We start from the raw sequence: 143,654 nt of genomic DNA on the forward strand, positions 1-143,654 counted from the left end.
GGGGTGCAGAAGTGGCACGGGTCCAGGGATGACAGGATGCTGTGGTGGCCTGGGCCTAGAGAACAGGGTGCAGTGGAAATGCAGCTATGGTGATGGCAGGTCACAATCATCACTCAGGCCTCAGGAAATAGAGTACAGAGCACCAACAGTGTGGTCATAGCCACAACTTACACCCTAGGGGTCAGGGCACAGAGCAATGGCAGTGAAGCACTAGTGACAGTGGGTCAAAGTGCTGACCCAGGACCCAGGGCAGGTAGGGAATGGTGCTGCCGCTCTGGTCCCATAGATGGTAAGGTGCTGTGGCAACCCAGTCTTGGGTAGTAGGGTGCAGCAGTGACTTGGGCACCAGGGAACTTATCTCAGCACAGTCGAGAGCTCCAGCCCTGGGAAGGAAATTTAGTGACAGGGACTCTGGGCAGCTACATCAGCTGTGGCCAGTGTCAGCAGAGAGTGTGGGTCCTTGGTAGTGAAGGCTGCAGATGTCCCTGGTGGTGATGAAGACTGCTAGATTCCTCCTGTTCCCCTTCTCCCCATGGGATGAAATCCTTGCAAGGGAATTCTCTTGGTGCCAAACTGCTTTTGAACTGGTGGATGGAGTGAGGCAGGTAAAATGCTTCCTATGCTTTATGTAGCCATCTTCAGATTTTGTGCTCCACAGGGTTTCTGCTGCTTCTTCAGTGTAGTCCAAAGCTTTCACAGAGCTGTTTTTGTTGGTCTGTACTGGTTTATGTGTTGTTTTTGCAGGGGAGTCAAGCACTGGGATCTCCATGTTCTTCATCTTGCTCTTGTCACCTCCCAACTGGAGGTATTTCTTAGGATGAAGCCAGCACTCAGTCTGACAAAACTACCGTAAACCACTCTTACGTCTCAGAGGCTATGAGGCAGGCACCACAGCTTGCCATGTGTTCCTCTTCTGTGGAAGAAAACCCTGTGGTAGTTCACACAGCCACCTAGGAGCTATTTTCTCTGACCTTCCAAGTAAGAGCTCAGTTTCAAAGAAATGAGATTAAATTTGGGTGAAATGTGGAAGCTTTTCTGGTTTAAAAGTCTCATGTTCCCCAGAAGCTTCACACAACTCCATAGGTATAACTTCCAGGGTTCCCACAAGGAAGTTGCCCAGTTATAAGAGTCCCACACTAAGGAAACCATCAAAATATGGCTTCTCATGAGATATTTATAAGTTTACAAATTCAGACTCAGTTTACTGATCAGGGTTCGTTTTAACCATAGTAAAATTTGCTTAATAACATGGTTGATACATACCATCTTTACTTACTTCCAGAGGTAGGAAGCTAACTGAAGGTAAAATTCTCATGCAGAAAAGGGAATAATTTAACCCTTTATCCACACTTTACCTCTCATGAGCTTTCATTAACACCTTTAAAAGTCAAATTAATACATTTTATAATCACCAGACTTATCATTCAATGAGACTTTTTATTCAATGTTCCTTCTGTCTCTTAACAAATTGGACTTTTCTTTAGCCAATTAGTATCTAGAGTGCCCAAGATTTTGCATTCTTGATATCAAAGGTAAGTTTACATTAAATAACAACACATCAGAACACTTAATAAAGCAAACATAGTACAGTCATTTTTCATTCTTTTCAGTGAAAGTGTTTCTTTCATATACCATCAGTAAATTAGAGGTTTTATCCAATCTGAAAGCAGTCTTATCACTCAAAACTAAGGTTTTGTCCATAGGCTCTTGGCTTAAATTTTTTAAAATGGTGCTCAAAGACATTTAAGAAAGCTTTGCGTTCCCATCAGTTGTCACTAGATGACAGCATTGGACATTAATCAGACTCCAGCAGAGGATTACACTATATGAACATGCATTGATTGACTTTGTTGGAATGTTGTTTCCAGCCTAGTTTCCAGCCACTCCCACACATACTGGGTATTTTTTTTCCCTATGACCCTCAGCCTTATTAAGTTAGTGTGTGTTGGCAACACACAGCAGAGGCTAACCTTCCTTGCCAGGCATCTAGTCCAAATGATACAGGACAGGAACCACAGCTGCTAGTGGGACAGCTGTAAGCACACCTCTTCTGTGGGAGAAAAGCTCCCAGCAGTCCTTACAGCACGCCACACAGCCAGGTAAGAGCTAGTTTCTCTAGCTCCCCAAGTATCAGCTCAGGTGTGAAAAAAGTAAGACTCACGTTAGGTGTTTTTCTGTTTGCTTTTATTTTTATTTTCCCCCGTTTCTTCTGCCTTCCACACATTAGGTGGTTTTGAGAGCCATCCTGACTTTACAAAATCATGATCCTCAAGAGCAAATAATTGCTGTTAGAGATGTCATCTTTTTAAATTCCAGATATTGAAAAATTAGTTTTTCTTGCTTTTGTTCCTTAATCACTCTTGCTAGGCAGTTAATATTTTTATTAAACTTTTCAACAAACTTTCAGTACTTATTTTCTCTATTGTGTGTCTGTCTGTTCACTGATTTCTGCACTTGTCTTCATTTTCTTGCTTTCATTTTCTCTAGGTTTAATTTATTTTCTATCTTCTTAAGGTAGAAACATAGATTTTAAAATTTCTCTTATAGTAAATATGTTTAAAACTTCACATTTTGGGGCCAGCCCGGTGGCTCAGGTGGTTGGAACTCCGTGCTCCTAACTCTGAAGGCTGCTGGTTCGATTCCCACATGGGCCAGTGGGCTCTCAACCACACGGTTGCCAGTTCACCTCCTTGAGTCCCACAAGGGATGGTGGGCTCTGCCCCCTGAAACTAAGATTGAACACGGCACCTTGAGCTGAGCCGCCGCTGAGCTCCCGGATGGCTCAGTTGGTTGGAGCACGCGAGCTCTCAACCACAAGGTTGCCCAATTCCTTGAATCAAGGATGGTGGGCTGCGCCCCCTGCAACTAGAAAACGGCAACTGGACCTGGAGCTGAGCTGTGCCCTCCACAACTAAGATTGAAAGGACAAAAACTTGACTTGGAAAAAAGTCCTGGAAGTACACACTGTTCCCCAATAAAGTCCTGTTCCACTTCCCCAATAAAGTTCTTTAAAAAACAAAGAAACAAACAAAATGAAACTTTACATTTCTCTCTAAGCTCTGCTTTAGATGTATCCTTCAAGTTATAAAAGTTTTTTATTACTCAACTTAAAATATTTTCCATTTTCCACTGTGAGTTCTTCTTTGAACAACTGGTCATTTGGAGTATGTTGCTTAATTTCTAAATATTTAGACTTTAACATGTTGCCTTTTTGTCTTTCTTTTCTAGCTTAATTTCACTTTTGTCAAACTGAATACTCTGCATGATTTCAGCCCTTTGAAATGTAGTTAGTCTTGCTTAAAGGCACAATAGATGGACAGTTCCCTTGTGCACTTTATAAAGATTAATATTCTGAAGTTGTTGGACATAGTCTTCCATAAATATTGATTAGGATGTGCTGGATAAAAATGTAATTGAAATGTTCTAAATCCTTACTATTTTTTATGTGATTGTTCTATTAATTACCAAAGGTGTGCTAAATCTCAAATTATGATTGTGGATTTGTCTTTTGGTCCTTATAATTCTGTCAATTTTTGCTTCATACGAGTATATTCAGAAGAAAATAAATGACTCATTGTATGAAGGATCTTTACTTAGATTAACTGCTGACTGCTTACCAGATACTGTGAAGGCCAGCAGGTAATAAAATAACATATTCAAAGTGCTGAAATAAAAAGTCTATCAACCAAGAATTCTATGTCCATAAAAATTATCCTTTAAAAATGAAGGTAAAATTAAGATGTTTTCAGACAAAGAAAAACTGATAATTTGTCACTAGCAGGCCAGACCTATAACAATACTAAAAGGAAAACCGTCAGACCAAAATGAAAAGACACTAGGGAATAATAGAGGGCACTGCTAAAAGTAACTACATAGGTAAATATTCAGTATAAATATATTTCAGTTTGTAATTCTTTTCTTCTATTTGATTCTAAAGATAATTGCATAAATAATTATAAATGTTTGTTGACAGGCTTAAAATCAATGGCCTTATAAAAATGTAATATATATGAAAGTAGTAGCACAAATGCATGGAGATAATATAGCTATATTGGAGCAAAATATTTGTATGCGGGGTTCTGGTCAAGATGGCAGAGTAGATAAACACTATGCTTACCTTCTCTTATGACCACATCAACTGGCTAACGACCTGCCTTGGCTCATGCTGCAGACTTTCCTGTGGTCTCTCAAAGGTTTGCAAAAGCCAGACAAGCAGCATCTGGTTTGAGCATGTCCCGTACATCTGGCTGAGCAGCCCTAAACCAGGCACTAGCGGCAGCTGGCCTTGGTTCATGGCTTGGCCTCTTGAGCCACTTCCAAGCCTGGCATAGGTGGCGGCCATCTGAGGATTGCTTCGTGGATCCTGCCAGGTGGCCCCAAATCGGGGAGAGGTTGTGGCTGAACTTGTCCTGCAGTGGGTACCTTCCCAGGTGGCCCTGGGGCTAGCACACCCAGTGACCAGCTTTGAAGCAAGCTGGAGCATCACCCAGCTTGTTCCAAGGAGGATGCACCCAAGGGGCAGGCTGAGCAGGTACCAGCGCTCTGCTGAGGCAGGTCTTACTTTGTAGGGTCAGCCTCTGCACCACAACTCTTCCACTGTAGTCACGGCCAATCCTCACAACCAATGAGCCCGAGGGTCAATCGTTCCCACTGATGTGCAAACAGCAACCAAGGCTCAACTATAACAGGAGGGCACACACAACACACACAAGGGACACACCTGGAGTACCTGTCTCAGGAGACCAAGGAGACTGCATCACTGAGTCCCACAGCAAACCTACTATATAAGGCCACTCTACAAAGACCGGGAGACATAGCCCCACCTAATACACTGAAACAAACACAGAGAGGCAGCCAAAATGGGGAGACAAAGAAACAGGTCCCAAATAAAAGAACAGAACAAAGCTCCAGAAAAAGACCTAAAGAAAATGGAGACAAGCAATCTACCAGACATAAGAGTTCCAAACACTGGTTATAAGGATGCTCAATGATCTCAGGGAAAACTTAAAGAAATAGGAAACATAAAAATGGAGATAGAAAACATGAAAAAGAACAAGTCAGAAATAAAGAACACCATAATGGAAATGAAGAATACACTACAGGAAATCAACAGATTAGATGAAGCAGAGGATCAAATCAGTGATTTAGAAGATGAGGTAGCAGAAAATACCCAATCAGAACAACAAAAAGAAAAATGAATCCAAAAAAATGAGGAGAATTTAAGGGGCCTCTGGGACAACCACAAGCATACCAGCATTTGTAATATAGAGGTACCAGAAAGAGAGAGTCCCAAACAAGATGAAGGCCCATACCAAGACACATTATAATTAAATGCCAATTAAAGACAAAGAAAGAATCTTTAAAGCAGAAAGAGAAAAGCAGTTAGTTATGTACAAAGGAGCTCCCATAAGACTGTCAGCTGATTTCTCAACAGAAACTTTGCAGGCCAGAAGGGTTTGGCAGGCAATATTCAAAGTGATGAAAAGCAAGGACCTACAACCAGATTACTCCACCTAGCAAAGTTATCATTTAGAATTGAAGGACAAAGAGCTTCTCAGACAAGAAAAAGATCAAGGAGTTCATCACCACCAAATCAGTATTACAAGGAATCTTACAGAGACTTCTTTAAGATGAATGAATGAATGAATAAATAAATAAATAAAATGAATGTAACATAGCAATAACTACATACCTATCAACAATTACTTTCGATGTAAATGGATTAAATGCTCCAATTAAAAGATGGGGGGCTGAATGGATAAGAAAACAACCCTTCACACATGCTGCCTACAAGATACTCACTTCAGATAAAAGGACTGAAAGTAAAGGGATGGAAAAAGATATTTCATAAAAATGGAAACAAACAAAGAAACAAAAAGGTGGGGTTGCAACACTTACACCAGACAAAAAAGACTTTAAAACAAAGACTATAACAAGAGACAAAGAACGACCCAGTAATCCCACTTCTGGGTATTTATGCGAAGAAACCCAACACGCTACTTCGAGTGGACATGCTCATCCATATGTTCATTGCAGCCCGTCATTCACAATGGCCAAGATATGAAGGCAACCTGAGTGTCCTTGCATAGATGAATGGATAAAGAAGAGGTGGTACATATATACAATGGAATATTACTCAGCCATAAAAAGAAAGAAATCTTGCCATTTGTAACAACATGGACCTAGAGGGTATTGTGCTGAGTGTACTAAGTCAAACAGAGAAAGACAAATGTCATATGATTTCACTTATAAGTGGAATAACAAACAAAACTAAAACAACAAAAAAATGTTTGAAACAGAAAAAAAAATTGAAATTAAGTTGGTACTAACATGAACTAAAATGATTTAAGTCAAAATGTTGATTATAATCCCTAGTGTGATCACTGAAAAAAATAACAGGAGAATGACTCAAAAATATATAGGAATTAAACAGGTAGACTAGAAAATGTCTATTTAACACAAAAGAAGTCAATAACAGAGAAATATAGACACAATAAAGATACAGAAATGTAGAACAAAATCATATCATGGTAAATGGTGCAGTAAAAAGCTCCAGGAATCCATCCCACCAGCCAAACAACTACTGAGGTGACAAAAACTGCCAAAATAAACTATTTTGGAATGCTGGAGTCTAATTGAAAACTTGAAGTGACCAGTGGAGTGCTTGATGAAGAAAGATGCTGGTAAATATTGGTAAATTTTTATACTTGGCACAATAGTTATCATCCTTTAGCCACAGTCCTTCAGCAGCTAGCCATGGGGATACTGGTATATATCCTGGTGTGGCTTGTTGGTTTAAGGGGGACAATAAAGACTTTGTCTTCCAAAAATCACAGTTGTATATTTTGATCTGACTGGCAGTTCACTGAAGGAACAGCACAGAGGGTGGTCATTTAAAACTTAGGCAGAAGTGATTTCCAGGTGGCATCTGTCTAAAAAATTTGTTTTCTTCTATTTTCCCTTTGGGTCCAGGCATTTAAGGAAATCTTTGTCAGGTTTCTGGCTGATCATGTAGATAGTGAACAGAGACATTAGTCACCACACATGACAAGGAATACAATCTTTGTAAAAATAGTTTGAAAAAGTCACTCAAGAAACAATAATGTTCATCTTTACCAACCAACATTAGTTCTCTCTGGGCAGGGGAAGAGTCTCATTTCCAGAATTACCACATTACAATATTCAATATTTCCAGTTCTCAACAACAACAAAGTCACAAAGCATTCAAAGAAACTGGAAAGTAGTTTATTCAAAGGAAAAAGAGAAATTGACAGAAACCATCCCTGAGGAAACCTAGACATTGAGCTTGATGACACAAAGACTTTAAATTAACTTTCTTAAATATGCTCGAAGAACTGAAGGAAACAATGGACAAAAAAATAAGGACATGTAAGAGCTAAAATTATAAAATTCTTCACAGTTAGAAATAAGTCCCCATAACAGTGGGTTAGGCAATGGTTCCTTATAAATGACACCAAAAGTATAAGGGACAAAAGAAAAAATAGATAAAATGGGCTGCATAAAATTAAAGATTTTTGTGCATTGAAAGACACCATTAAGAAAATGAATCTTTTCTGACCACAATGGTATGAAACTAGAAATCAACTACAGAAAGAAAACTGGAAAAAACACAAATATGTGGAGACTAAGCAACATGCTACTAAACAACCAATGGATCAAAGAGGAAATCAAACAAGAAATCAAGACTATCTTGAGATAAATGAAAATGAAAACAAAACTTTTCAAACTTTAGGGAATGCAGCAAAAGCAGTTCTAAGAGGAAAGTTCAAAGCTGTACAGGCCTATCTCAAGGAACAAACAAAAAGTCCTAAATAAACAATCTAACTTTACACCTAAAGGAACTAGTATAAATAAATAAATAAACAAACAAACAAAACCCAAAGTAAACAGAAGGAGGGAAATAAAATGAGAGAGAAATAAAATAGAAATTTCAAAAAAACAACAGAAAAGATAAATAATACTAAGAACTGGTTATTTGAAATAATAAACAAAATTGACAAACCTTTAGCCAAACTTATCAAGAAAAAGAGAGCCCAAATAAATAATATCATAAATGAAAGAGAAATTACAACCAACACCACAGAAATACAAAGAATCATTAAAGATTACTATGAACAAGTATATGGCAAAAAAATTGACAATCTAGAAGAAATGGATAAATTTCTAGAAGCATATAAACTTCCAAGACTGAACCAGAAAGAAATAGAAAATCTAAACAGATTGATTATTAGCAATGAAACTGAAGCAGTAATCAAAACACTCCCAACAAATAAAAGTCTAAGACCAGATGACTTCACAGGTGAATTTACCAAACATATAAAGAATTAATACCCATCCTTCTTTAACTATTTCATTTATCAAGGGTAATCGTTTCTTCAGTTTACAATAACATTCCTCATTCCCATAGGAGGCCCCCTCAGAAGCATCTTTAACATCCATAATTCTATCAATAGTCCCTTCAAAGCAATCCAGGCTTTTTCTAACATGCATTTCAAAACTCTTCCAGTCGCTATTCATTAATCAATTCCAAAGCCACTTTTTGTTTGTATATTTGTTATAGCAACACCCCACTTCTTGGTAAATGATTAATTTGTTAGGGCTGTCATAACATAATATCACAGACGGATCAGGCAAATTATCTGTTTTGACCACAATGGGATGACACTAGAAATTAACAACCAAAGGAAAACTGAAAAATTCACAAACTTGTGGAAATTAAACATCATAATCTTAACAAAAATGGGTCAAAGAATAAATCACAAGGAAATTAGAAAACACTTAGAGATGAACAAAAACAAAGAAAACATCAAAACTTATGAGACACAGAAAAAGAACTGTTAAGGGGAAATTTATCAGTATAAATGCTTACATAAGAACCTGTAATAAAGTATATTACAACAAATCAACAACATAACTTTAAAATTTAAAGAACCAGAAAAGAATTAAACCCAAAAATAGCAAATATAAGGAACTAATAAAGATTAGAGCAGAGATTAACAAAAGAGAATAGAAAACCAATAGAGAAAAGCAATGTAACAAAAATTTGGTTCTTTGAAAACATCAACAAAAATGACAAACCTTTAGCTAGATGAACTACGAAAAAAAAGGAAGATTCAAATTACTAAAATCAGAAATGCAAGTGAGGACATCACTACTGATTCTACAGAAATAAAAAGGATTATGAGAGCATTATGAACAATTGTATGGACAAATTGTATGGACAAAAAAACTGCACAACCTGTTGAAATGGACAAATTTTTAGAAACAAAAAACTTACCAAGACTAAATCATGAATAAATAGAAAACCTGAGTAAAATTAAAAATTAGAAGATTGATTATAAGATTAAATCAGTAATCAAAACCCCTCAACAAAGAAAACCCTTGAACCTGGCTTCACTAGTGCATTCTACCAAATATTTAAAGAACTAATACCAATCCTTCTCAGACTTTTCCAAAAATTGGAGAGGATACACCTTCTAACTTATTCTATGAGGCCAGCATTATCTATATACTAAAGAAAGACAAAAACACTGTGAGAAAACTATAGACCAATATCCCTTATGAACATGGATGTAAAAACCTCACAAAATACTAGCAAACAAGAATTTGGCAGCATATTTAAAGAATTAGACACAATGAGCAAGTGGAATTTATTCCTGAATGCAAGGATGGTTCCAACATATAAAAATTGATCAATGTAATACACCACATTAACAAAATGAAAGAGAATAAGCCCATAAGATCATCCCAATTGATGTAGAAAAAAGTTGACAAAATTCAACATTTTTATGACAAAACACTCAACAAACTAGGAACAGAAGGAAACTACCTTAATGTAATAAGAGCCATATGTGAAAAACCTACCACAAACATCATACTGAATGGGGAAAGTCTAATTATATATATAATTTCCATTTGCATAAATTATATCTAAGGCCTCTTCCAGCTCTGTGAATCGATTTCTTCTTAACCAAAGTAGCATCCAATATATTTACATCAAGAAAAAGATTTCCATTCATTAGTGCATTTTAGTGTGTGTGTGTGTGTGTGTGTGTGTGTGTGTGTGTGTGTGATGAGCTGAATTTTATTCCCCAAAAACTTGTTTCAACTTCAGCTGAAGTCCAAACCCCAGTATTTCAGATTGTGGCTGTATTTGGAGATAGGATCTTTAATGAGATAATTAAGGTAAAAATGGGGTACTTATTACCTTTTTCTAAACTTACTTCTTCACAATCTAACTATCCCTGGACCAAACACCTCCCTTTTAAAAAATTTCACCATCCACCACCACCCTCCCTTTTGGCAACCATCAACTAGTTTTCCATATCTATTGGTCTGTTTCTGTGAGGTATTATATATGTGTGTGTGTGTGTGTGTGTGTGTGTGTGTGTGTGTTAGATTCCACATATAAATGAAATCATATGGCATTTATCTCTGTCTGACTTATTTCATTAAGCATAATACCCTCTAGATCCATCCATGTTGTGACAAATGGCAAGATTTCATTTTTTTATGGCTGAGTAAGTTTATTGTATATATATGTAATAGACACACACACACTCAGACAGGATGCCAAAAAATGTATACACACTTTAAGAAAGGAAAACTGTATTAAGATAGTAATATTCAACATATACCAATCACAATAGATGAATACAAGTCACGTCTGACTTCTGCAATTACAAGAGGTGCTCAAAATGGTTACCATCAGTGTCCAGACACTTCTGATTACAGTGAACATTGTTTGGTAGACTTCGGTGGCGAGCGTGTAAACTGTTCCAATGACACAGCAGAGCGGGACTTGTTGCTGTGCGAGGCGTCCCGGATCTCCCCTTGTGCACATCACACACAGCACCATGCATCTCAGACTTATCACGGATGCGAGCAATTGTTAGACGTGTTGGAGGTTCTGTTTCACACTCATGTCCTCATTGTCAATGTACTTCCACAACGCTCTCGAATTTCAAGATGGTCTTGCGCTCCTTGAACGACAACCGTGCTTCCTTTTTCTTTGCCTGTCCTGCTTGTCACATGATGCTAGCATTCATTTGATTAATGCCATCTTTTGAGCGAACATCATACTACACATTGCTACCATAATTCAATCCAACTTCAAAAATACATAGATAGCATCTCTTAAAATGTGTATACATTTTTTGGCACCTTGGTATATTACATATTATTTTACATATTGGATTTTTCTGGCACCCTCTGTTCTGCAAAAAAATTAAAAATAGAGCTGCCATATGTGTATTATATATATTATACACAGTGGGCGCCAGAAAAATGTATATACATTTTAAGAAAGGAAAAAACTGTATTAAAATTATGCTGAGGTAACCACTTTGAGCACCTCTTGTAATTGCAGAAGTCAAAGGTGACTTGTATTCATCTTTTGTTATCAATATATATTTATTACAATTTTAATAGTTTTTTCCTTTCTTAAAATGTGTATACATTTTTTGGCTCTCCCATATATATATATAATGTATGCAGAGGGTGCACATCTTCTTTATGCAGTCATCTATCAACGGACACCTAAGTTGTTCCCATATCTTGGCTATTGTAAATAATGCTGAAATAACCGTGGTGCATATATCTTTTTGAATTAGTATTCTTTGTTTTTGTCTGATAAATACCCAAGAAGTGGAATTGCTGGGTCATATGGCAGCTCTATTTTTAATTTTTTTACAGAACCGCCATACTGTTGTCCATAGTTGTTGCACAAATTTATAATCCCACCAACAGTATACAGGGTTCCCTTTTCTCCACATCCTCACCAACACTTGTCATTTGTTGATTTGTTGATGATAGCCATTTTCACAGGTGTGAGGTGATATCTCATTGTGATTTAAATTTGCATTTCCCTGATGATTACTGACATTGAGCATCTTTTCACATCTATTGGCCATCTGCATGTCCTCTCTGGAGAAATGTCTATTTTGGTCCTCTGCCCATTTTTAATTGGATTGTTTGTCTTTTTGGTGTTAAGCTATATGAGTTCCTTATGTATTTTTGATATTATCCCCTTATTGGATATATTGTTTGCAATATATCTTCTCCCATTTAGTTGGTTGTCTTTTGGTTTTGTTGATGGCTTCTTTCACTGTAAAAAAAGCTTTTTAGTTTGATGTAATTCCATTTATTTTTTTCTTTTGTTTCCCTTGCCTGAGGAGATATATGAAAAACAAAACACATTACTTAGGCTGATATAAAAAAACTTTATGGCCTATATAAACTTCTAAGAGTTTTATGATTCATTTTGTCTTTATTTTTGTATATGGTGTAAAAAAGTGGTCCAATTTCTTTTCTTTTCTTTTTGCATGTATCTGTCTTGTTTTCCCAACACCACTCATTGAAGAGATTGTCTTTACTGAATTATATATCCTTGCCTTCTTTGTCATAGACTAATGAACCATGAAAGTGGGTTTATTTCTGGGCTCCCTATTCTGTTCCATTGATGTATTTTTTTTTTTTTTTTTTTTTTGCCAGTACCATATTGTTTTGGTTATTGTAGCTTTGTAGTATAGTTTGACATCAGGGAGCATAATACTACCCACTTTGTTCTTTCTCAAGGTATCATTAGCTATTCGGGTCTTTTGTGGTTCCATACAAATTTTAGGACTAGTGAGCTGCTTCAGTTCTGAGAAGAATGCCATTGGTATTTAAATAGGAATTGCACTGAATCTGTTGATTGCTTTGGGTAGTAAGAACATTTTAACAATATTAATTCTTTCGTTCATGAGCACATTATATCCTTCCATATATGTGTTATCTTGAATCTCTTTTATCAATGTGTTATAGTTTTCAGAATACATATATTTCACCTCTGTAGATAAATTTATTCGTAGGTATTTTATGCTTTTTGATGCAACTGAAAATGGAATTGTTTTCTTAATTTCTCCCTTTGAGCTATTAGTGTATAGAAACACTATGTTTCTGTACATTGTTTTTGTGTCCTGCAATCTTACTGAATTCATTTATTAACACCAGTAGTTTTTCGGTGGATTTTCTGTATATAGTAACATGTCTTCTGCAAATAGTGAGCATTTTACTTCCTTCTTTCTGATTTGGATGTCTTTCATTTCTTTTCCTAGTCTGATTTCTGTGGCTAGAACTTCAGATAGTATGTAGAATAGAAGTGGTATAAGTGGGCATTCTTGTTTTGTTCCCAATCTTAGAGAAAAAGCTCTGTTTTTCACCATTGGGGTTTGCCATGTATTACTTTTCTGTTGTTATGTTACTTCTATACCCACTTTATTGAGTTTCTATAATATAAGGTGTTAAGTGCTTTTTCTGCATCTATTGAGATGATGAATTTTATCCTTTGATTTGTTGATGTGGTGTATCATGTTGATTAATTTGTGAATACTGAACCATCCTTGCATCCTGCAATAAATCCCATTGCACCAAGGTGTATGATCCTTTCAATGAATTGTTGAATTTAGTTTGCTTCTACGTTCATCAGGGATATTGGCCCACAATTTTCTTTTTTTGCAATGTCTTTGTCTTGTTTTAGTTATCAGAGTAATGATGGCATTATAGAATGAATTTGGAAGGGTTGCTTCCTGTTTGATTTTTTGGAATAATTTGAGAAAGATAGGTGTTAATTCTTTAATGATTTGGTAGAATTTGTGAAACCATCTGTTCCAGAACTTTTGTTTGTTGGGAATTTTTTTATTACTGATTGAATTTTGTTACTGTTCATGTCTGTTTAAATTTTGTTTCTCTCTGATTAAGTCTTGAAAGATCGTTTCTAGGAATTATCTATTTCTTCTAGGTTGTCCAAATTGTTGCCATATAATTGTTTTAGTATTCTTTTATGATCCTTTGTATTTCTGTGGTGTTGTTTGTAACTTCTCTTTAACTTTTTATTTTACTTAGGCCCTTTTTTTTTTTATGAGTCTGACTAAAAATTTATCAATTTTATTTTTCATTTCAAAGAACCAGCTCTTAGTTTCTTTGATGTTTTCTATTGTTTTTAGTCTCTATTTCATTGATTTCTGCTCTGATCTTTATTATTCCCCTCTTCTACTAAATTTGGGCTTTGTTTGTTCTTTTTGTAGTAGTCCCTTTAGATGTAAAACAGAGATTTTTCTTGTTTCTTGAGGTAGGCCTATATCACTATCAACTTCCCTCTGAAAACTGCTTTTGCTGCAGATTTTGAAACATTGTGTTCAATTATTTTGAGGTACTTTTTATTTCCTCTTTAATTTCTTCATTGACCCATTTATTGTTTAGTAGTATGTTATTTAGCCTACACGTGTTTGCGTTATTTCCATTTTTCTTATTGTAGTTGATGTCTAGCTTCATATTATTGGGTCAGAAATGATGTTTGACATGATTTCATTCTTCTTAAATTCATTGAGACTTGTTTTGTAGCCTAACTTGTGCTCTGTCTTGTAGACTGTTACATGTGCACTTGAAAAGAATGTATATTCTGGCATTTTTGGATGGAATGTTATATATATGCATAGTGCCAAAAAATGTATACACATTTTAAGAAAGGAAAAAACTATTAAAATTGTCATACTCAATATATACTGATAATAAAAGATGAACACAAATCCGTTTGACTTCTGCAATTACAAGAGGTGCTCAAAGTATCCAGACACTTCTGATTACGGCCAACTATTGCTTGAGCAACATTGACCAAAGTGTCCACTTGTCTACATTTTTTGGCACCCCCAGTATGTGCGTGTTGTGTGCGTATATGAATATGAAACAGTGTATTTTAAGTTGATAATCACACAAGTTCGAATGCATTCTAAAAGGACTGCATATTTGCCTCCCCCGTTTTGTTTTTGATGTCACATTTTACATTTTTTGTGTATATTTCCTAAAAATTGTTGATACATAATTTTACTACTTTTGTCTTTTAACCTTCATACTAGCTTTATACGTGGTTGATCCTTTACCTTTACATTTGCCATTAACAGTGACATTTTTTCCTTTTTATTTTCTTATTTCTAGTTTTTGCCTTTTCTTTTCTTCTTCTACAAGTCCTTTTAACATTTGTTGTAATGCCAGTTTAGTGGTGATGAACTCTTTTAGTTTTGGCTTGTCTGGGAAACTCTTTATCTCTACTTTAATTCCAAATGATATCCTTGCCAGGTAATCTTGGTTGTAGGTTTATCTCTTCATCACTTAGAATATATTTTACCACTCCCTTCTGGCTTGCCAGTTTCTGCTGAAAAATTAGCTTAAAGTCTTATGGGTGTTCCCTTTTAGTTAACTAGTTTTTTGTTTTTTTCCTTGCTGCTTTTAAGATTCTCTGTCTTTAATTTTTGACATTTTAATTATGATGTGTCTTGATAGGGGTCTCTTTGGGTTCATCTATTTTGGGACTCTGTGTTTCCTGGACTTGGATGTTCGTTTCCTTCACCAGGTTAGGGACATTTTCAGTCATTATTTCTTTGAATAGGTTTTCTGTCTTCTATTGCTGGGACCCCTATAATGCGAATGTTAATAGGCTTGATGTTGTCCCAGAGGCCCCCAGTACTCACCTCATTTCTCAAAACTCCTTTTTCTTTTTGCTGTTCTGATTATTTCCACTACCTTGTCTTCCATATCGCTGATCCATTCTTCTGCATCATCTAATACACTATTGAATCCTTCTATTGTATTATTCACTTCAGTTGTTCCGTTTTTCAGTTCTGTTTGGTACTTTATGTCTTCTATCTCTGTTTAAGTTCTGTGTTCATCCATACTTTTCCTGAGTTTGGTGACCATTCTTATGAGCATTATTTTGAACCCTTTATCTGGTTGATTGCTTATCTCTGTTTTGTTTCTTTTTCTGGTGTTTGTCTTATTCTTTCTTTTGAAACATATTCCTGTCTCCTCATTTTCCCTAAGTTTGTGTATTTCTTCCTATGTATTAGATAGATCAGCTACATTTCATGATATGAGAAGAGTAGCTTTATGTGGAAGATGTCCTGGGGTCCAGTCCTACAATCCCCCATGGTCACCAGAGCCAGGTGTTCCAGGGATGTCTCCTGTGTGCCCTCCTGTTGTAGTTGTGCCACAACTGTTGTGGGCAGAACTGTCCCTTGGCCCAGCTGTCTCTGAGTCCTGCCTGCAACTACCATTGGCATACTGATGTGCAGGCTTGCCCCCAGCATGGCTGGTATAAGGTCCAGCTGTGACTGCTGTGTGCACGATGAGATGGCCTAGCCTGGCCTGACTGGGCGGCAAGGCTTAGCTGTAAATGGTGTGGACGCTTTACTGTCCAGTACGTCTCTAGTGTAGGTGGCTATGAGGCATAGACTCTACTCTGGTAGGCATGTTGGTAGGTGGGGGCTGGCCCCGAAGTGCCACACCCCTTTAGAGTAGCTCCAGGATTGTCTCGGGCCTCCTGCGAGGTGATGGGGGGCAGGGTGCTGTCCTAGAGTGGCTTTGATGTGCACTGGCCAAGACAAGGTTGGGCTGCGCAGGTCCTCAGAGGAGCACTGGGGGAGGGGGGTGCAAACTGCTTGCAGGTTAATGGAGAGTACCAGAACCGGTGTTTGCCAGTGTAGGACAAGTGATATGGGAGAGAAAAACAAAGCAAAACAATAGAAAATAGTATCCACCAGTGCCTCCATCCACGGAGAAAGTTCCAAGAGATCCCTGCCCCTCTGGCACATGCTGTCAAATCATTCAGTATATGTGCTTTGCATATGACCCAGATGCTTTTCAAACTGCTGCCTCTATGCTGGGACTGAGAGTGAGGTTTCCCAAGACACTCTGCTCCCCTGGAGGCAAGCCTCTCTGGTCCTCAAAACCAGAAGATATAGGGGCCAAAGCTGGTGCTGTCCTCTAGGCTGGAAAAACCAACGTAAGTTTCAAAGACTTCACTTCTCAAGGGGTCCTGCACAGCTGTGATATCCCTTGCACCTGTGGAATGCCACACTAAGTGTGTGAGGCCTGACTAGACTTTGTGGCTGCCCCCGACTTGTCTCAATGTGGCTTTTTCTTTACATCCTCAGTTGTAGAGACTCTTTCCTACTAGTCTTCAGTTTGCTCTCAGAGATAGTTGCTTTACATGTAATTGTGTTGGTGTGCTTCTGGGAGGTGAGACCAGGATCTAACTACTCTGCCATCTTGACCAGAAGTTCAAGTATAGATCTTAATTGTTCAGTATGATCAGGTGACAATAGTATATACCTGTCACACACATCCATTTCAAGATGGAGAATGTTTGCAGTAAAATCTCTGTATTCGTTTGCTAGGGCTACCATATAACAAGTGCCACAGACTAGGTGGCTTAAATTTCTATTTTCACAACCTCAGACACTAGAAGTCTGATATCAAGGTGTTTACAGGGTTGGTTTCTTCTGAGGCCTTTCTCTTTGGCTTGTAGATGGTCGTCTTCCCTTGTGCCTTCAGATGGTCTTCCCGTATATATGTCTGTGTCCTGATTTCCTCTTCTTATGAGGACACCAGTCATATTGGTTAGGGTGAAACCTAATGACTATTTTAACTACCTACCTATTTAAAGACACTATCTTCAGGTAGAGTCTCATTCTGAGGTACTGGGAATTAGGACTTCAACATGAGTTTGGGGGTGGAGGAGACAACTCAGCCCACAAAAATCCCTCATGCCCCTTTACTGTCAGTCTTTCCCATAAAGCAAACACTTTCTGACTTCTTTCACCATAGTTTTGCCTGTTCTTGTGCTTCAAATAAAGAACCATATATTATGTATTTGCATCTGTGTGTGGCTTTTCCTGCTCAATACAATGCTGCTGTGATCCATCCAGGTTGTTGTACATATCTTATTTCTTTTTACTGCCAAGCAGTAACCTGTTACATAAATATACAGTGGTACCTCGGTTTTCTAACATAATCCATTCAGGAAGACTGTTCGAGTTCTGAAACATTTGAAAACCGAGGCACGATTTCCCCATAAAAAGTAATGCAAAATGGATTAATCCATTCCAGACCTTTAAAATCAACCCCTAAAACTGCAAATTTAGCATGAATTTTACTATCTAATGATACCATAGATCCGTAAAATTTACGGCATTCGTAAACCAAAACGTTCCACAGAGACGTTCAAAAATTGAGGTACCACTGTACCTCAACTTGTTTATCCATTCTCTTAATGATGGTCATTAGAGTTGTTGCCACACTTAGACTATTATGAATACAACTGCTGAGAAGATTCTTGTTACAGATTTTTTGTGATCATGTTTTATTTCTCTTGGGTAAATTCCTATGAATGGATTTTGCAGGATCACTGATATGTTGAACTTTAGAAGAAACTACCAAATCATTCTCCAAATTGGTTTACCAGCAACACAACAAGTCCAGTTTCTCATATACTTATCTCTATTTGGTGTTGTCAGTCTTTTTTATTATAGACATACTAGTGGGTATGCAGTGGTATCTCATTGTGGCATTTACATTATAATGATGTGCGTCCTTTCATGTGTAATTTGTCCAGTCAGATATATATTCTTTTGTGAAGTATCTGTTCAAGTCCTTTGAACATTTAAAAAACTGGATGGTTTTTATTTTTGATTTGTTGTTCTTTATATATTCTGCATGAGTTCTTTGTAAAATACACATATTGCAAATTCGTTCACCTAGTTTGTGATTTGCCCATTCATATTCTTAAGTGTCTATTTTGATTTAAAAAAATCTTAACTTTTGAAAAAGTCCTCTGCATTCTTTTATGTTCCTGAGAAAATTTTGCCTTCCTCAATGTCACAAAGATATACTCCTAGGTTTTCATCTAGAAGTTTTATGGTTTGGGCTCTTTCCTGCAGGTCTATGACGCACCTTGAAATGTCTCCACAGGACGGAGGCAGAGATTGAGATTCAGGTCTCCATTCGGATGTTCTGATGTAAAAGCACCAGCTGAAGATTTTCCTTTTCTCATTGCATCTTCTTGACTCTGATTATGTATGGGTGTCTATTTTAGGACTCTATTAATTAACATTCCATTGGTGCTTTTGTCCATCTTCATGTCAATAATACACTGTCTTGTTTATTGTAACGTTATGATGTATCTTGAAATCAGTGTTTGTGTTCTCCAATGTTAAGATTCCTTTGGCTACGTTAGGTGCTGTGAATTCTACAATTAACTTATCAATTTCTTCAAACTATCCAGCTAGGAATTTTGTTAGGGATTACACTAAATCCACAGAGTGTCAAATAGAGAGATTGGGCATCTTAATATATCGAGTTTTCCAATACATGAATGAGACGTATCTTTCCATTTAGTTACGTGCTGCTGAACGAGGATACATTCTGAGAAATGCGTCATTAGGCAATTTAATCATCGTGCAAACATCATAGAGTGCACCTACACAAACCTATATGCTATAGCCTACTACACACGTAGGCTATATGGTATAGCCTACTAAACACCTAGGCTATATGGTATAGCCTACTAAACACTTAGGCTGTATGGTATAGCCTATTGCTCTGTAGGGAGGAATAGTCTTCTGGGTTCTTGGCTGAGGCATCCCTATAATAAAAGACAGACAAGAAGGAGGAAAACAAACAAGTTTAATACAATGTATGCCTTCTGCATACATAGGAGAGACCCAAAACAATTGAGTCACTTGCCAAAATTGCTGAAGCTACCACCCTAATTATCCATAGCTGAAGACAAAAGGAAGTGCTGGAGTTAGGAGTCAGTTATGTAAACAAAGGTATGGTTGTTATGCAGATTTAAATGAATATTTTTGCATTTTTAACAGTTTCTAGAGATAAGGTCAATCCCCTCTTCTGGGTATGGCAAGAGAGACACCTTATAAATGGAAATTTTCCTTAAAAATGTAAATGTCTTTTACAAAGGGTAGCTTCTTGTTTTTCAAAGCTTCTCTCACGTCTGCCGTTTCTTAAAATTAAGCAGCCTAAAATAATCCTTATGTCAAATAGACATATTTTGATGTGACAATTCTGTTCCCCCACAGCTCCTAAGCTACAAACCATACATGTTACTGTACTGAATACTGTAGGCAATTACAACATAATGGTATTTGTGTAACGCATTGTTCTACAACATTACAATGGCTACATCACTAGGTGACAGAAAACTTTCAGCTTCATTATAATCCTATGGGACCATTGTATATGCAGTTCATTGTTGATCAAAACATCGTTAAGCAGCACAATTGTATTTATTTTATATTTTAAACAGCAACTTTTGTAGCTTTCAGTGTAAAGGTCTTATCCATGTCATTAGATTTGTTCCTAGGTATATGACTGCTTTATGCTACGGTAGATAGTATATTTCAATTTCTGTGTTCATTAATACAGAATTGCAGTTTATCACTATTATTGAACTTCTATCCTCCTATGATCTTTCTAAATTCACTTAGTCCAAAATTAGTTTTTAAAATTTCATAGGATTTTTGTAAATATACTACCCCTTTATTTTTCATTTTTGTTGTTGTTGCATTATACTGACTAGGACTTCTACTGCAATGTTGAATAGAAGGCAAGGATATTTTTGCCTTCTTTCTAATCCTAAGGGGAAGGAATTTAATATTAAACCATTCGTATATTAGCTGTTAGATTTGTATAAATGCCCGTTGTCAAGTGGTGGAATTCTGCTTCTGGTTCGCTGGGAGTTTTTATTGTACGTAAGTGTCCAATTGTGTCAGCTTTTTATGTTTCTGATTTTTCTTCCTTATGCTCCAATGGTGAATTGTATTGCGGGGATAAACTCCACTTGGTCATGCTGTAGCATTTTTAGTTTTTTATTGCTAAGCGCTATCTCCTACTATTTTGTTAAGTATTTTTGCATCTGTATTCATGAGGGATATGAATCTCTTCCTCTTCTCATTTGTCAAGTTTTGTTACTGGGGTCATGCTGGTCTCATAAAACAAGTTGAAACGTTCTCTATTTCTTCAAAGAGTTTATGTAGAACTTAAGTATTATTTCTAAATTAAATAGTTGATAGATTTCACTTGTGAAGTAATTAGGGCTTGACGTTTTCTTTTTGGAAAGATCTGTGATTACAAATTCAATACTTTAATAAATATGGAGCTATTTTTAGATTTTTTCCCCCTTCTTATATCACTTTTTAGAAGTTATATTTCAAAAGGCATTTGTTCATTTCATTTGAATTGTTGAATTTATTGGCATAAAGTTGTCCATAACATGCTCTTATCTTTAACATCAACAGGCCATGTAGCGATATCCCTTTTTCATTCCTGGTAGTAGTAATTTGTTTTCTCTTTTCTACTTCATCAGTTTTTGTTGTTGTTGTTGTTAGGCTGTCATAACAAATTACCATAAACTGGGTGGCTTCAAAGAACAGGAAGTTATTCTCGCATTTCTAGAGGATAGAAATCCAAAATCAAGTCTCCCTTTATAGGGTGTGGGAGAGAATCCATCCTTGCCTCTTCCAAGTTTCTGGTTGCAGACACTCTTTGGCCTGAGGCTGCATTACTCCAACCTCTGCCTCTATCTTTACTTGGCCATCTCCGTTTCTGTCTCTATGTGGCCTTCTTAGAAGGGCACAAGTCATTGGACTTAGGGCTCATCCTAATCTAGTATAATCTCATCATAACTAATTACATCTGCAAATATCCTATTTCCAAATAAGGTTATATTCTGAAGTTCTGGATGGACATGACTTTTGAGGGGAATACTATTCAACCCCATATGTTAGTCTTGCTAGGTATTTATCAATTTCAATCATTTCCAAAAACTCTCTTTTGGTTTTGCCAAATTTCTGTGTTAAATTTCCATCAATTCTGGAAAAGTTCTCAGTCGGTATCTCTTCAAACATTTCTTCTGTACCATTCTCTTTATCCCCTCCTTCTGAAACTCAACTACAGGATGTAAGGCCATTTGATTTTGCTTTCAAATCTCATATACTCTGTTCTTTTTATTTTCATTCCCTTTTTCTCAATTTTGTTTTTATACTTTCAAATGCCATCTTCTAGTTTATTGATCCTTTCTTGTATATGTAGTCATATCACATTCAATCCTAGAATGTTTGTGTTTTTCAAAGTTTACATGTCTCAGCTGAAAGTTCCCATCTCCTCATGCCTATTTTATCACCCTTTCACTAGCTCCTTCGGCATTTTTATCATAGGTATGTATTATAATTTGATAATTGCAACATTTGGGAAATCTCTGAGTTTGCTTCTATTGATTGTTTCTATCTGGATCAAATTTTTCTGCTCCTTTGACTGTCTTATACTTTCTTATTGTGTCCTGGATATTTTGTATAAAAGAGCAGGTATGAAAATAAATAAGTTACTTGCAGAAATGGGCGTAATTGTTTCTTTGTCAGACTCCTAGAGTGGGAAGCTGGGTTTATCCGATATGTAGATGAGGTGGAGATGAACTTGTTGCTTATTTAGTTTGATTCACTTCACCAGTTGCTTCAAATATTTTAAGTGAACAACATTTTCTTTCAGCAGGTATTGGAATCTGAGCATTGGTGCAATTTTAGTGAAATCTTTGTGCTTTTCAGCTGAGCTGCCAGCTTCCCAAATATAGGGGATTTCTCCTGAACATTCCAATTGCACAGTTTAGAATTTCTGAGGCATTCTTTGTATTCTACTCAAGCTTTCTAAGTAGGTGAATTCTCAGGTGAACTCTTTCTTTCAAATTACCATGCCTTTTGGAGGATAGAGTTACTCACACTGTTAAGACTCATATGCCTGAGAGAGATTATGTCTTTGTTTTAGGTCTGTTTTATATTTTAATCATTCCCCACCCCCCAATATTTCACATACTTTTTATTATACAATATTTTTAAAAATCACATTATCATCAGAAAAGACTACGTGTTGAGAAGGTGCCAAGAATGTGGTGGCATATACACATTTTCCAAAAGTCTAACTTTCATTTCAAAACTTGAGGGTTATCAGTGGTAACAAATACTTTCAATTTTCCTTGACATGACAGGCTCACTTTGTTCATTCTCAATAAAATGTCTGCCATATACCAAAATCTGCATAAGCATAGTTTGTTATTCTTCTGTTGTTGTTGCTGCTGTTGTTTTTAAAGAAAACTATGGAGGGGGTACAAACTTATGCAGAGGTTGTTAAAAAAGGGATTTTTTTTTTCTTCTATATTTTAATCTTCTTAATGAATGAGTACATCTCTTTCTAAAACCAGCATCCTAGCTAGTTAAAAAGAGGTAAGATGTACATCATAGATTTACAAGGACACTAATAAGCCAATATTTACTGAATTTAACTTTCAGTGAGTCTGTACAGGACACCGCAGAAGAGATAATAAAAGTTATCTTTCTCTTTAATAAACCCATTGAGCATTTACAAATTATGACACTATCCTAGAAATATAAAATATACTCTTAGTAACTGGGATGGACAAAAACACAGCACCTAAATTATATTAGATCTTGTTTAATTTTCAAAAATCTGGTTAAAAGTGCACTAGTGGAGGCTCCTTCTACCATGAGATTCTGCCATGTCTTAAAATCTTGTTTTTATGCAATCAATATCCAATATGTAAGGAGGAAAAATTAAGAAAGAGCATTCCTGTTTTTCAAAACCTTAATATGAAAATAAACACATGCATTACATTTGTATTTTACTGGCTAAAATTCAATCTCATGTGTACACTTCATTGAAAGACAGGCTGGGAAATACAGTCTTGCTGTGTTCCCAGGACACAAAGGAAATAAATTTTCACTAACAGGTCACAGTATCTGCTAATTTTATCAGGTTAAAACCTTTTCTTAAAGCTAAACATTCAACACAAAAATGTTAATTGAATTAAAGAGAAATGCCATTATATGTTCATCCAATCTGACAGTGAAGACAAAGCATATTTTGAGGGTAGGGTTGTCTGCTATTACTTCACCCATAAGGTGAGGGTTTAACACACATTCAAAATTTCTATTTATAATTCTTTTGTGAACTTACTAATCTTTTCAGCCTATGTTATTTCTAAGGGTAAAAGTTAAATAATGGAATTAAAATACTGTTTTTGTCTTAAAATAATTTCTTTAATGTGTTAGTGCACATCTCTAAGCCTAATATTCTAGTATGGATATAAAAGTCCATCTTCTTCTGTCATCTCCTCCCCCGCCCCCCGACGCAATTTGTAATTTTATGAACTTTGATTTTCAATTTTCCCCTCACCATACTATGGTCCTTCATACCTTGTATTACAATTTCCTTGATAATAGAGCAATCAGGACTGGATGCTGTTTCCCAGGAGTAGTTGCACCATGATTTTCAGAGGCATAATCAGGCCTGGATGCTGTTTCCCAGGAGTGGTTGCACCATGATTTTCAGAGGCATAATAAAAAATTTCTTATAGTTTGTACAAGAGTACATTTGTTGTAGTGATGCCAGGTTTCCATAAATCAATGTTTATTGAAATGTCTTCCATGTTCACTGCTGCTTGATATAGGTAAACAGTATTTCATTCCATTTTCTGTCTTCTTAGTCCAGAAGTCTGCAGAAATTAAAGTCCTATTCTAGCAACGGAGTCACAATCCACCTCTCTGGTTCCACCATATAACCATTTGCCCTTAAACTGTGCCCCCTTTATACTTGTTCTCACAATGTTTTATTCCGGCTATTGAACCATTTCTTCAAAAAGGATAAACCTTGTTAATCTTCTTCAAGGATTCTTTTGCAAACCAGTTTGTCACTGGGCACCATCTGGATGAGCATTTTCTTCTTTTGAATTTCATCTGGGATCTGTAAACCACTCTTTAGCTGCACAGGTCGGGATCCAAGTAGAAGCTATCCAATCACTTGTAGGATCAGAGATAGAGAGAAAATTGTTTTGGTGGATGTATGTCTCACAGTTATTTTGTATCTAGGTTTTTTGGATTGTTGATTTTTGTCCTTTAGAATTTGGGTTCTATAAAGAATATCCCATGAAAAAGGCTCAAAATTTTCCTGTTCAAGACAACTTTTACAAATAAATACAATTTGTTATAAAGAAAAATCTAAAAAGCTCTTGACTGCAGGTTGGAGTGACTTTTATATTAATTGTATGTGCTGTTATTCACAAACTTCTCAGCCTTGTGTATGCACATTAACCTTTGTTTTATGTAAAAAACAATTGGAGTATATTTAACTATAGCTACTTTCCTCATTTGTGATTAAAATCTCATACCAGAGACCAAGCTTCATGAAATTATTGCAAGCATGTGATAGACCCATTAGCATAATATCTGACCTGATGGCAGGAATCAAATTAATACCTACAGAATCTCTTGTGCGAAGCGTAAGCAATGACAGTGCTCATGAGTCCAGGTCTGCTTCCCTTGAAAGGTGGATTCCAGAAGAAAAAATTTTTATAAAGACTATAAGTAATGTATTAAGATGGTAAAACTATTACTTCAAAACCCAATTCTAAAGAAGCTGCTGAGCAATGATGATCATTTGATGTCCTGAAAAATGTCTCTGATAAAGGTGCTCCAAGGAAAACATGCTTTATAATGATTTCTAAAATGAAAAAGGTTGGGTTTTGCAGACTGCTTAGTGCACTTCTGGTGTTTCTCTTAAATAAAGCAGAAAAAATCTACAGTGTTGTAGTCCTTTGGTTTTATTTTCTGGGATAAAAAGAAGTATAGGCATAAATGTTTCTATATGGTCTTCTTGAACAGACCCTTTAAAATAACATATCAAATGGCTTAATTCATGTCTCTTGATTATCAGTTTCCATCAATGTCACTGTCAGCCTCGATTAACTGGTAGAAAATTTCAGGGCAGAATAAGTAACTTTTATGAATATTTTCCCAATCCCTGAGAATCATAATCATCACAGAAATATTTTATCCTTTCATCAAAAATCTCTGGAAAGTAGCCGTGTCCGTTCATTGTTAACAGGGCAAGGAGCAGTGTCATAGAGGGTTAATCCATGTAAATTGGCTTCCACCCGTAAAGAAATTTTCTGGAACAGAAAAGAAAATTATGTATAGAAAGAAGTTTGCTTCTTAAAGACAAATCACATCTTCAATTCTTCAATAAGTTCTGAGGAATATCGTTTTGGATTAGGAATGTAACTCAATTCTAACGAGTAACAAGGGTGAAACAGCTGCTGTACGGCCAAAGGTATCATCTGTAATACCAATAGAGCTAGAAAAGCCAAGCTTCCGTACTCAGAAGTTCCTTGTTTTTCTTTTGTTTCTATGAAGAATCAGTAAAACTAAATGTTGAGGCTGGCCTACGGACAGGTAGGCAGAGTTGATGAAAATTCTGTGAAAGAATTTCTGCATATTTGATTGTTTTACACCCCTATTTTTAAGGCTGAATCTTGCTAGCAAGACACAACTTCTGCAAACATGGAAACCATTCATCTGAGAAGTTTCTCTTCTGATATCACTGCTTATGAAGTTAAATTTTGAAAAGCCTGAGACTTGCCTATAGAAAGTTCTCGTATTCTACCTGAAGGAAGTTTGACAGCATAAAATCTGTGTTTTCTTACCTGAAAATCACGGATATAAGTCAGGAAAAAACCAAAGAAGGAAAATGACATAGACCATTCTGCTGCAGTAGTTATCATGTGAAGCACATAACCCTTGTGTGACAATGGAAAGAAAGAACAGTTCTGTGACATTTCATTCAAATGAGCTGTCAATTTTCTCAAATAAAAAACCCATAATACTTATAAACCAATCTGCCTCCTGAAAATAAACCCTTGATATATTGCACCTATCTCCAGAGCTACAGGCAGACATTAGGAAAGCCCTCCTAAATGATCTAGCTATCCTACTTTTATCCGGAGCAAATCAAAGTTCCATTTGAATAGCTAAGACAGGAGATCTTCTAGTCTAGTCAAGAAGTCATTGCCTTTCCCAAAGCTATAAGAGTCATTAAATGCCACTAAAAAGAGTTTAAGTAAACAATGCTCATGATAAACTTAGTGCTATTTTTAGAGCATTAACTAATACATGGATTATATTTTAGAGAATCTTATAAATTCTCACAAACATGTCCTACCTAGGGCTGATTTCTTTAAAAACAGTTTAAAATAAAATACCACTGAGCAATTGGTGAAAACAGATGAAATCATTTAATTTCGATTTAGTACCATGTTTCCCAGAAAATAAGACCTAGCCGGACCATCAGCTCTAATGTGTATTTTGCAGCAAAAATTAATATAAGACACGGTGTTATATTATATTATAGCGTATTAAGACCTGGCCTTATTTTACTACAATATAAGACTGGGTCATATATTAAATTTTGCTCCAAAAGACGCATTAGAGCTGATGGTCCTTTAGGTCTTATTTTTGGGGAAACATGGTATATGTCCTTTCTCTTTTTTCCTCAGGATCAAAGATGCCATCTCTATTCAGATATGCACTATATTGGAACTCAAACACAGAGTCCATAATAATAAACTTCCAGATAACAAAAAGTGGGGGACATTTTTTCAATTCAGTAAACAAGTATTCTAATAATAAAAGTTCTCAGTTGGGTATATTGTATACTATATCCATATTTAGAGGAGTCAATTTCTGAGAAAACTCTTTGCCATCACAATTCTCTTCATGTCTTAAAAATGGCTGCAGACCACAGCTGACAGGAGAATATGGATGGTTCTACATAAACTCTATCCCATATAGAAAATAATCCTAATGCATAACTGATTATTCTACTGAAAAAAGTTTCATTGTTATTGATGGAAAAATACATCAAAATCAACCAAAACTGTCATCTTCACTATAAAACGAAGTTTTACAGACTCCAGGTTCTTACTTTGTCCTCGGGGTTCCAGTGCAGTTTCTGTACGACATCAGTGCCGAAACTGCCACTGTACAAAAGTGATGAGCAAGTCAGCACTATAAAAAGAAAGTCAAGGAAAAATCTCAGCGAAGACCTGTAAGTTTAAATTAGATTAGAAAATCGCTTTAAAGGCCCAAAAGGATTACTCATACATTTGTTTTCAAACTCCAAACCCATTTTCTTAGAGACGTCATGTTACATGGCAGTAGGAACATTTTAAATGTGCCCAGAGGATTGCTATGAAATGGTTCACAAGGTCAACCCCTCGGAGCTCAGCCGTTTAGCAGTTCTATCACAAGCTTCATTCAGCTACATAATTGTTCTCGGGAAGGGAGGGCTCTGATTCATCCCTCACATCTCTGAAGTCTGATGAGGCTGTTATAAACATGATCTTTGTTCCCAGCCCAGTGACTGAGGTCCTTTGTAAAATTTGAATTTCATGTTTTAAATCCTTTAATTTGGGGTTACTAACCCCAAACCTCACTGTCCACAAGAGACCTGCTTACAATATGCCAAGAGTGTTCACTTAAATATTATTATTTAATTCCCTTCCAAGTGTAGCCACATTTTACAGCAAAGGATACTGCTAAATGCACTTACTCCACACCAGACGACTGCAAACAGTCTAATCCAGAAGACTTGTTTGCCATGAATTTTGGGCTGCATTTGGTAGGAGAGGATGGTCTGAACAAACATGTATAATGAGCCCATTCCAAAGGTGAGCACAGCTCCACACACATGTACAATAAAAAAGGTGGTTTTCTGAGCGGTAGAAAGAAGAAATGAAAATGAAAGAAACTCAAAACACACTGCCAACACAATATTTAAAAGCACAAGCCAGTGATTTCAAAATAACATTCATTGAATTTGAAAGCTCTGCAGATTCTACAGATTACTTCCGGAAGGAATTTTCTCTCCGAGCACTCAGCATAAACCTGAGGATTACAGTAACACAAATTATTTCGTGTGCCACTGCTGAAAATATGAGAGTAATTATTTATTTACTCATTTAATGTTTGTTTACTTGGGTGCCTTTTATATGTTAAGCACTGTTCTAAGTACTCAGACATATTGGTGAACAAAACAGACAAAAATCTGGCCCTTAGAGTTTACATTCAACTCTAGGAGCATAAACAATAATAAACTTGAGAAATAAATTCCATGGTATGCTAGATGGTGATAAGGGTTACAGGAAAAGAGCAGTGCAAACTATGGGGATTAGGACGGTGGGGAATGCCGGGAGTAGTGAATTTCCATTTAAATCTCATTTAACTCTAAATGCAATTAAAAGGCTCAAGAAATTAAAACATCCCCCTTGGCTTTAGTTTTATTGGTTTTAAAAAATTACACAAAGGATTATCATAAATTGTAATTTTTTTTCTCCTTTACTTGACTTTCTTATCAGTATCCACTTACACTTCACTTTTTACTATTTATACCATTTGCTTAAAAAGCGATGACAGAAGCTCTTGAAAAATTCTACAATGGTTTTCGGTTGAACCGCTCTGTTTTTCTAAACTGATGCTGTCTGTATTTCCCTGGGTTGAGATGGACAGTACAGCACTTGGCACAGAGGGTCTGACCAAAGTAACAAGAGAAGAGAGCCTGAGGGCTTGGTTGCCTCACTTTACAATCAACTGTGCTAATTCACAAATACAGAGCCAATTTTCTTAGGTGAAGGTGTAGGAAGTTTCTAGTATAAAAAAGTAAAATATAACAATTTATTTGCCAAAGGCATTGATGTTCTTTTGGAGAGAGAAAGGACTACTTAGGAGCATTGGGAAGACAAAAAAAAAAAAAATCATTATTATCACTACTCTGTGTAACAAAGGGGGGAAAAACCATTCAGCACTCATAAAACATTACTATAAAACGGTATTATCTTTTTGGTTTATAATTATGTGAATTTATCTATACATATGGATAAAGGCTGGAAAATACAGGCAAAAACGAAATTAATTATTTTACAGTTAAGAGCAGGAATATGGGTAAACTTTCCACCTTAAAAATATTGTCACATATATTGATGAAGCTAAATACAGATATATCCTGATCAATGTCCCTTGTGAGCAATACACAGTTCTATTAACACAATCCTATGGATTAAAAAGTAAAAATAAAGAATGGAGAGCATTTACTACCATGTTTTTCTAATTAAAATAGAGGTATTATAAAACTGGTTTTAATTGGCCATATCACTGCTTAATAATACAAGGTTTGACCAAACAATACGGTGAATGTTTAAACAAAAAAAATTTATTACAGTAAGACACATTACCATTAATCCCCCTCAAAATACTCACCCTTGCTTTGAACACACTTATCCCATCATTATTGCCATTTTCTTAAGGAGTTCTGGAAGTCTTCTTTTGTGAGTGTCTTTAGTTGCGCTGTCGTGGCTGCCTTGATGTCCTAAATCATTTTGACTTTGGGGAGGAGCCAGAAGTCACACGGTTCCAGACCCAGTGAATAAGGTGGATGAGAACACATGGTAATGTTTTTATTTCACAGAAATTGCCGCACACCAGAAGTGATGTGTAACATGGAGCACTGTCATGATGGAGGATGATTTACGGCACACTTTAAAATAGACCTTCTCTCAACTGTAGCTCACACCCAAATGACTGCACTGAATACATTGAAACTTGTCAAAGACTGTTACTAAGGTTTGACACGTCGCTTCCCATATTGAAGATCCCTGCCTTTCTGTTGGATGGCATTCGGCAGCAGCACTCACCAGTTTTTGATCACAACAGAAAGGCTTGGTGTCACACATCTCTTTTGGTATGGCAATTTCTGTCAAATAAAAACATGACGGTGTGCCTTTATCCACCTTCTTCACCAGATCTGGCACCATACAACTTCTAGCTCTTCCCCAAAGTCAAAATGATCATGAAAGGTAAACGTTTTGAATCAATTCAGGATATCAAGGCAGCCATGACAGCGGAACTAGACACTCACGAAAGAGGACTTCCAGAATTCCTTCAGAAAATGGCAAGAATGACGGGAGAAGTGTGTTCAAAGCGAGGGGGAATACTTTGAGGGGGATTAATGGCAATGTGCCTTTTACGGTAATAAATTTTTTTATTTAAACATTCACCATATTATTTGATCACATCTTGTACATTTAATTTTGTTATTTTAGAGACTAGGGAAACAGCAAACAATCTTCAAATGGGCAAGAGGTTATCTTTTCAATGGAATGTCTAGAACCTCTGGGACTGGTTCTACAGGAATGTGAGTTTTATTTGGCTTTGATTAGGCTATTTTGCAAACAAAACTTGTGTTATGATAGAAGTTATGGGGAGAGATATAACTTACAGAAAACCGATAGTAATGCAAATAATTCACATACATAGCAATGCAAACTGTGTCCGGCTGAATGCAATTAATTATCACTTGTGAATAATGATTAGTTTTGCATCTATTTGTAAATTCATTTTAGCATTCCTCATCCAACTATAAATATGTAATACTTTGACTTCTCCTTTGAACTGGTTTGTAATATGTACTATTTCTCTCATTAATTAATAAGTTAAATAAATATTGGACATGTACAAAAGTCATAATTTTATCCTCTTTAAAAATATATTCTTTACTAAAACAAAGACAAAAACTTATCCTTGACAAAGACAAACAAGAGAAATTAGAAATATGTGATCAACGGCAAATGTTTTATATAGAACTTATAAATTACACATTGAGTGGTCTATAATATTTACATAAAAGCAGTTAATAAAATTTAAGAACTAATCTTCTGCTTACTTATCCTTATCCCCTCCAAAGTCCTCTTGAGGATAAATTTTCTAGTAAGAGAGAATGCCATGTGACAGTAAAGGCATAAATTACAGTTATGCTGCCACAAGCTAAGGAACGCCAAGGATTACTCACAACCACCAGAAGCTACGAGAGAGGTATGAACCGATTCTCCCTCTGAACCCCCCAAAAGAACCATCCCTACCCACACTTTGATTTCAGAATTCTGGCCTCCTGAGCTTTGACAGAATACATTTCTGTTATTTTAAAGCCATCCACGTTGTGGTGTTTTGTCATGGTAGCCCTAGGAAATTAATACAGATTTCAGCCTACTTATCCCTTCCAAGTTTTCCTGAGGATAAATTTCCTAGGAAGAGAAAAATTCCTCTCAGTAGGCACTGAGTATACTTGCTATGTATTTGTTTTCCTGAATATAATGACACACTTTTTTTTCAAAAAAATTTTGTACTTTTTAAGTCAGATTTTTTTCAAATGCCATATTATAATTATTAGGTGTCTTTAAATGCAGACAACCACTGTAATAGCAAGATAATTTTTTATTCATCCTGCTTAGTTCCTTTGGCCTCTCTCAATAAGTTACTAAATATTTAATGAGAGCATGTGTGTGCTAAATACCATGTTAGTTGTTGAATACACAATGGTGAACAAAAGTGTTGTGCTTAATATTAATGAAGATATATATCAAATAAAATATTTTTAAATAAAATTTTATAATAGGCGCTATGAAGAATTTGTTCCCAGAGGCTTGGAGAACACAAAGAAAGAAAACTTGAAATACATAGGAGCAAGTCTAGCCACACCAAAGATTTCCCTGAGGAATTACAGTCTGCTCTGAGATCTGAAAGATGCCTAGGCCTGGGGGTGTGGAATGTCTCACGGAAGAAACAACATGTGGAGTTAAGCAAACTTGTCTTATTCAAGGAACAAAGAAAAGCCACTGTTGTGGACAATGGAGACACCAGGAAGGGGAATGATGCAGTGAGGCTGGAGAAGGAGACGGCAGCCAGATCACAGAAGACCTTTGAGTTAATTAAGCAATTTGGCAGTTGCCAAATTTCTTTTTCTCTGTTGATTATAGCTCTTTTCATGTAAGTGTGAAGCTACAGATCTTTCCACAGGGGGACAGGGAAATAGAGGGATATGTATATATGTATTTCCAAAAGATTACTTTGGCTGTTCTATTAAATTAAAGGGATGTAAGAGTAAATGCTGAGAAACTATTAAGGAGGCTATGGCAGGAGTCCAGAGATGAAATCTAAACTGGTTGAGAAGGAGACGGTAGGGATAAAAGCGGAGATAGAAGTGGAGGGAAGCAGTTGCTTACAAGAGATGCTTAAGAGATGCACCAACAAGCCCTTACTTTGAAGCACAGCGCTAGCCTCTCTTCTAAGTCAAGCTCTGTAACTGTGAACCTGCTTAGCTCACTCAAAGGTCTGGTATGATCAGGGTGCTGTCCCCCTCCAGCTTCATTCTGCATCACTCCCCTTCCTCATGTCTTCATTGTCCATAACGCTGGATATATGTATGACAGAAAGAAATTTCTATTGTGTTAAGACACTGAAAATGTGGGCTTTGTCACAGCAGCAAGCACTACCCTAATATCCCCTTGGATTATAACACTAGAGATTACCAGTGTTAACCACGCTTAAAAAATGAAAAGGAGCGAGTAATCAGAAGCATTATAGGAATGGAGAACTTTGAACACGAGACAGAGACAGAATATGCCTCTGTGTGTATTTGTATGAGTTTATGTCTGAATAGTTATTAGATCTCTCAATAGGTGTCTAATGGAAACTTGAAAGATTGCAGAAAGATTAATCAAAAAGCACCACAGGCCCAGGATGCAACCAGTAGTGCCGAAGATTTATCTGAAAAAACAGCAATGGAAAGGAATGTGGACAGATTGCAAATATCTGGTGAAGGTTGACTCCTACTTTAACATTAAGAATTCCCTGCGAAAAAGCTAGAAGAGCCTCAGATCTTCCCATTACTTCCTAATATAAGAGCTGGGTACGTAGGAATGCAGGCAATCAATGGGAACATCTAAACAAGAACATAAAATAGGTAAATGAGTATAAATTGTCAGGCATGTTTTTAAAAAAAGTTAAAATCTGTAATTGTGTCACTTATAATTTATAGCAATTCTTACTGGTCTTGGAGTAAACTCCAACTAAGTAGTAATAAAGAGTCTAACAAATAGAATCCTGTGGATCCTTAAAAAATCAGAATAATTTATATTTGTACAAGAGATTATTGAGAACGAAATTTTCTAATTTGTGAATGTAGCTATTTCTAAAAGGGTTGAATAATATCAAAGCAGTGGAATTCTATTTTGCTAAGGCAAAGAAACAATAAAGCAAGTAACAATGTTTCAGGTTTCCTTTGTAACATGTACATTTATGTACTTCAGGAAAACATCTGGATTAAAACACAAACCTGGAAGTTGGCCACAAGAGAAAGTCCTAAACAACTCAGCAATCCAAGTACAAGGCCAGCCTTGTTTAATCTGATGATACAATTGCCTTCAGGATTCAGAGCATGAACTTGCTTATAACGAACATAAATGGTAGCAACGCCTGGGAAGAGATAATCCAAGAAACAAGCAATAAATAACCAAGGAATGAAGTTGGCAATAAAGAGTTCACAAAGGTCACGTCTATCGAGAAACACAGATTTTTCCTTTTAAAGTTAATCTGAGAGAAGAGAAAAACTAAAAACCAATAAAAGCTGTAGATTTCAAAGGAATTTTAAGGTTGGACTATGTAACTACTGCTATCTGTAGTGTGACTGAGCAACTCATTTGCCTCCCACGAGCCTCAATTTACCAATATTTAGGATAAAATTTAAGAGATAAGCTTAATGCTTCTAAACATCAATCTTTCTGAACTCTCTAACGGTGTTACATAAAACACAAAATATTCTATATGACTGGCATTCAAGTCTAAATTAATTAGTTGTAGAATACGGATAAAATGTGCTTATGCATAAAACACCAAGATTTCTTGCCTCAAAAAAAAAGAGAAAAAGGTTACTCACTTCACTCTCATTTCATTTTATTTCAAATTACTACAACATGGCTCAATCAGACACAGCACTTACGCAGAAAATAAAAAAATTTTACCACCCTTATTAGTGAAGAAAGGGCCAAATCGAACTTTGTATTGTAAAAACATTGTCAAAGAACTCAGAAGTGCAGAAAACATAGCAGAGACATGATTTTGTAGACATGGTTTTGAAAACTTTAGTTGTAAGATGAACTTCTATACATTGAGTCATTTACTTGACTTTACTTTCTGACTTCATATGGAAGAATGCAAATATTTAAAACAATCATAAGTGGTGGAAAAATAGTATTTTGGTAAACCATTAATAAAAATTTGGTTCCAAAAATAATTAACAGTAATGTAAAATACTATAGTAGAACTCCATTCCTTTGGCATTAGAATATCACTCAAAAATCAAAACATGGTTCCATCGCTATTCTCAAACTTCTCAATTATTTATCCTAAAGGAATATAGTTGGGGTTAGTTGTGGTCAGTGTGTTTACAGCTGTTAATCCTCTAATCGTTGCTTAAGAAATCTACTTAAGGCCTCAAGGGATATTTGGTTATACTTTACAACTTGTATTTGAATGAGTAGTCAAATAGCCTGATGAATTTTTTTCAAGATTTATTTCCATAATTTAGTATTTCTAGAAATTGTCTTTTAAAATGAATATATATGTGAGCAATAATTTAGCGGTAACATTCCCTCGAGTATAGTTCCTGCAAAGTAAAACAAGTAATACAGTAATATCTAAGAAAAGGAAAGGGCAATTCAGCTATTCATTTTGATTGTTAAAACGTCACTCTTATTACTTACATAAAACTGCGGCGAAATTTAACATTGCCCCAAACAAGCATTTTTCTGGAGCTACTGTACCAGTGTCACTGAAAGAAAAAAAAAAAAAAAAAGAAGGTACGTGGATTTCTGATACTAGATATACGTGTACACATGTGTTTCTTCTAAGGGATAAGAAATAACAGGGCTTACTTCAAATCCTTTATCTTTTTTATATAAGTTCAGCTCATAATTTTATAATGGGACATGACAACTTGACCTCACAATTATTTGCCCAGTTCACTTTTTTCTCATACCATTTAAGATGATTTCTTTTTGACATCATAGAAATCAGTATAAATTGATTTAAAAAAAAAAGCTATGCTTGGCATGTGAAGGATGCATTACTGACCTATATCAGTCAGCAGATGTGTTCATCTGTCTCTCCTGAACAGCCCCTAAACATCCCAGGTCCTTTCACAACTGTCTTTTGTCATCTGTTGTTGACTCTGCCTATAATTCAATTAACACAGAATCATTTCCTGGTCAATTAAAAAAATATTTATCAAGCACCTACCATGTCACAGACAGCATTTTAGGGACAGAACATGGTGGTAAATAAATGAGACAGAGCCTTGCCCTCCTGGAGTTGCCATTCAAGACCAGTTTTGAGGCCCCTCCTCTCGATGGCCTGGGCCAATCCTCTAGCAGAACGCTGACTCCCACAGCATTCTGTCCAGACTTCCGTTAGAACCACTTAGCACACTGTACTGCCCGGTATCTGTGTATGTGCCGGTCTTTCCGGACAATGTGGAGTACACAGATCCAGGCCAACAGCCCTCCACTGACTAACTGAAACCTGGGGTGCGTTCTCGTATCTCCTTAAAACTATCCCCTATGTGCAAAATGGGGCCATTCATTCCTTCCCAGCCTCTTCAGATCAACATGGCTTTTTGTTGCTGTTGTTCCGTCTACCTTTCAAGTTAGCAACAATAATGTGTAAGTATTATTCTCATAATCAGGCAAAACCCCATCATTTAAACAGTTGTATTCCAAATGATGCTTCTGTTTTGGATTACCCCCAAAGTAAACAAAAGCATGCATTTCCACGATGGCTGGCTAAGCGGGGCTCCTTCCCTGGCTCTGGGACACAATGATACAACCTGGCTTCCAAGTGAGAACAGCCATGCCCATTCCCTCATCAGCATAGCCCTCACACCAGTGGGCATCACACTATTTTGATCACACACCAGAAAAAAAAGTCCGATCATGCAACTTCAAAATGTATGTATTTATTATATTATGCATATGTATTAAATATAAGTTTAAATATTTTGAGATTAATAAAATATACATAGAAGTGCTAATAATTTTTTCTCATCCCCCAGTGGTTAGTCTCATGCACCCTACTTGGGCACCAACTAAGAGAACACCTGAAGCCCACTTGCGTAGAATTCTCTTTGAAATGAAATTTACTTTCAGTTATGTCCTTAGGGGCTATAACAATTAAATCTTTTACCGTGTTTCCCCGAAAATAAGACCTAGCCAGATAATCAGCTCTAATGCGCCTTTTAGAGCAAAAATTGATATAAGAGCCAGTCTTATTTCACTATAAGACCGGGTCTAATATAATATTATACACAATAAATATAATATATAATATAATCTAATATAATATAATACCAGGTCTTACATTAATTTTTGCTCCAAAAGACGCATTAGAGCTAGGGTTTCCAGGTGGGAATTCCCGCCTGTTCTCAGGAATTTTTTTCACTTTCCCATTCCCGAATCCCGAGATATAAACTGTTTTCTGTTCCCCATAATGAATCATTTCCACAAAGTGATGGCCAATACTACCAACCACCTGGATTCAAGGAGCCAATTTTCCTGATTTCCCGACCAACTTTTCTTGGGATTCAGGAACACAAAAGTGGAAAAAATTCCCGAGATCGGGCAGGAATTCCCACCCAGAAACCCTAGCAATAAATAGGGAAAATGCCTAAGAGATACGCTGTGAGTAGTACGTTTATTTCCCATTGTGGGTATTACTGGGTTCAAGGAACTGATTTTCCCTATTTCCCAACCAAGTTTTCTCAGGATTTGGGGATGGGAAAGCGAAAAAAATTCCTGAGAATGGGTGGGAATTCCTGCCTAGAAACCCTAATTAGAGCTGATAGTCCAGCTAGGTCTTATTTTTGGGGAAACACGCTAGTTAGAGTCTATGAACTGAAAGAAACTATGCAGAGTATCTAGTTTAACGTAATCATTTTACAGGTGAAGGAAATGAGCCTGAGAAGTCAAAATAAGTACCATTGAGTTTAAATATATTAGAATGCTGGGGAAAGCTATTCGGATAACAACACTCAGTTCCTTAGAAGAAAAATAAAAAGGTAAAAAGACAGGGACATAAAAGGAAGTGTCTAGTGTACTATCAGTCAAAAAAATCACATGCAGGGGCTAGCCTGGTGGCTCAGGCTCCATGCTCCTAACTCCGAAGGCTGCCAGTTCGATTCCCACATGGGCCAGTGGGCTCTCAACCACAAGGTTGCCAGTTCAATTCCTCGAGTCCTGCAAGGGATGGTGGGCTCTGTCCCCTGCAACTAAAATTGAACATGGCACCTTGAGCTGAGCTACTGCTGAGCTCCCGGGTGGCTCAGTTGGTTGGAGCGCATCCTCTCAACCACAAGGTTGCCGGTTCCACTCCTGCAAGGGATGGTGGGCTGCGCCCCCTGCAACTAGCAATGGCAACTGGACCTGGAGCTGAGCTGTGCACTCCACAACTAAGACTGAAAGGACAACAACTTGAAGCTGAACGGCACCCTCCACAACTAAGATTGAAAAAAAGTCAAGGAAAGTACACACTGTTCCCCAATAAAGTCCTGTTCCCCTTCCCCAATAAAAAAATAAAAATAAAAAAAGTAATTGCTGTTTAAAAGATTAAAAACAATTGCAAAAACAGCAATTACTTTTTTTTAAAAATCACATGCCATACCAACAGAGAACTGAAACTTTGAAAGAGAACTCAGATGGCCTCTCACATTATTTAGAGCGCTTTAAAACGAAAGCAGACAAGTTCTCGAAGAGGAAATAAAAATGCCAAAGGACCCACATGAATCTTATGTATGTGATCTTCTCTTGGGATTACTAAAGAATGAACTGACTCTTTCAGCTACCGGTTCCTCTAGCAAAGTGGGAAACAGAGATGATTCTTTACCAAATTAGTCCTAGAAATGGAACCTTAAATTCTAACATATCTTTGGGTTTTGGAAATCTTCCCCCAGGGCACCCAATATGTTGATACCCTTTGTGTCACACCATGCCACTGTGGAAGTAACAAATGTAGATGACAGTGCCCTGATCTGACACTTAAAAACAAATAAATGTAGCCTTTTGAATGTTCATCCTTTAAAAGTGTACTATTTTCTGGTTAGAAAGGTTATTTCTCAGAAGGCAAACAAATAAACAAAACAACTACAACCACAGGAAAACAAACCAAACTCTGGAAATGCACGAAGTCACTAATGACTGGGGAGTGGGCAGGAACTGGAGGGGGTTTAGGAAGAGACGTCCACTTTTTACTTTTATACTCACTCTAGTACTCTTTAAAATTTGTTATAATAAGCACATGCTGCCTTTATAGTTGGAAAAAAAGAGGGTTACACATAGCACATGCTAATGAGCATCCATCATTAGTAATTTTGAAATTTCAAAAATATTGCCTATAAATTTTGATACTTAATGTGTCAGAAAGATCTAGAGAACATGTCATAAAAAGTCGGAGGCCAGCCTCTAGAGTCAAACTGCCCAATCAAATCACACCACTCAAAAACTGAGTCGTGTGCCTTTGGACAAATAACTTAACCTCCCAGGACCGCATTTTCTCCTCTCTCAAATGGAGTAGTAATTCCAACCTCGAAAGGTGTTTGTAAGAATTCAATTATTTGAGACCTGAAGAATGCTTAGAACATCACCTGTACACAGTTAAGCAGATCAATAAATGTTTGTCATTACCATCTTTTAGTATTATTGTTGTTGGCAGCGTTTTTTTAATTTTACGGAGAGAAAAATTCCAATTCTAACTTCTGAGACAACTTCAAATACTTATTTGGAAGACAAGGCACTAAAGTGTCACAATTCACTAAGCAATTCCTCAAAGGAATCTCAGCCCTCTGTCTCCACATTTCTCTATCTCATAGAAAGAGCCAAATACAACTTCCCTGTTACGTTCCTTTTATCACTGTAATGCTAAACATGAAATTTGAATTTTAAAATGTTAACATTAAATCTCGGCTTCAATGTGAAAATATGAATGAGACGTAAAGATTCTCCTATAAAATACATTTCACTGACCTGATGTAAGGCAAAGCAGGGTCAACATGGTGGAGGGTTATGGCAGTAATGTATGAAAATATGAAAGCAGCGGCAGTCCAAATTACAAGGGCTGAAGGAAGGAAACTGAGGCCTTGCTGAAACCACCACATCTCAAACAGGTCTTCTGAAGTAGAAAAAAAACAAATTACAAGAAGTTATTTGCAAGAATTTCATCTAGTCTACTGTAGCCATCTATTCCCCCAACCTTGGACTTATTACCCCGAGCTATTCTACTTCTGAAGTCATTCCTACACCGTCTACTAACACCTGTCCTCCTTTGATTTCTCAGTAAATGAAACCAAGACCCACCCACTTGCCATATCCCGAAGCCTTCTTTCTCCCCATCTTCCCATACATAATCAAATACCAAGTACTGTGTATTCCACCTCCTAATTTCCTTTAAATCTACCTCTTCTCTCCGTCTTCACTGCCACTACCCTGCCTAAACCACTATCACTTCTTGGCCAGCTTATTATTATAACCTACTAAATGGTCTTCCTCTAGTCTGGACCACAACCAATCTAGACTCCACCCTAAAACCTTCTAATTCTAAAATACCCATCTGACCACCTTATCCTCCCACAAAGAATTCTTCAGTGCCTCCCCTACGCCTTTATAAACAGTCCTTCCTCCCTAACATGCTTTAGATGGTCCTTGCATTGTCTGATCTCTACTCCCTTTCTATATTCATCTCTAGCCACTCTGTGGCCTCCGAATTCCTTGCTCTAGTTATCATCTCCATCATCATTACAAAAGCAAACAGTGTTTACTGTGTCAACAATGTTACTAAGTGCTTCAAATACACGACCACATGTATTCCTCACAGCAGAATTATAGAGGTTAAGAAAATTGCCCAAGGTCATACATAGGGAGGTAGACAGGATTCAGACCCAGACAGTTCCATTCTAACACCAATCGCTACACTGCCATAGCAAACTTGTTTCAGATCTTCAAATGTGTCGCCCTCTCGCACACCTTCAGACCTTACGTACACTGCTCTGTCGGGACGACTAGACGACAAGGCTATTAGTCCTTCCTCCCCACTACCACCAGTTAACTCCCACACAAGTCCCAACTCTTCTAGCGTCGGCTGACTGTCCCTGCTTTGTTTGCAATAGCACCCTTTACTTCCCACCAGGACACTCATCACACTTAACTGTTACTTGTTTGCTCGTATCTTCTTCACTAAACTTTAAGTTCTGTGAGAGCAGGAACCAACTGTTTTGTTCACCATTGTATTTCCAGCTCCTAAGGACAAAAAGAGAAAGCCTAAATACATACATACCACACATCACCACTTCCTAGCTTACATTCCAGACTGAGGATATCGGTAAGAAATAATGAGTCAGTAATGGGAATTAGACAACATGAATGTGTCTCCATGCATTGAATTTTTAAAAATAAATACAGAAATACTTTCAAATTACTCCTATGCATGTGAAAATAATTTCATGTTTGGAAGAGTATCTTCTCCGTTTGTTAGACTGAAATTTAGTATTTCCCATGAACTCTGTAAAAACTTAACTATTTTCTCCAGTGTGCTCATCTTCCTCATCTCAGACTGACCTTCCAAATCATAAAATCTCAGCCATTTTTGACTTGTACTTGTCATTAACTCTGATCATCTGACTTGTTGCTAAATATGCACATTCAAATCTTGTCAAGTAAGTTTCTTTTTCCTTTGGCCCTAAGCCACCATTACAGACTTGATTTGAGTAATTTCCTGTCTGAATTACCATAATCTCCTCCTTCATGTTCCTTTTTCCTCAGCAGTCTTTAACATTCCAAAAGTTTTCTTCATCTATTTAATTATGACAATTGCTTGCGAAATTCCTATAATGGTTCCCCAGCATTTATCTCTGGGACAATCATTCTCAATTCCTCATAAATTTTGAATTACAGTACTTCTAAAATCTTTAATTTTTCTCCTTTCATCTCTTTAAATGTTCATTTGTTGCTGATAATTCTAATCTAAAATCCTTGAGAGTCTGGTTCCATACGTGTTGGTTCCACTGATCTCTGCACGTCTTTTATGGTTTTTGACTACGAGCTCATATTTAGCTTATCTTAATTAGGAGCATGTTAAACGGCTGAGGTTAAAGATGAACCATTTCAGGGAGGGTGCGTGTTCATTTTTGCCAGGTACTCTGACACATTACTAACTCGGGCCAATTTTAGTTTCTTGGCTTCCAGGTTTTTTAGACCAGGTATGTCAATTTGAACCTTGACTCTGAGTAATGGCAGACCCTGCAGTTTTAGTTTTCAGGTGGTATTTTTATTCCCCCACCTGGAGCTCTTGTGAAAATGAACAAATTTTTTTGTGTTCTCTCTTTCCCAGAAAGGATTTTTCCTAAGCCATTTTTCACTGCTTTTGTATAGATTTTTGAGGGTTCTGGCTGAATTTGGGAGGAAGTGGTTTCCAAGGCTATACAATTTCAAGTAAAAATATTTAATTTTTTTTTTTTTTAATGAAAAAAGTCATGCCCTGAAACACAGGTACCATTTACACAAACTACCTACCATGTGAATGGTACCTCTTGGTGGTACATCTAGGAGGTGAAAGGGGTATGATTTTATCTACTTTGGGTGGGGTCCAGAAAGAGCCTATCACCTGTCCCTAACTGCTTCTGCCGAGCAAGCAAAATTAGTATTTTAATGGTTAATAATTTAATAAACCATTCAAAATACTTGAAAATATGCAGGAATAACCTTTACACAGCAGTAAGAGTGTTTAACAAAATGTTCTTGCATCGCTCACCCACCTATCTTCTCTACTTTCTTTGGTGATCCATGAATCAGAACTGCAGTTACACTTTTTAAGTTTCACAAATACTTAAATGCCAGTGGTAATAAAATGAATTTCTTATGCTGTCTCCTATAAGTGGTGACTGCTAAAAAACGATAAGAAAGAAAATTCTGGATATTCCAAGTGAAGAAAGCCCTAAGCTTCTTTCCGAGGTACACATAACCATCAGGCCTAAAGCAAAGCATAAGAGAAAAACGGTTGTTTTTCTAAACTCTAACTTAACCTTCTGACAAATGTAATATTCTTGTAATGGTTAAATTCTAAAGAGTCTAGAAGTTTGACATTTTTTATAAGTTGGATCGAGTATTACAGACAATTTGGGGAGACTCTGACGATGCACTGCAAATTACAGAGCTGCATTTGCGTGCTGATTTATAAATTAAAATTTGGGACAACTGGAAAAACCATTTCTGTGTTGTGTTTTTCAAACTCATCCTGATGCAAAGCACGGTAGTGTATACAAAGCACTTGCCATTCACCTTTCAGCACTAGGTTCACCCCTGCGATAGAATTGCGCGTAGTACACTTGAGTTTCGCATAAACACAAGGTCACCACAGATCTCAATTTCAAACCTCCTGCCCCCAACCTCCCCACTAAGGAATCTGAGACCGAGAGTGACAACTGCAACACGTACTCAACCGTCGTTTTTGTGGGACTGGGGCAAGGGTTCTCGGTAACGGCTTAAATCCCAGGGACTTGCATATTTAGATCGCTGCCTTCCACCGGAGGCGCAAAGCTTTGGGACGAAGATCACCGCTCCGCTACGCCTGGGGCCCGGAAAAGATGCGGGAGGCGGAGCTTAGCCCGGCTTGGGGCGGTGGGAACCCGGGAAGGGGGGAGAGGAGGGAGAGACCCAGGACGGGGACGCGAAGGTGAGGCGCGGAGCCCTGAGCCCAGCCTGCAGCAGCCCCGGCCCCCAGGAACCCCGGAGCGCGCCCGCTGCCACCACGCTGTCCCTCTCCCGCGCCTCACTACTGTCCCTGGAGGCGCAGCGAGCTGGCACGCGACTCCCACGGCCGCCACGGGGGTGGGGGGCTCCGGGCTGTGTCCATTTCCCCGACCCGCTGACATACACCCCTAGAGCGGGCTGGGGCCGCCCTTCATCCCCTTCCCGGCCTACCTTCCTCGGAGGAGCCCGCCAGCGCCGGCCGCCAGGTCCGGAGCCCCAGGGATGGACAGAGCTGGGGCGGGGCCCCAGGGCGCGCTCCCGCGCAGCGTGGCCCGGCCCGGGGCGCGCTCACCGCTGGCTCCGACCCCGTATCCCTTTACGGCTGTCGCGAAAGTGTCGTGAACGTGCTGCCTCCCATCAGAGTCACCCAGTCGGCTGGAGGCGGAGGGCTTGTTTCTCCGGGTGTGCTTGTTGGGGTCCGGGTAAGGCTGCGGGGCTCGGTCTTGGGAAAACCGCAGGGGAGTGATGGACGTGCTGGGGAACGCGACTCTTAAGAGGGGTGGACGGGGGGGTCCCTGCTCAGGGGTGGGGCGTGGGAATCTCCTGTGTGTGGACTCGCGCGAGGCGGACGCCGTCCTTCCTCGCGCTGGGTGGCCTCGCGCGCGGAGTTGTGGGGAGGACGAGGGGCGAGCGCCCCTCTGGCCCCAGTTGGGAAGATTGCGGTGGCCAAGTGCCAGCGCGGGAGAGGGGCCGCGGTGTGCGGGCCGGGGTCGCGGCGGGGACAACCCCGCGGGCCGGGGCTGGGCGGACCGACGGCTGGAGGCGCTGCCAGCGCGGAACCGACCTTGCCCGTCGTGTCCACACCCTCCTGCTCGGCTGCTGCGAAGTCCACCGCCGGGTTGCATCCTGTGCCGGGCTTGCCCTCCCTTTGGCATGCGGGGCTGGTGTTGAGTGGTGGGGACACGCTTCTTGGTCAGCAACTTTTCTAGAAATTTCAGTGTCTATCGACAAGCGCTGAGATAGCCAGCGAGGGTGGACTTGAGCAGTGTTCTTGGGAGGAGGAGAAAGGACCGGAGGGTTGCTCGTGGTGTTTGCCAGCGCTCCCATAGACACTGGATGAATGGGGTCTTTACATTTAGCCGCGTTTAACTTGTTTCCTCCGATCCGGTGCTTGGCGTTTTTGTGTCATTTTTGCCGTTTGCATCATTGGTATTGAATATATAGTTTTGCATCGGAGTCGCCCAATTCATTAATGAATCCATATTACTGTAGTAGGCAAATTCGTAGTTCTTTAAACAAATGTTCGTGTCTTATCTTGTAGGTGGACAAAGAATAAAGATTCGGTTTCTACTCTCCAGCCAGTAGGAATACTATGTTCAATGTGTGTGTCGAATTGAGTAATCACGTAAGTTAGACTGTGGTGAGGGCCTTTAGAGCATAGCATTACTATTGTAGAATCATTGGCGTTCACGTAAAATTACAGAGATTGAGGTTCTAAAAGCATTTTGCTGCATATTCGTTCTATGCTGAGAAAAACTAGTCAAAGCGTGTGTGCTTACACCCCTCCCACTTAAATAGGTTAGATAAATCTGCCTCTGGCATTAACTTGTTTGGACAGAGGCGTCTTTGTTGTCCAGTTAATAGATTATTGCTGAATATTTACAACTATGGTTTCAATAAAGTTGTTCTCTTTCCTCTCCCACATCCAATCTCTCTTACAAATATACATTATGGACACTATTACGCGTTTGATACTTGACTGTAAACTTTTTTTTATAACTCCAATTACATTCTGTTGCATAGTCAATTTCTTTTCTAGGCAGCAGTAAACATGTTCTTGAAGCTAGCTGGAAGTGCTGGTGACGTTTTTGAGGGTCATGCCGTGCTGTCTTTTTTAAGGGAGTAGGAAAATAATTTATAAAATGCCAGGTTTTTGCTTTTTCTTTCCTTGAGGAAGTTGTTCCCTAGTTTTAAGGAATGCAAGATTTCACTTTGGCAAAACAGGAGATCTACATTGTGTTACCCAGTACTGTTTTTGCTTCCAAGTCTACTGAAAAGGCTTTTGTTTTCACTAACTTGTTCTGTGTATCACTTGTTAAATAATGCTGAGTGTGATCCTGTGAGCCTGTCTGTTTTCTCTCTGTTTTTTAAACTTGCTTTTTATCGTTTGCTCTGCCTCCCAAACAGTGTTGGCCATTAGTAGGGTTCCTTCCTTTATTGCCATAAAGGTTGGAAAGAGCTGTGCAATCACCAACTTCTGTGAAAAGACTAAACATGCTGCTGAATCAGTGCAGTTCAAAACTTGGCACCTTTAGGCATGGGGGGCTGGGAATTTTGGAATCTCGAACTGCAGGTTGGATGTTGTGTAAGCTTATCTAGTGCTCTACTGAGTGGTGGAGATTCCTTTTTTAGTGTGATACTTGTCAGATGTTCCCCAGTGCTGATCACAGGAGTAGTGTAGGTTGCGTGCCATTACCCTCAGCTGCTGTTAGCACAGATGTTGCACATCGTAGATTCAAGGTCCACAAATTGTGTGTGATTTTAGTAAAAGTACTCACTAAATGTCTGATTATATTTTTGTACCTTTGTTGGACTTTTCACATAAATATTCATGCCTGCACAAAGAAAACTTTTTTTGTTGTTTAACCATATGTGCCCCCTCCTCTGGACTCCTACAAGTCTGTTCACAGCGTGTTATTATAACTTAGCTGTTTCCAAGACTCCCCTACCCCCACGCTTGGGCTTCTTGTGGGCATGGATGGCATATTTCAATCTTTCTGTTTCCTCAGGGTCTAGAACAACTAAGTGATCATTAAATACTAGATGAATCATATTTGTTCATTGTTCCATGAAAAAGTACTAATTACCTACTTAGGTATGGTTTGAGATTCTGGGAAAATAATGTTGACAGGCGTGGCCCCTGTGTTCGAAGAGCTTTGACTAGTGTGGGGAAAAGACCAAAGCCACCACCACCAATAATAACAACCCAAAAAAAGTTCAAAATGTGATAAGTGCTATGAAAGGACTAGTGAACCAGAAACAGGTTACAACAGAGGAGGGAAATTTTCTGATTACAAGTAGAAAAGTTAAAGTAGGTCTACGAATGCGATCGATATCGTAAACTGAATTCCAGGGGATGGGAATTTTTTACAGTTTAAAATTCTTACCATTATGATTTATGAAAACATATGCTCCGTTAACAAATAGGCTGTGCTATAAAATTACAGGCTTCTTTATAAGCTCATTGGTGGCTTTCCATAACATCAGAATAAAAATTCCTTGCCATGGTCTAGTAACCTCTACATTGTCTGGCTTTGCAAACTTCGTTTTATTCCACTCTTTCATCTGGTTTACTACCGTCCAGACATGGTGATTTCAAAGGCACCTGCACAAGATAAGTTGTTTCTTGCCCCAGGGCCTGTTCCCTTTTCTTCGGCTCTTCCTCCTGCTCTGGAAATGGCTAGTTCCTTTGGTATAAATGCTACCTCTCAATAGACTTCAACCACTTTACCTAAAATGTGCACCCTCAAGTATTTTCTGGCTCCACACTTTTTCCCTCATAGCACCCATCACAATGTGTAATGTTATTTGCTTGTTTACTAGTTTTTAGTTATTTTTCCACTCAACCCAGGAGCGGGGACCATTTCTGTCTTGTTTACTGCACTCCGATATTGACTGAATGCATTTGGAACTTGTAATCCATTTTCTCATAAAAACTTAACGACTGGTGGCAAGATTGCTAGGCTATCCAGCAATAATTTTCATTTCTTAGATTATTACTTTTTTTTTTTTTTAGTTTCCTGTAGTGTGGCAAGAAAAGGACATTTTTGTGCTCACCCTTTCTGCGTAGGCCTGGCTCAGATAAAAATCGCAAGTGACTAAAAATGATTTTTGTAATATTTATACCTCCTTTTCATATTCCCATCCCACATCCTTTTCCCCTTTCTCTTTATTTATAGTCTAATCTTCCTATTGTAGTCACCTATCCAGTCCTGCCTCCTTGAGAGATGCATGCTTTTCATTTGCTGAAATTCGGAAGCTCCTGTTTTTTCATGAGATGGTTTTCATATCAATAGCCTCTGAGTCTCAGGTGTGGCTGGGGGAAGGACCTGTGGCAGTGACTTCTGTGTCTTGGTATTTGTTGAAAACAATGTAGGTATCTATATGTCAGAGGCTACATGTATCTGAATTTATATCTGCAATCTTGTTGCTAATAGCTTCACAGAGACAATCTTGCCAAATTGAAATGGTCACAAACTCATTGCCTTTTTTGCTTATATGAATCATATAATGGCTAGATCTAGAAAGGTTTGCCAAAATGTAGATTTTTCTAAAAGAGAAATAAGAGGTGAAAAAAAACAAAACAAAAAAACAACAACTAGGTCATCGGGAGAAAACACTCAGAAGGAAAGTATCACTTTATCATACAGTCCTGCCAAATGCTCAAACTTAAAACCATTAGATCAGTTGCTTGTAGCTGTTTAGTGCCAAAAGCAGGCCTGCACCATCAATATGTCACTTTATTTTTTTTAATAATAGAGGAATGGAACACTACAATAATGAAATATAAATTAAGTTGGCTCAACTTTTTATTCACACTTTAAGTGTGAATTCAATTTCATATGAGCTGGTCAATTATAGATTATAGCTCACCAAATGTGAAAATGCATCATTCAGTTTGACCATATAAGATTTGGCTACCACAAAGCTAAGTATTTTGGTGATTATTCATCTATCATTTGATCTAAAATGATCCTGTAACCAGTTGATTAACATTGTATAACTATGGCTTAAAAACAGTTTTAATCCATTGCTTTATGACATAGTTAGATGAGGGGAAGAATTCTTTGAAATAAGCTTTGATTTGCCTCGGTTTGAAAATTATCTCAATATTTTTATTTCAGAGTACTTTAGTTACATTGTTGCTCTGGTGATCTGGTGATACTTTTGAGATTTTTGAAATTTTATTTAAGGCAGTTAATGACAAGTTTTTCTGAACCAATTGTTGAGATACATGGTTGAGATTTTAGATGTTGCTTTAGCTCATTAGTTACATTGAAATTTTGGAATTTGTTATTTATGGGAATAGAGGAAAGAATTCCTGGGCATATTTTGATACTAGGTCCATTGTTGAAATGTCTAGACCCTGTATCACATTCTGTATTTCATAGTGCAGCATTTCTGGGAATTTCGTATTGCTTTCTGGATAGTTCTCCACGAGAAGAGCAAAGTACACCTCACTTGGTTCAATGCCACTACCCTTTCAGCTCTATTAAGATAATTCCTTTTTTTTTTTTTTTTTTTAACTTTCTAAATCCTTTTATGGCTTCTCTTCCTCCTACTCACTAATGATGAATTTCCCACAAGGTTCTATTTCCTTTTTCTTTCCATACTTAAGCCCTTCAAGAACTTTTCTACTTTTTAGTCTTTAGCTAGACTTTAGTTTCTAAGTTGATAACTTAAAATTTTCATCTCTTACAGAAATTTTAATCGTTTGATTTTGTCGAAAATATCTCTACCTGAAAGTTGCATGTATGTGTCTCACCCCCGGCCCTCATTCCTCCCCACCCCCATTTTTCGTTTTCCGTAAAAATAGGGATAATTAATAGTCCTTACCTTCTAGGGTTGTTGTGAGGATTAAATGAGTTAATACAGAAGACGTGCTTAAATTTTTAGTACTTAGTAAGTGCTCAATAAATGTTAGCTATTAGCAAATGAAATCTAATTGAAGACCCATGCTATTCAAGTCATTCCTCTGATACTAATACTGATGTGCTGCTTCTTTGGTATGCCTTTGGATCTCAGTTTTCAAATATGTGAAATGATTAGATCATTTCTAAGATTTCTTCCATTGCACTACTGAAGGCAGTGTGAGACAGAAAAAAAGATCCCTGATTTTCTGATCCCTGTTAGATATTTATTACTCTGTTACCAATTTGATTTTTTTTTAAATTTACTAGCATTGATGTAAATAATGGCTGATGATTTTTTGTTTGTTTTCAGGTAAAGACCAGCTACCAAAAGCTATAAAAGAAGATAAACTATTCTCTCCAAATAACAGAAAGCCAAAGCCCATGAGTGGGCATCGGTCAACAAGGAAACGATGTGGAGACTCTCACCCGGAGTCCCCGCTGGGCTTCGGGCACATGAGTACTCCGGGCTGTGTATTAAATAAATTGTTTCAGTTACCTACACCGCCGTTATCAAGACACCAGCTAAAGCGGCTAGAGGAACACAGATACCAGAGTGCGGGGAGGTCCCTGCTTGAGCCTTTAATGCAAGGATATTGGGAATGGCTAGTTGGAAGGGTCCCCTCCTGGATTGCCCCAAATCTCATCACCATCATTGGATTGTCAATAAACATCTGCACGACTGTTTTATTGGTCTTCTACTGCCCTACAGCTACAGAGCAGGTAAGAGAAATTTCTTCACAGCAGCTACGAACGTTTGTTATAGATCAGAAACACTGGCTTTGGCATTTCTAGGTCATTTTAGCTAAAGATCAGATAGATAGTCGGACAGCTGTTTTGTCAACTGTTTAAAAATATCCTATTACACATACTGTTAGTAAAACTCATGTCAATCACCTACTTTATACACTATGCTTATGAGAAACGAGAAGTAAAGCTGGACTCGGATCCTAGTAGATAATGTTAGCAGGGATTGACATGTAAAAGGTTCCTTTTAAAATCAGTAAATCTCAATTCTTTACAAAAGAGTTTTTCTTTTCTTTTTTGTTTTTGGAATGTTGGATAAAGTCTTAGCAAATTTAAAATGGTCACGGAGAAAAGTCTGATAGTTAAAAGTCTGTGGCATGGCTGTAAATTAGTCTTATCAAAAGTGTTTTCCTCGCCATTCCACGGACAATTGTTGAATATCTCGTTTTCTATAAACATATGCGACTGATAGACCTCAGGTATTTCTCTATTATTCTAACATGACAACAGAAGTGTAAGAAAAAGTCAATATAATGTATTTTCTGTATATCCTGCAATGGCTGCTATTAAGAAAGGAAGGAAGCTTGAAATTGCTTACAAAGACTCTCCCTGGGCCTTGTAAATACAAGTCTCTCTACTGCTGTTCCCTTTTTTACCCTCTGTACTCATTACGTAAAACCGAAACTGAAACTAGAACCTTTCATCACAATGGGTAAATTGATGTTTATGTCTTTGGTTTTAAAATTTCTTTGTCAAAAATGAACTAAGATAGTTAGGTAGATGAAGAGAATCAGAAACATTTGTTGTGTCCACGTTACTCAGAATGATCCATCACAGGGAACCCAAGAAAATAGGAGCAGATCCTCAACTGAAGGCCTCATAAGTGATTCTGGACCATGTGTCACAATGGCCACAATTCCTTGTCTTGTTTTAAGATTGAAGTAACAATTTTTTTAAAGTAGTCTTTTCAGACGATTTGTTAAAATTGTCACCATTTAAACCCTCTGTCTTCTGTTGCTATCAATTCATAGTTACTTAGTTGGGTGTTTTTTTTCTTTCAGATGCTCATTTCCCCCTCATTCTTGAATAACTTTAATTTTTCTTTACCTTACAAATCTAGTCCATACAGATTATATGGACATATTTCTGGTTTTTCTTCACTTTCTTAACTATCTTGCTTTACGTCACTCGGGAAACTTAAAAAACAAAACCAGTATGATTGCTTAACTATTGTTGGGTTAGTTTCCCAGGGTAGTCACTAAAGAGTAATATAAGACAGGGCAGGGTGGATAAGGGCACTGGGACGTGACCAGCTGGCTGGGGGCGGGGCCCCGCCCTGTTCTAGGAACCTGTACCCCTGGGGCACAGGGGAGGGCCCCGGCAGGTGAATCAGATGGTTTCCAAGGGGATATTCAGGAAGCAGTCTCTATTCTGGCCCAGATCTAGCTGATGGGTCCTGCAGCCATTAGGCAGCAGTCGTGTCTGGAATAGTCTCTCCTCCACAAATACCGGGGGTGCCAAACAAATGTATAATGTATACACGTGGACACTTTGGTCAGCGTTGCTCAAGCAGTAGTTTTTCATAATCAGAAGTGTCTGGACGCTGATGGTAACCACTTTGAGCACCTCTTGTAATTGCAGAAGTCAGACGTGACTTGTATTCATCTTTTGTTATCGGTAGATAATTGAGTATTACAATTTTAATACAGTTTTTTCCTTTCTTAAAATGTGTATACATTTTGTTGGCACCTTCAGTATGACCTTGAATTTTTGTTGTTGTTGTTTTTGTTTGTTTGTTTCTTGGTTGGGGGAAGTGGGCTGATGCTTTATGCTTTGGGCAGGGGGGTGGGGGAGGTACCCAGGAGCTCTTGGCCGGCGAGTCCTCCTCTTCAGCGACACGGGCTTCTGGCTGCGCAGAAAGGCTCTAGCTCTGGATGGCGGCCATGCGCAGGGCCGGAGCTCATTGTTCTCGCGGATCGTGTGCCCGGGCGTTGCTGCTGATGGTGGTCGCATGTAGGAGCTGGCGGCTTTTGCTGGCCGCACCTCCGCTCATGACGACCACCGCACCTTTACCAACGCCCGCCGGCTCTACGCCCGCCGGCTCGCGGGGAATCAGCCCGTTGTAGCGGAAGGAGTCGCGGGGCTTCACATCACTGGGCTCCTGCTGTACCTCTGCTTGTTCCTTTGGATCAGGAAGCTGGAGCACTTGTACGTGACCATTCATTGCAGATGCGGGGACGTGGCAACAGTTCCTCTCATGGCGGCAGCTGGAGACCGAAAGAGCTGTCCTTGGAGTGTTTGTTACATGTCCTTTGAGCTGTGGCTTGAGGGTCAGAGGAATTTGGTCCAGATCTCACACCTCCTTAGAGACAGAACAACAGGGAAGTGGGTTGATTCTCGTAAAAGCCTTCCATCCTCCTAAGCCAGCTAGTTCCGGGATGGGATCAGGGAATGAGTGGTTTAAAGGCAGCTCCGCCACTAGTAGTTGTTTACTAGGCACCCAGAGTGTACTAGCCACCATGTTCCTTGTAACACTTTTTTTCAGCTTCTGTTAAGTGCTTTGGAATCATTGAGTCACCCTAGAGTTAGTTAAATCTTTGGGGAAATTTCCAGAATAGGAACTACTCTGATCACAGAGAACTTTTCAGAATTGCTGCTGGGAGGAAACAACGTGGAATATGACTGAACCTCGGTTGGGTGCTCTGCAAGGGAACGTGCAACACAGGCTGTGCCCGGATGCATTTATAGCTGCACGGCAGAAGCCCTGTTTGGCTTAGATCAGAATGCGTTAAAAGAGGCCATGGCTGGTTTTCATGACCTGCCTTATTATCTCAGGGATTATTAGTAAATTATGTGTAAATTCTCCAAGTTGCATTTTATTTATCCTTTTATACCTTATTTTGGAGTATTCTGAGGATTAAGAAAGATCATGCGTTCAAAGTGCCTAGCATATAATACTCAGTAAATGGTAGATGGTTATTATGTCATTGGTTAGAAAGATAAAGCAGATAACCTATTTATTCTTCCAGAACCCGCTCCCATTCCTGATTGCTTCTACTAATGCATTATACATGGAATCATAAATTCACCTAAGTCCTTATTGAATTTCTTTTTTTTCTTTTCTTTATCAGTGTGTGGAAGTCAAAGAATTACATAAATGTATTACTCAGTGAAATTCTCATTCATTGTAGCTCTAATTCTTTTTGGGCTTTGTACCAGTGGGTGAACATTACATTTCGTACCTACAGGTGTTATGAAGTTTCCATATATTTTTTTAAGTTACTAGTTTTTAAAAATACATCACCGTTTCAGATATCAATCTTTCTGGAAGAAAAGAATGTCACTATTATAATGCCTTAATCTGGGTTTATCTTTTTTATTAGAAAAAAGCAAACTTTCCAGTAGATAAGAAAGGAAAATGCGTCCTTTTTTTCAAGCGCCTAAGGTAGAAATGTAGACGTCTCCCTTTTTATATGGAATAACAAAGTGTCCTCATGATCCTTTTCCATTGCTAAGTATTTAAACCTTATCAACTGGTAGCTTTGGTTTTAGTTTCATAAGTTAATTTAGAATTTATCTGGCGGCTTGATATATGTCACATACGCTTGAGTTACCCTTGCCACGTAAGAGAGAGAAAACTGTGTACTGGTTTCCCTGTGTTTCTAGTTTATACACAGGAAAACCAGTACAGAGCTATATGCTATTACCAATAAGAGCGCTATCCGGTTTAAATATAACTTTTTAGAATGTGATTAAGTGTTTTGTTTTAATAATCATTTGGTTTTGTTTGCATATTGCTAACTTTAATGTTTTTTATTTAACTCACTAAAAAACTTGTTAGATTTCTTTCAAATATAGAAAAATGCGAAGATAATTAAAATGGCACATTGCATAATCTCACTGCCCAGTTAACTCCTGTTAACATTAAAGAGGAAGCGGAAAATTACATCGCAATAAGCAAAAAAGTGTAAAACAAAAGTAAAATCTTCCCTTTTTCACCTCACTTTCCTTCCCACCCCTACTTCCAGTTCCCCTCCTCGTGCATAATGTTTAACAATTTTTTATTGGATTCTCCCTGGGGGGGGGGGGGGGGAATCATTCTTGTACCAGCATATTTGAGTATGTATGTAAATCCCTCAGTTCTGTTTCAAAAGCTCAGTAAAATTAACGGTGCTTAGAATTTTTCTTAGTATTAGAATTTTTCTTAGAATTTTTCGCCTGAGTTTGACTTACATAACAATATCTATGCGAGATTTTGCAAGTTCGTTTTATTGCCAGATTGTGATAAGATTATTTGCTTATGCCGGTTCTTCCCCACCCACCTGTCAGGGTATATAACAATGGTTTCCTGATTGATACATGAGTTCCTTCATTCATTTAATGTATCTCCAGGCTCTTAATGCAGCTGAGGCCACACTCATTCCCGAATGAGAAGGCAGCTTCTTAAAACACCCCTGAGAGTTGTGAAATAATGGGAACAAGGAAGAAATATATAAATATTAGTGGTTTACTGATTGACAGGAAGAAAATTGAAAGACAAGGCTTTGTGCTCCCTTTTCTTATGTATGTAATCACTGTCTTGCAGCTTTACAGGATTACCTGTATACTAATAGTTGAAGTTGTCTTTGTTCCAGAGTAACACTTTGCCCCATTAAAATCCTAAGTTTAGACCCCAAGAAGACCCTACCCGCCTAGTCCCCTCAAGACATACTACTCAGTAGGAATGTCTGTGGTGATGGTAGCGTCTGTCTGTTCGATCCGGTAGCCATAGCCACATGTGGCTTTTGAGGCCTAGAAATGTGTGTAGTGCAACTGAGGAACTGAACTTTTAGTTTTACTTAATTTTAATGACTTTAAAATAGCCCCATATGGCTAACAGCTATTGTATAGCACAATGCTGCTGTCGACTTCCTGGATTCCTTTAGGAGCAAGAAGCATTTGACCCAGAGTCTAAGATGGTGTTCTTAAACAAACAAGATTAGTCACTCAGTCCAGTGTGCTTGCATGTAAACTGTGGTTACATAACCACGGGTACTGCTTTCTGGGTTTGGAACCCCGGCTTGGGGGAGGTATATAGTAGTCCTTTTAACAGCCTCAGTGTTCTGAAGTAGGTGATTCAAAGAAAACGTTTAAGAGAAGAGCCTTACCTTTAATAACTGAGAGCTAAATAGGTCTCTATCAGAGAGAAATCTCTTTGTGGTACAGAATATATACTGAATATTATTTGTAGCTCTCAATAGTTTTCATTTGCAGCTCTGAGCATTTAATACAAGTTTAACTTGATAACTAGTGCCTGAGAAAATATCTTGTGATTATAATAATTTTTCATGGCCTGGGCATGGGGAAATAGTGAAAAGTGATACAAAACGCTCTTCTCCATTCTAAAAGAGAACAAACCAAATAGAAGCTCTCCTTTTTTAATGCACAACATTTAAATTCAATATTAGTGACTCAATGTGCTCGCTTCGGCAGCACATATAATATTAGTGACTCAAGTTCTGTCTGGAAAAAAGAATCTATTCCCTGAAAATGTGGCCTAAGCCACATTTGGAAAAATATCGTTCTAAGCACTCTGTGTACAAGATAGTTATTTCCCTAGTGTTGCTCCAGTGTGTTTAAAAGTAAGTTACATGCTCAAATAAATTTGAAAGATGGCAACATGTTGTATCCCCTTTCTTGGATATTCACAATATACATTAGCAATATTAAGGACTAGAAGAAGTCCTGTAGAGAAATCTGTTTAACGTTGTTGTTGTTTTTTTAACTTATTTTTTAAATTTCTTGGGGTGACAATTGTTAGTAAAATTACATATTAACGTTGTTTAACCCAGTGTTTCCCATAAGAGTTTAGCATGGAAATTTTTTTTTCATGTAATACCTGTAAATGTCTTGAACGATAAAATTTGGGGAAAACTGTACTAGATGATGCATTAATTGACTCCTAGAATCTAATGTTAGAAAGAATTTTATGGTAGCGGTCTAATCTCTCATGGAATTTCTGTACTGTCCCCATGAAGTGGTTATCCAGTATCTGCTTGAGCACACCTACTAAGGATTTTAATTCTTTTATGGTTTGGATTGTTTAAAAAGGTTTTTTATTATGTAGCACGTGGACCTTCTTTCCTATAGCTTCCAACCAGTAGTACTTCTCCGGGGAATGAAAATAAAACACCTGCAAGTAAAAATTTATTAACCAAACATAGTAATTAGTATGTCTTAATACTCTTGGTAATTAATTAATTAATACTCTTAATACTTATAGTAATTAGTATGTTTTAATGCTCTTGCTTATTTTATTTCACAGGCGCCTCTGTGGGCATATATTGCTTGTGCGTGTGGCCTTTTCATTTACCAGTCTTTGGACGCTATAGATGGGAAACAGGCAAGAAGAACGAATAGTAGTTCTCCTTTGGGAGAACTTTTTGATCATGGTTGTGATTCATTATCAACAGGTATTATTGATTTTTTTCATGTTAGTAATTAATAGTGATCAAAGAATGTGATAAACAATGTTAGAATAAATAAGAGCTTTATGGCGTTGTAATAGCCATCAGAATAAGTGATTTTGTATTAAGTTTTAGTATTTTCAAAAAACTATAAATCTGGTTAATGTTTGTTCATTATTGGCTGTATTGGGAAATTTAGAGTTTATGTTAATTTCTCCTTGTTACGTTTTTTTAACCCAAATATAATTGTTTTGGACACCTTTTATTTTTACAATCTTAGGGCATAATTGTCTTCATCAAAAGTCTCATAAATTATAGATGAGAGTACAATAGTGGGAGACTAGGAAATTCCTAGTCTTCAGTTGGTTTCTTGTCATTTGGCATAGCATTTAAAATATTTAAAAAACAAAAAACAAAACCTTTGATAGTTACAGCTCGTGAACTCAAATTTGCAGATGTAGGTACGTGTTAAAGTTATTGCTTCAGTGTATCCTGACATCTGCTTGCTTAGTGGGGGAGAAGGAACAGCTAAGCTGTTAGAAAAATTTTCAAGACTCAAGGAAAACTCAAAACTTCCACTGACTGAAGGCTAGTTGGGCATCTCAAAGGGCTATTTTAATTTAATTAGGCAACAGTGGGATGGTAGTTATCCTATTTTTTATTTTAAGTGATAGTCATTTTTCCACTGTAGTTTGAGTTCCAAACTTTTATAGGAAGTCTTTTTTCTATGTGTGTCACCCATAATGACATCTGCTAGATAAGAAAAGACAGCTATCGATCTGAAGCAAGTAGGTCCCTTTGAATTAGCTAGACCTTTAGTTTTTCTTCCTTTTTGACTCTCTCCCTTACAATTTTTTACTGCTTATTAGTACACTGTCATTAAATTGGGAGATTACTCAAAAAAAATGCTGAACTATTTTAGTTGCTTTCAAGAACTTTGGTTACATTAAGTGGTAAAGTGAAAAAAGAGATTGAAATTATGGGGTAAAATACAATGTAAAAGATTATATTCTGCTTTCCTGTTACCATAGAGAAGACTGTACATTTACCATAGAGAAAATTGTACCTTTACAGCATACCTTCTTTTTGTCTCATTTAAAATCACTTCCATCTCAATGCTTGTCACTCAGATTGTTCAGTTTTCACTGTGATCTGTCTTTTGCAGTTTTTGTGGTTCTTGGAACTTGTATTGCAGTGCAACTGGGGACAAATCCTGATTGGATGTTTTTTTGTTGTTTTGCTGGGACCTTCATGTTCTATTGTGCACACTGGCAAACATATGTCTCTGGAACATTGCGATTTGGAATGTAAGTAACACTTGGTCGTGATTTTGTTTTCTCTTTCAGATATGGAGAATGTTGCCTTTAGGTATTTGAGTATTAGGAATTGATCAAACCACAGAATTAGTTTGGTAAATAAAGGAAGTTGAAAACCCTCATTATAGCCATTCCCTAATGGTCTCTGTCACATGTTCTTCTATCACACTTTTTAAAAGGAAATATTAGAACCTCCCAACCAGTATTTTTAAAGTAATGTGAAAAGCAGTAGCCCCTCCTCACTCATGCACACTTGTCTTTCCATCAGACAAATTTTCTTTTTCTCATGGTTTTTCAATGCAACTCTGTGTTTTATTTTGACATAGTATAATTCATTTTCAGGAAAGAAAAGATAGTTTATGAGCACAAAGAGCAAGTCTCATCTAAATACCACAGCTTAATTAGATTGCATTCTTTTCACATTGTTTATTTATGAATCTATAAAAATCTAAGCTCTTGGTAATTCAGTGACATGAGCACATCACATAGATTATTACTGCCAACGAAATACATAAGAATTAAAGAATAAAATAAACCATCCTTTCAGACTTCAAAATGAATAGTTCCAATCTGGTGATCAGTACTTTTCCATAAATATTAATGAGTAAACCAGTCTTGGAATGAGGTTAAGGATGGAATTCACCAACTGGTGTTTAATTAAGGGTCACAGATCCTATTTGTACTGTTCAAGTTAGTCTTTTATTTTTTTCCATGGTGTAGGATTAAAAGAGAAAAAAACTTGAAAAAAAAGACTCTGAATACTTCATGAAATGTCAAAGTAAAAATCTCTGATGGCAAATGACAGAAAACACCTTAACCTAGTCTCTAATTCAGGTGAATTGTTAATGGACTTAAAATTTTTAGAGCCCTAATAAACTTAGTTTTCTTGGCCTTGAAAAAGCCAGAATGCATAGAAATTCAGCTGTTCCCTACAAGTTCAGTTCAGACGATTTTTCCTAAACCTATTTAAGTAGGATTTAAGATGTTCTTAACTTGTGACATTAACTGAATAATCATTAATACTTTGGATGTTAACTAAGGGACTTAGAGTAATTTGAAAATAAAGGGGCTTAGAGAACATATTTACGGTCCATCTTAAGGGGTTATGCTGATTATGAGATAATAAGGACAGGAGCATCCAATTGAAAACTACATACCTGTGCATTCATCAGCAGTTTATAAAATGAACGATGCTCAGAAAATATTGAAGATATCTAACATTTTTTAAAAAGCAGGAATTGAAAATCCTTTGTGCAGATGTTCTTTCTCAGTATTGTTTTTGTAGCCGTTACTTCATCTCAGTAATATTTTCATCGTCTTTCTCTGCATTAGGTAAAACCACAAACTATAATAAACTTCTAAGATCACTTGGTTTTCCCTAATCCGTTTTAATTTTCAGTAGTGTTACTGTTTTCAAAGATAGAAGAATTCATAATACCTGGATTTCACCTTGTTCTTGTTTCTTTGGTTATTATCTCAGAGATGGCTTTCAGGGTCTTATCTTGAAGGCTTATTAATCATCTAGCCCTAATCTATTCTTTTTTCCCTTTCAAGTAAATCAGCACCAGCCATATGGTGTGGGAACTGAAGGAAGGAAAGAGAAAAGCATGGAAGCAGGGGAGGAGTCCATAGATGGTGTTGGTAGGAGTGATTTGCTATCACAGCTTTCTATTTGCCAGGCTTAGAATTTCCCTGATGGTGTATTCCTTTGGGGAAATATGCTCTTGCAGAACTACAAGCAGTTCCATATTGTTAGATCCTAAGATGCCAGTGTGGGAGTGGCAGGAGATAGGCTGGAGAGGATCCAGAAAATCGAGGGCATCCTATGTCCTGCCGAAAAATGTGGGCTTTTATCCTGAATCTGTGGGGAACCTTTGCAGAACCTAAAAACAGGGAAATGACAGAAGCACCTTTTAGAAAGATTAGTCTGACAACATTGTGGAGAGTAAATTGGAGTGGGCTGTGACTGAAGTAAGGGGACCCCTTAGGAGGCGTCAGCATAGTTAATGTGAGGAATGATGAAGGCTGAACTCGCACAGTAACAGTGCTATTCAAGAGAAAGGGTTGGGGCTAGAGAGGGATTTAAGAGGTTGAAACTGATACGTGGTCTCTATTTAGATATGGAGAATGAATGAGCCAGCAGACACTGGAATGACTCCCAGGTCCCTTCCTTAGGTGGTTGGATGGAAGGTGAGAAAGGCCCTCCAGGAAGAGGAGGCTCTCTGAAGGGAGAATCCTATCTACAACATGGACGCGAATGTGAGGGATGGTAGACATTCAGGCAGAATGAGAAAAGCAGAAAACATAGAGAGCAAGCCTAGAAAGAAGCCCATGAAAATTATTGAGCTGCCAGCGTAGGAGGAGGCATAATGGATTGAAAAGCCAGACGAGGGATGAATTTGAAAAGATAGCAACACTAAATGCTGCCAAGACTCAAAATGAGGACAGAAAATTGTACATTGCACTTGGCAGTGTGAGGCCATCAGAGTGGTTTCTCTACAGTGGTGGGGTAGCAGCCAGATTATATGGGATAAGTGGATGGAATAAATAAGCACACAGTTAGCACGGGTTACTTATAAAATGTGTGGCTGTGATGGGAAGGAACGAGGCATCGGTTAGAGGAGAGAACATGGACTTGTGAGGATTTTGTATTTTGAGCATACAAAGGAAATTGACTAGAGAAGAGATTAGAGACATCTGAGGAGAAAAATAGTGGCAGAGAGAGGGGATGCTTTATGGAGCTAGGTTGCTAAAAATGCAAGAACAAAGGCGTTTTGGGTAATAGACAGGAGACACTTGCTAGGCTGACCCTCTCCCGCAGAGACCAGTGCTACCTTATAGTGGTGTGAAAAAATAGAGAAATATTGAGGCCAGTTTAAATTTAACATCTCAATTTAAATTATTAGTATTATAAGGGATTGGTTTTGATTTGGAAAATTGTATGCAATTGTCTGAAATCCTACATTTACATTAAAACAACACTGAATTTATTTTTTAAATTAAAAGCAAGCTATAACCGTCATAGAAATATACTGCAAGAGCTTTACATTCAAGGAGATATTTCTCAAAATACCATATTTAATGGAGGCATATGGAATAATAGCGATATTCCTAAAGAAGTGTTAAAAATGCCATTTTGGATTTTACGTATTTTTCAAGAGCAGATAGACTAGGCACATGTATAATAGATTAAATAGTGAAGTAAAGTTTGTATGCGTGGAGGGGAGGAGAAAAACCCCAATTTTATTTTGTTTAATTAGGAAAGAACAAGGTCAACTCTCAAATGTAATTCGAGTAACGAAATTTTTTAAAATCACTTTTTCTTACTGAGAAGAGAGTAAATGCAGCCTTAGGCACCTTAGGAATTTTATTTTAAAACATTTTATTTTAATTGTTTTATTTTGATGTTTTACACGAGTGAAAAAAATCATGAGGATTTCTTTTTTATATAAAATAAATTCAGGTTGTTATATGTTTCATGACCTTATAAAATAGTTTGCCAAATGAAAAATTTTAATTATTTTTTTAGTCTCCTAATCTCAGTATTTTTAATTGCTATTAAGTTTGCTCTTAGTATCTTGAACAAAAATAGGCGTAGTAATTTAATTAACCCATAACTGAATGATTTCCATTCTAAGGCGGGTATTAGGAGAAAGCCAGTGGGATTTGGACACATCCTCCCTATGATGAGCTGTCTTCCAGCACTTTGCTCTGATCACAGCTAAAAGCTGCCTTCCGCAGAGAATATTAGGACCTGTCACATCAGGACCTGTGTCCTGACAGTGCCGCTGTCCTGAGCAAGTAGAGAGCTGGCGGAAGTGAGTCCTGCTCCTTGGGACCCTTCCAGACCCAGCTTAGCCCTTTAGGATTTTTATTAGCCTGGATATGAAAGACTGGGGAGGGAAATGGGCTTTAGAGGCTAGAATGTCACAGAAGCATTGGGTCAGTGGAAGAAGATAAGAATTATGAGTTGAGAAGAAGAAAAAAAAAAAAAAGAATTATGAGTTGAAGCTCATCTGTAAGCACTTGTAAAATAATCTTTTAAATGTTTATGGATTATATTAAATGGAAATGGAAGCACTCACATTTCCTCTTTTAAGGCCTAAACCTTCCATATCTAGGTATCTTTAGGTATATAACTTCTAGATGTCTGTGTAGAAATTCATTTTAATACATGCTTAGAAACCCTAAACAACCTCTAATACATTATACAAAACATGGGCCTTAGAAAAATCTTGCACACTATGAAAAGTAGCGCTCTTACTTAAATTATCATTTCAGCAAAAGATACTCTGAAGTTATCTTTTCAGGAGGGAAAAAAAGAAAGAAATCAGCATAGTAAATTGAACTCAGGCTGGCATATTTGCCACAAGTGTTATCTCCAGACTTTTTGTGTATCAGCTTGGTCAAGCACCATAACTTTCATGGCCTCATTTCCTAATGTGTAAAATTTTGGATTAGGGGATGTCTAAGGTTCCTTCTGTGAGCCGATTAATTTTGCAGATGTTACTTCTAGTGTACTTACTATTTTAATTACGGCAGGCAGAGTATTTATCTTCACTTTATTACATTTGTCAAATCATGCTTCTAAGGTTTCACATTTGCATTAGCTAAAAACCCTGCCACCAACCATTTAGTTTTATGTAAGTAACTAATTTCCTGACTTTTTTTTCTATAGTTGAATGAAAAAAGTTAGTAGGCTGTGTATTCTACTGGTTGGAGTCTGAGAAACCCAGTTCAGCTTGTTATCCAAGTAACCTCTAAAGAATAAGTATTCAGAGATCTCATAGTAATTAAAAACTGTTGCCTGTTAATGTATAATCCACTTTCTGTGGATTAAGAATTAGGAAACTTCCTGTTGAATGCCAATATCGGATCTGCATAACTGTAAATGTTTAAGACTTGCCACATGAATTATTCAACACCAGAGATTTTCCTTGTAGTTTCTATTTTCCTGTGTATTTTTTTCTCAGCAATGATCCATTCATGTGGACTCTGCCCATTTTAATTTTATCTAATTATTATAGATACTATCCTAAGAGAACTATTTGTATTAATGTAAAACCTAGAGCGCAGTTTGGACTCTGAGATCATCAGGTAAAATTGTGGACCTCTTTCTATCATGAGCATTCCTCAGTACTTAATTTTGAATCTGTCAGTTTTATTTGAAGCCTGTTCTAAACCTCTAATCTGTATTTTTGTCACCATCTGTGTTCCAAAACTTTTTTAATGATTGAATTGGATGTTTTACTTATTTTTACCACTAATAAACTAATCCAATATAGTAGAGAGTTATAATGCTGGTGTGGAATTAAGGGAAAAGAAAGAAGGGAAAAGGATAAGATTCGGGACTAGAGATTATCAGGAAACAGGACAACGAAATGGCCAATTAGATTTTTGCTCTAACCGTATCCAAAAAAGTCACTTTCCCGTTTGTGCTTTCCACATACATGTGCTAATTTTACTGAGATAGCAGAGGTGGGAGCAGGATGAGATGTGAGGCAGTGAATGAAGACGTTCAAGATTTTAATTATAATGTACGTAGATAACTGTACATTGGGGCTTCGGGAGGCATTCCTCTCTGCAGGGAAGTCAGTAGATTCTGGCCCTGAAGGGACCCATATTATATACACAGTGTGATTATTTGGCAAGTACTATTTACCATTCCTGGGTAATTGAGAATTGACTGTATTTTTAGTTCTAGTGTTTCCACTGCCGGTTTACAAGTCATTTAGTGTGTCACAGTTTTAATTTTTAAGCTTTTGTACTACTTTGACTTGGGTGAGAAATATATATGTATGCATAAGATAGTGATCATATTGTGTAAATTGTATCGTTGAATCCTTAGCTGTCTCTATAAGAAGAATGCTACCTTTTAAATCTACCGGGGGTGCCAAAAAACTGTATACAAGTGGCCACTTTGGTCAGCTGTTGCTCAAGCAGTAGTTCGCTGTAATCAGAAGTGTCTGGATGCTGATGGTAACCACTTTGAGCACCTCTTGTAATTGCAGAAGTCACACGTGACTTGTATTCATCTTTTGTTATCGGTAGATATGGCATATTACAATTTTAATAGTTTTCCTTTTTTAAAATGTGTATACATTTTTTGGCATCCTCTGTATTTCTATTACCTGTTTTAGTAGTACTCTTTAGCAAAAGCTCTGAGTAAAGTTATTTTGAAATGTTTGTTTCCTTATGCATAGATTCGATGTTACAGAGTCCCAGATCATAATTATAATAAGCCAGCTTCTCACAGGAACCCTGGGACCTTGGTTCTGGAACTTCACGGTAACTGCTAGAATATTCATGCTGTCCAGTAAACAATGGTGTGAACTCAATAAAGACATACCTTTGTCATGCACAGAGTAATTAAAAATCAAAAAATCAAAAGTCTTTCTGGTGGCATTTCACAGACAAATAGGTTATTAGAAAAATAATTTTAATATACACTAGGGCAATAAAAATCCACCCTGTTAAATAAACAAAAATTTTTGGAAAATAATATTTCTGGTGATTTGATGCTAAAAACAGTTCTCATTTACCTATTGTACCTAATAATCATTTTTATTCTATGTAATATTTTTTAAACAAATACCTTTCCACCATTAAATAGAATTTTTTTTGGTATTTATATTTTGAAAACTAAAGCAAGCAGAGTTTTCCTCAGATAGGTCAGTTGAGAGGACTTTTTATAGCAATGTAGGAAAGATTCTGTTTATTCTCTTGACTTCTTATATCCTTTAACCAGTATAGTCCTAGTTCTTTTGCTTCTGTTTTCCATGATCTTTGTTTTTTAAAAATTTAATGCTAGAAGCTATTCTCACTTCTGTTTGTTATGTTTACTGTTTTCCTCTCTTAGCTGTACTTTTAAAACTAAGTCTCCTTTGCTTTCATGTTACTGTAGTCGTCCTTTGAATACCCTCCTTTTTCAGGTTTGTTTGTTTTTAGTAAATACATATTTCCTTAATAAATGCTGAGTAATATTTCCTTTCCTACTCATATTAGAAGTATAATTTTGACCTTATGACTTCAAAAATTTCAAGATTCGTTAGGGAATGTTTTCCCAATAGAATCCTTCGCACTTTTCTTGTATTAATAAATAAACCTTTTTAGTAGGAAAAGGTTTATTTACAAGAAAAATACAGCTTAAATTCTGTTTATTTTGCAGTTCCCGGAGTGTGGGGGAACTGTTTATGTGAACACCTGACAGATGATTCTAGCAATCTGAGGCTACGTCAGGTTTCCTACATTGAGTCCCCATGCCCCTAAATGCTACAATAACATGACAGAAATAGTCTTGCAGTATCGTAAATCCAGTTATCCAATGGCAGTGATGATGAGTTTGGGGACCACTTAATAGTGAGGGATATTCTACATCTTTTTTTCCAAATAAACTTGGAATGTGGAGAATACTGAAAATACTAGAGGCATGTTCTAGGAGCAAAACTAAAGCCATTTTCGATTGCATTTACAATGTATTCATATAATTATTTGTGGAATTCCTTCTTAGGGTAGAAAAATATGCATAGTTCAGGATGTGTCCTTTAGCACCCCTTTACTGTTAACCTTTTTTCTGGTACTTTCTCCAAAGTCCTGAAGCTTTATGCTCACTGCAGTTGTCTAGATTTATAATTTTTGATGGCTCATTTATTATTATGAATTATATTCACCAAAGGTCATTTCCACCAATATTCTTAATGAAAGTAATAGTCAGGAGATTGGCTGTATTATTTACTCGCACCTTGTTTGTCTATGATAACAAAGCACCCTATATTTATAGAGCCCTTCCTATTAAAATGTTTCTAAAAACTAATGTATTTTAATTTTAACCTAAAAAATGTTTTTTCTCCAGATACAGTGTCTTCACTTTTACCAGTTGCTGCTAACTTGCAGGATTTTTCTTTTGCTTTTAATATTTATCACTTTAACTGATTTGGTCATTGAAATGAAATTGCCAGATGTGCTTTTTTTTACAAAGTTCAGGGGAAAATAATACGCTTCAGAAAGAGTGGTTATTACTAATTTGCTTCCAGATTAATGTATTAGCATCTAAACTTCCTATGTCAGCTATTGCCTATTGGATTCTAAAAATGTGTGACAAGTGTTTGTCCCTGTTGATTGATTGGCAGACTACAAATGAGGACTACTGTGTAGGAACAACCCTCCCAGTTTCTTTCAAGGCTCTGCCGCTTATTATCTCCGTAATGGGCCCTTGGAAAAGTTACTTAACCTACCTGACTAAATTTCCTCATTTATAAAATAGTGGTAAAAGTCCTACCTCCTGAGATGGTTGTGAAGATTAAGAGTCAAAAATGTAATATGCTAACTACAGTACCTGGCCCATAACACGTACTCATTGTCATCATAATTATATTAATGTTTAAGACCTATGTTAGAAACTCCCAATCGTTTCCAGATTTCTTCCGGAATTGCTTGTGCTAGTTCGAGAGGAAGAATATGTCCGTGATCCCTTTATTAACTCCAGCATTATTACTAAATAAAGTGAGAGGACTCGCTCCTAATTCTTCTGTTTCCAAAGATGGTAAGGATAGGCTGCCCCTTAAATTTGAGACCTAAACTTTAGTTCCTCTTAGGGACTTGTTCTATTGTGGCCTTAGGCTCTTTTTTTTCTTAAGTCACTAGATGGGTTGGGTTTTTTGTTTGTTTAAGTCTTCTCCGACAATCTAAAGATCCATATGGTCTTGCAATACTGTTTGAAATAATTCAGCTTATCTCAAAAATACGCTTTCTCTGTATATAACACTTGAATTTAAAGTACTCATAATTATCATTAAGCTCTACGGGTAATGTTATTTAACATTAAACTCGCATGCCCTGTTTGCCCCTTACCCCGATAGGGTAGAAAGTAAAATATTGAAAGGCAGTATGTTAAATTTCTAGGCTAATATTTATTCCAGCCTACCAGTCTTCACCCCCCTCATGGTGTTTCTGGCAAAGCATGTAATGAATTCCGTGTTCTGATTATGCATAAGTTCCCTAGGACTTCAGAGCCATTTACAAATAATTGCAAATCTGTAGTTAATTGCAATCTAATCCTTGAATAGGATTCCAGACACCTTCAATGACTTTTTAAACAAACTGCTTCTTTTTAAACAATAACTCACAAGACAACTTGTACAAATCAGGGTTTCTCTGACATTTTTAATTCAGCCCTAGTGTATATTCTGCGTTAACCAAGTGAGAAGCCAACCCATATTACAGCACAATCATACTCACTGTGTATAGTTTAACAAAACATTTATGTTTACAAATTAACTGCAAAGTATATCTTTGAAATGCATGTATCACATCTAGAAAAATAGATTAAATTGTCTTATTTCTGTTATTAGAGGGGAAAGACATAAAAAAAATTCTGGGAAAAGATGAGTAACATGCTTATCAACTCTACAGAATGTCGGTTAAATCCCATGACATCCCTCAGTTAAATACTGAGTCTTGTTGGAATTCAAACCCAATGCATTTGTTAGGTGTTCCAACTTGGGGCTTTGAAAAGATCTTTCATGTTTCCTGTTCTCTTTTACATTTAGCCAAGGTACAAAGATGAATTGCATGAGGTTCCCTCCATTTTTATTTTGTAATTCTATACTTCTGGCCCTTCCCCTCCCAAAAGGCTACTTCATATATCCAGCAAAATGTTGTAAGATGTCTGCCCTCCACCCAAGACAGTCGATCATCTCTGACACCTGCTTAGTCTCCTGAGTCTGCTACTGAGTGTAATTTCCCTTATTGGCAACACCACTCACCAGGTCAGCTCTACAGATTATTTATAGCCTAATTCAGTCCATTTTTTTCCCAATAAATGTATATATCAAGATAACTACATCACTCTACGTTTGCAGCTTAATAAGCTTCTATTTAAAAAAACAGTTTTGAGCAAACAGATCAGTTTTTTTAGTTGTGAGAGACTGGTTACAACCTACTTATTATGGGCGTGAGAGCTTACATAGCTACTTAAGCTCACATAGATTGTCTGTTTTCAGCATCAATTTTAGACATGGGGGCTCTATTCTACTCAGAATTGAACCCCCTTGCTAGTGGCGATATCAACTTTTTTGGACTGATTTTTTTTAAAGTACTTTCTTACTAGATAAATTATTCACTTTGTTTAAAAACTAACGTTATAAAAAAGGTATGCAGTTAACAGTCTCCTCCCCATCCTCCTCTCCCAGCTGTCCATTCCCCACACAGTCCTCTCCCATAGGTAACCACTGTTCTTAGTTTGTAATGGAGTCGTCTAGAAATTTGTTACGTAATTAACGGCAACAATAAAAATAGAATATTATTTTTCGTTTTTATACAAAAGTAGCATATACACATTCTGGAATTTTTTTTTTAACCTAATGTACCTTTGATATTTTTCCATATCACTATGTAGGGAGCCACCCCACTCTTTTTTTAAAAGCTACCAAATATTCCATTGTGTGGAACTACCATAATTTCTATAACCACTCCCTCATTGAGGGATAATTTAAAATTTTGGTCTTATAAATAATGCTGTAATGAATAAACATTTTGTGCAAGCATATCTGTAGGATAAATTCTTAAAATTAGAAGGCATTTGGATCCAGTAATCTGAGAAGAAGAATCTCAAGATTTTATAAAGTGCTAGTCTACAGAAGGAAACAAACACCGGTTTATGCTTTGCTCCTCAATCGTTTTGCCCACATTCTTTTTTCCAGACTTTCAGACTTCTAATTTCTACTACCCTGTTTTGGGGCCAGGTTTGTCTCTTCTTGACTGTAAGATCATTTTCACCAACTTCAAAGCTAATTCTTGACTGCTTTCAGTATCTTCCCAAAAATCTTAGGGTAGTTGACCTAATAAGCACAAGAATTTGATTGAGAATTGGGTGAAACTTTTTTCACACCCACAGCACAGAAGGCATTAAATGAATATATCTAAAGGACAGTTACGTGTTGCAGGGTCTCAGTGACTTGTGTTACTTTAGTGAAAGCTCACTGTTTCTTCCATTTGATACTACAGAGCACTTATTTCAAGATCTCCTATTATATAGCAGTGCAATGAAATCCTCTGCTTGACACTCTGAATTCACACACACCTTTTTGTTTTTTCTTTTTTGTTTTTTGGTGGGAAAGGTTAAACAATAGTTTCAGCCCAACTTCAATATGTCAGAAATTTCCTTTGGAAAGGAGGGGTTTTTATTGCTCTGTGAAATTCATCAAATCAAATTAAAAGGCTCTGGATGTGATTTGGTTTTGCTCGTAACAAATTTTTGACACCTCCTTTTCCCCTTTTCCTCAGTATTTGAGATTTTTTTTTCTATTGTGCATGATAGAGGAATGCTGCTAAGCTTGCAAGTAATTAACTTGAAATTGTTTTGAGTAATTCTGCTTTTCTGGCTTTTTGTACCTAATCAGAATTGATGTGACTGAAGTGCAAATCTTCATAATAATCATGCATTTGCTGGCAGTGATTGGAGGACCACCTTTTTGGCAATCTATGGTAACTGTTATTTGTGTATCCCATGTAATGCATGTTGTCTCGTGCTTGTTTCTAATATAGGATAATCCAGTTAAAGAGTGATGTGTAACATTGTTTTATTCTTTTTGAAAATAAAAAGTCACAGCCACGGTAGGCCACAAACTTCTCTTCAGGGCATGGTGAATTTTACTACCGGAATTATGTGGTATGGTAGGTGCATTCCCGGGCGATGTTTGAAGGCTGACTGCATTATTATTTGTCATCTCATTTTACAGCCGAGGAAACAGGAGGTGGTGTATCACGTTAACCAATGACAAGATTAAATCAAACCTTTATTCTCTTTCTGAACTCTGTGAGTCTCCTAGTTTTTGTCATATGCTTAAAGCTGAAGAACACATTTGAGGTAGTAAATGAACTCTGGCCTCAAAACAGAACAAATGCTTACTGAAACCAGTTCCATAAAGTTGTTTCAACAAGCCAAGACCCTGTTTTCAACTTTACCTGAAAAATAGTCACTCCTGCAATCACAGATTGTTTCCCACAAACTTCTGAAAGAGGTAATATAATAAAATAACTTGGAGACCACGCACACAGGCGCACAAGCCAGGCTGCCCGAGTTTGCTCCAGCCTCTACTGCCTGCGAACTTCATCTGTTTATTCAATTCTGTGGCTTAGTTTCCTCTTCTGTAAAATGAGGACAATAATAGTACCTGTCTCATCAGGTTATTGTGTGGATTAAATGAGTAAAAACGTGTAAAGCACTTAGAACAGTGCCTATCAAATAATGAGCCCTCACTAAAAGTTGCTCTTCTTACAGTTGGAATGTGTCCTTCCAGATCCGAGTCAAAATAGTTTGCAGTCTCTGGTCCCTTTAATTCCTGACAGTTACTACCACCCATTCAGAATATAGTATTTGTAATCTGTTTGGTGTGATCTTACCAAAAAGACTTACTACTCCTAACCAAACATAACTCTTAAAAATCAAATTAATTTTAAGGTATAAGGGAAATTTACTGAGCAAGAATGTTCCTTAAGTCACTTTGGGATGGTAAATTGGTGGCCCAAGGAAGAATAATTAACACACTTCCCCAAGTATTTCTTACCAGAAATTGTTTAATGCCTTTTGTTGGAAGAATAGGGTTGTGAGGAGGGAGAGGAAGGAATAGAAATAATTCAGAGTCAACCAGGCAAATTTTGAAACGATTCAGTCATGTATATAATTTTCAGAGCCACATCTTTCCTGCAGATTAGTGTCAAAAGCCAACGGGGTCTCTAAGGAAATCTGAGATATATTCTAGTGAAATCTGAGACCTATAGCGTTCACTAGAGAATTCTATGACTTTTGCTCTCCACGAGGTTAAATAGTTATATAACTACATTTTTAAAACAGTTTAGCTGTAGAGGAAGTTTTTCTTTTCCTGAAACTAGATCATAAAGCTTAAAGCTTACCCGCACTTAAATTTTTATATCTCTTGACTATATTGATTATTATAATAGGCTTTGGGTTTTATACCAAAATCTACCCCCTTCCAAGATTATTTTGACTATCTTAAACATATATAAGTTACCATAGTTTTACCATACCGGTAACAAAAAGAAAATGGGACTTCTGCCTTGATCATCCAAAAACAAGTCCACACCAGGTTCCTAATTATCCTTATCAGTATGGAAATACATACGGATAAAAGCATTGCTATAAATGAAGTTATGTACACGCATTACATACATATCCTTACTTTTTAGGTGTTGCCTGGTAGTAAATTTGCTTCAGGTATACTTGTTGCCTTTTCTTTATTAGGATTTATACACACAATCTGTATATGTACATAACAGGGGAAACTTATTTTTTTCCTTTTAAAAGGATCAAATGTTTTGTCCTGTCTTTATTGATAATTAAGATAATATAATTATCCTTTTTAATTGCATGTTTTAAAAAGTAATCTGAGGAATTCTCAGGTCCGGTTCCCAGACCCAGCAGTGCAAATCCGGGTTTAGTGAGGTGAGGCTGCAGCAGGGAAACAGATTCCTGGGCCCCTGTCTTCTTCTTAGCATCACTGGTCCTACTGTTATCCTTAAAAGGGAAGGACTTGTCATCCCTGGTGCTATTTGGAGGCTTAGAGAAATATTCTGTGTTCTTTGAGCAATCCCTCATAGATTCCCAAAACTGACCTTGACCTCAAAACACTATTTCTTTTCTTTTTTTTATCTTTTGGACCTGTGGGTTTATTGCTGAATATGCTGTTTTGAATTGTAATATGTTAATTCAGGAGAGATTACTACATGTAGTGCTGCCACTTATTTGTGTGCCAAAATGGACAGAATATATTTATTTAGGGCCCAGAAATTTTCATCTCTTTTGAAGTTGAAGGCACAAAGTGGAAATTGCTTTCCAAATTCTCATTAAAAAAGCTTTTACCGATATTTAGAAAGCAAATTTATGATAAAAACAAACAAAAACATTCCAAATGTCTTCATAAAGCTGATTCCAGAAGATCAGCTATCTTGCAAAGGTAAGTGATTTATCTACTGCATATGGATTACCTATTTCCTGCTGACCCCCCTCCCCAAAGAAATGGGTTTTTACCAAAGGTTATAGTTAGTGTTTGTTGGTTTGGCTGGGTATTTTTTGTTTTGTTTTTTTGTTTACATTTTTTTAACAAGAAATGATTTTCATGCACAAAAGTCAGTGGCATGGTTTACATATTGCAGGAAACAAAATAATACATTTTTGTGTATGCTTCTCCAAAAGAATGTATCCTTTGGAATGTCTTGGAACTATCTTCTATCATATCGATAAATGTGTATTAAACCATGAGACACCTTATTCGTTAGATAGAACAGGCTTACTAGGTAATGTAATTTGTTTGTATTTCATTCTTAAACTAAGACTTAAGAAGTACTCTTACTTAAATAATTCAGATATGGTGATTTTTCTTAAACGTTTGGTAAACAGTGTGATTATTGTTACGTTGTATTTTAATAGAATTCACTTACGTCAAAAACAAATAGGCATATTCCTACTTTCTTTGGAATGAAGTGTCCGACCTCAAAATGATGCTTTCTGTTTCTGTTGGAAAGTCTATGAAAACAGTTTACTATGCCCAGAAGAAAACTAGTCTTAACAGTTTAGTAACTGATATTCTGCATTAACTCAAACTATTAAACCAAAACATGCATCATTTAAAATCTGGTAAATGGGAGGAGTAAGAGTCTTTTTTCCATTTCTAACCTTTTAAAAAATGAGTTACATTATCTCGATATTATTAGGATGCATAATTTCCTGGCATGAATCCAGAGGGTTTTCCGCTGTCTGTAGGGCAGGAACCGTAACCCAAGGGAACTCTTAGTCCTCCCAAAGGCTTCTGCGTAGGCCTGAGATGAAGGTGTTTTCATACAGCTTTCTGGCTGTGTCTACAGAGGGGATGGATGTACTCAGGCCACCTGGGACGAGTTCCAGGAGGACAGAAAGAGAAAGATTGAGAAAGACACATGTGCCGGTCCTCCTTGTCTTGGGGGTGAGGTGAACATGGCGGCACTTTTAAGTGCTTTTAATAAGTGGGCAGTTGGTGCCGATTTTTAAAGGATCACCTAGTGAGGCTTGGGATTCCTCTGACCCCAGATTTCCCTTCACCTCAGGTCTTCTAGTAGCTAACTACCTTTTTCCTTCTTAATGCGGGGGGGCAAGATGTGTCTTTACACTCTCTCAAAACAATAATTCTACAGAGAGTAAGAGAAAGGGAGATCTTTATTCAATAAGTATATATCGAGCACCTACAATCTGTAGAGCACTAGAGAAATACAAAAACCAAACGAAATTCTACACTCAGGAGCTTATGTTTTGGTATATGTAGCTATCATACGACAAATTAAGAGGGTCCTAAGAATATGATGCGTTGCTTCTGAGTCTGTACTTGCTTGCTTACTTTGTGGTCCAAGCCGTTTACTGATTTGCCTGGCTTTTTTCTGTTTCTATTTATTCTCTCCTTTCAAAGGCACAATTTCCATGATCCTAAAGCATTTTCCAGATTTTAAATACACTTGTGATGCTGTTCAGTTTAGTTATGACACAGATTACTGCACCAGAGTTGGCACTCCCTCCGGCCGTACCCTGGCCTGAATACAGGCATGCCCCTGTAATGGATTAATGCTTTGCTTCTTTTGTAATCTAAGGGAGTGTAGTATTTCCCTCTTTGTCAGACAGGTCTTTGTCTCTGGAAGGAAAAGGAAACCAACCAGCATATTGAATTTCAGCCAGGTGCATCAGATTTAGATTGTAATATTTCTAGTTTTCTGAGCTACAGCAGAAAAATCTCTTGGAGTTCAAAGCAACCATGGTATTGATTTTCTCTTTTATTGAAAAGTTTTGATTGGGGCTGTAGGGCTTGAAGATCAATTAGGGAAGGAAGACAGCAATTTAGGATGCTCCATAACGTTCTGAGCTTGATTTTTAAGTTGACCTATTTCATTTTAGAAAATTAAATACTGCCACAGTACAACTTGAAGTTTGACCAGTTGATTTCAATTTTTTTTCACAGCTGCAGTTTTGCAAGAGATCATAGAGTTGTGTAGACTTGTTGTGAATTTTGAAGAAACATTAAGATTTATTTCTCTACCAATTTTACTGGGGTTTTATACATAGAAAAAGTGGGAAATTGCATATTTCCTATTTGATTTTAAAGTGTAGGCAGATGGCAGCCCAATAAAGTATAAACAGTCCTAATTAAAATGTTTTCATTGTAAGAGTTCATTGCCTATTAAACCTTTGTGAGCTTTTAGAATCCTGTTACTATAGTCATTTGTTTCTTTATAGTCATTATTAAACTCTTATCATTTTATTGTTGCTTTCTTTTCAATCCATATGGGGCAAAATTTGAGACTTCAGAAAAGCTAAAAGAGAGGTGTAAAAAGGGAGAGAATCTTAATGATTTTAAAAATTAAAGTCAAGGGTATTTCATTTTAAATGATGGGTTTGTGCTTGTAAGATGATTTCAGTCCCCATTATTTTAGGTAAATCACTCATTTTCAGTATACTATAAACATATATTATTTACTTCTTCTGGAAAGTAAATGTCTGTATTAAAAATTTGGATACACAATTGTAGAGTTGTCTGTTATTGCTAGGATGTGTGTAAGTTGTTTTTTCCCCTGCCTGTGAATACCTTCTTAGTTGCTTTCTGCCTTTATTAGCTGCCTGGATCTTAACAATTTGGAGTTGGGAACTCTTCTGAGTAGAACTTTTTCTTCCATTCATTACAGATTTCTTTCAATCTAGATGCAAATATTTTCAGTCTTTTATGTGTGCTCCACACTTTCTCATAACAGTTAGTAATGAATTACAGATGTAGAGGTAGAGTTAAAAAATGCACCAAGAAAAAAGGCAAAATACACTTCTTTTAGAAAAATGCCAGACATTATAGCCTGGTTCACTGTTGCCACTTCTGGGATGTGTTAGGTGAACCTCACTTAGCTTATGACACAAATTAATGAAGTTGTATCAATTATATTTTTAAGGATTGATGTCAGAGTGAGATTAATTCTATACAGCCTTATTTTTTGAGACTTGTTATATTGCTTATAATGGAAAGGAGAAAAGCTTCTATTAATTTCTGTATTAAACTGGAGAGAATGGAGAACATACCAGAATATGAATCAAATATTTGACTGTTCTGGTTTCTTATTTCAATTTGTGTGTATTTTAATTGTTCTTTCTCTCTACCTATTAAAGATTCCAGTGCTGAATATTCAAGTGAAAATTTTTCCTGCACTTTGTACTGTAGCAGGGACCATATTTTCCTGTACGAATTACTTCCGTGTAATCTTCACAGGTGGTGTTGGAAAAAATGGATCAACGATAGCAGTAAGTATCCAATGATTGTTTATGCTAGGACTTGGTTTTATGGTCGCTTTGTTTTTCATTTGAATTGTTTAAAATCACTTAACTTGGAGTTTCCCCTTAGTCTTAAAAAATATAATATCCAGAACTTCAGTTTTATTTATACATGCATACATTTATATGCTTATGTATGCATGTTTATTTTTGTGATGCACACAACACTTTTTTACACACATTTTTTTTAAAAAGTATGACCTGCTTTGTAAAAGAAGCCTGGCCTTTTAAAAATGAAATCCTCGGTCTGTGCCTAACCCATCCAAGCCACTGCTTTTCAGTAGCTGTTCTGGTGTCCCGTTAGAAACTGCTGGCTCTGCAGCCCCATGAGGTTCTTACGTTTGAGTTTGATCTGTGTTACAGCAGACCCACGTAGTATCTGTTCAGTGTTGAGTATCATTAATTCCTCTCTTCTCTTTGTACAGGGAACAAGTGTCCTTTCTCCTTTTCTCCATATTGGATCAGTGATTGCATTAGCTGTAATGATCTACAAGAAATCAGCAGTCCAGCTTTTTGAAAAGCACCCCTGTCTTTATATACTGACATTTGGTTTTGTATCTGCTAAAATCACCAATAAGCTTGTGGTAAGCATGAAAGTTGGGCTTTTTTTTTTTTTTTTTTTTTTTGACTTATTTTGGTTTTGTGGCCATAGTTTTCATTCCATACCTCCCTACGCAGTTGTCAAGTTTACTGTCCTCCAAACAAAATGTCTTGACATCAACCTGGAGCTGTTTTTACTCTTCTGTGAAGCTACAATATGAGATTATCAGAAGCCCCAGGAACCTCTATAACTCTCTCTTAGCCACAGTTTAATTTGGTTATTTCGTTTGTCTTCATTCTTCAGTCTCATTCTATACACTCAAATTAGGCACCTTGTGAAAAGCATCTTTTGGGGCACTTTGTTGACATGGTATATCCCTTTGGTGTAATAACTCTCTCACGCACTTCATGTTGTCGGGGTTTTAGTTTGGGAAATTCACAGGTACGGACTAAAAAAAATTCTTGAAATTTGCTGTTTGAGCACAATACTTATTTGCTACGTGGCCTCTCAATTGCTCTAATAATGAAATGCGTACATCATTGATTCTCTTTTATTCATAGGTGGCACACATGACTAAAAGTGAAATGCATTTGCATGACACAGCATTCATAGGCCCAGCACTTTTGTTTCTGGACCAATATTTTAACAGCTTTGTTGATGAGTATATTGTACTTTGGATTGCGCTGGTAAGTATTGTACTGCATCCTATTTTATGATGTGGAGGCTGCTTATTTTGTTGTTTCAGTGGGTCAGTCCTGAGAGATAGATCGTATAATGGTAATAATTTGGAACGTCAGAACCACATTTATGGGACTTTGTGACAGTTCCATGTGGCTTTGTCTTTGAGACTGTGTGTGTGTGTGCGTGAATGTGATTATTATTAGTTCTGCCTGCATCAGGGCTTATATTTTCCATATTTCTGACTGTAAAGTAAAGTGGGAGTTCGTGAACTGCACTCTGATCCAGTGGCCTGTTTTTGTAAATAAAGTTTTATTGGGAGGTAGCCATGGCCATTCATTTATGTTTGGCTGTGGCTGCTTTCATGCTACACTGGCAGAGTCGAGCAGTTGTGACAAAGATAGTGTGTTCCACAAAGCCTAAAATATTTACTGTGTCTCTAAGAAAGACTTTGTTGATCCTTGATATAAAAGAAAACTTAATGAGGATATTGAGTTATTAAACTATGGGTTTGGGGATGAATCTGAAGAGGAGAAAGTCAGAAGTGACTCCCCCTCACTTGCAGGAAGCTTTGAGGTGACCTTAGCAGGTCCTGAGAATCTAATGGTCTCTTTCCTTTCCAGGTCTTCTCTTTGTTTGACTTGATTCGCTACTGTGTTAGTGTCTGCAATCAGATTGCGTCTCACCTGCACATACACGTCTTCAGAATCAAAGTCTCTACAGCGCATTCTAATCATCATTAATGACATAATTGCTGTTATGGAGGAAACTCATGTTTTCTGCAGAAAAGAATCGGAACATATTAAGGAGAATGGGGCGGACAAGAACAAATATAATTTATCATAATCAATGTTGTATAACTTTTATTCTTCGTTGTTGGTAACACTGTCCTCTGTGAGAATGGGAATTTCCTATCAATTGTACATGTTGTCATGCAGGGTTTGGCCCAAGGAAGCATGCAGAGACAAAAAGGCCGTGTGTTTGTAATTATCCTGGATTCATCCAGAACAAAATTGTCATGGGGAGCAGATCCCCAGTGGTGGAGATTTCTAATGTCGAATATTTACAGGCCAAAAGATGGTTGCTTTATAATTTTAACAACTCATCATCTTTTAGTGACATCCTTGTTTAGTGTCTTCTCAAGCTTTCTTTACTAAGGAGCTCAGCTTGTGGCACAGATACATCCCACTAGCTTATGAGGTGGAATTAGTGATAAACACCTTGAATTTGAATAGAAAGGCTTCCTATCTTTACATTGTTGAGGAAGTCATTTTTTTATTGCTCAAGAAATGGTATCTCACGGGCTGGGGAAATCCTGTTAGCATGCAGAATAATGTGGTAATTTTGTCGATTCATTTTATTTTTTTAAATAAATATATGATCCGAAAGCCAGCCTTTTTCTCAGTTTTATTCAGTGGAACGATAAACGAAGTTTTAATGTCATTTTTAAAACTTTAGGCAACATTTATTTGTTCTTTAATAAATAAGAAACTTCGGTCAGCTGTTATGTGTCCTTCGACCTTCCCATTTTATATCAACTGTTTAACTTAAAACACAGGAAAGCAACGTTCATTTTACCTCTTGATTACTTTTTTTGTTGTGGTTGTCACCCTTGAGATGAGTCTTGTAGGAATTTCCAACCCTCCCCCCAGTTTTCGGTAAGAGAAGCCTGGGCCTCTCTGGGCAATTATTGAAAGTCTGTGCTCTCCTTTTCTGGCTACTCAGTGTCTATACAGCAGGTCCTTGGATACTGTTTCATTCAAGTTATTTCATTATAACGTTGACAAGATGCCGTAGGCACTTAACTCTTGTTTATATGGATTGGCCTGGGTAAAATTGGTTTCCTTCTACATCATGTCGCTTCAAGCTGCAGAACCTATTGATGATGCTGAGTGAAGACTTACTGTGCTAGTTTGAACTGAGAACCAAGTGTCCTCAGTAACTATAAACCAGATCTGTTTTCATTGTGTATCGATAGTTCAGTTGCTCTCCAGAAGAGGGAGACGGCAGAAAATGCTTGAACTGTTGGCTAAAATGAGGTATCTTGTTACTAGTTTTTATTTACGCCCTGTTTCCAGAATCATGGATAGACAGTAGTTGTATTGCCTTGCCTGGCAGCCAGAACTCTTCCTTGCACTTGGGGTTCCATCAGTGCCATGTAGTCTGGTTTAGCATTGACCGTGAAACCTTTCGTTCTTTACTAGACTATAGCAGGAGGGGAAATCTCTCATTACCTTTGCTTGCGAGCAGCTTCTCCAGGATCTGGGGTAGGTGGAGAAGTGTGTACAGGAAAATGCTAGGGCAGATCGAGTTTGAAAGACAGGACAAAGTAGGAGGACAAAGATTGAAGGAGAAGGCTATTTATTTGACACAGTTACATGTACTGTTTTATGTGATTATCACAATAGACACAGCAGATGGTTACTACTTACAGTGGCAAGTGAGGTCTAGAGAGGCTGGGTGGCATATAATGTCACACCGTTGCTACTTTTCTGAATGGGGACTAGAATCCAGATCTTTTGAGTCCTGGTCCAGTGTTCTCTCCTACCCCACACTAGGTGTTAGTGGGCAAAAGCTATAAACCAAGATGCTAGAATCTTTTTCAGCACAAATGGAATCTGGAAAACGCTCAGCTATTTGGTGTGTCCATCCTTTTGCTCTAGATACCATCAGCACCACGTTAAAGGTATATTTACAGTCAATCCCAGCTAGCCGTGATTCTTCTTCTGATCATATACCTGGTTAGGTATCAAAATCACCTTAAGAAGCTTTAAAAATACAGGTTCCCAGGCTCTATCTCTAGATATGATGTGGTAGGTTTGGGATGGGGCCTCAAACTATTCTCATAAGTTTCTCAGGATTCCGGTCCTCGTTCTAAAACCTTTTGAGGTACAACTAGCTTTAGGAAACACTGCTATGAACTATGTAGAAAGATGCAGTGACTCTTAGAAGCTGTGAAGAGTTGCAGTGTAATTATGGGGAGCATGTCGGCAGTGGAACATCTGCAAAATCAAATCTCATTGGCTTTAATTCAGTTGGGTAACCTTGACCCCTAGCTCCCCCTCCTAAAACATGTGTTCTTTGTATAGAATTCAGGGGCCTCTGAGGGCCACACTGACACGTTAAAAAGATGGAATTTTTGAAAGACAAGATATTCCTCCAAGTTTCCCGTCCCTTACAGTGTGTAAACAGAAGCTCTCTGTAGAGGGAAGTGGGACTTGGTGACCACTAAGCAAATTCCTTTGGACTCATAAGATGATGATTCTCTTTCCTCAAAGGGAAAAATGTCAATGCAGGGATCGCTCCACCTTGACCTAAAGACTTGGACTGGACTTCCCAAAATAACAGTGGGAAGTAGGAGGCCTAAAACCGAAGGTTCCAAACTGGAAGTGACAGGTAGACAGACCTATTTACGGAAGCAAGGTAGTGTTCTTCCTGGCTTCCGTTCACTGAAATTCCTACCCCCAGTTACCCTAGACTGCAAATGTTTCCTTCTGGCTAGCAGCCTTTCCTCCGAGGAGTCTGGAAAGCACACCTGGCTAGAGCCAGCAAGCACTGCCCTGTCCCCAGTGTGGCTGCTTGTACAGTATCCTTTATCCTTCCTGTTAGAAGTGGCGTGCTGACCCCTAGAGTGCTGCCACTCCACACAGCCCGAGTTCTGGGCCACTGGGACCGGGCCCTTTATTCCAGTTTATTCTCCCACCCATTGCCTTGTTCTCTGCCCATAGTGGAAGCCAAAGACACACATAAACAAGAAGAGTTTCATTTTTATTCTTATCCTCACATGTCCACAGACCCGTGTTATGTGGAGAGCCTGCGCCTTTGGGCCACACCTGCTCTCTCTGTGGAGGACTTTACATAATCATGGTTCCCGGGACAGGGCAGGTACAGCAACTTGTAAGTCTCTACAACGCCTGTGCTACTATTCCCTGCTCTGTGTCACCTCTGCAGGAAATGCAGCTTTGAGCCCAGCTCTGAGCACAGAGGACGGAGCCTTCTAAAGTCTCGGGAAAGCTGATTCCAGGGACCCCAAACTCAAGACACCTGCTTGAAGCAAGACCTGGTTACCAAGTCTTGGAGGGCAGCTGTGGGTTCCGGGGGCTGAGAGCTTCGCTGATCCTACCGTGCTGGCAGGGGACAAAGTCCAAAACTGGCCCGTAGGTCTAGTCACTCCATTCACCTCAGCTTATTTCACAGTCTTTTCCCTTGATTTCTTCTGTTTCTTCTGTTCCTCATATTCAAGTATTTTCCGTTGGAAATAGCCTGTGCGTTCAGATACAGGTGTTAGAGGCACCTCATTTGGCCAGACCACTGTGATGGACTCGGGGAAGGATCAGAAATATCCTCTGCTCCCCATGCTCCCCTGCGACACCCCCCACATTCCTTCCCTGGGGATTCCCTGGCCCTCACAGACCCCTGGAGATCCAAGTCTTCAGTTTGGTCCTGAAGGAGGCCTGCTGGCTCATAAATAGAGCAAATTCTATAAAGCCCAGGGGGCATTTTCTTAGGCTTCAGGTTATTTCTTTCCAACTCCCTGATTCGATCACAGCTATTGTGTGGGCCTCTGCAGGGAAATGCTCTTTCCTTCCCTCCTCATCTGAGGGGTGAGGGCTGGCCACACCTGACTTGGGGGCAGTAGCCCTCCCTGGGCTTGATGGTAGGGGTGGCGACTGCTTACCTGCAGGAGGGTTCTTGCTCTTCTCGGCTTCCTGGATGAAAAGGGAGAAGAGCTGTGTCTTCACAAACTTCTTCACAAACCTGCGGTTGGTCTTGGAGGTCAGAGCCTTACAGAAGGCCCGCTCTTGGAAGCGGCCTTGCCCACTGGCTTCCCGCTTGATATAGGAAGCATAGTGACCCACAGTCTTGACAAAGAACTGCACGAAAGGGCCTGAAACATGCTCGTTGATTTGTTCGGAAGCTGCAGGGGACATATAGAGGTCATGTCAGAGGGTAGCAGAAGATGAAACTACCCAATCTCACCTCCTAGTGGCTGCCACTGGAGACTGAAAGCTCCAGGAAAGGGGGTGGGGTAGGGTTCAAAATTACTGATTGACTCATTAAAATGGGAGACTGGCTGTGGGTTCTCCACCACTGCTTAGGAAGAATCAAATCTCACTCTCAGACTTGCCCTAGAATCTAGGCTTCTGGGACTGGCCCAGGACTGCTCAGTCGGGTTCATTTCAGTTCCGGAAGGGAATGGTTGCGAATGATGCCCTCAAGTTCTTTGGAGAACCCCAAATCAGAGTGACCTAGGACTTACTCGGTAACTCATTGATCCCCTGACCAAGAGAGCCTAAGATGTCATCCTGAAGCTTGGGTGGTAGGATGTCTTTTTCGTCGCCAACCTAGGAGAGGACAGTCAGCTCAGAGGTCAAGGAGTCAGGGTGGAGGTGTGAAGGGCAGTGTTAGCAGGGAGGAGGAGGACATACATTCTGCACCCCCACTTCACCCCCAAATTAATAGGAGAGGAACAGGAGCGGTTTCTTGGTCTTCAGTTTGACTCTTAAGCATTAGCAAGTCTCTCTACCCCTGCGGTGCCTGGTTTATACCCCTGCTCGAAAGACACCAACACTGATTGTCTTGTGAGGTCATCTGTGTCTTGGTCTTTAGTGGCTCCTTGAGAGAGGGGAGGTCTTATTAGCATGGGCTCTCACTCAACAAAAGCACTTAAGTTTGTTGAAATAAGTGGAAAATGGATGAAACTAGAGTGATTGAGTTGGTGGTGGCCTGCAGGGGATCTGAACCCAGATACTCACTGACATTAAGAAGGTCCCTTCACAAAGATTCACCAACAGGACCTGAAATAAACACACAGAATGGCTTTGTCTCAGGAGGGTTGACCATCTCCATTTATGCCGGTGGCTATACCTTTCAGCCCAAGTAGCAACACAATCAGCATCTTTAATTCTCATTTCCTATCTGACACCCCTTTCTCACCATTCCGCTCTTTGGAAATCTCAGTTCTCTTTCTGGGGAAAGGATCTGAGGGTGTAGGAAGGAGGTTAACAGAGAGAGAGAGAGAGAGAGAGAGAGAGAGAGAATACGTATGGGGAAATCATAGCTGGTCACTCCCTTAATTCAACATTGAGTATAGTAATTGCTTCTATATAGGGAACTAGTACATGGCACACACGATGTGTCTTTTGTACACTTATTTAATCCTCCCAACAGTCCCATAGAGGTGGGTATTATCCCTATTTTGCAGGTGAGGAAACAGGTGTAAAGAAGTTGCTTGAGGTCATACTGCTAACAAACAGTGGAGCCAGCTCCCAAGCCTAGTGGGTGCCAGGCCTCAGAATTGTATCCCTCTGCTTGTACTCACCTCTAACTCCCTCCCTCTCTGGCCAACTTTAGGACAGGGATGGACACCTTTTCATGCTTGCGACAGCTTTATATGCAACTGCCTGGAAGTCTGTTCTAAAAACTCCCTCAGAGCTTTGGGCCTTCCCGCCGGAAACAGAGAGGGAAGGAAATGAGCCCAGGGTCAACAGGAAGAGGGAAGGAAAGACGGTGAGGAGACCCTGTGTCTACAGGCTGCAGGGGAGACAAGCCAGCACAGGGCTGGACTTTGGGGGCCCTGAGTTCTAGTACCAGCTCCCTCCCTGGCTGGGGGGCCTTCAGTCTCGACCGAAGGTTACAAATAGGCAATCCTGCTGGTGGGACTCCAACCTGCAGCTCTGTTTCTTTGATCCTCATTTTTCAATAATTGAATTAGTTTCTGGTATTTAAATTCAAAAATTTCACATAAAATTTGGATTTGTGGCTTCTCCTGAAAACTCGGGGACTCTTAACGCTGGTCCTCATTTTCAAGGATAACACTCAAGAGGAAACAGCGCAGCTGCCCCGTTGGGGCGGGGGACGGGGCATGTGCTCCACAGTTTGCCATAATCCCCCCAAAACCTGTGTTGGTCACTGAAATGCCTACTGGGCTCCTCCTTTCAGTTTGGGCCCTTGGTCTTGACAATAGCGCGAATGATCCCTCCATTCTCCCTTCTTCCAAATAAAAGGAAAGAGAGGGACTGGAAAGTGTGCCAAAAGCAGGCACTGTAATTATCCATCATCAGGGGAGAAAAGCTGAACTAGTCCAGGCCTGAAACCACTTGTGTACATCGGCTCAGACGCCTTCATTCAGGGAAGGCTGTTTGTTCGGGGGGGTTGGGAGGTAAGTGCGTGTGAAGAATTTTTTTGCGAAGTCATTCCCCAAAATCTTTTCTAGTATTTGGATATATTACTGTTTGTCTAGTAATCACTTCCAGAGAGCTTATGTGGGGAGTCAGGGAGCACCCCCGACTACCACCCTGGCCCTCCCCATACCATTTCTACAGAGCAGCTGCTGAGGAAGTAAGCAGGCCAAGCTTCTTGGATGGCAGGAGCTGCAGTATTGCTGGCCTTGGGGTGTCTTCCCGCCTGGCCATCAGAGGGAGGAGTTGGAGCTGCAGTGTCAGGAAGTTTCATAACTTCTGGGGTTGGGACATTTCAAGTCTTATTGCTAAACACGGGGCTGATACTCTGTCCCAGTTAGTCACAAGGCGAAGGCTCGTTCAAAGGGCATGTGTACTCAGCAGTTCTGAGGGCTGGGAAGGCCAGGACGCACGGACGGGAAACACTTCTTTCCTTCCCAGCAATACTGTGTAAGAAGGGCTTTGGTTCTCCCTGTGTGCTGGGTTCCATCATGGCCTGTGTGGCCTTGGAAATGTCAATTGAGGTCTCTGGACCTCAGGTATTTCTTATGTAAATGGAGGAAATCCTGCCACTAGGGCTGGTTCTATGCCTCTTTAGTAGTTTTCTTCTAGCCTCTCCCCTTGTTTGGCCCTTTGTCTGCACAGAAGGAGTCAATGGTTAATCAGGGCAGACATACATACCTAACTACTGTGTTTCCCCGAAAACAAGACCTAACTGGACAATCAGCTCTAATGCGTCTTTTGGAGCAAAAATTAATGTTAAGACCCAGTCTTATTTTACTATAAGACCAGACATAATATAATATAGTATAATATAATATAATATAATATAATATATATAAATAATTAATATAATTGATATAATTGATATAATTAATATAATATAATACCTGGTCTTATATTAATTTTTGCTCCAAAAGATGCATTAGAGCTGATTGTACTGGTAGGTCTTATTTTTGGGGAAACAGGGTAGCTCTTCTCGCTTGAGATTCCAGTAACATGCTATCTCTTGAAAGTTCCTACTAAAGCTCTAAGCAGAGCACATGTTCTGAGCTGTTATTCCAAGACTGAAGATAGATTTATGCTATGAATGCCCATTTTCACCACTGAGCCCTTTGGTGTGTCTGGGGCACTGCCAAGAAATAGGAAGCTGACAAAATCAAAGGGCTATATCCCCAACAGCCAACTGAGCTCTGAGCTAATCAGAAAGATGACTTTTACTACAAAAATCTGTACTTTCAAGACTCATCGTTTTTGGGAGGGCTACATTAGTTAGCTCACATCCAAGGAATGTGAATGAATTCCAACAGGGTGTGTGTTGTATAGACCAGTTGTGCTTATCCATCCAGATGAAAGACGGGACACCCCAAAGCCTACTCATTGGGACCAACAGGACTTGCACAGCAGATGACCCCTAAATAAGCAATGTGCTGCCCCTGAAGCCCAGAGGGAAATCCTTCAGGAGTAGGGAGCTGTGTCAGGCACCAGGGAGGGTGCTTTCGGCAGGTGACTTCCCCTCAAGTCCCTAGGAACTGGACACTGTCATCCCATCTTACAGACGAAGCAGCTCAGGCCTAAAGCAGTGAAAGCCCCGAATCATACAGCTGTTGTTAGTAGCAGAGCTGGGCTCCCAATCCAGGTCTGTCTGGCTCCAAATTCTGCCCCCTAGCTGCTGCACCGTACCTCTTCCATGGGGCTGTCCATAACTTCCTGCCGAAAACGCATTTGTACTCCAACCATGAAGGGAGTGGGGCAGCAGACAGTGGCCAGCAGGCTCTCGGGGACAACGGGGATGTAGGTGTGTGCCCAGCTGAAGGGGTAGAGCAGCGCGGCAGCAGCATGGATGCACTGAGACAGGGTGCTGGGGACAGGGCACAGAGAACGAGAGTCAGAGAGGCCTCCCCGTGCCTGCACCCCTGGCACCCACAGCAGCTGCTGCTACGACTGCTGCCTGTGCAGCCACACACACACACACACACACACACACACACACACACACACACGCACGCCAAGTCCGGGGGCCACGCTGCTCACAGAGCTGTCTCCTCCTCACAGCTGGGAGGGGAGGGGCAGAAACCAGAAGAGGCTGAATCTCCTCCTCTCATCCAGGATGGGGCCTCTCTTTGATCCTCCTGACCCAGTTAGTCTTCTCAACTCACTACTGGCTAAAAATAAAAGTGGCTCTACGGAGAGGAGGGAAGAAGAAATGCCTTCACTCAAACACATCACTGACTGTGCTCCTCTGGGCTAAGGCTACCAGGAAGTGTGAGACACTGACCCTGCGTTTACAGAACTCACAGCGTAGCCAGGGAGACAAACACATAAACATTGGGGTGCAGCAGAGAGGGGGAGCCTTTTTTTTCATCTTATGTCTATCCACACTCCAGCCCAGTCTTTACCGCTCATGGCTCCTTCTGGCCATGAAAGGTTATTGAAAGTTACCAGGTTGGTGCCTGAGTTAGCTGGGGAAATTCCTACATTCCAGGAACTTCTGCCCAGCAATTCCTACCCGGAAAGTCCCACAGAGGTGGCCTGGCTACCCTTTCCAGTGAAGCACCCCTGTGTAATTATTGCCTAAGTCACAATTCAGGCCCCCCTCCTCACCCATCCCTCCACATACACACAACCCCGCCTTCCGTCTTCTCTATTCTCTACTTGATTTCATGGCTCTTCATGTCTCCATGTTGCCCCCAAACCACGGCCAATAAAAACACAGATGTGGAAATCTTGTTCCAATTCTTGGTATCAAGCTATCACTTCCTGAGAAAGATTGAGAGTCTAGCCAAGGCTGACTGGAAGTCCCCTCCTTGCCGGTGCTTCAGGGACCTGATAAACTTGGGGTGGGAAGGAAGTGGGGAGTGGTGGGATCTCCCTGGAGAACTTGAATGCCTGGGATTTAAGTCCTGCCAGCCTTTGCCCGTGTCCAGACCATCTGACTCCTGGAATCACCTTCACTTTCTAAGCTCTGCTCTTTGGGGGAAAGGCCAGAATCCCAGCTCCAACTACCCGGAAACTTCTCATTTCCCTACAGGGCTGAGAGTGGAAGAGCTATTTCCACAGCCAAAGATTACACCACTTCCCTCAAGGGTTATCCCACAATGAGTGCCGTTTTGTTGTCACTGGTTTTTATAAGACTTTCAGTGCACAGACCCCACTCCCTACCCAAGCTTCCTCTCCTCTGAAACCCATGACATTCAACTGAACTTCTGGCCTAACATTTGGATCCCAAGCCTCTTTTTATTCTTCTACTTCCCTAAAATGTAGAACCAGGGTTGTCAGCCCAATATCATCAGCTTCCTCCCGCCCCACACATGAATAGAAGGCCAACCTCCCACTGTTTTACAATATTTTTTTCCTTCTCCATTCTGTTGCATGTTTCCCCATGTCTTTCTCAGACTCAACGCCCCCAAGAGGTAGAGCCCAAGACATGACAGCACCCTGCTCTACTCCACTGTGAACTTATTATAAAGAAGAACCTCCAGCATTTACCAATATGTGCTTGGCAGGGTGCTAAGGGCCTAACGTGAACTATTTCACTGACTCCTCCCCACGGCCTTATGAGGTACGTACAATCATTTTCTTCATTTTACAGACGAGGAGATCTTCACTTCGAGAAGTTAAGAAACTAACCGAAGGGGAACCACAGAGCTAGAGATGGAAGCACAGGGCTTGAAGCTCATTCTGCCGATTTCAACACCCCTGCTTTCGACCAGTACAGAGTTCTGCATCTCCTCAGGTCAAAGACCATGTCTTGTTTGTGCCTTCCTGATGCTTGCCATCTGGCAAACAGGTGACACACCATAAATGTTTGTTGAATGAGTGAATAAATGGATAGATGAGATGTGTTTGCCACTGAGGATCATGGGCCTGACCTCCATACCACTGTAGACCTTCCTGCCCTGTTCTCGCCCTCCTCCCCTCCCTCAGCCTTTCAAGAGCAGAATCATAGCTGCATCTACCCTAACTGGTCTGTCCCAGGGACACGTCATGCCCTTCTTCGAGCTGAATCAGAAACCTTCTTCAGGCTTAGAGAGAAATCCAGTTTGGAGGCAGAAGCAGGGGAATTCTGAGGTTTAGTGCAGATCAAGACCTGGAGGCAGAAGGGTGAGCGTATGGGTCCCACAGCCTGATTTCCGGGGAGGACCCACCGGCTGTTCCCTTGAACCCAGAGATGCCAGTTGGGTCAGGTAAGCTGCTCAGTGGCTGGACCCACCTGAGACCTTCTGCCAGGAAGATGATTCTTCTCTCCAGCACTGCAGAGGCAAAGATCTGCAGAATCTGTTCGAAACTGAGACAGTGCAACAGAGAACTAAAATCCACGTGTTCTAGGTGGGAGTCCAGGGGCCGCGTCAGTGAGATGAACTGTGGGGAAAGCAGAGGGGGAGGGTGTCACCACACGGAAACGTCATGCAGACCCCAGAATGCCCAGCATCTGCCAGCGTCCACTCCCTTCTTCCCCGAGGAGTGAACCTGATCCTGTGTCTCCCCCTCTGTGGTTTCCCTCTGCTTGGGGATAACACTGGTGTTGTCATCCCCAGCAAGGTGCTGTCTCCCTCGCTGCCCTCACTGAGCACACCCGCCTCCCACGCCACCCTTCACCACACCACCTCCTTCCTGTTCCCTGAGTATGTCACGCTCCTTCCTGCCTGAGGTCCTTCACAGGTTAGCCCCTCCCCCCCCCCGGATGCTCAGCTCCCTTCGTTTTCATCCTCCTTCCAGCCTCAGAAGCCTTCCTTGGCCACCTAACACGATATGTGTTCTCTGTCATTTCTCAGGCCGCATCCTGGTTTTTTTCCCTTTCATCACAACCATACGATTTTTAATTATATATTTATTTGTCTGTCTCCTTATTGAACAGCTGTCTCCCCCACTAGGCTTTTAGCTCCACGAGGTCAGGGGCCCCGTGCATTTTATGTGCCACTTTATAGCCAGACAACAGTAAAACTTGGTGCCTAGCAAGCATTCCATGCTTATTTTTTGAGTAAGTGAAAAAGCCTAGCCCCTCCCCTTGTTTTTACATGGGAAAGCCAAGGTTCAAAGGGACACACAGATTGCCCAGAGAACCAGGGATCAGAAGGGAACTCTTAAAACAATGTACTATTTGCTACTTTGCTTAAAACAACAGCATCTCCGTGGGGCATGGGAGGGGACTTAGGAGTGGGTTTGGGTGATAAGAAATAGACAGATGGAGGCCATAGGTACAGATACGGACAGACACAGGAGGATGAGGGTGGGGTGTGGGGGTAAGTGGCAGTTTGGGGGCTGGGGGTAAAGTCCAGTCTAGCACCAGGAACCTCAGCGTATGTGGTTTATTTGTGACAAATAAAAGTCTTGGTGGCTTGCACAGTGCCTAGGTCCTTGTAAGTATCAGGTTGGGAGGATCAGAAAATTTGGGTTTGATTTTCAACTCGGTCACTAATTCAAGCCAAGACCCAGTCTGTGCCTGGCTCAGTTTCTGGGTATGTTAACCCAGTGAATAGAAGGGCCGTGAGGAGGGTACCACAGGGGCCCTCTTCCCCATCTTGCTAACCCACCTCAGTGCCCGAGTCAGGGATGAAGCTCTTGAGGGTGACGGTCTTCCCAGGAGCAGGGAAGGCCGCCTCCCGGAGGCCCTGCATGAACGGGTAAATGACGGCCATGGAGATCTGATGCCTCTTCTCCACTTCATCCAGGATCTGCATGGAAAGGGACCACGGGAGGCATGCTTAAAGGGAGGGGGGAAGGGACCCCTGTGTGAGGCTCCCACACTGGTCCAGCCAACCTCATGGTATCTTCCAGGCCCCTCCACCAGCTGGTTCTCTCTCCTCCCGAGCAGACCAGTCTGCTGCTTATCTCTGGCTTTCTCCTAGCCTTCTTTAAATCTTCTCTCTACCCATCCGTATTCCTCCCTTCCCCTAACACCAACATAAACTAAATACCTTCCCCAGGAAGTCATCCCAGAGTGCACCCCTCATCCATGACGGTCCATGTTCACTGGTGCTGGTTGCAATGGGAGCCTAGAAGCCTGGGCCGCTTGGGTGCCCCTCTGCCTTCCAACTTCCACTGGTGACTCCCCAGGATCAGAGCCTGCCTCCGACCCTCAGAACCCTGCCCAGATAACTCATCACCCAAGCAAAGGCTGATGGAGTTGCCTGACTTCGCCCTCCAAGGGGCCTGCTGGGGGCAGAGCACACTGAAGCCCTTTCATGGCCATCGGTTCTTAGGGACTCCTCTCTGATCCCAACCCAGATGCACTGGCTCTCAGGTGAGCCCCAGCACAAGTCCTAGAGGCCTGAGCATCCCTTCCACCCTGGAAGGAGTCGGAGGGAGTCTGACATTGTATAACAATTGTCTGTTTCTTCACTGTTCTGTCTTTCTCCCAGATCCCCTCACTTGAGCCTCACACCAACCTGTGAGACAGGAAGGTGCAGGATCATTATATACATTTGACAGACGGGGAACCAGAACCGTGTAATGCCTAACCTGGGGCCCCTCCGACTGTCCTGTTCCAGCTGCTTCCTCACCTGACTGGAGGGGGAGCAGTGGACTCTCAGCAGGGGAGACGGTTCCCTAGGTTCAGTTCCCATTTTTCTCTAAAACCACGTCAAGCTCAAGCCCTGTCTGCCTCAGTGCTCCCACATGTACCTGTGCTGACCCCGGCAGTGAGGGAGGGGCTCCACCAAGGGCACAGGGAACACAGGCAGGGCAGGCAGCCAGGCAAACCTGGGAGCCAAACAGGCCTGACAGGCCGCTGCGGAATCCGGTCGCCGCCCTACCTTGGAGAACAGGCCGAAGCAGCCGATGCAGCTAATGATGCAGTACACCTTGGGGAGGCGAGGGCCAGGGCCAGCGGGCTGCGGGACAGAGGGTGTCCTTCAGTGCTGCAGCCTCCCCACAGCCTTTACCCAGCTGGGGCTCATGGGGACCGAGGCTGGTGTCTGGGGCTGGGGACTCTTGGTGAAAGGTGGGCTGGACGGAGAAAGGCCTGCTGCTCAGAGGACAAGCAGCAGGGAGGACAGAGTGGCCACTGCTGTGAAAAAAAGATGGCCTTGAGGGAGCTGGTGGGCTCACTGGCAGCACCAATACCATCTGCGGTCAGCAAAGGGAGGGGAGGGGCAAGCATATCACAGCGGTGAGGAAATGGCTCTGGAGCAGAGCACTGTGAAAGTGACTCGGATGGTGCCGAGAGCTAAGAACAGTTGTTCACATCTCGGTCCGTGCTCAGGGAGGCTGCCGGTACCATGGCACCGAGGCCTGGAGAGAGAAGGTGGAGAGGATCAGGGTACAGCCTCCCACAGAGCGGAGCTGTTGAAAGCTGGGGTGAGCAAAGGCCAGAGCGTGGCCAGCAGAGGTCCCCTGGATGGGTGAGGAGAGGCGTGTGCCCCGTTCCTGTGGGGTTGCACAGGGCACTAACATGGCTGCTGCTGCTGGGCTGTGCTCTCTCTACAACCACCCCTGCCAGGGAGCCTGGACTTTTGCAGCTGAGGCTTGAGCAAGCCCAGCTGTGGAGCTGATCGGGCTGCAGAGAGGAGGGGGCAGTTCTGAGCGGCACAGACCAAGAGACGCCTGCAGTATCCAATCTTCCTGCTCCCATCCACATTGGTCAGGACGAAGGAGAAGGTCTCCCTGAGGAAGAGCAGACGTGATTTGCATTTGCTCACTAGACTCTAAACCAGGAAGGTGGTCAGCATCAGGGGTGTGCTGAGGGGGGTGAGGGGGACAAAGGGAGCTGCTGATCAGTTAGTCATGAGAGTAATAACATCAGCCGTTTACTGAGTGCACATTGGTGTCAAGCCCCACATGCATCATCTCACTTAATTCTCAAAACAACCCTTTGAAGTAGGTGCCAGTATTATCCCTACTTCAAAGAGGAAAGAACTGAGGCTGAGAGCATGTGTCTCTCTCTCTCTCTATCCAAGGTCATTCAACTCCTAAGTAGTAAAGCCAAAATTCAAACTCAGGCAGTCAAACTCCAGGGCTCATGCTGTAAGGGACTTCGCCATGTCACCTTCTTAGAGGCCAAGGGCCATCTTCTAAGGCCAGCTTCTGCCAGGGGCAGAGTCAAAACACAGGAACGGTCACTTCTAGCACAGGGGAGAGAGTCTCGCCCTTCTCTGCGCAGAGACAACTGGTCAACTCAGTTAGCTAAGCTCCGTGGCCTTGAGGGCCCCCAGGCAACATGTTTATAAGAAATCCACTGCATCCCTCCCCATCAGGAGGAAAGCTGGCGAGAAATCAGCACGCACACCAAGTGAGGGGTGCACGGGAACCCCACGGCTCCCACGGTCCCTTCTCCCCCAGTCCCAGAGTCCCATCCCAGGGCCCAGAGGTTACCTGGGATACTCAGTGAGTGGTGCCCACTCATTCCCATCTGGGAAGCAAAACAAGGGGATGGCATTGAGCAGCCGCTCCTCCTCCTCCTGTTGGCCCCGAAGCAGGTTCTCCCGCTATAAGAAACAGGAAAAGAGGCGAGTGGATGGTGCAGGTAAGGGCCGGAGGGCTGGCACACTTCCACTGAGGCCCCAAAACCGTCTGAGAATCAGCTTTTCCACTGGCCTGGGCTCAAAGCTGCCTCTGCCTGTCACTCTGCACACGGACTGCACCCTGGGTCTGGCGGGAACAACCGCCCAAGGCTGAAAGAGTCCCTCCTGGGCCAAGCTTGAGTGTCCTGAGGATCTACATAGTCAGGAAGGGGGCCAGGGCCCCACTGAATACAGAAAGAACCAGAGACGGCCCGACTGCCAGCGAGGACCACGTGAGACAGATACCACATCAGAGAAGTGGCAGCTCAGCTGCTGCACCTTCAGGGCTAACGAGAAGGATGTCCTATCTCCACCCTGTCACCCAGCACAGGAGCAGACCAGGAGCCTGACGCATGGTGTGGCCACAGTCTGAGCCTGGCCACCAGCTGTGTGCCTGCCCCACCCTCTCCTTCCCACCTGTCCCTGAGATGGGGTTCCGGAAAGGTAAGCTTTCTACAGAGAAGGGTGACTGGCAGTGGAATCTGGAAGAACGAGGAGGTAACTAAAGGGGCAGCAGAAGTAGCCTCGTTTCCCAGCTAGGAAGCCTAGGTCAGCTCCTTACAAAGAAGCCAGACCTAGATTCTGGGGGTGATAACAGAACCCAGGGCTGGGCCTGCAGGGAACAGGAGCGGTGAGCTCCGGGCAGCTCCAGACTCAAGCCCTGGCAAGGTGGGGAGCGGGAGAGGGCACCCCGCCCGCCTCTCAAACATCCTCCTGCCTCCTCCTTCAGTCCTTACCTTGGGAAACTGGTAGGTGATCGTGGGTTCATAATCCTCCCCAGACCGCTTTTTCTTTAAGGAAACCACGAGGAGGTATTCAAAGAAATGCTGTCCTCCAGCAAAGTTGGAGAGGCAGTGCTCCCGGGCCCTTTCTGGTTCCTTTACAGCTTCCCCTGGACTGTCCTGGGCAGATCCTGAAACCACGACACAGGGCCCACTCAGTATCCCTTTGATCTGTGCCCTGAGTGGACTCTGCGAGGCTCCGGGCAACTTCCACACCTCAAGGTCATGCTGCCAACGTGGAGGTCCCTGGAGCCAGCCCAGCATCTCAGGTCCTGGAACGGGACTAGAGCCAACTGGGCAGTTTCCATGCCTGCCCTGGGGAACGTGAAACCATGGGGAGCCAAGAGGACAAAAGAAACCACTTATCTGGAAGCCAAGGAAATGTACTGGAGAGGCCACATGGGAGGTCACGCGGCCGGGGGTACCGCAGAGACTCTGCCTACCCACAGGGTGCCCAGGGCAGTACCTGAAACAGTATGCCCTGGCGAGACCTGTACTCACTAAATCAGAATAGGCGCCAGGGCCATGTGGCTGTGACCACACCAACCTCCACAAAGGGCATGATGGGATCTAAGAACCAGCAGGGGAAACCTCCCAGGCCTGTCACATGGGGGACGAAGTGGTGGTCAAGATATAAAAGGAAAAAGAGAAAGAAGCATTTCAAAGAAGAAACATCCGCATCGGAGAGAGTCACCCTGGAAAAAAGCAAATGGGTAATCCAGTGCAGACCTGCTCGGAGCCAAGGCAGCCGTTTCCGGAACAATCTGCGCATCCCGCCTACCACTTGTCCTTCCATCTTTTGGGGCCTGCGGGGCATGGAGCACTGTCCTTTCCTCCAACACAGACTGGCTACAGAAAGCCTGAGAAAGGGGCTGCTGCTTCCGTGTCCGACCACAACTCTGTGAAGCCAAGCCCGACGCTGTCTTCCAAGTAGGGGAGAGCAGTTTCCATCGTGTGTACCCAATGGTTGAGCAAGAAGGATGTGACAGGACCCAGGAAGGTGGCAGAATGCCCGCAGAGGCAGCATCCTGGCACTGCAGCTCAGACCTCAGCTCCTCCCAAGAGCCCCAGGGCGTGGTGAGACAAAAGGTCGTGAACAAACACCTTCAAGGCCCGGCTGCTTCTGGGCTAAGGGCTTGAATTCTGAGCTGCAGAGCATACAACGAACAGCCGATAGCATCAAACCGTGGGTACCGGTACCTCCCTGGTCCCAAGACAGGAATCTTATATCCCCATAACTTTGATTCTCGACCTTTCACTTCTCAACCCGGTCAACAGCAGCAAAATCCCCCTGCACGGCCCCTTGCCACACAATGGAACTTACACAGGACCAGCACGCCCCACAGCCAGGATGCCTCTGCCTTCCCGGATTAAGATCAATAGACTTGGCCCATTCACGATCAAAAAGGAGAAATTATTCTAGCAAGAGGAAATCTTGGAAATCAAGACAAACCTAAAAGCCTCCTGGCCCGCTGGTGAAATAGTGAGCACAGTTTGTCTCTGAGCTGGAGAGGTCCTGATAGTTCAGCAGAAATACAAGGGTGTATCTCTCACCCCTGCGATATGTCCTAAGACGGACTTCTCTCACTGGGACCTGGTCCAGGGCTCCAGCGAAGAATCCCTTTTGCAAATAGGAAGCACTGACTCAAGACATTCTCTTCTCCTGGCCTGCAGTAAGGGACGGGTTGCAGCAGCGTGAGAGTCACTCGATGGCAGCGGAAAGCATCTGGGTGATCTCCACCCCACCCCCACTCCTGCGAGTCTTTTTTGCCTGTTCAGCCACATCAGCAGATCTGCCCAAGCTAAAAGCAGAGCAGCTGGCCCCTGGGGCTCTAGTGGTGTCTAGAGCCTGTTTCTGGAGGCTGGGGAAGAGAGAAAGAATAGCAATAAATTAACTAGATAGGATTCTCACTTGAGTGAATAAATGCACAGGGTAAGAGAGAAGGCTATGAAGCTGTGCCTGAGGAGCCAGGAGGCAAAAGAGTTTGGTGCCAGCATTTGCACTCCTGCAAAGAATTAGTAGCCCTCTGGAAGAAAGAAAGAGGGATGCTGGAGTAGAGGAGGTGGCTGCCTTGCTCTTAAGAACTTCAGATTCTGCTTTCGTGAGACTAGTAAAAGCCAGCACTCAGTGGCCCAGACACAACTCCTGGGGAGAACCCCCATCACGGTAACTAAGGATGGTACGAATACTGTAATGATGAGAACACTAGGAGCTGTCACCACGCTCATTTGCAACCTGCAGAGGCTTGCTGCACAATCCTCACCACCTGTCTGAGGAACAAGCATCTTCCTAATACAGATGGGGAAACTGAGGCACCGAGTAATTCAGGGTTAGTAACAGAATCTGTTGAGGGTGGGAATTACGCGATTTCTCTGCCATGCTCCTGCCTTCTGGTTGCAGTACACACCAAACAACCCACAAATGTGGGAAGTCGCCTGTGTGCAAAGGGCTTTGAGAACCAAAATCCTTTCACTGGCCATTCCAGAACCTCAGGAAATTATTCCTTTCCCCCAAATCCTTTGAGTTGCGATTTACAGCCCATTTCCTCCTGCTTTTGAATCAGAAGAGCCAAGAGAACAGCAAAACGCACAAACTCAAAACAAAATTAAGTTACTAGACATTTGAGCTGAGGCCCAAGAAATCCAGAAAAAGATTGCTTTCTCCTGCCTTTCAAAGGGGATTACCAGCAGAAGAGAAAACAGCCATCACACACACGTATTTCATATAGGTCACCTCATTTAATCCCCAGTGCCCTAGAAAGGAGTTATTACCCTGAGTGTTTAGTTGAGGAGGGAGCCACCCTTTCTAAGGAAGCCAGCAGTCTGGTTACACTTGTTCCTCCACCAGGAAGCGCCTCCCACAGCCACCTGAGGAAAGTCCCAGACGGGGCTAGAATACAGGTGAGGGGAGTTTCTGGAACCTGGATGGCAAGCTGGCCCTTCCTCTCCTAGCTCACCTGCTGTCAACCTGGGACCACCACCACTGCCACGCCTCCCCACGAGGATGATTTACACGTGTGTGTGTACACACACCCCTCCTACCCCACATTTGCCCTATGGCCAAAAGGACAAAAGGAGTAGGAATGCTCCAGGAAGGTGGAGGACAGATGGAAGGTATGGAATATGAGGAGGGCACACTCTCCTGACCTGACAGGTGCCAGACCTCAGGTCAGGTAGTACTAGCTGCTCATCTTCCAGTTCCTCAGTGACCAGGAAGCTCCTCCAGGCTCAGTTATCAGCCTGGTTTGGGGCCAGGGTGGGTGGGAACAACTGCAATGTCCCCTCCGAGTTGCAGGAACAAACCCCTGCCATTCACAAGGACTTCTCAGGGTTGGGGGAGACCAGGAAAGCCCGGGTCAGTGCTGTCCAGAGAAGAGAGGACACCAGCTCCACCCTGCACTCTGCTCCAGCCACTGCACAGGCCCAGGCCTCTGAACCCACCAGAGGTCTCTGACCTCTTTGCCTTGGTGGGATGGAATGACCAAATACTGGAACCCCATGTTTAGGGAGAACAGCAACGGCTGGGGGTGGAGGGCAGGGGTGATGGCAGAAGAAGCACTGATCTCACCCTCAGGTCTCCCCGACTCTGGGGCCAGTAGTGGGGGGGTGGGGGGGTCTCACTCAATCTTTTAACTTGCCAGTGTTAGAAGGGGTGGGCTGTCTGTGAATGACCCCTGCTTACTTTTGCAATTGGCTCCTTTCTCATCAGAAGGTGGGACCAATGAGCAAAGTAACTGAGGGTTATGCTCAGAGGCCACAGGACTGGCTAGTGATAAGTAGCAATAAATGTTTGTTGAGTGAATTAAAAAACGAACGAATTCCTAATTGTCTTCCTTCCAAAGTCCTGCGCCCCTACTAAGAGAGGAAACAAATATTAACTTCTAATGTAATCCCCATAACCCTGGACTGGGAGAAATAAGAATCCTCACTTCACTGATGGGGGCGTTAAGAGAGGCGTGACTTGGGTGGTTCACACACTATGGAAGCAGCTGACCAGGAGCCACCCCAGCTCTCCTGGTGGCCACACTCTCCAGGGCCACTTGATGTCCTTGGGTGGGGGTGGTAAGTCGTCCGGAAGATCAGCTTTTCTGGCCTGTGGCTAGTTGCACCACAGGGTCGAGTGCTGGGGGGGGGGGGCTGATCCCCGCGGGGTGGGGCGGAGTAGGGCGGGGCGACGGGCACCCCCGGGCCGAGGCAGGGTCTCCCGGGAGGACGCTCCAGGCACACTGCGGTTGCACCACAAGCTTCCTGGCTGGAAGTACACGTGGCCCCGGGGCCCCACAAAAGTTTCCTTTGCCCGGCTGCCTCACCCCCACCCTCGCTGGCCTGGCCACTCATCTGACCTTGGACACCGTCCCCACCTCGTCCTGTCCACCCCTACCTGCGCCTCTCTCCCCTCACCTGAGTCCTGCCCTGCCCTCCCGAATGCCCCGCAGACTTCTCGGGATCCCGACCCTCCGCGCCGCCCTCCCCGGCCCCCGCGGCGGTCAGCCTCAAGTCCTGGCCCCGGTCCCCGCGCTGTGTCCGCACTCTTGCCCCACGCCCGGGCCCGACACTAACCCCCACGGCCACGCTTCAGTCTCAGGCTGGCTCGGAGGCGGCGGCCGAGTCCATCCATGGCCCCTCCAGAACCCGGCGCCGGCTCCCACGTCCGTGCCGGCCCCGCCCCCCGGTGCCCGACCTCCGCTGGCCCGACACTTTCACTTTCACGCGGGGGGTGGCAGAGGGAACCCGCCCGGGGCGGGGCGGCGCACCTTCCGGACTCGGCCCAACCCCCGGCGCACCTGGGCGGGCCCGCTCTTTGCTCAGCCCCGGCGGGCGCCTTGAGGTGGCAGAGGGCGCTCAAGGCGCGTCCGGGAGGGGCGGTGCCACTCGCCCCCACCCTCCGGGAGGCGCCCCAGGAAGCTTGCCTTTCCAAACCCCTCGGTCTCCAAACGCGCGGGATCCTCTCGAAGTCACCCCCTACCTCCGTGGCACTGGCTGGGAGTGCCCTGTGGGTCCCGGCGCACCTTCCAGGTGGCTGCGGACTTAGCCCAGAAGGGGACAGAGTTCTCAGAGTGGTCACATCTTTCCAACCCCTCCATCTCTGCCCCCGCAACTGCTTTAGCTTCTGACCATTTACAGATCATTTGCCAAGTGTCCTTCCGCCCGCGGGGCACGTGTGCCTGCCTTACTCTATTCCCTGTTCCACTTCCTCCAGCGAACCAAGGGGAACTGGGCCCCATGGGTTCCTGAGCAGGGACTGGAGATAGGGCCTAGGGTCCTGACCCTGCGTTCAGTCCAGCGTGTTGTTTTTCTTTTTAATTTATTGGGTACTATTGGTTAATGACATGAATTTCAGGTGTACAACTTTGTAAGTCTACATCTGTATGTACTCTATAGTGCGCTCACCGCTGGAAGAGGTCTAGTCTCTTTCCTTCACCATGTATTGGACCCCTTTACCCTCTTTGTCCTCCCACACACCCCTTTTGCCTCTGATAACCACCCTTCTGGTGTCTGCATCTATGAATTTGGTGTTTTTGTTTGTTTTATCCTTCAACGGATGGTTGGATAAAGATGTGGCACATGTATACAATAGAATACTACTCAGCCATGATAAAGATGAAATCATGCCATTTAGGACAACATGCATGGATCTCGAGAGCATTATGCTAAGTGAAATAAGTCAGACGGAAAAGGGCAAGCACTGTATGATTTCACTGATATGTGGGATAGAAACAAAAAGCAACATATTGTCCTGCGTATTCTTGGGCAGATGAGCGTAATGGGGATAAATTCCACCCTGATCCCAACAGAGATGTGAAAATTAAGGAACAGAAAGCTCTTTGTAAACTCTTATGTGATTCAAATTTAAGGGATGCTGATGATGACGGTGGTGATGAAGACAGTACAGCCTTTCTGCTCCTTCTCCACCCTTCTCTCTTTCACTGGCTTCCAAACATGCCCAGACTTCAAGCTTCAGTTGCCAGGCATGAATATTTGCATCTGATAAGCCTCACGTGCTCCCCAGGGTTCTGCCCTGGTCCCCCTCCCCCTCTCAGTACCTGCATCTGTAGGGTAGGAAGGCTGGAGGCAGTGTAGAGTCCTTCTGCAGTTTCTCCTTTCACAGAGGGTTCAGCCTGACTTTGAGGCGTGGGAGACAGAGGGAAGAAGACGCTCTGGCAGGAAGATGTCTAGAGACATGCCACCACCACCCTCCACCTACAGCTTCCTTCCCTTTCCCATGCATGGCCTCGGGGCGACTGTCCTGTTACAGGCTCTGGGTGAGCAGGAGTGAGGAATCCAGCCCTGGTATTAAACTGTCTGGTTTTAGCCCAGAGTTTCCAAAAGTCACCTCTACTCTGGGCCTATGCAATTTTGTATATAATTACAGAGTCTGTTTCTGTTCCGTATTCTCAGTGTATTCCCTCACGGAAAGGCATATCTCTTTCCCAAGAACTTTCTCTTGGATGCACCTGTGTCTTATGCATCTCTGTGTACGTTTAGAAGTAATTCATGATAAGCTTGTCCAATTGGTTGAATATTATTGTGCCCAACCTATTTTATGGTGGTCCCAACCAAACTACTTCCTTCCTTTAAAAACGGATGAAGAAAACAAAAAACAAAACAATACAACAACAAAAACTAATGAAGACATATGTGCACATGTACACCAAAACGACAGGGATGATCATGGAAATCTTATTTGAAATCGCCTCAAACTGGAAGTAACCTGAAATATCCATAAACAGTGAAATGGATGAATTGTGGCATCTTCTTACAATGGAGTACTATACAGCAGTAAAAATGAATAAACCACTGCTACAATGACATGGTTCTTTCACACAAACATAATGCTGAGCACAAAAGCCAGACACAAAAGAGTATGCAATGTGAAGCTCCATTTATATGAAGTTAAAAACAGGCAAAACAAATACATGGAATGAGAAGTCAGGATATTAAATTTAGGGAGGGAGGAGAATGTAATTGGGGTAATACCATAGGGCTTTTGGGTGCTGGTAATGTCCTATTTCTTAACCTGGTGGCATATACATAGGCATACCCACTGTGTGATCTTTCTTTGCGCTGCAAACTTCTATGCATTTTTCTATATGTATAGGAGACTTTAATTTTTACATCAGGATGTTAGAATGACATAAATGGAGGTCTAAACTATTAGGTTGGTGCAAAAGTCATTGTGGTTGTGGGAGGGATATAAATGATAAACGTCTAAGTTTTGCTTTGTCTTGTGCACCTGAAACTAATTAAAAAACAAATTAAAAGAAAAGAACTAAGGGGGGCGGGGGGTGGGGGGTGGGAGATGAGGGTAAGGGGGATCGAATATATGGTGATGGAAGGAGAACTGACTCTGGGTGATGAACACACAATGGGATTTATAGATGATGTAATACAGAATTGTACACCTGAAATCTATGTAATTTTACTAACAATTGTCACCCCAATAAATTTAATAAAATAAAATTTAAAAATAAAAATAAAAAAATAAAATTACATTACCAATGTTAAAAAAAAAAAGTCATTGTGGTTGAAAAGGTTAAAAACAATTGCAAAAACCGCAGTTATTTTTGCACCAACCTAATAGTTGAGAATAAATTGAAAAATTATTGGGATGTAAAGGAGTAGAGTTACATTGAAATCTACATTTTTGAGAAGTGTGTGCGCATGTAATAATAAGAAAAACTTCATTGGTTCATAGTTAGAGGGAGATTTGGGTTTCAAGTGATGGATTAATATGGGAGAGATTAGAATGTAGTTATGGGCATTAGGGGAAGGAACCAGCAGAGGCGAGATGCAAGAAAAAGTAGCAGGTGGAACAAGATCTGAGAAGAGGGGGAGCAGGCGGAAGTCAGGATCTCAGGTGGAAGATTGGCTTTAAACGGGAAAAGCGTACTTTATTTGAGGGGGGAAAAGAGATGAGAGTGGGTGTTGCGTCCAGCACAACACGGGCAGTGAGGGTGCGAGAAGGGGCGGCTTTGGTTTAAGTTTTAAGAAAGAAACATACAGAGACTTAATGCAGTTTAAATCTCAGAAGGCCAGGGGTCTCACAGTTCTGAAAGACTGGAGCCCAGAATAAAGCCGCCTGGAGGTTTTTATTGGTAAGTATACAAGGGAGTAGCAGTGTTTTTTTTGGCATGGTCTGTGGGACTCACTTACCACGTTATAGAAACAACCCAAATCAATTATGTTGATCTTCAAACAGCCGAAGCAGAAAGTCCTTGAGGTGAGGTATGCAATTCTTTTAAGGGACATATATTACATGTTGAAATTGTTTCACAGAGCTGAGCAGAGAGAGTTTAATCTTATCACTCTCAAGACTTTTCTCACAATTAGGTGAGAGGGAAAAGTCAGAGCCAGCAGCGGCTTTTCCTGGGCAGGGGGAAGGGGAGACAAGGCCCCTTCCCAAATCTTTCTAAGGCAGCTCATGGGGGGGGGGTCTCCATGGGGTTCCACCTGGCTTGAGTTGCCCCCCCCCGCCCCCGTGGTGAATCTTACTCGTCATTGGCTGCAAACCCTCTTTTGAAGACTAAATAGAGAGAAATATACAGTCCCAGAGACGCACAGTCTCACAGACAATTCTTTCATTAAGGAAAGACATGGGATGGGGGGGCAGCCTGCTAGGCTGTTGTGTGACAACAAGTGGGTACAGATGTGATTAATTTGTAGAGGAGGAAGTGGGAAGTTAAAAGTCAGAAAAAGAGGCCCCGGTTTCTGCTAAGAGAAAAGAGTTTTTTCTTGTAGCTACCACCTCCCACTCTATCCCTCAGGTTATGCTCCCAAAGTCTGGCTGCGAGGGGAAGAAAATGACTCCAGCCCTCCTTTCTTGAAGGACTGGAAAGGGAGTCCACAGGCAAGTTTTATTCAGGGAGGCAGCATGGCACAATAGGATGACCTTGGACAAGCCCTAGCTGCAGATTACTTGAGGCATTTCCTGAGGTTTTGTCTCCTAAGATCATTAAATCACCTTGCAGGGTGGTGGTGAGCACTAGACAGAATCTATTTGGAATCCAAAGGTCCAAACTTCACACATCCCTTTAATGCTCCGGTCACTGCAGTCTCAACTGCATCTCTTTGAATGGCAAAAGTACTATGACCAGGCTCCTGTTTCCGGTTCTTCTAAGAAGTCCTGAAGATGTACTTACATGCTCCACAGGCCAATTCTGGTAGTTGCTTGCCATCAGAGTCCATCATAGGGAGCCAGCTCTCACTTCCTCCTTCTGCAGTTGTGCCCACTTGTTTCAAGACAGACAGCAACAGCTCTCCCCTGCGCCATTTTGCCCAACCTGGACACTGACCGGATCTCCAATTCCACACAGAATAGCTAAGGGAGAGAAATAAGGTTTGGTATGACTTGGCTGAAGGCTTTGTGGTAAGAGAAGGATATTACAGAAGACAGAATGTAAACATGAAGTCTTACTATTCTTGGGGTCTGCAGAGACGTCCTCTCCTCGCCTGCCTGCCCCATGTTGCAGGGACCAGATGACCTGACTGTGATAGAAATGCCCTTGAGTCAGTATTCACGTGTTCCAGAGTGATTGACAATGGCAGTGTTTATTATATTCAAGGGAGAACCCCTTTCACAAGATGTGATCTTGTCCTTAGGCACAAAAACACCAGACCAACAACAACAAAACCAAAACAAACCTCCAAAGAATGGGTCTTTCAGGGTGGAATAACACTATCAATAGTCTTGTATACTTCCTCTTCGTAGCTGGAGGTGAACGAAGCTCAGCTACCTCTCCTTCAAGCCATCTTGCAGTATTGGCTTCCGATCTGTGAGAAAAGACTTGGACAATATCCCGTACATCAGCCAGGAATAAGCAATGGTGGCCAGGATTAGGAAAGAGAATTTGAATATTGGAAACAAAGGTGACCTTTTACATTAAGAAAGAGCTCCTGGAGTCAAACTTCTCAAATCTCTCTCTTCTAGACAAAGGTCCGCTCTATATTTGGATAACCTTGACCAAACCTTGACACCCTTCCCCCACCCCATTTAAATCAGATCTTCCTGTTACAACCTCAAATCACACCATTTCCTTAAAGCACTTGCAACGATCTATAGTTACACATGTATGTCTGAGATGAATTGTTCAACTACCCTCTCTTTTTCTAGAGTCATCCCCGGGAGGCATGGATCATATCATGTCTCTTTTGCTCACCTCTATGTCCCTATGCCTAGTACAGTGCCAGGCATACCCTAGGTAATCAGTAATCAGCGAATATTTGAGTGGATAAAGGGATGAATGAATAGATAAGTAATCTGCCCTAAACTTCCATCTCTAAGGAGACAGAAAATTATTTGAAACATTTTTGCTCTTCTGGGTTCTACTCAGGGCACACATTTAGGTGGCTTAAGACACATTCTGCCTTTTCTCTTTGCTGGCAGTCTTTAATCAGAGATGTATCAGATGGGTAGAATCTGCTCATGGCGGTCCCAACCTCCTTTCTGGAGATGGATTTGCAGAGGACAGGTGACACAGTTCTGACCAGTGAGAGGTCAGGAGATGTCTATTCTGGTCCAGGGGAGATCTGCTGGAGACTTTGGTATTGGTTTCTCTAGAAGAGATGGTGCTTTTCCACCTCTGGACATCACTGGGTTTGGATGTGATGGCAGGAACTGCTGAGATAAAGCCAGCACACTCCATAGGACGGGGCAACACACTCCCGGAGTAAGTGGGGCGGGAGCCAGGTACTGTTGGCAGGAGCCTGGAGCGGCCTCCGCTCTACCCTTCTTGTTACCTGAGATAATAACTCTGCTTCTGAATTAAGGCAGTGGGCTTTCTAAATACATTTTGCATGGCATCCAACACAAATACACGCACATAATATACAAAAACCACAAAAGGGGCCGGCCCGGTGGCTCAGGCGGTTAGAGCTCTGTGCCCCTAACTCCGAAGGCTGCCGGTTCGATTCCCACATGGGCCAGTGGGCTCTCAACCACAAGGTTGCCAGTTCAATTCCTCGACTCCCACAAGGGATGGTGGGCAGCGCCCCCTGCAACTAAGATTGAACACGGCACCTTGAGCTGAGCTGCCGCTGAGCTCCCGGATGGCTCAGTTGGTTGGAGCGCGTCCTCTCAACCACAAGGTTGCCAGTTCAATTCCTCGACTCCCACAAGGGATGGTGGGCTGTGCCCCCTGCAACTAGCAACGGCAACTGGACCTGGAGCTGAGCTGCGCCCTCCACAACTAAGACTGAAAGAACAACAACTTGAAGCTGAACAGAACCCTCCACAACTAAGATTGAAAGGACAACAATTTGACCATTGTTCCCCAATAAAGTCCTGTTAAAAAAAAAAAAAAAAAAAACCACAAAAGTTTTACAAGGCAAAACCACCCCTACTACATGTAAGGCATTTCTTCTTTTTCTTCCATTCTATTATTGCATTTTAAAAAATACAGAGTGAGGTACCCTAAAATGATTTCACCACCCCAAACTGTGTGTGACTTGCAATGTAAAAGAATTGGGGGTTTTCTCATGTTGTTCCCTGCGGACTCTGGAGTCAGACTCCCTGGGTTGGTAACTTCCCAGCTCTGTAAGGTACCAGCTTTGTTACATTGGACGAGTTTCTTAACCTCTCTGTGATTCGGTTTTTCTCCCATTTCATGGGGGATAAGAATGGTACCTACCTCCTAGGGTTGCTTTAAGGATTACATGAGTTAGTATATGGAAAGTGCTTGGAATGAGAAGCCCTTGGAAGAGGTCTGAACAGAAGACTGAAGATGTCTCACAAGGATGAATGAGGCATGGTTCCTCTCTTCACAGAGTTTACATTCTTGTGGGAAAGATAATGTCGAGGGGCTGGAATTAAAAGAAACACAAGGCAGTCGAGGAACATGAGCGAGAAACATGCATCCCAGCCCACAGGATTTAATCTGTTAATAAATTCCAGAAGGTGGGACTGGGAGATAAAATGAATTGTGAAAATTCTACTTCCTTTTTAAAAAATGAATAGGCTACTTTTTAGAGCAATTTTAGGTTTACAGAAAAATTGAATGGAGAGTAGAGACTTCCTCTATACCCCCTCCCATTCACACCCAGTTCCTCCATTATTAATGCCTTGCATTTGTGTGGTACATTGGTTACAATTGATCAGCCAATATTGAAACACTTGTACTAACTAAGGTCCGTGGTTTCCATTAGGGCTTGCTCTTTGTCCCATACAGTCTGTGGGCTTTGGCAAATGTGTAATGACACGCACTGACCCTTCCAGTGTCGTATGGAATGGTTTCACTGCCCTAAAAATCCCCTGTGCACCACCTACGAATTCCTTCCTCCCTCCCTTGGAATTCCTGACAACCACTGAGCAATCCTTATGCCGTCCCATAGTTTGGCCTTTTCCACCATAGAATCAGAATCAGACAGTATGTAGACTTTTCAGATTGGCTTCTTTCACTTAGCAACATCCACTTACTTTTAAAAAACACCTTTCTCCATACAGAATAGATTCAGAAGAAAAAGAACAAACAGAATTTGAAAGTGTCTTTTTTGGCACTATTCAGGGCTCTGGAACCAACAGGCATAACCAATTTCCTTACCAGCGACTGCTTACTAATATTTGTTGGACTGATATAAATAAAACCCTAGCACTATGACGACCACATTAGCACGTGGTCAACATGTCACAGTTTGAGCTGCACTACCGTCCTAACACCTAAATGACACTTAAGAATTTCCCGGTTCTCCTGGCCATTCACTGAATAGGAACAGATAACTCTCATGGATTGAGCTCTTTATTGTCCAGGCACGATGCTGAGCATTTTAGAAACATTATTTCAAATTGGCATTACCTATAATCCTTTGAGTAGGTATTACTATCCCCACTTTATAGACTCAGAGATGTTAAGAAACTTGCCCAAAGTCACAAAGCAGAGAAAATGAACCTTCAGTTCTCACCCAGATGGGAGCCTTATCTCCGGATTCTTGGGGGACCGCTGAGGAGCCTACCAGCACTTGCTGTGGCATCTTCTGCAGAGCTGACAAGTGGCCCAGAGCCTTCTGTGATGTCCTCAGACAGATATCCTATGAGATTATAGTCAGGCCCATCTGCTCACTGCTCCGCAAATGCCCTACCTTCCACACTGAGAAATTTCCCCAAGTATATGTGGTTTTGTTGTTTCTTATATGGGACAGAGGCTCATCGTAATAGGTGTCACAGCTACGGGAGTCTTCAAAGATGAAAATAACTCCCCAGACATCTAGCAGACACATAGTTCGGTAACGCTGGGAAAGTGTTTCACCATTGTAGGAGGAAAGAGGGGGGCCCGAAGATCATGAAGGGTTTTGTCATTCATCAAAGATCATTAGACTTTCTACCTACAATCAGAAATTTTAAATGCATGATTTTTCTCCAATGCTTCAAAATTCTGACAGGGAAGACTCATAAGTCTAGTAAGCACAATCTTTCTAAGATGTAAACAAGTCTGGTACATCAAACATATCGACCTGCTCAATGTGCAGAGCATAACCATAGCAATATCAAAAAGACGAATTTCTTTACCCAAATGAACATAATTTATCAAAAGTATTGATACTGTATTAATTTCTTTCTTGTCTCCCTACTTATTTGTACAATTTTCCAAAGCTACGTATTCTTATTATCCAACCAAGGGAACCTTAAAAAGCATCTCAGTCCCAAGACTGTGGTAACTGACGTTTCAGAATCAGGGTTTGGTCTGAGACTCTGGCTGGGGAAATAAAGGTTGTACGTTAATTCCAAGATTATTCTATATGAGCCAAAAATTAACACACCAAACTCTCCTAATAGTACTAAAATCTTCTCAGTGATATGCCATTTCTTGCAAAATGGTGCATCTACCACCTTTTTGATTTTTCGAACAATAACCTCATATAACACTTTTACTGAAATGTCTTCCCCGTGAATTTTAAGTGACTAATTGGAATTGAAATTCTCTTCTCCTTGCCCAAAATTGCAATGAAATCTCTTTATTGCCTCCAGTGAAATCTCTTTATTCCCCACCTTCTTTGTTCCTCTGCACCTCACTTGTCTTATTAACCACCATGTTCTGGCCATTTACTGACAGAAAGAACCTAGAAGTATAGAAGGTCAAGTCAGAAGGGACAGTATCGGAGGCATTTCTAGGCCCCAGGCTGCCCCTGTCAAGTGCTGGCACCTCTGCTGGTATAGTCTCAGCAAAGAACCGAGACCAGATGGGAGGGGGCTAGAGGGGTGGAAAGGGATTAAGATGCCAGTTATGAAAACAGTCACGGGATGTAAAATCCAGCGCAGGAAATGCAGTCAATAACATTGTAATAACTAGGTATGGTGTCAAACGGGCACTAGACTTATGGGGCGAGCATTTCGTAAGTTCTGTAAGTGCCTGAGACAGATAGAATATTGCATGTTAACTCTAATGGAAAAATAAAGAATAAAAATAAAAGAACTCAGGCTCGGCCAGCCCCTGGCCTCCCTGGCTGAGAGGTCAAGCCTCGTTGTCGTAGAGCTAGTTAGTGGCTGTCAGGACCAGAACCCAGGAGACGGCCCTGTCCACGCCCCTGACTTCAGCCCAGTGAAGGGAGCTGATGGGTACCTGTCTTCTGTTTTTCTCCCTTTCTTGCCCCTTAAGGAGCAGAGACAGCTATGTTGGCTCTTCCTTAACTTAATCCTAGAACACAGATGTCAGGACATATGTGTTCATTGACTGATTAATGACGTCACCACCCCCCCCCAGTTCTCCATGTTCACCCTACTAACCGAGCCCAAGAAAGAACGGCCCCTGTGCCCCCACGATTTCCTTCCTCTCCCCTCGCCCCTGCCCAGCCCAGGAAGAAGCTATGCTGAGCAACCGTGTTAGGCAGAAGAGCTGTCCGCTGAAGGACCACGGCCATCACGCAGGGGAAGCCAAGGAAATGATGAAAGGCTTTGAAAGACAAGCAAGTGAAGAAAGGGGGAAGGTCGCAGTGCGCAGGGACCTGGAGGGGAGAAAGAAAGGTGTCGGGCAGAGGGACTGGGGACAGGAATGGAACACCCTCCCAACCATGGCGGCCGCTCGGGTCTCAGACCGGTCTCTTCTCCTTCCCTTTGGTTCCTGCAGAGAATATCATTCTGTCTTATGTCTTGGTCAGATTTAAAGAGATGGATGCACATAGGCGTGTGTATGTCCACACACGCACACCCAGATAGGTGCCCATGTGTCTGTGATATGAACCAGATTCACACCGTTCCCAAACCGGAGCCTGCTTCACAGAACCACTCAAACTCAGAGTTTGCATTCTGGGAATTACATGCTGACTCGAAGGTAAGGGCCAGTCTCAGCCTCAGTGGACGCCCTTATCAGGCTTTTCTAAGAGCCTAAAAGGGCCGCAGCCTACTTCGTCATTCTCCACCTTTCTGCTCACTTGACATTTTACTCTAACATGTCTTCATACAGCTGTCATTTCCTGAATGTCCCCTGAATGTCCACTTGGTGCTGTGGACTGAACCACATAAACTTGAACCTGGCTCCAAGGAGGTACAGTCTCGGCCCTCTGAGGAGTTTTCACGCCCAGCATAACGAGCAGGGTTCTTGTGAAGACCAGTGGAGATTTTAGTTATGAAAATGCTTTGAACAGTTGTAGCCTCTGAGGTATTATGATTACCACAGTCTTTCGTGGGATGTGTAACAGAGCTCACTAGGTCCTGGCCTCTGAGAGGAAGCAGACAGTAGCAGGTGTTAGCACATGGGGCCGCATGAAGGGTCTGAGGTCTGAGCCCCAATCAACTTGTAAATATGTGAGAAACCATGAGTATCAGATTCCCAGGGTAAATGGGGCTGTGCAATGAAAAACTGCTTGCTTTTGCTTTCTTTATGTTTTTTTCTTTTTTTCTTTTTGTGATCTACAAAGGAAACCAAATACAAATTGGTACAGTACTTTATTCTTCAGGGGCCCAGATACTGGTCCCCTGCTTATTAGAAAACTGAAAAGTTTGCATTGCATGAGCAACAGAGGCTGGGTTGCAAGAGACCTGGGGGTGTGAAGTGGGGCTAAGCTTGTTTACCAGCTTGTTCTGGGGAAGAGGGTGGAATCATCACCCACAGCCCTAACCAGAGGAAACTGCCTGTTCCCCAAGGTCATTATGGGGCTTCCTGCCAGAGCACCTGTTACCACAGTTCACAACCAAGGTGGGCCTTTGGGCCTTCCACTCAGAGTTTTTCCATAGATGTAGACGGCAAGGTGTGTGAATGACCAAAGAACCAGCTTCCAGCTCAGACTTGAACTCCTTGTGCTGACTGGGGGTGCCTGCACCCAGAAAGAGCATCAGGCTTTTGGATTCCTGCATTTAAATCCTGGCTCTGCCATTTGAAAGCTGCATGACTGCCTCCCTATAAAACGGGGAAATGGTGTAATGGCCACTGGCTGTGAGGGCTGCATAAGTTTCTGTCCCATCCATTTAAATGTTTCCTCTTTCCTTCCCAGGTTCCAGGATCCCTTTATCTCTCCTCTTGTAAGTCCAGCCAAAACTCAAAATCTTCTTACTTTATTTTGCAAAGCAGTTTAATTTTCCTTGTTCCATTATTTTGCTCTCTAAACCAGATCCTGGGACCTAACTTTTCAGAGTTGAGTGTTTTGCTAACAACAACAAAAACTGTTCTTCTCCAAAAGGAATTCTGCTTCCAGCTTTTATATGACATGCTTTTTTTTTTTCCTCACAGCTATATTGGCTCTTCCTGTGCACTTCCTTTGTTTCTCAAGATAACGTAAAATGAATGAGACAGCCCAACAGGCCTACCATCTTCTACACTTCACCACTCCCCAGTGCATTGCTTCAGTCACAGGCCATTTTTTAACAATCTGAAACCAACCATGCCCTTGCAACCAACCCCTTTCTCCTTCATGTCCCTCCTATGTCTTTCTTTCAAGCAGCTTATTTATGAAGTCTCCAAAATCATTATGTCGTCATGCCAACATGGCAGCAGTATTATTTAGTATATATACCTGCCAAATACTTGGGGGGAGAAGGGGGTATTGTAACAAAAGTTCAAAAAGTAAAGTAACCAATAGTACAAAGTGTCCATCACCAACCTGACATTCTTTGGGCGGCATATCCCTTCTACTCTGCTGATAGGATCTCGATTGGTCAAGCCACCTGTAGAAATCCTTTGACTTGAGGGAGAGAAGACCCCTTCCTCTGGCCATAAGGAATGAATTGAAATCCCCCTAGACCACACATACTAATCTCATTCCCTCTAGGTTGGCTACATGACCCAATGAGATATGAGGAGAAGATTGTCTGATGTGGTTTCCAGGAAAGCTTTTGCTTTCTTGGGTAAAAAGGGACAAACTCAATTGACAGGCCCCCTTTTATCTCTTTGTCATTTCTTCTTTCCTGGAATACTGACATGCCTGAAGTACAGCACCTTTCTTGAGACCATGAGACGTAAGAAAAAGTACAAAGATACACTCTGTTAAAGTGTGGTTTAATAGAAAGCTAGCAAGAGCCTGGGCTACTGATGGTAACCTTGAGTAGCTGACCAGCCTTGGTCTAACCAGTGAGGTGAAACAAATAAGCCTCCATTTGTTTATGTCATTGTGTTTTCTAGATACCTAAATGCAGGCCTGATACATACTCGTAGTTCTTTTTCTCAAGAAACGGTTAATGACTCAGTATATACATCTTGACATCTCTCTCTCTTTTTTTTTAAACTTTTATTTATTTCAGGTGTGTTTTTCCAGGAGCCATCAGCTCCAAGTAGTTGTTTCAATCTAGTTGTGGAGGGCGCAGCTCACAGTGGCCCATGTGGGGTTGAGCTGGCAACCTTGCTGTTAAGGGCACCGCACTCTAACCAACTGAGCTAACTGGCCGCCCCTTGACAGCACTCTTGATTCCAAATCCAGTGCATGAAAAAATCCTATTTGCTTCATCATCAAAATACATCCTAGATTTCAAACACTTCTAATCATTCCTTCTGCTACTCACCTGGTTTACACCACCATCATCAACTCTAACTCAGAATATTGTAGTATTTTCTTACAGGTCACCTGTGGCTACCCCTTCCCCTCCTCAGTCTACAATCAACACAGCAGCCAGAGGGATCCTATTAAAATATAAGTCAGTTGGTATCACTTCTTTCATCAACACCCTCCAATGGGATCCATGTTACTCAGAGTGGAAGTCAATGCTTTTAAAATGATCTGCAGGGCAACTGCATGATTTAGCGCCTGTTTGGGGGTTTAGATAGTTTCTATTACTCTGTCTTCAAGTTTACTGACATTTTCTTCGTCAGGATCTAATCTACTTCTATGCCCATCCAGTGAATTTTTCATTTTGAATATTGCATTTTTCAGCTCTCGAGTTTCCTTTTTTTTTCATGGTTTCTATTTCTCTCTTCATCATATTCATGTTTCCCTTTAAATCCTTGTACATACTTATAATAGTTGCTTTTAAGGCCCTTGTATATTAATCTCTGCCATTTCTATTCTGTTTCTATTGATTCATTTTTGTCCTGGTTATGAGTCGCATTTCCTGCTTTTTTTTTTTTTTTTTTTGGCATATCTAGTAATTTTTTATTGGGTGCTGAACATTGTAACTGCTATGTTGTCAGATGTTTAGATTTTGTTGGCAGGAAGTAAATTTTCTTGCAGACTGACTGGAGCATTTGGAAGCATTGTTAGGGAAGGTCTAGAGTTGTCTTTCGGGTCACTGTACCCTTTACTAAGAATTGAAATTCTGAGGTCCCAATTTAATTTCCCAGTTGCTCAACCAAGACTTTCTACTCTGGCCAGTCTTACATCAAATGTCTCCCAGCCCCATACAAGCTCTAGTGTTTGTTAAGCTTTCGGCTCTCTGGTGGTGACCACAAATGCTTCTTAAATATGTAGTGCATTTCAGCCCCCATCTAGTTACTAGGGTATGAAGTTGAGTGTGAATACATTGGCATGTGGAGAGGAACTGAAAGTCAGAGTGGGGAAATTCTTTGCCTAAGACAAAGCGATCATTGGAACTAGGAGTAGTGTTCAGATGTTTTGCATTCTCAGGCTGTTCTTTATGCTCAAGCCGTATCCTTTTCCCCCCAGCTTAGCTCCCCTGAGCCCTCCCTGTCCTTTAGTTCCTGCCTCCTAAAACTCGGAGTAAGGATTTCTTCAGCCAGCCCCCCTCTTAACACCTCCCCACATCCTTTTTCACACTAGCTGGGAGAGGCCTTTTGGGCCCCAGTGAATCGGACCATTTAGAAGGACTGAGACCCACTGCCTCACGAGCCAGTGGGATGAGTTCTCTGATTCTCCCCACTTTGATACCTGCTTCAGATTTGCTCCAAAGGCCCCTCACACCAACATGCAACAAGATGAGACTATGTCTGAGACATTATGTTGTGAACAGCCACACTTAAGTAAATGGGACTCATCAAAAAGTGATTAAAGTAATAAACACCTTCCTCTGTGTATCAGGCCACGAGGCGCTGAGGGTCACAAAAGGCTGCTTTTCTCCTGGAGCATTCATTCCAGGGACTGCCCTAGAATGTCGAGTGCGTGGGCAGATATAGAGTGCGTGGGCAGCCAGCTTCCTGCTGCTGCTTTCCCCAGGGTCTACCTTCCTCCCCTAATGTCAGGTCCTTCCCACGGTAGCCCCCATCTGGGGACTAAACGAGGTGGGAGTACAGGCCCAGGCATTTTAGTGTGAAGCAAGACAATTCTGACGGACACCACTTGTGCTCGAGTGCCTGCCAGGTTGGCTGAAGCTTTGTGGGGGCTGCGTGGTGACTCAGCTTCTCTCCCTGAGAAAGGTGATGAGTCCTGATAGACGATTCATGCCCAAACTCTGAGGCCACTTCTGTTTCCAGAGAACCTAACCTGTGACATAGGGAACCACCATTGGGCTTTGGCAGCACATGGAGTCCAGGTTCCCTGCAGCCAGGGCCCTAAGGTCGGGCAGTAGGTGATGATGGCACAGGAAGATTGTCCCGATACCACGGGTTTTGGATCCTCCCAACTCTCCATCTCCTTCTTTACCAATGTGACATAAAATTGAAATAAATATCTAGGAAGTATTGGAAAAATAATTAGCTATTTCTTGAGTGTCCGTTCTGATGCAGACTCTCTGCTAAGTACTTCACATCCACGATCCCATTTACTCCCCACAAACAATCCCACGGGGAAGGTAACCTTGTCATCCCCGTTCTGTAAACACCTTCCCTGGCCTCTGTCTATGCAGAGTTGGGGCAGGTTCCCGGGCAGATGATATATGATCATCTCAAGCCCCTTCCAGGATCTGGGCCCCCTATTCTACAGCTGGAGCCCCTGACAACAGCTACCTTTTCGTCTCTGGCTGCTGCTTCCAACCTCCATTTCTTCCTTCCTCCCCCAACTCTCAATTCTGCAGATTTGGCAGCCCCCGCATAGGCCCTGTTGGCAAATCACAGGCACTTTCAGCGCCCAACCCCCACTCTCGAAAATAGGAAGGTGAGAAGCTCTCAGCCCACATCCTGTATGTGAACAAAAGTTCCCACAGGTGGTTCAACCCAGGCAAGCCTGTAGGCAACATCTTTCAGCTTATGGAGAGCCCTGCAGCCACCAAATCTGGGCTCCCAAGAGGGCCCTCACTCATTCATTCATCCATTGATCAACGGCAGACTACCAAGGATGGACCTACTGTGTACAGGCGCTGGCTGGAAGTACACAGCTAACTGACTTATTCATTTATTCTTACACTCATTTATTTAACAATGACTTACCGAGATCTTATTTTGTTTGAAGCACAAGTCTTGAAGATCTGATGGGAAGCAAGACACAGTCTTGACCTCACATTCCACTTAGTGGAAAGGAGAAGGGTTAGAGTCCATTACTGAACGACTTGACTATAGTTCAGTCTCACCCACAAAGTTCCGAAGAACGTATGAGAGATTTTTAGTTCAGGTTTGATACTAACTTCTCATACAAAAGGGGGTTCTCAGACAAGGTGGGTACTTGGATGTCTCCTTCAGTTTGTGTTCTTCCTCCCTAGTTCTTTCTGGGGGCTGGGTCTTTCCGTCTAGGTTCTCTGGGTGTCTTAGAGGCCCACTCCTCTCACCAGGGAGCAAAACCGCTCTTGAATCTGATCTCTCTCCTCTCTCCCCCTGATGGACACTGGGGCTGGTTTACCCTTCCTCCCCTGTTCCTGCCTTGTGGATGAGCTTCTCTTAGCGCGTGTCCCCTATGTTCCCAGACTGACATATGCAGAAAAAGTCTCTCTTTTCCCCCACCCAGAGGCACTCTAACAAAAGCCCTTTTCCGTTATGCCAAGCTGAGGCCTGAACCATGCCCCAGAAAGCAATGTGGAGAGGTGCCAAGCCTCAGCAATGCGTGCGTGTTGAGGCAAACAAGAAAAATCCATCTCTCCACATTTAGAGCAGAATCTTTTTTTTCCCTCCTTTTTCTGTATTTTCCCCTTCTGCCTTCTCTAGTGTTCTCTCTCTGCTTCCTCTTCTTTTTTGGTTCATACCTATGTCCACAGTGAGCCAGGTCGTGGACTCATCCTCTCTCCCTCCTCGTTCTCCCAACTTTTCTGAGACAATATCCCAAGAAGAGAGACCTCACCTTCCCAGGACACAAGCCCCGCGCCCACCGGGTGTTGTGCCACCTACCACCAGAGGGCGCTACTTCCACTGGCCTCCTGCCGCAGAGGCTCTCAGTCCAGGCTCGGGTTGGTTCAGAAGCGCTGCAGGGGCCTGGACGCAGGATTCCACCTGGACCAGTGACAGTGCCTCAGCTTCCTCACTGACTAATAAAAGCCTCCTTCATTTTCATTTCCTTCTGTGGCAGAAATGGGTTCTGAATTGCCTTCTCAAGCAAATCCTTAAAGCATACGTTTTTCAGACCAAACCTTGGGTTAGTAAGTATAGTTTTTCCCATCTTTTGGGATTCAGGTTCTTCTTGCGGTTTGGGACAGAGCTAGATCTTGCATTCCTAGGTCCCTGTAAATCAAGGTGGCCCAGGGCTGGCTTTGAAATCTGATCTTCCACCAAGAAATGGGCATCCTCACACTCCCACCCACCTGACGATTCTCAGTTCCTACGAGGCCCCTAAACTCCCACCAGTCACACCTGTTGCCCGTGTCTGCCTCAGGTTCCCACCTCTGAGACTTCAGTGAGGCCTGCCTGCAGTGTATGTTTCTGACCCTTCTCTGCACCCGGGCAATGCCCAGACCCTCTTTCTAATCCTATCTCAAAGCTCACTTCCTGGAGGAAGTTGGCCTAACCCCTACCAGGGCCCTGGAGTCATTCCATTCACCGCTGTCGGTAGTGCTGTGCTGCTTCTATTTAATTCTCTGCTCCTTCATTCTACATCTTACCGAGCTCTCCCTTATGTCCTCTTTCCTGGGGTTAGTTGCAGAAGATATAAATGAAGATGGGCAGATTGGACTCCACAAAAATATTTTTTTAATCACACAAAGACAATATAAACAAAATTTAAAAAGAGAAAAAAATTAAAACAAATATGAGAGAGAAAAGATATATTTATAGTAATTTTTTTTAAATTGGGGAACAGTGTGTTTCTCCAGGGCCCATCAGCTCCAAGTCATGGTTCTTCAATCTAGGTGTGGAGGGCGCAGCTCAGCTCCAAGTCCAGCTGCCGTTTTCAATCTTCACTTGCAGGGGGCGCAGCCCACCATCCCATGTGGGCATTGAACTGGCAACCTTGTTGTTGAGAGCTCGCGCTCTAACCAACTGAGCCATCTGGCCGCCCCTCTGGAAGCTCAGCAGCAGCTCGTTGTCTTCAATCTAGTTGTGAAGGGCACAGCTCACTGGCCCATGTGGGAATCAAACTGGCAACCCTGTTGTCCTGAGCTCGCGCTCTTAACCAACTGAGCCATCCGGCCGCCCCAGATACATTTATATAATACAGAGAGAATTCCTAAAAAGATGGACAGTCCGATAAGAATGGGCAGGCAAAGGCCTGCACAGGTCCTGGAAGTGGGCACGGCAATTCAGGTACAAGTCCTGGGTGTCTGGGTCATGGTGTAGGAGAGGAGGGATGTCGGCTCCAGGTGGACGTGCCCTGGTTCTGCAGTGTCCTCACCACGTGGCGAGGGGTACGGCTGGAGGAGGACCTGAGTGGAACCACCAAAAGCAGGGGCAGCAAACCATGGCCCATCACCTGTTTTTGTAAATGAAACTCTATTGGAAGACAGCCAAGTCCCATTTGTTTACATCTTGTCCATGGCTGCTTTCTCTCTCTAATGGCAGAATTGAGAAAACAGAGATAGTACGGCCTGCAAAACTCCAAATATTACTATCTGGCCCTTGACAGAATAGTTTGCAATTCCTCCTGTAAAACATGGTGCCAAGGCGGGGACCAACGCTGGTCAGGTCAAAGGATGTTTCCAGGTTCAGACATCCTAATTTCAGGATTAATTATGTTTTCTCCATTCTTACACATTTCTTCTAATCCTTTCCTTGTAGAAAAATGATTTTTATCCTAACCTTTGAACAACACTTTTATGCACATATTTAATCCTCAGGGCTGTTGAAGGAGGTCATGGAAGCCCCATTTGTAGATGAACTAATCGGCTCAGGGAGTTTAAGTGCATATATCTGATAGCACCGGAATTTCTGCAGAGGAGGGACTTAAAGATGGTGTGGGGACAGAGCCGGGAGTGCAGTTTCCAGGCTCTTGCTCTCACGTGGAAAGGTGCTCACTCGGGTAGTAAATGGCCATCAACTGTGATTGGATGGCCATCAGCTGTGGCTAGTTGGACGTCAGCTGTAACCAGTGAGCCATTGGTCACTAATATAACTGTCGTGGCTACGCTAGCAGCAAATGGGGGCTAGCAAGAAGACGGTGGCTGAGCTAGCAAGAGCGGATTGCAGCTAGCAAGTGAGGTTGGTTGGCAGAGAGAAGTGGACACCAGGTAGCAGATAGTGTGGCTCCTGCTTCCTGTGTCTCCAACCCAGCCTCCAGCGAGACTATATTGGTATGACTCCCCTATTTAAGGCTCCGTGGGTGTTCCTTTCTGGCCTCACCATGTCCTGCGTTCTTATGTGGGGAGCGGGAGCTGAGACCCCGCCTGCCACCCTGCAGGACAGATGGCTACTTGACCTGAAGGGGAGTGAGAGTGGGAATACTAGGGGATTTGTGTCAAAACTACTTGGAATATTCCCTTATAACTGAGAAAACACAATATGTACGTCCCAAAGAACAGGGGTGACAAGCACTGATGGAGAGTGGGGGAACTTGTCCCTAAGGCCCCCTAACTGCTGCCCCAGTGCTCAGATCTTCTTACTATAAGGTAGACATTGCTTGGGGGTGTCTCTTTGGTTTTATAACTCTGGGTCAGTACTTTGCTTTCTCTGGTCATCATGTTCTTGAGAAGCAGAATTACCAAATAATTAAGAACACAGTCTGGAGTCAGACTGCCTTGGTTCACACCCTGGCTTTGTCACTAATTTACTAGCTGTGTGACCTTGGACAAATTACTTACCTTCTCTGTGCTCCAGTTTTCTCATCTGTGAAATGGGGATAATAAGAGTGCCTATCTCCCAGAGATATGAGGGGTAAGTTAATATTTGCAAAGCATTTAGGCTAGTGCCTGACACATTATGAACACTTTTTGTGTTTTTGTTACTTTGTCATGAATAGCTGCCCAACAATTAACCTTGGCCTTGCTTGGAGCCTATAAGTCCATCAAAGGCCCATGTCTTGGGCTCCAAGCCCTGAATTCTATGGAGCCGTCTCTCATACCTGCTGTGAGGAGAGAACCATTTGCTTTGCAAACAGCCAGGAGAAGATTAAAGACATGAGGGCCTTGTATGTAGTGAATGAATGTTAGCTGTCATTACTATTTTCAAGACGGGTCCAATTCTAGTTAGCTAATGCCTCAAGTTCTTGGCAGTCAATGGTGAGGGTTCAGACAGAGGCCAACTGAGACGAAGGCCTAGGAAGGACCAGGGGACACTATAGATAATAGCCCTGGGAGCGCCATCAGCCTTTCCTAACATGTACTGATGCCTGTAGGACATTCCTGCCTTCTTTGTGAACCCTGATTGCCCTTAATGGGTCTGGATCCGAAGTTCCCAAGGGTCTGATCAGAATCTTGCAGGGGATCTTGAGAACTCAGCTGGTAGACCTCTAAATGGGAGGTATTGCCACACTTCCTCTCGTGGTATGCTGGTAGTGCTCCCCTCATTGCCTTCTGGGGCTGAGTGACCCTCAGATGTGGTCTGGGCACCTGTGATGTGGCATCATGGTGGGCTTCCTGTGGGTGTATCCCTTTCCTGTAAGTGTATGAGTAGTAAAGCTGGGAATGGAATGGAGGAAGGCAGGTCCTAAAACATTGTGATTTCAAGCCTCGATCCACAGGAATTTTTGCAGCTGTCTTTTTTCTGATTTACATGGGTCCTTGGGGCCTTGTCCCAGGACTTGCTGCTTCTCTCTTCTGAGTCAAAGCCTAATGAGAAATGTCTGCCCCACCATGCATTTCCTCCATCCTCTGTGAACCGGGCCACCTTCAGTTACACAGAAGCAACCTTAGATGCTTTCTCACTCCAAACTCGGTGAAACCTCACAAACTTCTAGCCACTCTGTCATGCTGGGTGTCATGCAGGGTCTCTGGTCCTGCTCCCCACATAAGAACACAGGACATGGTGAGGCCAAAAAGGAACACCCACGGAACCATAGATAGGGGAATCATACCACTATAGTCTCACTGGCAGCTGGGTTGGAGACACAGGAAACAGGATCCACACGACCTGCAACCTGCTGTCTGTTTCTCTGTCAACCAACCAACCTCACTTGCTAACTGCAATCCGCTCTTGCTAGCTCAGCCAACATCTTCTTGCTAGCCCCCATTTGCTGCTAGCGTAGCCACGGAAGTTATATTAGTGGCCAGTGGCTCACTGGTGACAGCTGATGGCCACCTAGCCACAGCTGATGGCCATCCAATCACAGTTGATGGCCATTTACTACCCACGTGAGCACCTTTCCACGTGAGGGGGAGAGCCTGGAAACTGCACTCCTGGCTCTGTCCCCACACACTCCCTGACATCTGTTGATACAACAGAATCAAGGAGTTGGAGGCTGGGCAGGGCTAGCCGCCACTGCCTGGCCAGGGATAAAACCCAGTCAAGTGGCGGCCTGACTCCCCTTGTCGGCACTCCTCCCCTGGGGTCCAGCTGGTCTCTTTTGACACACGGGCCTACTCTGACCTATCATGACTTTGAACCCTAGGCCAGCCTCCTGCTTGTGCCAGATATGCTATTTTCCTAAATGTACCTTCAGTCAACAGCTTTTTAAGGCTGTTCTCATGGAGTCACCTTTTTGTCCTGGGTTGATTACCCAAGAAGGAAAACAGATAAGATTCAGAGGGTAAATGGGAGCCATGTGCTTACCCCTTTATTCCTGAGTTCCCACCTTGCCTGCTGAAGGGAGCCAGGTGTAGGGTGGGAGGGCCAGCAGTGCTCCTTATAAAAAGATGTTGGGTGCCCATTTAAGTCTGGAACTCGCATTTAGGACTTCCCTCAAAATAGGCAAATGGCTGGGTCTTGCTGGTGAGTCTTCCCTGGCAGCCCATACAGCTTTCAGAGCAGCTGTGTTTCCTTCTCCATTCACTCTGCTGCTACCCCTACTCTTTGTGCTCCAAGGCTGCCTGCGTTGTCCCCTTTCTCTCTTGTAGCCTCCTTGGGTTCTTAACGAAATAGGGAGGGAAGGAAGGAAGGAAGGAAGGAAGGAAGGAAGGAAGGAAGGAAGGAAGGAAGGAAGGAAGGAAGGAAGGACAGACGGTGGGGGGAAGGAGAGCCCACTGAGCACCTGTGGGTTTCAGATGGGAGGAAATGGATAACTCCTGTGAACAGGAACAGGGCCATTTCCCCGTGTAGGATGATGGAAGACTTGGGCTAGCCCTCCCATTTTAATGTTCTGTGATTCCTCCTCGCTGCCAGCTACAGAGCAGAAGATCGATGCATAGACCTGACTAAGGACTAATCAGCTCACAAAAGCAATTAGTACCGTGTTTCCCTGAAAATAAGACCTAACCGGAAAATAAGCCCTAGCATGACTTTTCAGGATGACATCCCCTGAACATAAGCCCTAATGCGTCTTTTGGAGCAACAATTAATATAAGACCCAGTCTTATTTTTGGGGAAACGCAGTCAGTAAAAAATGGATGAGGCAGATTTTATCTGTGAGGAGGCTGCAGAGGAGGCACAAAAGACCTTAAAGAGATAATGCCATTCCTCCAGTGCCAACTCCTTCCCAGAGACGGTGCCTAAACTCTGGGCAGCAGCCTAGTAAGAGGGATCCATGGGTGGGGCCCAACAGCTCATCCTGCACATGGTTGGGTGGCTTGAAAGGGAATACAATTTAGAAGCATCGTTTGAGTTGAAAAGCATAATAGAATGAACTTAGCTCTAGAAAAGGTGAGTTCTAGTTCTCAGTGTAGACACACTCTACTGGAAGGGAGCCTTCTGCCTGAAATCCCCCTTCTCCAACTCCAGTGTCTCCTCTGCCCTTCCTTCCCCACAATTTGGCTTCTCTTTAGGGGCCACTCATTCAACATATGTTGATGGAGAGTTGACTGTGTGCCAGGTACTGTGCTGGGTAGTGGGGACTCAGCAGAGTCCTTGCCCTCAAGGAGCTTACAGTCTAATGGGCAGACCAATAAACAATGAGCTTTCAGTATGGTAAGTGCCATGACAGAGTGAAGTCAGCACAAATACTAAAGGACCTAGAAGGAGAAAAGAGAGGCCAGTCAGATCAAATGTCACCTGTCTTGCGAAGTCGTCCCAGACTTGTTTTCCATAATGCTCTGTGTGTGGCTCAATTTTATCACTTGCCACATTGCATCACACCTTTGTACTCACAGATTGGACTTCCCATCAGACTGTGAGCTCTCAGAGGCTAGGGACTTTGTCTAGTTTTATTCTTTTTATCTCCAGCACTCAGCAGTTAATATGAGTTTGTTGAAAGAATAATAAGTTCCCCTGTTTCCTGAGCCGTGCGCTACCATCTGAGCGTCCAAGCTCGCTGAATGCGAATGTTAGCCACCTTCTCCAAAAGCCTCATGCAGGGATTCATGTTGGGGAAGGATTTATAGGGCAGAGAGGACATCGGACCTCCAATCGTCTTCATTTACTGGCCAGTGCTGCCCAGGTCTGCTCCTTCCCAGCCAGGAAAGGATAAGCCTTCCAACCCCCTCACCAAGGTCTTTCTTCTTTAGGGCTGGCCCTTCTGCTGCAGCTGGGTAAGTGTCCCACATGAATGGGGGGAGTGCCAGGGTACCCAGGGGGCAGGGGACATTTGTCAGGGCAGGGACCATTTCTTACTTTCCTGCCATTCCAGGCACAGCAACCAAAATTGTGTGTTACTTCACCAACTGGAGCCAGTACCGCCCTGGGATTGACAGCTACATGCCCGAGAATGTGGACCCTTGTCTGTGCACACACATCATCTACGCCTTCGCTGGCATGGCCAACAGCCAGATCAAAACCATTGAGTGGAATGATGAGGTCTTCTATGCCGGCATCAATGGCCTCAAGAACTAGTGAGTTCTGGGCTTGGGCTCTGAGCTGGGTTGGAGGTTTCCACATGGGCCTTTCGGAAATTCGAGACAGCAACACCACAATGGCTAGTCGTTGAGTCCTGTTCACAATCACTCTCGTGTCTCACCGGCAGAGCTGTCAGCATCGTTCTCCCCAGGAAAGGCAGGTTGCTGTCATTTCATTTCCGGTGGTGGTGGTGGTGGTGGTGGTATTTTCTCACCAAATCCTCAGCATTATATTCTGTGTCCCAGGGATTCATTGTGAATACTGCCCCCTGGAGTTAGTCATGGTGCAGTACATACCACACCAACCTATGAGCCAGCTATCCAAAAAACCTAAAACGGGTCTTGTACCAATGACCATATTTTGTCGTGTATAACGCACTCCCATGTATAATGCACACCCACGTTTTTGGACCAAACTTTCAGGGGGAAAAAATCTTTCGTTTTAATTCAAATTTTTATTTGTTTACATTTAGGTACTTGTTTTTTGTATTATAAAGGAATGTCAGCATTTATTTTTTAACATATTATGGTACAAGAAATTTATGTAGCAAATAATTACCAAACACAAGAACAGATAGAAAAGTACAAGGAATTTTATGTACCGGTAACAAATTTATGATATTTACGCATCACAGAAGGCCAAGAACTCTTCATCATTGCAAGTTCATCTAAGTTCAACAAAATGATTATCGTATTCCAGGGTATTATTTTGCATACGGATACCATTATTGATTTCTAGAGTTACATTTTTAACTCATAAGCATAAATAAAAGAACTAAAAATATTTATATAGCTACAGAATTAGTACTCCCCATGTATAATGTGCATCCTTATTTATCCCCCACAAATTTGGGCAAAAAAGTGCACATTATACACAGCAAAATACTGCAAATGCTTAGCATATTTATTAGGTGACTACTTTGCCAGGCATTGTTCTAGGTGCTTTTCATTTATCATTTATGTAACCTTGACATCAAACACTATGAAGTAAGTATATTAAAGTTTTAAACAACATTTTAAAATTGAGGAAACTGAAAAACAGAGTGGTTAAAAGTTTTCCTCAGAACTAGTAAGTGACAGAACCCAGGGATGCCTGATCAGATTATCAGCTAGATTAAGTGTCACTCAGGTCCAGTTGGGAACCTCACGGGTAGGTTTTGGGGGTGCCTGCTGGGAGACACCATGGGATAGAGAGAGGAGTTGGGTTTGAATCCTGGCTCTGCCACTTTACTGGCTGGGTAATCTTTAGCAAATTGTTTAGCTTCTCTGAATATCAGCTAAAGGTCAAATGAGGCTAATAGGTCCTGCCTTGTGGGACTGTAAGGATGACAGCAGCCACGCATGTGAAGTGCCTGGCATTTGGTAGGCACTCAGGGAATTGTAGACACTTCCACTGCTCTTTCCTTGAAGAGACTCAGACTTACACCTCTCTGGCCTTGCGTATCCAAGAAGCTGCAATCCACCTTCCATCTGTACTAAGGGACTGCTTTCAGGGTCTTCCATCCTTCCCAGCATGCCCTGCTTTCTTCCCCTGAAGCTCCCTGCTGTACCAGGATCCACTAGCCCTGGAACACTGGCAAAGTTGGGAGTGCAAACAACCTGTTCACGGAGTATTTCTCCTGTGCCCTGGAGGTACCCATGGCGAGAGTACCGTCTCCGACAGAGAGCTGTGCTCCCAACAGGAAGGCCTAGACTGGTGATGGGGCATCTCTGGGGCTGCTCAGGTTGGGATGTGCAGATGGAAAGACTGACCAGCAGAGGACATCTCCTTGCCGGTGGAATTGCCTTCACATTGGTATCTTTCCATCTCCAGCAATACAGAACTGAAAACCCTGCTGTCTGTTGGTGGCTGGAACTTTGGAACCCAGGGGTAAGACCTTGTATTTATGGCTGAATCACTCCCAGATTACTCCGTCTCTTCCAAGCTCCAGGGGCTCTAAGTTTCTCTGAAGAGGGTGGCCTCTGGCCTCAGATCTCAGTTTAGACATGCCAGAAACCTGGTCAGAGCTCTCCCTGCAGTCTGTATTTCTTCCACCATAGTTCTTACCACACTGTCTTTTAACTTCTGTTTACTTAGCTATGCCTTCTTCTCTATGAGAGTCTCCAAGGCAAAAACTCTGCTCTATTCACCACTGTACTCCAGCACTACTAAATACTGAATGAATGACTGAATAACTGAATATGTATCCAGACAAATAGTCAGGCGGTTAAGTGAGAAGACAGAGGACCCAGGAGCTGAGGCCACTATTGTTTCTTCCAGTGTCTACCTCCCCACGCCCCAAAGTGTCCCATGGAAGAATCCTGTCCTTGAGACAATCCATGTCAAAGCCCATTGCTGCCACTAAAACCATAATGACTTGTTGACTCCAGATTCTCCAACATGGTGGCCACTGCTGAGACCCGCCAGACCTTCATCCAGTCGGCCACCCAGTTTCTGAGGAAGTACAGCTTTGATGGACTGGACATTGATTGGGAGTATCCAGGCAACCGCGGCAGCCCAGCTGACACTCAGCAGCTCTTCACTGTCCTGTTGAAGGTGACTCATCCTCCCCATGTCCAAAGAATGTAGGATCTGACCTACAACTGTTTGGGGAGAAGGTCTCCACCTGGCGAGGGTTTCTGAGAGAGGTTGGATACCCCAGCTGAGGGTGTGGATCTCAGCCTAACTTGCTCCAAACCTGATTTCTTTAGTACAAGATCAGATTTTCCTTTCAGGAGAAACTTGTGTGGCCGAGTTAGAGAAACTGGTGTAGGGCAGCATAATGAAAGTTAATAGATGTATAGCGAGAACTGTAACAGCCAAGGGGACTCACACATTTATGTCCCTATCTCTAGACCCAGCTGTGGGAAGTCAGATAGATAGTCCACAAGTAGGTCCTTGGTGGGCCGCACGCAGGCCAAGGTGAGCTAGTTACAGACTAAGATGGTCAATGGCTCTGTGCTCTGATAGTTGGATGCAGATTCCTCCAGGAAAGGGGTATTCCTGCCACCAGGACCAGACATAAAACTATTGGGTGCAAGTGCCCTCTTTCCTGGTCACAGCTTCATTTAGCACCAATGTTTGCTTTGATACTCTTATTTCCTCTTCTTCCCTGACTGATTTTTCTTGTTGTTTAATTCAATCATATACAGTTTGCAGAGGTAAGAGCCATTTTTGTCTCTGTATAAACTTTCTTCTCTTTAATTTTTCTGCTCTGGACATCATTTGTTCACTTTAAATTTAACTCTCAGCAAGTCATCAAATTTCCCCCATTTACAAGTTTTCAGGAGACAACTCACTGTTGTCTTCAGAGACCAATAACAGTTTTCGGACCAAATGACTCTAAACTGAATATGTTACAGCTTTCTTCCTGAGAACTGTGACATGCTCATTGGGCCCTCTAGCCTGAGTCCAGTGTCCTCCGTTCCACAGGAAATGTATGAGGCTTTTGAGCAAGAAGTCACCCAGAGCAACAAGTCCAGGTTGCTGATTTCTGCTGCTGTGTCAGCCGGCAAAGGTACCATTGAGACTGCCTACCAGATCCCCGAGATGTCTAAGTAAGTAAGACACCTGCCCAAGAGCCCAGGTTCAGACCTAAGCAATCCTATGCCTCCCCTATAGATTGGCCAATGCTCATATACCCTGGACCAAGAGGGCTGTATCCCAAAGGAATAAGTGACCCTAACTCCTGAGGGAGAGACATGGGAAGCCATGAGTCCTGTTTCTAAGTCTGTCCCCAAGATTCTCAATGATAAAAGGCTAGCTGGAGAAGGTTAGCTGGGTTTCAAACTTCCACAAGTCCTGAAAGTCTGAATGCAGCCAGATATTGATTATGGATTGTGTGCCTTCTATATATCAGATGTTCTTGAGATAAAGATGAGGAAGAATGGAGTAAAGAATAATAAAACATATTCCCTTCTGGCATAATTACAAACAACATTTGGTAGGGACTAGGAGCTTGAAGGGGAGTGTGATGGAGTGTGATTTCCCTTGGACCATTTCTCTTCTCTTGCACCCAATCACACAAGGTACATGGACCTCATCAATGTGATGACCTATGACCTAAGGGGCTCCTGGGAGGGCTTCACAGGAGAGAATAGCCCCCTGTTTGCAGGACCCAATGACCAGGGAGACTACAGATTCTTTAACGTGGTGAGTGATGATGTGGATTCAGGACCGCCAATCCTACCAGATATCTTTGAAGCATGTCAGGGGATCTCTGGCCAAAACTGAGAAGGATGCAAAGAGGCTTGATGGACAGGATGAAGTCGACAATCTTTCCGAACCCAGCTCATGTGCCCTACTCTCCTGTCCCTATGATTAGTTGTACCCATTTATCTTTCACACCGAAGAAGACAGAATAGTGGCTTGGGGATAATCCCAAACACTAGGAAAATTTTTAAAATATCATTTCCATTGATGCTAGGAGCACATTTCATTTTCCATCTTGCTCCCACTCTTCCTCACCTTCCTTTCACCCTCCTCTGATGCCACGCGGTTTATCTTCCTAACTTGTAAGCCATCAACAGGTGTAATAACGAATCTATGTAATGATTCGTAGGTTAGCTGTGATTTCAGATGGCTAGATGTGATTTCAATGGAGAGTTCAACCAAGAATTTGAAAATGGGTGTGGGAAAGTGTCCTAGGTACACACCCCATGCTCGAACAATTCTGAGCCGCTGTATTATGCCCGTTGGAGACTAGAAGATGAATGACTTAACTCCAGTTATACCCCAGATTCCCAGTCCAGTATGATGGGAAGGAGGATAAGAGAATATTTCATTCCTAGTTGACACTGGGCCAACTTGAGTACTTAACTAATGTACCTCTCGACGGAGGTACCTCTAACACCCAGTTCTAGAAGGGAGGATATCCCTTTCCATCCTATGAGCTTGGCTTGGCTGCATGCTATATCTGAAGTGGCCAGGGAATTGGTAGAAAATGTAGACTATTCCACAAGCCTCTGAGCATATGCTCACCTGCTTCTTCTTTTTTTTCTTTTTTTTTTTAACTTTTGTTTATTTAAGTGTGTTTTTCCAGGACGCATCATCTCCAAGTCACATCATTCTTTCAATGTAGTTGTGGAGGGTGCAGCTCACAGTGGCCCATGTGGGGATCGAACCAGTAACCTTGGTGCTAAGAGCACCTCACTCTAACCAACTGAGCTAACCAGCCGCCCCTCACCTGCTTCTTAATAATAGCTTCCTTACCTTGCCTCCAGGATTATGCGATGAACTATTGGAAGAACCAAGGTGCCCCTGCTGAGAAGCTGACGGTGGGCTTTGGGGCTTATGCCAGTACCTTCACGCTCACTAACCCTGCCAACCATGGCCTGGATGTCCCCACCTCTGGCCCTGGGACTGCCGGGCCCTATACTCAGGAAGCTGGGACTCTTGCCTACTTTGAGGTAACTTCCCAGAGGGCCTGGTCTACCTGAGAGATCCACGCTCTCTGTTCTAAAGGATTGAAGATATTTCTACAGAGAGAGAAAATATACACTGATTTCTAGTATAGGGTACCCCATGGTTGACTGCTCTAAGTGTATATCGTAGGGAGGGAAGGGTAGAGTGAATGATTGATAAAACATCTTAAATTTAACCTTTTAAAGTAAATGGGCATCTGTAGTACTACTAGTAATTGATATTTCCTGAGTACAAATGGACAGCCACGTTCTGTTCTAAGTGATTTTTAAATGAGGTGCTGGTTTTATCCTCTTACACAAGAGGACATTGAAGCACAGAGAAGGTAAGAAATTTGCTCAACATTGCAGAGCAGGAAGTGGCAGAGCTAGGCTTCACTCTAAGTTGGTGAGCTCCAGAATCTCTGCCCTTAACTGTTATGCTCCATCATCCCCTTGCTGGCTCTTTTGTGGCAAAAATGTTTTCAAATAAGAGGAACAGGCAAATTCGTTTCAAAGGGAAACTAGGGCGCAAACACAAAGAAGCTTTCCTGTCCATTGTCTCAAATATGGGCACTGGCAGACACAGGGCAGGAATTCATGTCTCACCTATCCAACCAGTGCCCTCTCCACTGTGCAACTGGACTGGAAGTGAAAGAGGGGAGCTGGGGCGAAACTGGAACCATGCGCTCTTATTTACAGCAAAAAGGGATGACGTGGGGAGTGCATCCCGGAAAAGACAGCAGGGAGGAAGGAGAGGCTGAGCAGAACGGGGATCATCTGAGTCGTGACTGTACTCCTGCACCTACCCTAGGTCTGCTCCTTCCTTTAAGGAGCCAGCGAGGTATGGAATGCTCCCCAGGAGGTGCCCTATGCCTACAAGGGGAACCAGTGGATAGGGTATGCCAACCCTAAGAGCTTCACCCTCAAGGTAAGGCCCTCCACACCCTTCCTTCTGCACATTTGGAAGAGGTAGGGAACGTGACCTCCAAGTGCATTTGAATTACAATCCCAGAAGACACCTAAGAGAGGTGAGGCAAGGTAAGGCAAGACTCAGGCAGGCCCTAGGTCTCAGGGTGAGCCAGTGGCCCAGCTGCAGGCCCCGCAGTTGGAGCAGCCCCTCTGTTCCCATGCACTTGCAGTCACCTTCCTTCCTTCCCTCAGCTCTGCACCTTCCATCCCCCACTCCTGGAGATTCCCTTTTGGTCCCCCCCCCTGCTCTGCTCTGGTCCTGATCCAGCTCTTGGAGGCAGGCATTCTTCCCTATTCCAAGGACGAAGGTATAGATCAGAGTTTCTTCTTTTCCTTTGCCCGTTTCCTGCTTACGGCAAATATATACAAGCTGAAACAAAATCAGGAGGCAAGAGATCCTCTGGGTGGTTAGGCTTTTGCCCACTGGCCTTTACTTGCTCAGGTCTGGGTGGTTACTGCTTATCAACCTCAGGACACTTGAGCCCTATACCTCCCCATCTGGAGCCCTATCTCTTTGCCCAGACACTGGTCATGTGAAGGGCCCTATATATCTCTTATGACACTACAACCTGTCCAAGCTCCACCTCAGACAAACCTTCTTAGAAGGGGTTGGTGATTACAGAGGATGGAGAAAGGGCTGCTTGGGCCCAAGACTCATTCTCCCTGACGTGGCAGCCCTAAAATCTTTCCTTGTATACAGCTATGCCCATGAGTCTCCCAAAGTCGCTGCAGGAAAGCCACGCCCCCATTCCCTCCCTGCCAAGATCACCGCCCTTCCTTCCATGCTGCTGGAGGCGCTCCCTGCACTCGTGCAAGGACACCCCACGGTCGTCCCCCCCCCACTGTCTCCCATAGGCCAAGTGGCTGCTGAAGAACAGCTTTGGAGGGGCTATGGTCTGGGCCATTGACTTGGACGACTTCACGGGCACTTTCTGTGGAGAAGGCAAATACCCTCTCATGAATGCCCTCAAGTCTGCTCTCGCTGTCTCCACTCCCAGTAAGTGGTGATGCGCCACCTACCGGCCAGGAGATTGCACACTCTATACGGTTAAGGAGGAAGAAGCCTGCCCAGAGCTCCTCCTAGCCTGGCCTCAAGGAAGGCTTCCTTCAGATTTTCCCTCGTCCTAGCATTTTCACCTGGAGTCGGCGTTTGGGACCCAGACAGAGAGACCCAGGTTGCCTTCTAGGGGCAGCTTGTGTGTGACGGCCCTAGTGACAGAGAAAGGACCTATCACCATACCTGACGTCTCTCATCTGTGGAGATGCTAAGGGAGCCCCAGTACAGTGACCCGGACACCCCGGAACCCGGGTAGGGAAGGGACCACAGGCATCTTGTTCCCTGTTCCCACCTGCCCAGCTCCAGCCTTTATGGACTTTGTGGAGCAGGGAAGACAAAGCAGGGGACAGATTTAAAAGTTAGGAGATGAGGAAAAGGCTGAGAGAAGGAGAACCCAGAAGGGGTCCAGCGTGCAACTGCCCCCAAGCGAGAAGCAGAGTTGCCATTGGTCTCAACACACAGTTCTGCCCCAGCCCCAAGCCTCAGAGCTCATCCAGAAAGCAAGAGGGGCCAGGAAGCCCCGGGGAAAGCTAATGCCGACCATTGGCCCTTTCCTCGGTGTCAGGCAAGCTGGTTCTTTAGATTTCGTGTTCTCACAGGCACTCTTGGAGACAGATGTTATTCATCTATTTAAAAATAAAAACTAGGGAGGGAGAATAGGGAGGTATTGGTCAAAGTGTGTAAGTTTCAGTTACACAAGATGAATCAAGTCCCAGGGATCTGGATAGAATAGAGCCTATATGTAACAAAACTGTATTGCCCACTTGAACATTTGCTGGGAGGGTACATGTTCTTATCACAAAAAATAATAACAGCAAATGAAGAAGGCGGGAGAAGCCTTTGGGAGGTGATGGATGTTTTTTGCCATTAACTGTGGTGATCATGCTGTGTATACTGGTCTCCAAACTCTTCAGGTTGTAACACCAAATGTGTACAGCGTTATGTGTGTCAATCACACTTCAATAACATGGTTTTAAAAAGAAGCTATTAGTGTAGTAGGCATAACACATGCTTTGAATTCAGACAGAACTGGTTTTGAATCTCAGTTCTTGCCTTCGCTAAGGTGAATAAAATCTTTAAAATTCCTCCACGTTGTAGGATTTGGGGTGGGTGAGATGATGGAGCATAGTATTTGGGCAAGCATTTAGGTGATAAACATTATTTTTCCCCTTAAAGATAAAATGAAATAAAAGTGAAGAATTGTGTAGCACTTACTATGTTACATGCCAAGCACATTGCAAAATGCTTTGCATAGTAATTCTAAGAGATAGTTAGAATTCTATCATTAGAATTCTACCATTCCTCCCTTCCTATCATTACCGGGAGGAAATTGAGGCTCAGAGAAGATAATGACTTGTTCGTGGTCACATAGCTGGTGGCAGAGCTGGGCTGTCAACTTGGGTGTCACTGTTCAGGCCCAGAGTGTTTAACCACTGATTCAGATAGGACGTGCCGTTGGCTGAGAGGAACCGCCAGTGACCCTACAGACGTGACACTTGTCCTGGGAGAGGAGTCCACTCCAGAACCCTTTACTTACTCTCTTCAGATTGCAAAGTGCCCACCTCTACCCTGGGCACCACCTTGGCTCCCATCATCACAGCGGCTCCTGGGGGTGGCAGTGCTGGCGAGAGTGGATTCTGTGCCGGGAAATCCAGTGGTCTGTACCCCAGCCCCACCAGCAAGCGAGTGTTCTACAACTGCGTGGATGGGCACACTTACGATGAGGTGTGTCAGAGAGGCCTGGTCTTTGACACCAGCTGCTCTTGCTGTAACTGGGCTTAAGCCATCCATTTTGTCCTTGTTGGGTCCAAGGACAGAAGGATGATTAAATGGAAATTTTGCTCAGAATGCCAAGGTGTCTATGTTGATTTATAAATCCTCCTGACACTGCCCTGCATGTAAAAGAGAGGCCCCACTTTCCTGCTCCCCAGAGGTCTCCAGAGGTTGGGGCTGGGAGAGAAGAAGGGGCAGTGGCTGGGACCTCTCTCTGGAAAGTTCTGGTTCTCTGGGCCGTCCTGAGGCAGGAGGGGAGAGGAAATGGAAGGCTTTGGAGGGACAAGAGAAATCAAGTTCTTGTTCTTTTCCACAAATATGCCTCCAAAGGGACTTACAGAGGGATCCAGCAGAGCAGCTGGACCCAGGACACTTACTTTACTGCAGCAGCCACTCAGGAACTCTTCTTTCACTAAGTTTACTCATCCCAGCTGCAGGGCTAAACAGCCCCAAGCAAGCTGTGCTTGTTTGCACATAGCAGGATGGCTGCCTGCGGGTTAGTCTTCACATTCCACTTCCACAGCTCTGAGTCAGGAACGAAGATCATTAGCACTGATTTCAAAATTAGCTCACTTATAAAAAATGAGTTAATTATCATCTTTATTGTCACACTACACCCAAAGGTACCCTTCAGTGCCCTAAGGAAGTCACCAAGAAAATTTAAAGAAAAGGCACATTGCAGCAGGGGTAGAGGATCTCACTCCTGCCTTTTCCAGGACAGCATGGCTTCTGCTCTTCTTCAGTTCCCAAGCTGACGAAGCTGAGGAAGAAGGCAGCACAACCAGCAAGGGTGTGCTTCTACACTCACCAGCTCACTGGGGAGGGGGCCAGTTCTGTGGATTATGCTTTTTTGACAAAACAAGCACAATCAGTAAAACCACTGGACACATGGTTAAATCTAAACGTTTGTTAACGATAACCTATCTTTCTTTTCCTGGCCCTTTTCTGACAAAGCTTAAATAATAGCTTCTTATAATGACCACTTGCAGGGTGCTCGCTGATAAACTGACGTGTGCTCAGAGGCAAGTGGCTAGGGACAGCTGTCTCCTCTGGTCTCGGGGACTGGTGGGGGGGGGCATTGATACTGCTGCTCCTTGGTGATCTATAAGTCCTGGTTATATAAATAAAGCAGCAGGAAGGGACTTGCTGCGAGGAGGGGGGGGGATACCAAGGGTGACTTCCTTGGGGGCATAGCCAAGGCAATGAGCTAAGGAGCCATTAGGGTGCGTGGATTCTCAAGATGAAGACAGCAACCCAGACACATGTATAAATGGCTAAAGTGCAAGCCACGGGGATCACAGGGGCGTCTGAGGAAACCCTGGACCAGAGACACTAGTGACTGTGAAATATGTGCAAAATATGTCAAATCCCCAAGAAATTAAATTCAAGTTTTCATTTGATAACTAGCTTACAAAATGGCTGGGTCAGCACTTTCTGCAAATCTGGGAACTTCTTTCCTGCTGACTTATGAGAACATTCAGTATACAATGGAACGTCTGGTCAACAATTCTGAGTCCCTTCACATAATTTATCATCCAAACCCATGCACATTTGAGAGTGGAAGGGGCATAAGGATTATGTAATTTTCAAAATATTTATTTTTGATGGATGTTTTGTTATACAAATAAACTTATCAAATAGGTCTATTAAAACTATTTTCAAAAATATATTTTTATAAAAATAAAAATATGTAACTGCATAGTAAATCGAAATTTTAAATTCTGAGTAATTATTCTTGCTACATAGTCACAAACCTTTGCTTCTTAACCATACATCTGGCATTTTTCTGAAGAATGGAGTTTTTTCAATATGGTTTTATTATTTTTAATTTTTTTCTCTAATATTGCCTGAAATCTTCTTCAAAGTTGCTTTCCATGGTTAATTACTTCAAAAATGATAATACCTTTTGTGTTAGTTTGCTAGGGCTGCAATCGCAAAGTACCATAGGCTGGGTGGGTGGCTTACACAACAGAAATTTATTTCTTCACAGTTCTGGAGGCTACAAATCTGAGACCAAGGTGTCTGCTGGCTGAGTTTCTCCGGATGTTATAGTCTGAGTGAGTGTGGCCATTCTCCATCTGTTTCTGCACAAAAACCAGATGCTACTGGCTAGGTGAGATTCCCTCCTGGTCCTGAATTTGGGCTTCAATGTTCTCGATGGTGTCATGGGTTCCCGTGCAGGGTCTGCCAGAGATGTGCCTCTCTACATCAGCCAATCGGCTGCCATTGAACAGAAAGAGCTAAAGCTACAATCCTTTTTTACTCACATGTTTTGCATTCTATAGTCCCCTTTGGGAAGAATAACAATTGTGAAAAGGGAGGCAAGGAAGGAAAATCTTCAGACTGCAGACTAGTTTTCAGACAAGTAAATTCTAGCAAAATGTACACAGGAAATTTGAGAAGCTGGATATTTATTCTATTAAAAAAGGTTTGTTAGATATTCTAGTACCAGGTGAGAAGGCACAGGGGAAGGAGAGAGACAGAGTGAGAACATGTCAATCTGTTTCTGGAAGGGACCATGGGAATCATTTGCTACAAATCCATGAGTATGAAATAGCCAACTAGTTGCTATCCAAACAGAGAGTACAGCACACCGCACGTAAACCATTTTGAATCCTACAAGCTATTCCATAATGGAGCTTGTTAGTATAGTGTCTGGGCTGGAGCCGTCTTTACTTCTTGTAAAGTGAAATCAAGATAGTATGGTTTCCCAATCAATAAGTGTGTTTAAGGTTCTTAAATGTGTTTGAGGTTTTCGATTACTACCAATATCAACATTGACTTTAGAGGCAACTGAGATAACGGAGAACCTGATAAGTCATGGGAGGGGAGGAAGTGGGTATAAAAGGCAGGTTGGACTAGGGATTCTTTACCACTGAGGCAAGATGACCAGGCTCACCCTCCTCACTGGTAAGGAACCACCACCACTCGGTGCCTGTGAGTCTCTCTCTCTCTCTCTCTCTCTCTCTCTCTCTCTCTCTCTCTTCTTTTACTGCCCCTTTAAAACTTCCTTTTGTCTTCGAATTTAAACCAAATTGCCTGAGATGATTGCTTTTGGCAAAAGCACAAGGACACAGTTCCTTCCCTGGTGATAATTCTTTCACTGCCCTGCAGTCTCCCTCCCTTCATCAAACCTCATGGCTCAGGACACTTCCGTGGTCTTATGAGTGGGAGCAGAGGGGAGTGGGCTTCTAGGAGAAGCTTTATCAGCCTCGGTAAGTTGGGAGTCTACAGAGAGTGTTCAAAGGACTCAAAGATTAAAAATGGGAAAATTTTCCTTCTGCAAACGAAGCACTAGCGTACAAAGGTTACTCTGTTCACAGATATGTTCCTCCAGCTCATGAATCTCTCTGTTGTTTTCAGGTCTGCTTCTTGTGCTGACAGCTGAGATAGGTATGTATTCTTCGTGGGATGGACCACCATAATGATCCTGTTTTCTTTCTTCACAATTTGGAAACTCAGCATGGCCTTCTGTCCTTCAAACAAAGAATATTAATTTTTTTTTTTTAAGAGAGTTTGAACTTCCCTAACCAATTTAAAGGACTGGGATCATTGGCCTAAAAATCCCAAAGCTGAAACCAACTAGACAGTGGTCTTGAAAATAAATGTTAACAGTAAAAAAAATAACATGGCAAGGCATCTGCTCTGGGAAAGCATTTTCAAATGTGTCACCTTATGGAGTCTTTAAAATAATTCTTCTCTGAGAGGTGGACAGGAAAGGCATTACACGGCACCTCACAGACCACTTAATTAAGGTAGAAATGAGTTATACAACTTGTCCCAGGGAATATAAGGAGTTCATGGCAGAATCTAAACCTGAAGCCAGAACGCTTGCCTGCTACTGCATGATTCCTTTCCCGCTGAGTGAAATGATTACTCAGGAGACAGCTACGAGTGCTAAATAGACTATAACATCATCCTGTCTGTGTCTTAGTTTCCAAATGAGTAAAATGGGAATCATAATAATACTTACCTTTGAGGGTGTTGCTGAGGATTCATGAATGAATTTAAATAAATGACTCAGAGCAGGGCTTGGTACATGATGAGTGCTGAGTAAGCATTCGAATTGCTGGTATTAACATGTAGAAGAGGCTAGAATACATTTAAATTAGAGTTTACCAGCTTTAAAGTTTCTCTTCAGCAAAATGCACTGATTCCTGAGGTTGTTTCATGGTCCCTTGCAGGACAGAGCTACCTCTAAGAAGTAACTTCAGTCCTGGATTGCCAGTTAATTATGGGTTTGCTGTAACACAAAGAGGATCTCATGAGGATTTCCCCTTCCCTTTCAGACTTGAACAGGAAAGTTATTTGAAAATCTGTGGTTTCCCAAGTAATCAAGAACTTTCTCTGTAATAGTTTCTCAACCTCTTCCTCTGGGTAACAGGTTCTGCCTACCAGCTGATATGTTACTTCACCAACTGGGCCCAGTACCGGCCAGGCCTAGGGCGTTTCAAGCCTGATGACATCGACCCCTGCCTCTGTACTCACCTGATCTATGCCTTTGCTGGGATGCAGAACAACGAGATCACCACCATCGAATGGAACGACCTGACTCTCTACCAAGCTTTCAATGGCCTGAAAAACAAGTAAATGACGAAAGGACTGAAGTTTATGATCTTTTAACTTTCAAGAGTAGTTGGAACAAAACCTTCCATGGGAGCCTCCAGGCTGGAATTCCATGCAGGCCAACAAAGCTCAAATAAATTCTGAGCTTTCTTAGTCTATCCAGGACCGTGCTGACCCTAACTTAAGGGGAATGGCTGGCTCACAAGAGGTGGTTATCAATTGAAGTCCAGATCAGTTGCCAAGGGAAATTTAGAAAAATCCAAGTGGCATCAGATGAGAATAACGTTCCCCTTGGCAGCAACCCAAAGCTGGCACTGACGAAACATTCAGTGTCCTTAGTCTGAGGCTCCACTCCAAAAGGAGAAATTATAACACTTTGAAACTCCCAACTTTACTCCAACCACTATCACAGTTTAGGAAATAGGATGAGAATGAAGAAAACCACTATGAGAGGATGCATGAGACTTGTGGTTTCTCAATCACTATAACAGCTAGTGTTGAAGTGATTTATTTTTCTGTCCATTGGTTCTGACACAACACTTTGCTTCTTTCCCCTCAGAAACAGTCAACTGAAAACTCTCCTGGCTATTGGCGGCTGGAACTTTGGAACTGCTCCGTACGTTTTTTTGAGATGACTTCCTACATGGATTTTTTTACTATAAGGTGTTGGGACCACCGAGGCATTCCCTCACCTGCCTTCTTTGGGTCGCCCACAGGTTCACTGCCATGGTTTCCTCTCCTGAGAACCGCCAGACTTTCATTGCTTCCGTCATCAGATTCCTGCGCCAGTATGAGTTTGACGGCCTGGACTTTGATTGGGAGTACCCTGGCTCTCGTGGAAGCCCTCCTCAAGACAAGCATCTCTTCACCGTCCTGGTGCAGGTGAGCTGTGCTCCGTATCACTTTGACTAGAAAGCATACCACCAATCTCAGAGGAACGATGCCAGAGGCTGTACAGAAAACCTAGCTCCCTACAATCTCAGTAGGAGACGAAGGACGTGGAGACCCTATTTTGATGATAATCATGAAGAATGAAAAATGGAGGAGATTCATTTAATTTTATTCAAAGAGTAGTCATGGAAGTCAACTTAGAGTTAGTATTCATAGACTTCCTCCTACTCTTGTACAGGAAATGCGTGCAGCTTTTGAGCAGGAGGCCAAGCAGACCAACAAGCCCAGGCTGATGGTCACCGCCGCAGTAGCTGCTGGCATCTCCAACATCCAGGCTGGCTATGAGATCCCCCAGCTGTCCCAGTGAGTGATGACTTGTCCCACAATTCCTCTGTGTGTCGCTTGTGTCAGAGACACTCATCGCTCATCCGCTTGCTGTTTGAGGACCTTGTTCAGGAGGCTTTGCCTGCACAGGTGTGGGAAATGACCATCAGAGATGTTTTGAACTCCTTCACCCCATCTCAGGTACCTGGATTACATCCATGTCATGACCTATGACCTCCACGGCTCCTGGGAGGGCTACACTGGAGAGAACAGCCCCCTCTACAAATACCCAACTGACACCGGCAGCAACGCCTACCTCAATGTGGTGAGTCCCGGAATAGACTCAGATGCAGACCAGAGCTGATGTCGCAAATCACGTGGAGATTCAGGGACAAACGCCATTATAAATTTAGTAATTTTCTCAAGTGGAAAATCAGGCTGCTATAATTATTCACTGGGTCCCAGTTACAAAAAATTCACCAATTAATTGACACTAAACTAATAATCTTATCTGATAGGAAAGAAGATTAATAATCAATGTTTCTTTAATAAAAGAAAATGAAATGTCATTACTCATATTTCAATAAATTATAAAATGCTTCTCCCACCTTTCCCCTCTTCCTTTTCCTCTTTTGCCTTGTGTATTTTCTACTATTCTAATCTTTGCACATGTATGCCTTACAGAATTTCAACCATTCAAATACTTCATCTAGCAGGCACAACCATGCCATAGATGCTTAGCTAATAACTAATTACTAGGCCGTCAGCCTGGTGAGGCCTCTCGCTAACCCACTGCCATTGCAGGATTACGTCATGAACTACTGGAAGGACAATGGGGCCCCAGCTGAGAAGCTCATCGTTGGATTCCCAACCTACGGACACACCTTCATCTTGAGCAACCCCTCCAACAATGGAATCGGTGCTCCTACCACTGGCCCCGGCCCTGCTGGGCCCTATAGCAGGCAGGCTGGGTTCTGGGCCTACTATGAGGTATGCTCCTGGAGGTCTTAGACAGAAGGAGAAAAGTGGCTTTCTCTCCAGCCACGGGTTTGACAACATGAACAAGAGTCCACATTTCTTGGCTCGTTTGACAAGTAGTTGAGGCTGAAAGTGGATGCTCATGGCTATTTGTAGAGGAGGCAAGATGAACACTCACGTTGTACTTTAGTTAGACCCTCACTAGGGCCCATTTAGGCTGGATTCCAAATACAGAGAGATAAAGAAAAAAGGATATCGTCAATGAGATTATATCAATGTGTAGACACTTCTAACTGCCTGCCCAGGCGTTCTTTCATTTAAGAGCTTCTCCCCACATTCAAAATAAATGAGCCACATGTGACAAAGAATCAGAATCCTAAATGAATTGACACATTTGCTGATAGAGCTCTAGGCCTTCCTTCTCAAGTAACTTCCATGCATCCCTTCTCAACTTGCCCTTTCCATGCCTTTTACGACTGCTTACCGCTGGGCCTACCACTTGCCCTCTCCTTATCTCCTCTTAGATCTGTACCTTCCTGAAGAATGGAGCTACTGAAGTGTGGGAGCCTTCTGAGGAGGTCCCCTATGCTTACAAAGGCAATGAGTGGCTTGGCTATGATAACACCAGGAGCTTCAAAGTCAAGGTAGATTGTGTTCTATGGACTGTCGTTGCCCGTGACTTTGTTCCCATTTATAGCCCTTGGAGCCCCAAGTTGACCTTGATGTCTGAACTTCGTTGGACTTTTCTCTAATTCCCACAGGCTGACTGGCTCAAGCAGAACAACTTTGGAGGTGCCATGGTCTGGGCCATTGATTTGGATGACTTCACGGGCACTTTCTGCAACCAGGGCAAATTCCCCCTGACCACCACCCTGAAGAACGCCCTGGGCCTGCAGAGCGCAAGTGAGTTGGGGATAAAAAGGGACCCTGAGCCTCAAACTTGAGAGAAATTTCAAAGGCTCCTTGAAAGTCAGGGAGCCATTTTACAAGTGATTTCATGACTACTGCTCTTTTCATATTTGAGAATGATTTAATAATGGTGATGAGAACAAACATGGTTCTTCACCATTTTGTTATCCATTATTCATTTCACAAGCAAGTTTTTTTAGTATCTATTAGGTATTCAGCACCAAATAGGTATCACAGGGGATCCTAAATACATAACTTGCAAACTTGACTCTATAGAAGCTTACAACCTAGATAGTATTGACGCAATTACAGTTAGATAACTCAGAAGATGTTGTATGGTTAAGTACCAGAAAAAAAAAGATAAGAAACTTTCTGTGAGTTCATGACAGACGGGTCTCAAAGCGTCAGGGTGGTCTGGGAAGGAGGAAAGATGAACTTTGCCTTGAATGATGAAGAGAGAGCTGATTAGCAAAGAAGAGAGGGGAGGGAGGGCATACCAGAGCAGGAGACTGAAATATGCAGAGATATGGAAGGAGGAGCTAAGAACAAAAACCAGGACACTAGTTCTCAGACATCAGGCACAACTGACTAAAAGCAGGGGGCTCAGGATCTGGTTTCTTTTTTTTAGGTTGCAAAGCCCCAGACCAGCCCATTGCTCCCATCACCGAGGCTCCCAGTACAAGTAGTGGCAGCGGCAGCTCAGGGGGCAGCTCCAGTGGCAGCGGATTCTGTGCCAACAAGGCCAATGGCCTGTACCCTGTCCCCACTGACAAAAATGCCTTCTATAACTGTCTGAATGGACAGACCTTCATTCAGCATTGCCAGGTTGGCCTGGTCTTTGATGCCGCCTGCTCCTGCTGCAACTGGTGATATCTTTGCCAGATACCACCTCACTCATTCCAGCTCAGAAATTCTTGTATAATAAAGAGTTGAGCATTATTGTGCAATGGCTTCTGCTTCTTTACTGAAGGATCTTGGATGTAATGAATCCCAGTCCCCCGATGATATGCGTTGCTCCATCAGCCCACCACAGCACGCACAGCTCTTCCTGGGTGCTGGGCGGCAGGAGCAGAGGGATTCAAGGAAGATGCCTGGTCCTTCCCTTCTCAAAACGTATATTCAGATGAGGACAATAGGAGACAAGGATGTAAGACTCACATAATAATGCCCCATAAACAAACATATCTGTGTACATTCCTTTGAAGAACATTTCTAAATGTTCATGGAGTGTAATAGTAAAGAATTGGAGGTACTCTATATGTGAAAACAAGACAGGAAGTGGGTTTGAGTAGGATTTGGAAGGATTAGGAGAAATGGTGAGACAGAGAAATTGGGGTACTATAGAAAGGCAATATAAAGTGAGTGACCGGGCTTACTTGTATGTAAAAGTTTGGAGGTAGTATGCAAATTTCTTGAGCTAAACCCAAAGAAATTAAGCTTTATTATTCAAAATAAACTAAAGTGTGAACTTAAATAGCTTAAAAAAATCAAATGTTGTAGTCATCCATCAATGGACACTTAGATTGTTTCCATGTCTTGGTTAGTATAAATATTGCTGCAGTGAACATGGGAGTTCACTGCAGCAATGTATATGTATCCCTTCGACATAGTGTTTTCATTTTCTTTGCATATATACCCAGCAGTGGGATTGCTGGATCATATAGTAGTTTTATTTATTTTCTTTTTGAGGAGTCTCCATACTGTTTTCCACAGGGGCTACACCAATTTGCAATCGCACCAACAATTCACAAGGGTTCCCTCTTCTCCACATCCTCGCCAACACTTGTCCTCTTTTGTTTTCTTGAAGGCAGCCATTCTAACAGGTGTGAGCTGATATCTCATTGAGCTTCTGACTTTCATTTCCCTGAGGAATAGTGATGTTGAGCATCTTTTCATGCATTTGTTGGCCATTTGGATATTTTCTTCGGAAAAATGTCTATTCAGTTCCCCTGTCCATATGTTTCAATCAGATTTCTTGTTTTTGTTATGAGTTCTTTATATATTTTGGATATTGACCCTTATTCAACATGTGGCATGCAAATATTTCCTCCCATTCCACAGGTTACTTTTTCATTTACTTGGTTTTCTTTTTTTTATTTTTTCCCTGTGCAGAATTTTACTCTGTTGTGCTTAATTTCTCTAGCTAGGACTTCAGGAACTATGTTGAATAGAAGTGAAAAAAGAAGGCATCCTTGCCTTAGAGGGATCTTAGAGGGAAAACTTTCAGCTTTTCACCATTGAGAATGATGTTAGCTGTGGACTTTTCATATATGGCCCAGGTTCTTAGTTTTTAACAGCAAATTATACTCTGACTAATTTAGGCAACAATGGAACTTTTAAAAAGATATTGGTTAGTTCGCAGATTAACTGGAAGGGCAAGGCAGCTGGAAACAGTGCCTCTCTTTACTGTCAGAGAGGCTCTAGTTGAAATATCACAGAGTCCACTGCCTACAACTAATGACACTCTGTAGTAGGTGCCATCAGCTCGCCACTGCTGCCCTAGAACAGGTCACATCCACCGTTGCACTTCCTAGAAGGTGGATTCTCCATATGGGCCACCTCTCATGTTGCTTAATTTGAAATCCAAGCCACGCATCTTGGCAGAATCTGGATCACTGGCCTCCTCTCCAGCTATAAGAGAAAATGTGAGTTTTCTGACTTCTACTTGGGAAAGCAGGATTCATAAAGAAGAAATTATTAAAATGTAGGGAGCATGTGCAAAGACATTGGATGGCCACAAATGGCAAACGTTAACTATAGAAATAAAAGAAATGGAGTCAGTAGGTGTATTTCAGATAAAGAACACACTTTCTTAATCTAGCAGAATTCAAGAAAATTCTCAGTCCAGATAGTACGAACTCTTCCCAGGATACAGATCTGGCAAGACAGATCCCTTAGCACTTAAAAAGTTTTGCTCAAATGAGCATACCAGACTGGAATAAAATCAATTAAACAGAATTGTAGACGATGAGCTACTTTTCTAAGTTTGCCCATGTTTACTACCCAAATCACACCTCTAATAATCAGGAATGATCTGCTTGCTCTAGTTAGCTTTATGTTAGTGGTTTTGAACATAAGAAAAAGATTTATTGATGCCTATGTCAGTTTCATCATTGTTACCGCCCGCCCCCTTCTTTGGTAACTTTTACCATTTCTCTTCACACTTGAAATTTTACAATTCCATTATTTTAGTTTATTTTTAGTTTTATGTTTAAGTATTTTTTTCCCTTTTATATGCTACTAAATGCTCACTTTCAATCTGAAGACTCATATCTTTAAATTCTCAGCCTTTATCTCTTTTTAAATTTAAATTTTAGTTTTGGTTAAAATAATACATGTACAGAACCAAAAACATACAATGGAGAAAAAAAAAAAGCCTCTTCAATAAATGGTTCTGGGAAAATTGGAAAGCCACGTGAAAAGAATGAAACTAGATTGCTGTCACCATATACTAAAATTAACTCAAAATGGATCAAAGTCCTAAACGTAAGACCTGAAATAATAAATGGCATGGGAGAAAGCATAGGTACTAACCTTAAGGAACTTGGGTTCAGAGAGGATTTTATGAATTTGACCTCAAAGGCAATGGAAGTAAAAGCTAAAATAAATGAATGGGACTATATCAAACTAAAAAGCTTCTGCACAGCAAAAGAAACAATCAACAAAACAAAAAGGCAACCAACCAAATAGGAGATGTTTGCAAACAATACCTCTGAAAAGGGCTAATATCCAAAAGAAAGAGCTCATACAACTCAACAACAAAAAAACAATTCGATTAAAAAAGGGGCAGAGGATCTGAACACAAACTTCTCCCAAGAAGACATCCAAATGGCCAACATATAATGAAAAATGCTCAATATCACTAGCTATTAGGGAAATGTAAATCAAAACCAAAATGAGATGCCACCTCATATGTGTTAGAATGACTATTATCAACAAGACAAGTAATAACAAGTGTTGGAGAGGTTGTGGAGAAAAAGGAACCTTGAAACACTGCTGGTGGGAATGTAAATTGGTACAGCCACTATGGAAAACAGTATGGAGGTTCCTCAAAAAATTAAGAATAGAATTACCATACAATCCAGCAATCTCTCTTCTGGGTATTTACCAAAAAAAAAAAAAAAAAAGATCTGAAAACATTTATCTGTAAAGATATATGTAACCCTATATTCATTGCAGTGTTATTCCCGGTGGCCAAGACATGGAAACAACCATAGTATCCTTTGATAGATGATTGGTTAAAGAAGATGTGGTACATACACACCATGGAAAACTACTCAGCCATAAGAAAAAATGAAATACTGCCATTTGTGACAACATGGATGGATCTGGAGATTATCCATGGAAATTATTAAGTGAAATAAGTCAGACAGAAAAAAATCGAGAACCACATGACTTCAGTCATATGTGGGATATAAAACTGAAAGCAACAAACGAACAAGATAAACAAACAAACAAAGCCTATAGACACAGACAACAGCTTAGTGGTTACCAGAGGGTAAGGGAGTAGGGGGGTGGTAGAGGAGGGTAAAGGGGGTCAAATATATGGTGATGGAAGGAGAACTGACTCTGGGTGGTGAACGTACAATGTAGTAATACATAAATGATGTATATAGAATTGTACACTAGAAACCTATATAATTTAAATAAATTTTATTAAATTTATTGGGATAACCAATGTCACCCCAATAAATTTAATAAAGAATAATACACATACATAATTAAGGAGTCAAAAACACTACAGAGTTACAAAATAAAAACAGCAGTTCAAGAGGGTTAATTTCATCAACTATATTTCTTAATACTTAATACTATGTAACATTATAAGTATAAATGAAAAAATAAATAACCAGACAGAAATAATTTTGTAAATCATAGTAGAAATGCTCTTTTTAACAAAAATTGTATATTTAATTTTATCTGAGTTTAAAATAAGAAATATAAACCATAATGAGAATGGAAAAATTGCTGGATTTCATATAATTTTTCAATAAAATTTATTATTATTACTCATTGAGCACCTACTATAATCCAGGCACTATTTTATATACAGAGGGTGTCAAAACAAAGTATACATATTTTAAGAAAGGAAAACTGTATTAAAATTGTAATACTCAATGTATACCAACAATAAAAGATGAATACAAGTCACGTGTGACTTCTGCAACTAAAACAGATGCTCAAAGTGGTTACCATCAGCATCCAAACACTTCTGATTATGGCGAACTACTGCTTGAGCAACGTTGGCCAAAGTGTCTACTAGCATACATTATTTTTTTGGCACCCTCGGTATTTGGAATACAGTAGTGAAGGAAACAGACAAAAATCCCCATCCACATAGAGCTTACATTTTAGCAGGGGGAGACATATTAAATAATAAATATAATAATACATAAACCATGTAGTATGTTGAATGCTAAAAAGTGTTACAAAACTTACAGGAGAGTAGGGAGGCTGGAGGCTGTTGGTGGAGGGGTGGCAGTGTGAAATGTAGACCATTGACGAGGTGATACATGATCAGGGCCAGTTTCTTAGGCACATGACCTACACACTTAGTTTAATGCTCTATTGTTGACATCTTGGAATTCTTAATAATTTTTGAACATGGGGTCCCGCGTTTTTATTGTGTAGGAGACTCACAAATTACATGAGCAAATATATAAAGGAAATGAAGATGGGGGACAGTGCTATCTTATGGTGATCTGGGGACAGTGTTGCCTGCAGAGAGGAAGACCAGTGCAAAGGCCCAAAAGAAGG

The 143,654-nt window shown here is 41.7% G+C and overlaps 5 protein-coding genes and 1 long non-coding RNA gene across 18 annotated transcripts; 3 read left to right on the plus strand and 3 right to left on the minus strand.

Annotated features, from left to right (window-relative positions):
• Positions 1-12,323: 12,323 nt before the first annotated feature.
• DRAM2 (DNA damage regulated autophagy modulator 2) lies at positions 12,324-43,733 on the minus strand. Of its 6 annotated transcripts, none has more exons than XM_074319313.1 (10): positions 43,595-43,733; positions 40,825-40,915; positions 39,647-39,791; positions 35,709-35,809; positions 35,339-35,406; positions 33,913-34,052; positions 28,284-28,461; positions 27,673-27,755; positions 26,396-26,488; positions 12,324-25,861 (listed from the first exon to the last, which is right to left on the minus strand). In XM_074319313.1, exons 5-10 carry the CDS (start codon positions 35,361-35,363, stop codon positions 25,754-25,756), a joined length of 627 nt encoding a protein of 208 aa, XP_074175414.1. In that variant the 5' UTR covers positions 35,364-35,406; positions 35,709-35,809; positions 39,647-39,791; positions 40,825-40,915; positions 43,595-43,733; the 3' UTR covers positions 12,324-25,753. The 6 variants fall into 6 exon arrangements, with proteins under 6 accessions (XP_074175414.1, XP_074175413.1, XP_019586009.2 ...); XM_074319312.1 differs by lacking the exon at positions 35,709-35,809 and adding an exon at positions 43,109-43,241 and having other exon boundaries at positions 43,595-43,728; XM_019730450.2 differs by lacking the exon at positions 35,709-35,809 and having other exon boundaries at positions 40,831-40,915.
• On the plus strand, positions 43,718-77,523 carry CEPT1 (choline/ethanolamine phosphotransferase 1). 6 transcript variants are annotated; one of them, XM_019730448.2, is made up of 11 exons: positions 43,718-43,845; positions 44,685-44,768; positions 48,845-48,895; positions 49,367-49,776; positions 56,105-56,252; positions 57,412-57,553; positions 68,962-69,046; positions 74,751-74,882; positions 75,338-75,496; positions 76,014-76,139; positions 76,755-77,523. In XM_019730448.2, exons 4-11 carry the CDS (start codon positions 49,438-49,440, stop codon positions 76,872-76,874), a joined length of 1,251 nt encoding a protein of 416 aa, XP_019586007.2. In that variant the 5' UTR covers positions 43,718-43,845; positions 44,685-44,768; positions 48,845-48,895; positions 49,367-49,437; the 3' UTR covers positions 76,875-77,523. The 6 variants fall into 6 exon arrangements, with proteins under 6 accessions (XP_019586007.2, XP_074175412.1, XP_019586003.2 ...); XM_074319311.1 differs by lacking the exon at positions 48,845-48,895 and having other exon boundaries at positions 44,685-44,744; XM_019730447.2 differs by lacking the exon at positions 48,845-48,895 and having other exon boundaries at positions 43,760-43,845.
• A 2,357-nt stretch (positions 77,524-79,880) lies between these two features.
• DENND2D (DENN domain containing 2D) lies at positions 79,881-97,710 on the minus strand. 3 transcript variants are annotated; one of them, XM_019730442.2, is made up of 12 exons: positions 97,562-97,710; positions 92,551-92,726; positions 91,626-91,738; positions 90,848-90,917; positions 90,068-90,145; positions 88,847-88,987; positions 87,526-87,674; positions 84,996-85,173; positions 81,888-81,929; positions 81,392-81,476; positions 80,810-81,049; positions 79,881-80,394 (listed from the first exon to the last, which is right to left on the minus strand). In XM_019730442.2, exons 1-12 carry the CDS (start codon positions 97,677-97,679, stop codon positions 80,318-80,320), a joined length of 1,467 nt encoding a protein of 488 aa, XP_019586001.2. In that variant the 5' UTR covers positions 97,680-97,710; the 3' UTR covers positions 79,881-80,317. The 3 variants fall into 3 exon arrangements, with proteins under 3 accessions (XP_019586001.2, XP_019586002.1, XP_019586000.1); XM_019730443.2 differs by lacking the exon at positions 97,562-97,710 and adding an exon at positions 97,156-97,389; XM_019730441.2 differs by lacking the exon at positions 97,562-97,710 and adding an exon at positions 93,325-93,963.
• Positions 97,711-100,277: 2,567 nt separating this feature from the next.
• LOC141568606 (uncharacterized) lies at positions 100,278-104,821 on the minus strand. The gene is made up of 3 exons (XR_012491775.1): positions 102,238-104,821; positions 102,011-102,081; positions 100,278-101,914 (listed from the first exon to the last, which is right to left on the minus strand). It is a non-coding gene; the product is annotated as an uncharacterized LOC141568606 (long non-coding RNA).
• A 15,348-nt stretch (positions 104,822-120,169) lies between these two features.
• On the plus strand, positions 120,170-130,238 carry LOC109446792 (acidic mammalian chitinase). Its single transcript, XM_074318631.1, is given in 11 exon segments — positions 120,170-120,185; positions 120,722-120,745; positions 120,844-121,045; positions 122,862-122,918; positions 123,419-123,584; positions 124,461-124,585; positions 125,057-125,180; positions 126,251-126,436; positions 127,242-127,358; positions 128,255-128,396; positions 130,003-130,238. Coding segments are annotated over 11 exon segments (1,395 nt in total).
• Positions 130,239-133,585: 3,347 nt separating this feature from the next.
• LOC109446799 (chitinase acidic) lies at positions 133,586-138,794 on the plus strand (the record flags this gene model as incomplete). Its single annotated transcript, XM_019730565.2, has 10 exons — positions 133,586-133,622; positions 134,614-134,815; positions 135,355-135,411; positions 135,512-135,677; positions 135,925-136,049; positions 136,212-136,335; positions 136,815-137,000; positions 137,513-137,632; positions 137,750-137,891; positions 138,526-138,794. Coding segments are annotated over 10 exons (1,401 nt in total), but the record flags the coding sequence as incomplete, so codon positions are not given.
• Between the last annotated feature and the right edge of the window lie 4,860 nt (positions 138,795-143,654).

This window comes from Rhinolophus sinicus, linkage group LG14, assembly GCF_036562045.2.
Source record: "Rhinolophus sinicus isolate RSC01 linkage group LG14, ASM3656204v1, whole genome shotgun sequence".
Classification (NCBI taxonomy): Eukaryota; Metazoa; Chordata; class Mammalia; order Chiroptera; family Rhinolophidae; genus Rhinolophus; species Rhinolophus sinicus.

Bases quoted from the DNA above. Each gene is read 5' to 3' on its own strand.
- CEPT1 (XM_019730448.2), top strand. From the start codon at position 49,438: ATGAGTGGGCATCGGTCAACAAGGAAACGATGTGGAGACTCTCACCCG. The intron at 56,253-57,411 runs GTATTATTGATT...TGTCTTTTGCAG, and splicing joins TTGTGATTCATTATCAACAG to TTTTTGTGGTTCTTGGAACT. The intron at 69,047-74,750 runs GTAACTGTTATT...TACCTATTAAAG, and splicing joins CACCTTTTTGGCAATCTATG to ATTCCAGTGCTGAATATTCA.
- DRAM2 (XM_019730450.2), bottom strand. From the start codon at position 39,777: ATGTGGTGGTTTCAGCAAGGCCTCAGTTTCCTTCCTTCAGCCCTTGTA. The intron at 35,407-39,646 runs GTCAGTGAAATG...TTTTTCTTTCAG, and splicing joins CCTGCTTTGCCTTACATCAG to TGACACTGGTACAGTAGCTC. The intron at 26,489-27,672 runs GTAAGAACCTGG...TTGTCACACAAG, and splicing joins ACTGGAACCCCGAGGACAAA to GGTTATGTGCTTCACATGAT.
- DENND2D (XM_019730441.2), bottom strand. From the start codon at position 93,622: ATGCTGCCTCTGCGGGCATTCTGCCACCTTCCTGGGTCCTGTCACATC. The intron at 91,739-92,550 runs GTAAGGACTGAA...TGTTTCTTATAG, and splicing joins TCACCTACCAGTTTCCCAAG to CGGGAGAACCTGCTTCGGGG. The intron at 90,146-90,847 runs GTCTGTGCCGCT...TCTGTCCCGCAG, and splicing joins GATACTGCAGGCGTCTCTTG to CCCGCTGGCCCTGGCCCTCG.